The sequence below is a fragment of the Helicoverpa armigera genome, chromosome 21 (assembly GCF_030705265.1).
Source record: "Helicoverpa armigera isolate CAAS_96S chromosome 21, ASM3070526v1, whole genome shotgun sequence".
NCBI lineage: Eukaryota > Metazoa > Arthropoda > Insecta > Lepidoptera > Noctuidae > Helicoverpa > Helicoverpa armigera.
This window is the reverse complement of record NC_087140.1, coordinates 2,053,804-2,185,658: the sequence shown is the minus strand read 5'-3', so window position 1 is coordinate 2,185,658 and position 131,855 is coordinate 2,053,804. Positions and strand designations below refer to the sequence as shown.

The following is a 131,855-nucleotide window of genomic DNA, read 5'->3' as shown; positions in this document are numbered from 1 at the left end:
AAGTATATTATAATTGATGAACGTCTAGACAGAAAATTCGATGTTATCTTCGATTCATAGACCGTTATATTTCCCTTTCATCCTTTATCATAACTTGATTCAATTTTATCTTCTTCGTCATATTTATTAAGATATCTTAGATCTATATTCAGACTATCAATAGCAATGTAGGTAAATATAAAAACGTCAATGAAATCATTGGAAATTCACATGAAATTGGAAATGGAAAACACAAAGTTACTGAAGTCAGTATTTATGAAACATAATGATCTGTACTTAAATGCACTGTTCATGCAAATGATAGCGGCCAGTCGACCGTGACAGTAGAAAATAGTAAATTGCTATATTGATAGTTCCACCAGTAATTACATGTCACGACAGTAGAGGTTTATTTCGTATAGCTTCTACTTTTTCATTATGCTTTAGATTATAATCAATTCTTCCTTTATCGCGTTATGTAATACCTGAATTACCAAATCCTTGAGTAACGTCGTCAATATTGTTAACTAATTCTTATTCAAGTTTATTTAATTTTGTAGCTTGTTTAGTATTGTCTGAAGAATGCGGTTTGTCTGGATAATCATCAGCATGTGGAGAATTTTCTACGGCTTCTGTTAATTGTTGCTTGTCATGCATAGGTTTGTGCATGCCATTTGCAAGAGCAGAGGAAATAATTTGCTTTTTAGATTTTCTCGTTTGTTTATTCATCTGATTGTACTGTTGTATGTTTTTGTGCCTGTTGCTGGCTTGTGAGAATTTCCTTATATGGATGAAGAGTCATCCATATTGAGACAATCGGTGTAAGTAGTTCTAGTTATGAGATGATTTTAGGATGAAATAAAAATGCCGGACCAAATTTTAAATTAAATTTATTGAACCTGTCATCCCCAATTTATTCCAAAAATAAAACAAACATTCAGTTTCCATTATTTTCTTTCTTCAAGTCGTCATTCGTTGGTTTCTTATAAGAATATTTTTCATCATCATCATAACTTACAACTAATTATTCCTTAACCTATTAATAAGGGTTATTACAGTACGCAATTATTATTTCTGATTTAAATAAATAAATAAAAGGTACTCGCGTAACCACCTCGCCATTGAACGGCTTCAAGATGTTAACATACAAGAATAGCAATAAATAAATAAATTACCTACTTAATCTAAACAGCACCATATAAATAAAATAATATAAAAAACTTACTTAAATACCTTATCCGCTATTTATACAAAATTGGACAAACGTAGACACAGAAATGCACAGTACCCGTCGACTAGCCTAAAAAGTCTTAATACAATTACGATTAACTCATGAATACAACAATAATTATTATTTGTATAATTATATAATTATTAGCATTAATATTTATTATTTGGTGCGTCCGATTATACAACCCTATTTAACTTATGTACTGAGCATTATATGCACACATGCAAAATTCGCGTACGCAATCTTATTTACATAATAAATTATAACTTTTATTATCATTATTATGCATTGATTAAATAACGATTAACATGGGACTAAACTAGCGAATAAATAAAATAAATTATTAAATTAACTACCTAGTGTCGTTTGAATAAGCATAATTAAATATCATTTTTGGTTAAACATTATTCCTTTGCAGAGGACCAAAAGTGTTTTGGTCTGATTAAGTGCAAATAAAAAATGCCGCGTCGTTGTGAATTTTGTAAAATATGGAGTCGTAAGCCTGTTGTATTTTCTAAAACCTACTGCTTCTTGGCATAGGCTTTGTAGGCCCTATCCTGAGCAGCGGCTTCGTCTTCCACGCTCCTCCTGTAGTGACCACCAGGACCTGTGCTGTCGAAGTCGCTGCCATAGTGAGACGACGAGTACGTATGACTCTGGGACACCTGAGGATGCTTCACGATCTCATACGTAGTCTTCTCATGGGACTCCCCACCAGAAACCAATTTCTTCAAACCGATGATCGCCGACAGCAGCAGAGCAATCTTACCGATAAGCAGAGCCTTTCCAGCGATCAGAGCTATTGCGTGGAATGCCATCATTAAGAAACCACCTTTGATTGCTACACCAGCGATAATGGGACCCATCATTTTCTTTAGCTTGCTCCTAGCTTCGTTTAAGGATCGTCCAACATCTTCACCGACCTCCATGGGAGATATGAAGACGCGATGAGTCTGCATCAGCTTCGAAGTCGCGAGCTGCAAGTACTTATCAATTTTCTCCGAAGGTAATGAGTCCAGGTCTTCATCTTCAGGTAAGGCATTGGGAGACGCCCTGCCGGCTTCAGGTCGTTTCACTAATTTGATTCCATCGAGGATAGGAAGCGTGTCCATCCGCGCTGCCCTATCCGCCAATTTAGTCGCCTGAATCTTCAAGCACTTAACTATCTCCTGGGACTTCTCACAGTTGTCATACACCTTGCCCAAAAGCCTCAGGCTGGCTCCGAAGGTGTCAGCCGAAGCGGAGAGCACACAAAAACACAAAAGGACAATACCGCGGCACTGCATCTTGTTGGAAAACCGCGGGTGTCCCTCTATGTGGACGATGTCCGGCTTAAGCGGTTGCGTCTATTGAAATGTGCACTGTGTAAATGTGCACTGGCATTTATCTATTTTCACCGGGAACTACATTTATCTATAAATCTTTTAGAGCGTGCAATCGTTGCATCGTATGGCCGTGCACTGAGGCGTGTATGTGCACGTCGGGAGTACGCTTGTATTGGTTTAATTTTGTGTGTGTGCGTGACTAGTCATCGCTCTTATGCTGACGAAGCGGATTGACAAAGTCAAGGTCGCTTGTTGGAATAAGGACTTATGGGATAATCTCTGAATTCATATATCTACTAAAAATATTTCATAACAACGCTACAATTAATGAGCTAGGTCAGACTAAGCTGTTTTGTTAAAGGTGAATACAAATTAACTGAGCTGCTTGTTGGTCAGTTTATGAAAAGATAGGTAGAAACATGAATCTAATATAATTATTTCCCAGCGTCACTTCTGAATGAATAAAATCAAGTTCGATACCCAGATATAGAAAGGCCTTATTATGAAAACAACGATAACGATGGTAGGATGAAAATACGTACTTGTTCATGTGCAGATTTTCTGTTTAAAAACTCAAAATCACAATACAAACTTGTATAGAATTTTTCAATTTCTACCGTAACTTGTATATGGTCTACAACACGAACGGGATGCAATTTAATTCGATCGCAATTACGGAGCAATCGGCTCGGTTCAAAGTGACCTACATCGGTACAAGTCTTCACTATGATTCTAGAATTTTTAGAATTTTCCTCTTATTTTCTTTGACAGTAAAATTGTATAACACCTCTTTATATTGTCATCTGTCGTAATAGGATAATAACATAAACTTCACAGTCATCATTATTGATGACAAGAACATAGGTTTATAGCTGGTCACAACCAATTAGCCTTATACCTCGGAACCATCAAAAGTGAATACAATCAATTGCAGTTAGAGTTATGAGATCTTGTGACACTTTTGATAAGGCTTATACTAACGAAAAGTCTTCGCCAATATTTTTAAAATGCTCCACCTTACTGGTTTTGATATTCAGCACCTTAAAGATACTATGGGGGTATCAGGACCTCCACCTGATACCCTGATACCCTTGATTAAATAGTCAGTCGTGCTATATAAAACACTGGTACTCAACTGCATCGTCGTCGTGTCGCGTGCACTGCTGGTCAAAGGCCTCCCCTAAATTCGCCACTTCGCTTGATCTTCAGCAAACCACATCATCCTAATGAAACTACATATATGCACTTGGATGATGACTTATCAATAGATCATTTGTTGAAGAATCGATAAAAATCAACACATAATGAAACTGTCGATACCTAATATCCATGTTAATCCGCTAAATCATTAGAAAAGCAACATGTCGTGTATTGATTTATCTAGTAATTGGTAGCAATAACCTATCGCTCGACATCGACATAATTTATCGAATAAATTATATAATCGTATGCACGCGAACACGAATGTAGTTGGAATCCATGTTTTCAATCGATTTTGGGTTTTCGGGGTGACTCGCTAAAATCTTGGCAGATAATGTTAATATGCCATCATGTCAAATTCATAGTCAACCCTTTTCATATTGCTGGATTTTCCGAGCAGAAAAGTATGCGAAATCGTCCGGTTCGTACGAATTGTCCGGTTTTGGGCGGAAAACCAAGCGGAAAAGCCACCACCATCAGAATCACATGACAGTAACAGATAAAGTTTAGAGTCTGAAACATAGTTAATATTGCAAAACCCTTTCATGGGATTTCATTCAAAGCACGTGCCGATGTGAAAAGGCTGTAAAACCATGAAGCGACCAAGCCGACAACCTGAGACCCCGGGATATCCAGATCAATAGACCTCTCTTACTTAATTAAATGATTTGTCACTTCGGAAGATTTTTTCTTAAACATTATTTATTCATAATGTATGGTGGTTTGCTTTGGAAAATTAGTTGGTAGTTTTCATTAGAGAGCCACTACAGGTTGAAAGCAGTGCCATCTATAGACAGCAGCGGGAACTTTTGAGTGAGTAACCTTGCTGATGTTACTGGCTTTGAATATCGTTGTTCTTCATGTGGCAATGGCAGTGAATGAAAAGCGGAAAAGTTGCGAACCTATATATTGTTGTTGTTTTCACATTTTATAATAATGGTTAGTTTACTCTCCTACATATATTTCTCATCTTGTAATTAATAGTAAGATAAAACTAATGAGCAAGAATTAGATTGTTTAAGTAGGTACATATATTTGTTACTTATTTTTCCCTTCTATGTCTCATGTAAAAGAAAAAGTACTGTTTATTTTAATCAACAATTACAAAATTTGCTGAGACCTAGGTAATTGAAAGCTGTATGGTAAATTTTGAAACATAAAAAGCATATTTTGCACTTTTAACTGCATTTCTGTAAAGTTTAAAATGTGTGTATCCTTTTTGGCCCTACACTATAACACCCTAGGACCGATACTCCTAAGTTAATAATGTCAAAATTGAATCTCAATAGCATTTTTAACCGTAGCGGGCATACTAAGACCAATCGTATTAAAACGACATGCGATTGGTTTGCGATTGGTCTCTCTAAATTTTGGTCGCTCTACAATCATGTTGCAGTCGTAAATCATTTGCAGATAATATCATTCGTTATTGACGTTAATTTAAAAGAAACAATTGCGGAATGCCACATATGCTTCAATCGTAATTGAGTCGGGATTGGATCTCAGTCGGATGTGAATCGTATGTCGCTTAAGTAAATATTACAGTATTCCGGCATGGTGACATTTACAACAATCTTTTACTTTACCTTCACACAAATAAGCAGGTGTTAGATTATATACAATAACACATACCTAATGCTTAACGAGACATTTTAATATAAACTTTTACATTCTATCGACGCGCACTTGAAACCTATTGAAAAGATTTTGACAATAACGGTGATGTGAAAGTCAAAACACTTGATAAGCTGTCATGGCGTCCCTCATTATGAGATTGTGATGATGGCTTCATATATAGGAATATTTGTTTATATACCATAGTTCATGGGGCTTTGAAGAGTTAAGCAGGTTTTTGTTTTTGAATTGAGAGAAATAACGGAAGCTAAAGACTGAATACTTAATGCCGATTCTATTCGCAATTTCGGCTGTGTCCCATGGGAACGATTTCGCGGATCCGGATAAAAAATAAAAAGGCTATGTCCAGTAAGTCGTTCCTAAGAGTTGAAACCAATTTTTTCAGCTTTGCGGTGTTGTGTATTAGTATGCTTTTTAACAAAAAATGCAACTTACCTGTACCTACAACAGTGAAAATAACCAATCAAATGGCATGCATATTCGATTTTACAAGAAAAGTCTAAGACTATGCCCTACGTGAGCGATCTGGATGCGAATAGAAGCGATGCGGCGCGACGTGAAGACAACAAACTGATGATACCTACAGAAGTGTCCTACGTGAAGCAAATATACGCTGATTAGGTACACGCGACAAATTGGTGGCGAAGCGGTATAGAGCAAATAAGCGTGATTACCGTTTTTATTCGATATAATTATTCACGTGAACTGCTGTCCATCGAATCGCTTCGCCACCGCATTCGCATGACATCGCTCACGCTGGACGCGGCCTCACTTTGAACTCCTGTCCTGACGTCATTCGTCAAAAAACTAGCTGTATTATTACAGTCATTACCAGAAAACTGCATAACGAATTTTAATAGTTAAACTCTCTCTTTTTTATGTCTCTTTTTTGTAAATAAAATAATATTTGCCTCAATCCTAGACACACTGACCAACCGGAGACGCCATTGCCTTTTTCTCTGCAATAGCTCAATTCATTATTGGTGGATGGGAGCATCTTGTCATAACGAGTTCGTCCATGTTTGAAAGGCATAATAAACTGTACATTCCGGCTGTCATTTGAACATCTTTGGCAGTCGTTACGCGTAGTCAGAAGCCAGTAAATCTGACAGCCAGCCTAATTAGCGGAACAGGATTGAAGATGTCAGATAGGAAGTTGCTCCTTGTAAAATACTGGTACTCAGCTGCACCCGATTAGACTGAAAGCCGACCCCAACATAGTGGGGAAAAGACAAAGGACTAGGCAGATGAACATGAGATTTGTCCTCATGGCGGATCCAGTTGATTAAACGCTCTAAGAATTCAGTAGATTCGCGGAAAGTATTAACGTATTAACAGTACGTTTGACTATAAAATTGTTTTGTAAAGGTCGTTCGTGAGATGACGTAGCTAAACGATTGATCGCAGATGCGTGAGGCAGATTCGATTCGTTACAATTAATACTTCTGGTAGACCTATCCAAATTTTATCTGGTAGTAGGTATTTTTTATTCTATACTTGCTACTTCTTGTGGTTTTTCTTGCCCCCCCTGAGAATTACTGCGATTATCTGGATAAAATATAGGCTATGTCAACCGGGGGTAGTGTAGCTTTTTTTTTATAGCCTTTATTCGTACTTTGTATGTATTCGAATGTAATTCTGTCTTAGAAAAATTAAATTGTATTCGTACCTTTGTAATTTCCCGCGATTTCTTTAACCTACGACCTAAGACAATACGTCCTGCGTCATTAGGTAAAGAAAGGGCTTCATGAACGGCATGGAAAAGAAAGGAAATGTAATGTATGTAACATATTGAACTGTTGGTGTTTATTAATGTTTGTTTACCACGTATAGATCATTAGTTGGATGACCTTATCAAACGCTGTCAAAGAAATTATAAACACGGGTTAGGAACGAGTCAAGATAATGTAAAACAGAGTTCCGTACCATATAGGTTTTAACACAGATGTAATAAAATGTACACTTTGGTAAAAAAATATTTCAGTAGTTACTTCTTTATTTTGTGTATTTTTTTTCATGACAGATACCATTATTATCAAGACACAATTTAAGAGATTGTTTTTAATATGATGTATGAATTCCTGCCTTATCACGTACCTTGTGCCTGTGATACGCATGCAATGGGTTCACAGACTTACAAAGAAGAGTTTTCAGCTATCCACGGAACCCAAAGAATCCAAATGTCAAACGCATCACTTTCACCTTTGACTGTAGTCCACTTTGATGACCACGCCATCAACATGGCAACATAAGTCACGCATTGTGAAAGCCTGATCATCAAGTACTGGTAATATTAAATTAATAGATAATCGGTTCCTGGCAACACGCGATCGGGATGTTTGAGTTTATGATGCTTTTGATTTATTTTAGTGGTTTGGTTAGGGTTCAATTTTTAGGTGATATAGCTGCTGTATTGTTCGAAAGAGTTGAACAGAGGACTCCACATGAGAAGACAAGAAACATGAGTGCATACTAAATAGTTGGCTGAGAGTTGACGGATTCGATGGCGTGAAAAAAAATATTCAAAGAAAATCTTGATTCCAGTCAAAGTTTTCAGTCGGTCTGATACCGGCTTAATATCTGATCTTTGTAATGTGCGTACTACCATTCATCTTCATACTGATTTATGAGCCCAAACCAATTATTGGCCGACAAAGTGTTTTCGGGTCCATCAAGAATTGTTCGGTAGCTGAAATATAGTTTTCGATTTATGTAGACTGGATCTCGGATATTGAGTACCTATAATTATTTCAGATTCCTGAATATCAATAACTTAAATACGAATTTCCATTACATGATTGAAAATTTGTTCAAAAACTTTAATTAAACCGCAGAGTTTATCGATATAATCGTATCTGTTATATATCTAATTTCCTGAAATGATCGTAAAAGTTATAACCTCACAGTACAAAATGCAAGAGAAAGTATTTATGGCTAACTCCAACTGTAATCTCTAACTTTTACTAACGTTAAATTACATTAGAATTTGAATTTTTGAAAAACACGTTACAAACTTGGCTTACGCTACTATGAAAACGTCACTAGATTCCAAAATAATCATTATTTTTTTATTTTAAATTCTCATCTGCTTATATTATAATACCAAGTTGAGTGTGTCGGTATGTTATACTTTTACAATATAAAGAAATTGGTGATAATATTATTCTGATAGATCAAAGGTCACATTTTTTACCTTTTAAATGCAGGAAGACAAAAAGAAAGGTAGTCTACAGAGTGATTAATTAATTATTATTTTTTGTTTCTACCTTAAAAGCTCCTACTAGTGAAACTGAAATTACTGAACCAAATACAAAAACTATTTTCACTGTTAGAAAGGTACACTTTTCCCGAGTATCATAGGTTATACATACCTATATTTTATCCTGGTGCGGATAGTAGTTCGTAGGAGACGCGGGTGAAACCGCGAGCAAATGGCTAGTAATTCATAAACGCAATAATATTTTATGTAGGTACCTCTTGGCATAGCGTAAGCCCGTGATATCTGGCATACAGTTTAATGCTATAAACTAGAGCCCAAAAATATGTTAATTAGCAACATATGCTAATCTTTAATAGTTAGAAGCAAGTGTAACAATGGAGCTAATGTTAGTAAAATTATCATAATACTGTGTGTAAAGTATTTTATTTTTTCTGACGTTAAATTAAAGTCCAGTAATAATATTATTTAATTTTATAGTTATTTACTTTTGTTCGCAAGTTTCGTATAAGAATGTTAGTACTTTTATTTTTTTATTGTTATGTAAACGTTTACAGTAATATTAATCTTTTACCCTGTCTAGGTTGCTTAAATCACATTTATACCATAACTGAAGTATTCTATATTATTTAAGATCAGTAACCAAATAAAAAAAATAGGTCCTGCTCACTAAAGCGGCTTTCAGAATGTTCCAAAAATCAAAAATATTTAGTACAATTTTACATTGAAAACGAGAATTGGTCCAGAATTAGACATGCAGTTATAAAAGTCGCAAGATAATTATTTATATACAAGGAATATAAGCTTTAAATGGCCTCATGAATCTTTTGATTACCATAAACTTACAATCATTAACTTCAGACCAATTTTCTCAAACACTGCCTAGTCTGATTAACAATATTTTATAAGATACAAGACGTCGAAGATATAAACAATAAAGGACTAGCCGAGTAAAATGCAGCAATTATTCGTTTCACTTAGCTTCACAAGTTTATCACTTAAAATATTACATTAAATAAATGAAGCGAAATGAAGACACTTTTGTTTTCACATCATTTGTGACCTTAAAAACATATAACAACCAATTCCTACCACTTTTACAAACTTTTATTGTTTTGACTGATCCTTTTACCAACCCTTTTAACAACGAAACCCCAAACAAAATATAGGGAATCTTCATATACATTCCAAAAACACTATCCCACCCTTATAATCCCTAAACTTCTAACCCACAGAGCAAAAACTATACAGTACTATCTAACCTCTCAATTGCCCCCGTAACATAGCATATAAATTGCGCGCCGAAGCCCATGCGGCCACAGTAACTATTCCCTCACCGCAACGCCAACATCAAACAAAATGTACCAAAAAGTGTTACTTCTATCACTATTCCTAACTCTAAGTTCAGCCATCAAAGATGATCTTGGATTTCGGTATATAAGCAAAGTTTACGAAGACTGCCAGAATTCCAATGGATTTGTACCGTGTTTGAAGAAGAAGGCTATATTGTTTTTTGATCGAGCAGCAAGGATGGATGTGATACCTCTAGTTGCTGGTGTGGATGTAGTAAAAACGACGAATATGGAAATGCCTACTATAAACGAGAATGATATAGAGGCAGTGTTACCGAGGAATTTGGGGAAAGATGAAGCTTTGACGGAGATGCTTTGGGATCGGATTGCAGCGTTCGCGAATTCGAGGACAGTGCAGCTGTCTTTACCGAAGATATCTGGACAGGATCTGAATAAAGGCGTTGAAGAAGGTAATTACATTTTTTTACTCAAGTCTTGTAAAAGTTCATTCAAGGTCAAAGTTCAATGGTTCGAATGTACGAATCATCAATCAACCGTAGATCAAATTATCCTCATTAAGTTAAAAGTAGATACATTGTTCACAAAAAAATCTAATCTCGTGAAAGTGAAAAGCTGAGTTCAGATAATTATGAGATGCTTAGCCACAAAATAATTGACAGATCGTGAACTTTTTGACCTTTACATAGCGATTGACCCATTTCCTTTTATCTCGAGAAACGTTCATTCTTTATGGATTTTTACTAAAGATGTTCTAAATATTTTGATCTAATCGACTGCCTCTCGTTTTATTTTTGTCACTTCATAATAGCAATTGCTAGCTTTCATAGTAATATCAATAAGTACTGTCATAAATTAAGCTTATCACAAAGCTACCACAAAACTTCATATTCATCATCCTTATCTCTGTCGATATCAACGCTTTCAATATCTGAAAAAGCTCAGTTTATCTTTTTCCTGCATAAGATAAACTTCCGAATAAAACAAAAGCGATCATCATTTGTTTTATCATCAATGTTAAAAAGTAAATTATCACTATCAATTGCGTGTATCCACAAGTATGTCTCATTACAATTAATATGTAGATATTCATCAACATCTCCATATGTATTTACATTAGAAACGACAGTCAGATGATTCAGATTTCTGTCATAATTATCATTAATTAAGACATCTGTAATTTACTTACTAGTGCGTGCTTTTACTTTACGATCAAATCAAAACTGAAAATTAATATTCTAGTATTATTGCATGATTATTAAAAATGCGAAAGTATCTTTGTTTACTTTTACAGTTCATTACCCGAACTAATTTAGATATTTTATGACTCTATTTATAGTTTACACTCAAAGGATAATTAAGTTTAAAATAGGTTTTATTTTTATTACTATACCGAGTAGTTTCCTCAATTCGAGGGAAAATCATTTCATACTTAAAAATTTCAAACTGATAAGGAGATTCAAGAAATACACAGGGCTTAACAAAAATGAAACTACTTCCAAAATTATAATTCCAAAAACCTACAAGTAATCTACATGCACAAGCAAGCTTAACAATAAACGATCCCAAGTACTGAAAAACGAATTACACATAATTTGGTAACTTTCAAAAATCCATACTAAAAGGCTATGCACAGATTACCCTAGATATATCTTAGAAAAAACTGACAACTCATCATTTCAACTCTGACCGGAGGCATCAAATATTATGCTGTGGGAATTTGACCGTACTGTAATATAAGGAAAACTGTGACTCCTTTCACAATTTTTAAATGTCTAAAGTACATTTTGATCGAACTTTTTTGGTCAAAACTACAGTCATGCATGTTAAAGATCAATTAGAAGCGCACATTTTAACAGTGCAAATATATATTTCATCAATCACTATATAATGACTGGTTTCGTAGTTTTTTTCCTTGAGTAACTTTACGTTATAACAATTTTGAAGACGCTCAGATTTTTGACAATACAATTGTATACTGGGACACAGTTACATCAGATAAGCAGACAAGCCCTATCATAGTTAGGAAAGTCTAAACAGACAATGATGCTATGAATGACAATTCAAAAGGTCAGATAAGCACACGACTAGATAAGGCTAAGTATATTCAAGGGAGATCATAAATAACCTTTCTATAAAGCCTTATTTCACTTTTCCCTTGACCTTCAGACATGTTTCTTGAGCTTAACGAGCTTGAGAAAATCTTCATACATACACTTATCTAGACAATATAGTTTATAATAAAGATAGTTGAGTATCGGTGATGTAGTGAGAAAATTGTTATCGTGTTCTCAAACGTATGCTTTAAGTATTGTGTTAACGTCTTGAACGAAAGCAATTTGTAATGGTAGAACTTTATTTTAATGTGTGTTATATTCTTGTGGATTTTATGTGGGTAATATTTGAATAACACAAATATTTATTGTGATTACCGGAGGCTTTTGATTGAGCTTTTTCGAACTTTGTATTCTATTGAAAAGATATATAGCTGTTGACAAGTACAAAATAATGCAAAATATTTCTTAACTCACTATTTATCTACCTATTTATAATCACCTCCTTATTCCACCCTGTTTCTAAGTTATTTTGGGTTCGGCCACCAGATCTAAACCATCCAACCAGATATTTTGTCTAACTTAACCCCTCTGATATTCAAATCTATCAAAACATCTTTAGAAAACCTTCCTACCAAGAGTAATCTCAAAATAACAAGCTCAAAGCTTTCTTAAGCTGAAGAGCAAAAATGCCCCTTTCACCGATATAACAATGAAATACTAAACGCGACCATCGCATTATTTTAAATCGCCATAATTTCGCTGGTGATAGCCGTTACAGAGTTGTGGTGATTCTGTGGTATATTGTAACTACATGCTTATGTCCGTATATGTGCACTGATTTCTAATAACTGTCATGAGCTTCATGTATTGTGTTCATGGTTTATGTTAGAGGAAAAATGATGATTTGTAGTTCCGGCTTGTCATTTGACAATTGAGGAATACACACTAAGTATTATTTATATAAAATGGAGGAAGTGGCAGGGGATGAATTGAATTCGAAAGAAGCATAAGTGAGAGAAGCCTATTTCTTTCAAAATATATTATAGAAGAGAAAAAATAACTGAAAAATTCATGATAAACGCTATAAAATTGAGTGAAGTTGAAAAGACTTGAATACACAATAATAATATCTTAAAGCTATTGTGCAGTACAAATACCTAAATAATTCATTTCAGCAAACTGAAAGTTGTCGGCTAAATCTTTGTTATTTTCAATATATATAGAACTCTCTTTATTCCAAAGTTTTAAAATAGTATTTAAGATTTTATAGACCACGATTTTCTTTATGTTTTGTTTGCTAGTTTACTTTCTTTTTCCGCATGATCTTTCATTACGTTTGTTTCTTGTAAAACGGTTTATTATGCATTTTTTGTATCGCTTTATGGTTGACATAGATTTTAGTGTCTTGAATTAAATTCATTGTTTTCTATATCTAACAGGCCTTGTTTGGCTCTTCAGCCTGATGTTCAAAAGAGTCAAGAATGAGTCAAGTCAAGAAATGAGTGAATGCTGCATAATACTTGTATTTTTATTACAGCAATAAAAACAATCAATAAAATTACTAATTGAACGAATTGTTATTTTAAAGTAACGAAACATTGCGAGCTGTAATATAATTATAGGGAAATCCAATCACTAATTAACTGTAGAAAAGTTAGAAAATTCAGCTTTCCTTGTTGCAATGTTCGCGTGATTAGTTAAATTATTACCTATAGTTATGCACATGCCATCCTTTTGAGGGTAGGTAGTAGGAAGCAAAGGCTTCCGAAGTCCGAATCATGTGTCACGGATCGCCAATCGCTTTGATTTCTTAATGAAATATGGTGGAAAGGTGATGATTTAGATGTTTTGGTAGAAGACTTTCCTGACCGTTTTCATGCCATCAGTACTTTCTATATCATCGTTTACATCAAGCATTGATGCATTCTTAGCATGCTTCACATTTTCAAAAAAAATACTTAAAATATTCGCCAGATTTAGAGAGATTCACTCATGAAAAAAAAAACGATAAAGAAGTCGAAATGATTCAATCATCCAGTTGCATCGCAGCCTTCGAAAAAGAAGCAGTAACAGATAAAATTATTAAAACAAAAATACTCATAGCCAACCAAACTAATTCCAGGTCGAGGGAAGATGAAGAAGATGATGGGGATGATGATGATGGGAGGCGCCATGAAGATGGCAGCCATGATCCCGCTGGCGATAGCTGGCCTGTTCGTGTTGGCGGGGAAGGCGTTGATCGTGTCAAAGGTACCAAAGATTTCATAGTTGCCAATCTAGTACTAATGGTTGTACTATGATTTGTGTCTTAGAATGAAACCATCAGGTTCCATATGGAATCTTCAAGTAGCTCTGAGCCCAAGTTGACAACGATTTTCCATATTAGGAGGTTTTACTATTTGTTGACAAAATGGCTGTTTTATGAATACACTCGAACGTCCGTTGTACGCATAGCAGGAGCAAAGTTTGCACCCTTATCAGACATCGTAACCACATTAAGATCTACGATACTGTACACTCCTGCATTATTATGCCATCTATCTTGAATTAGCATATTATCAACTAACGTTAAAGCATATTCATGAACTAAACCTATACTTACACCTATCTCTTGAGTATCCATTCTAGCACAAGCACTGTTTAAAAAGACATTGTCTTCTTAATACCTTATAATCACATGTAAGAGAAAGTCGTTAATAACTAAACGTACATGGACAATTAAATCAGTATAAACCATTATTTTGCATTCAGCACGTACTTTGAAATATTCATGTGTTTCATTACCATGAGAAATGGACTAAACGACATCTAAGGCAGTGATTTTTTTTAATTACATGGTCACGGTCACGTCACGCTTTCTTGTAAGTTTATATTTTAATTAAAGCAAATCCATTGATGATTTGACCAAAGTTAAGGGTAATTTAAAATTTTAATCTATTCAAGAACATCTACTGACTATTCATTATTTTTGAAAGATTTTAAGTGAAAACCAGCGTGGTATAAGTGATTTATCTTTGAGTGATAGATGTTGTAATCATTCCTTAAATGGAAATCGAAAATCATGTGAGAAACTATTCAAAACAAACTATTCGATGATGCAAAGTCAAGATAGATTCATCGATCATAAATTTTCCCATATTCATAAAACTTACACTGATTAAGAATCTGAATCCATTCAAGTTTCCAGCTTAAGTGATAAAAAGACACTTACCATGAACCATAAAACCGAACGACAAAGCATTTCATCTTTCATCTTTTACAAACTTTCAACCGTCTCATACTCTCAGCACACTCCATTTATTCACTTCCTATTTTGCGTATCACCGGGTGTTTTTGCAGCATCAATACGGTTAGAGAAAACGGCTAATTATAAGTAATCGTCTTTTCCCAGTGTATTGTCGCTCAGTGTCGTGGGAACGGAATGACGTATCATCGTCATGTGAGAATAGACTCTTGGTAATTGTGCTTTGACCTACATTTTTGGAGACAGGAGGATTAAGCCCTACCTTTGTTGAACAGTACGTTTATTTGCATTCCATAATGTTACAATAGATGCTAAAGAGGCTTAAAGCTAGTAGCAATTATGGACCCAGTTAAAGAGCCTGAGCCAGTCCCTGTTGTACTGTCGAAGAGTATTTTCAAAATGGTGATGATTGTGGTCTGTTTGTGACAGGAAATGACAATGACGATATTGTTAGTAACGATGATTTTAGAAAAGTCATTTAAAATAATGATGTAGCTAAAGATGCTTGAAGTGAAGGTAAAACTAGTGGTTTTGAGAGTCACGTATGATAGATATAGATGGCAGAATGTCAGAGAGAGATTACTAGGTTATGAAGACCATATCTAAAGCCATATTGAGAGTAAATACTTGAAAGCAGAAGAACTGAATTACATCTACCAGATTATGAGTAATGATCATGAATTCCAACTAGATGGTTACAATCACATTTTCTAAAACCTTGAGAAATCTTTTGATCATTTCTCAAGAGATAGCATTGTAAAGAAAGTATTTTAATTTCATGTTTAAACTCCTATTGATAAATTCTTTTGTACAAATAAACATTCACTTGTTTGGAATATTTTCCCTCGTTCTACTTTTGATTTCTTTTGTTCATTAAATACCTTCTTGACTTTGACCGTTGACTTTGAACTTCAAATCTTCACAATCATTATAATTTTCATTCACAAAATGATTGTTTGCGTTAGTAATTCGAAAGATTAATGATGTTTTCATTGTTTATTACTGTGTCAACATCATTAATGTCTTCTCATCTGGTCTTGTCTTCATAGATTAAAGTTATCTTACCTCAAGCTTGCAAGGTCAATGCCAAATCCTGCTTTTATATTCATGGATTCAAAGTTGACTTTTGAAGTATTTTCAAGAACTCATTCCCAAGAGAAAATGGCTTTACCATTAAATGTAGCATTCCATTTAGAATTAGTTACATTATAATATACAAGACTATTATATGAAACTAAAGTGTTATCCCGCGGCACAGACCTTGTGACACGAATAGAAAATGATACTTCATTGTAGCCAGCGCTTACTTACACTTCTATCTTACTAGTTATTTGTGGTTCGTAAGCTAGCGGTCCCGTAAAGTTCGCAAAACAGGCGTATTTTTGAGAAAAAAACAAAAGAAGTCTAAGATACGTATTAATTCGTCAAAATGACAGTACAATACTAATCATACTTTTAGAGCCATTTGATTGGTCGTTAATAGTTTTAACAAGAGCTTTAAAGTAGATAATGTAATCTGTATGTAAAAGTACTGATCTATCAATTCAACAATTTCTCCTCAACTCCAGCAGATTTTTTTTTGCTAATCCATCTTCAGTTGTGAGATTTAACTGTTTTTTGCTAACAATTTTAATAACCAGAAACTAACAAAAGAAATAAAAATGAATGGCCGGTAATAAAATTTAATTGTACACAACTAATGTCAAATTCATTATTTTTCGTATGCCTATGAAAGTGTTAGGCACTTTCATTTTCACACTTTTGAAATGTCAAAGTTCAGCTAAAATTGCTTTTTACGATAGACAATCAAGAATACTTTGTGACAGTACTTTAGCATGCAAAAGTCTATAGTCAGTGCTGTTTAATAAAAAGTAGTTTTAGCTTTACTGAAGGAAGTATTACCAAATTGATATTTACGGCATAGAATGCATAGTTTATCATATTAGAGTACCCGTAAACTACAGACTTTTTAGTCGGCTGACAATTTGATCGCTTAAATCAGGCACTTGATAAGTTAGGAGACGTATAGAAATGCGCACATAATAATGATCAGATATTTTACCAGTATCAGATCAACTAAAATCTTTGATTGAATTCACGATTTTCTTTTAACAATATTTTCACCAACCACCGGGCCAACTATCGGCCGACTGTTTAGTCTCCACTGTATGGACAGGCTTACAAGTAAACAAGGCGTGAAAATCATTAGTAAGTCAGTCTTTACACACTTCATTGCTTGCAACACAAATAAATTACTTTCAAAATGTTCGTTTACATAATTTTTGCTTCTAACGCTACTGAAAATTCCTCTATGGCTAGAAAGGAACTGCTTTGAAATATTTCTGGTACATTGAAGTCACGATGTAGTGTTTATGTTCTTCATATTATATTATGGTTTTAAATACGAAACTTTGTTGTGGTAAAATTGAGACAATTTCTAAAAATAATAATGTAAGATGAATGAAAAATCATGCTAATCAGGAATTGGTTAGTAGAATACTATTTTAAAATTATGATCCCCGTGAAACATATCCATGGTGCTTTCCATTTCGTCACTTGAAGATTGTGTAGCTTTCAAACACTGAAAGAATTTTTAAAATCGGTTCAGTGGTTGCGGAGTCTTTAGGGCACTAATAATATTTTTTTCCTCTTTACAATATTAGTAAAAATATGTCCAATGTTTCATCATCTTACTACTTATGACTCACACATTAACAGCAGCCACATCTTCATCAAAATCCTATTCAACTTCCTCAAACCCATCAACACTAAGATTTCTACAATCTCAATGATCGTTACTCTAACAATCGAAATCCAATCCAATATATCTAAGTGCTCCACTAACGTAAGCATCGATAAAAAACTGAACATCGATTAAGTTCACATGATTGTCGTTTCTTGTATCATGTAAACTGTGTCGTGAATCAATGTCAGTGTCATTGAGGGCGTTGATCGTGCTCATCGTTGAAGATATGGGTATGGTGATGCGGAACTAGTGATGTGGGTTGGTTTCTGATGCTGTTGTAGGGTTAGATGTTAGTTTTTGGATGGCATCTATGAATTGTTTTTGGTCGAATGGTCTGAATTTTAAGCGGCATGGATTGATAGTTCTTAAGGTAAAGCAGCACTCGGCACGGTCGATCCATGGATGGGTTACCATCTTCTCATGACAAGTTAATCTGTTTTTTTTTGTATACATATCAACTTGGTGTATTATGGCTGTAATTTGAACGTCTTTGTCAGCCCTTTGGGGTAGTCAGAAGCTAGAAAGTCTGCCAACCAGTTTTACCATGGATTATCAGGTTGACCAGGAAACTGGGTTGAGGAGGTCGAATAGACAGTCATTCTATGTAAAACAGTAAGAAAACATGGTTACCAGACTTCTCCATCTAGTTAGACTGGAAGCCGCCGCTAACATAGTTGGAAAAAGGGCTGGGCAAATGATGATAATATTTTCCCTACGGCTCAACACTCTCACTTCATCGTTCTCGTTCCCAGAGCTAAAATGGTTGACCTTACCTTCACCACAGTTTCCCTTATAATCGTCCCAATTATGTTCCAAAGTTCAGTGTTCTAAGAAAGTAATTACACTACAAATGTCAGGTCTAATGCCATCCGAGTCATTATCATCATCATCATCATGGACTCATCCAGTTGGCACTTTCATGCGTTGTTGATCTTTGGCTGTTGTTTCTTGTATTTATGATAAGATCTTGAGTTGGAAGTTGGTCATGATTTTGGAGATAATTGTGAAGTACCTTCTTCAACTTTGTGTCCTTTCTTTTTTGTACTACAGTTTGTAAATTTTCTATATTTTTATTTAATATTTTGTTATTTGTTACTACTACAATATTCTTCGTTTTCCTATCACATTCTTCATAAACCAGTACTGTACTTTTGGCTACTTACCCATTTTGGTGTTTTATTTACTGTTGTGAGACCATTAAATTTGTTTTTAATAAGTCCCTAACTCTTTCTTAGTTCATGCTGCTATCCTTATTGGTGAAAAGCACTTGAAAGGTAGGATTAATTAAAATAAACTCGTAGAAAATGTATGACATTTTAATAACTCGGCTCATAACTCTTTATAGCCTACGATGCTGACCCACTGACTGAGTTCCATTTCCATACTAGATCTTTCCCGCCTTTTCAACCGCGTCCTGTTGTATCTCTTCTCGTGTCTACATAAAATATAGCCTATAACAATCGGGGATATTTATAGCTTCCTAACACGAAGAATTTTTCAAACTATCTCAGTAGTTTCGAAACCTTTAGTTATATGTATAGAGATGAATGATCACACCCCAACGTAGAACATAACAATGATTAGGTATCCAGCCGAAATCAGACTGACTGAAAAGTTTGATAGGATTGACAATTATAACACCAAGAACATACATCTCATCTGCCAAAAATTTAGTCTACATTATGGGGAAGCACTTATAATCTTCATTAGTGTCCTCTTCTTTCTAAATTTTCTCTTCTATAGCTTATTGAACAATGTCAAACGACTGTATAATGGGAATCATTGCATGATAAAGCTAAATGCACAAAATTGTTGCAATTATGTCTTCAAGTATCGCTCATTCCCTTCACTATAGAAAATGATCGTAAAGAAAAGCTTTGGAACAAAACTTTCCTCGTTTATGGTATTAGCTTTGTATTTATTGTCTGTTGTAGTTTTTTGCTTTTATTTATTTTACTTTTTTAACCTTAGCCATTACACCAATCTTCAATCTTATCAATCTCTACCCACTTTTTGGCTATGCAAATTATTTTTGATGAAGAGTCGCAACAAATATACATACCGGTTAGTAATTAATTAAATAATAATATCAACTAATATCTTGACACTGCACTATATACTCTGCATTTATCTTCACAGACATAAAACATTGCAGACATATCTACAAGGCATAGGCATTAAAACGACATCAAGCTTAAGATATTTCTAGCCTTAGTTACTCTAACTTGAACAGTTTAGTCTAGGTCACTATCATGGAGTAAATAATAAATGGAATGCTCATTGCGAATTTCTAAATTATTAGACGTACCTATTACAAAAGAATGAACAGAAACAATACCTAAATTGTTAACTTAAAATATACATATAAAATTGATTGTAGAGATTTTCAGCATCGATCCAGTAGCTTTTTTCAAAATGACTAAGATGATCAATAGATTAAAACTGACATCAAACATTATAATTATCATTTAACCCCTTGTATGCGGCGGTGCGCGGATCCACGCGAGACAATTGATTTTCTATTGTTCTCTAAGTAGCGACGCACAAATAGTTAAGGATTTAGGAGGTCATAATGTTAATCAAAGTCATGTAACACCCGACCCATTTACTAAATAAGCCACAAACATACCAATTTCTCTCATACACACAAACACATGAACACTCTATTTCCTCCTACATCCTTGTGACAGCATTCTTTAGCAATCACGATGTTAACTTTCTACGCGATTAGGGCATTCTAAGGGCAATAACTCGGATTCTAGTGCTCATTGAAAGTAATTAATGAGCCCTGTAATTGCAGCTGCCTGTTTAAGATAATCGCCTGTCTATTAGAGAAATTATTGTATGTGTTTGTGGGGATTAATGAATGGGAAGTTTTTCTCCATGCGTAGGTGGTTTCTTTTACTTCGACTGTTTTTTGTATTTTTGGTCATCATCATCTCCCGAGCCTTTTCCCAATTACGTCGGGGTCAGTTCCAGTCTAACTGGAGGCAGCTGATCTACACGGAGTTACTGGCCATCTGACCTCCTCTATCCTCACCCGGTTACGAGGGCAAACCACTACTCCTTGTAATTTGTACTGAACAAAATATTTCACTATCTTGACTACAAAATAAATATCCAGAACTGTGTTTCTGCTTCTTTAAGCTGTGCCCTATAGGTCCAAATTATTTAATTCTATGTTATAATTTTATTTTTCTATCTTTCACTGTGTTGTTCTCCTGATTTTCTTAATCACATTTACAAAGCCCATTAAAGAAGAAATTTAGCATAAAACCACATCAAAACGTACACAAAATAATTAACTTACCATCCACAATTACCCATAATAAACAAAATAATCATTACACATAGAAAGTCGTATTTGCCATGTCTGGCACTGAACTCACGAACGTTCGGGTCAGAGAAAGCTGATGTACTATGATAACTGAGCCATTAGTGTGTGGGAACAAGGGACCGTGGTAGCGGATGTTTTCTATGATGATATCCTGAGGGGACTATTAAATGGATCATTATATAGCAATAGTCGGGAGTTGGTCTAGTAGCCTCATAGCGCTACTGCTGCGCTCAGATACTCGCTTCGATTCCCAGATCGGGCCACTTTGTGAGACTCGAGAAACTTATGTAAAGCGAACTGGAATCTAAAAGTTGGTGACACGTTAATGTCAGTCCTGTGCTTGATCTCCCCGGTCGTGTCGGATCTCGGTTCTTTCGGGCTATGGAGGGAACGACTAACAGTCACTGTGGCTGAAAATCGACCGGCTTGCCATTTTTATCACAGATTTTTATACAACGTCGAAATTACTTGGAGGGTACAGTTCTTTGGATTAGTTAGGTCTTATAGAGAAAAACTGACATGAGACACTATAGAGACTCTAAGTTCTGAAAAGTTACAATAAACAAACTATACTCAAATTAATTTAGTATCGGAATAGAACCTACGTCCCCACGCTCAAAACTCGTACCATACAACCACTAAACCCAACAATTATTTAACACAAATTAAAAACAAAAGCCGTTCACGTAATAAAATAAATAGTTTTGTTATCAGCAGTTAAAACAACTGGGTCAAACTGTTATTAAACATTTGCGTGTATAAAATAGTTTATTTACTTTAGTTAAATAAATGTAGGTCACTGTTTTTAGTTAGGTATGTTTGTCGCTTTAAAAATATAATCATTTTAACTGAACCAAATATCACTACCTCATTTTCCATAATAGTCAAAATAAGATCTAACATTAAACGCCTTCCTCTCTTCTAATTATTTTGCTGTTTTCATCAGGCTCCATAATTGTGACTATATTTTCCACCTAATGAACTAATTCCATATTATGGAATGCAATAACGATATGATATGATAAGATGGAAAGACTGAAACTTAAATATTTAACTATAAAATAATAGCTTCACCCACTTCCTGATGTTTCTGAGATAACTACTTCCCGAGCCCGGACAATAAATATCCTAAAAGTTATTCTGATATATAAGCTAGGTATACACTTATATAATTCCAAGTTTTCATACATACAATCTTTCGTATTCATAATATTTGTGGGGTTTCACAGTTAGTTGCACAAAGCTCCATTAAATTAAAGCTTCATTAAATCTATTGCTTATACTTTTGTATCTGGTTGACAAAGAAAGAGTCAGCAATAGATTTAAAGAACCATTAACCTTAATGGAGCTTTGTGCAACTGACGATCAGATAGAGTTAACAGGCAGTAAACTTAAGTAATGTTCCTTATTATACAAATAATCACAACATACTTTTGGCTCTTTCATAGTATATTATTAGTAGTGTTAGTACAAACTTACCAAAATCCAGATATTTTCTCAAACCTCCAACTTAACCATCTTACTACAACACAAGACATAAAGGTGAACGACACGCCGTCGACAGTTAAACGTTACCGCACGTTAAATGACGCGGTTACGTCATCCCCAGTAACTTAGTATTCATAGCCTTGGAGTGTCGACGCGGGATGTCGCCGGTTCGATTCCGAGTTCAAGTGTATTTTTAGTATTTTGTTCAACGGGGTTAAAGAGTTGTTATTACGATGGTTGCTTGACTATTATTAAGATTGAGATATACAAAATCCTAATTTTCCTATATAACATTTTTTACGGAAAAGTGGTATGAATGCCTTGGGCTAATTTAAGCCCAAAATAGTAAAAAATTCGTGTGTTACAATGTACTATTTTCATGTCAACATCTAAATTATTTTTAGGAACAAACAATCACTAGATACCATCAAAACAATAAAGTAATTACAAAACAATTAAAATACCAAATCATTTAATTGTGACACATGTGTTTTTATCGTCAACCCTATCTAAAACATTAATCAATCAAAATCCAACCTTAAAGTCTAGAACATAAGGACCATAATCTCAGGGCACTTTGTAACCACGTGAAGTGAACTTTATTCTAATGCGATTTTGAACTTTATGCTTAAGATGATAAGGTGTATAATTCCGTGTGTGATGCATATAGGAATTTAATAAGTTCTGAAGGCGTACGTAAGCGGCCTTCAGTGTTCCATACTAGTTCCATTTGCTTCGGTTATTCGCATTTTAATAAATAGTAGTGTTGCTAGGGTTAGGGAGAATTGCTGGATATCGGGGAAAAATATATAAAAAATAGGTCAGAGAGCTTGTCGCCCCTTGTAAAAGGCTGGTATCTCAGGTACATAAGGTGAGACTGGAAGCTGACCCCAACATAGTAGAGAAAAGCGGGGCAGATGATGAAAGATATATAAAAGCTGTCTATGTTTTCTATATAACTATATGCCTCTTAAATTAAATTTAACTTAAATTATAGTTTTGCAAAAATATCGATAAGTAAAACATGAATGCCATTACATCTAAAAATATTACCGCAGAAAAATTACGCAAGTCTCAAAACAAACCACCACTTAATCACAATTTTTCATTACCTCCATTAACAATAAACATTACAACAAAAAACAACAAACTATTCCTAACAAAAAAAAAATAACACAAAAGTTGCACACAAAAGGGTTAAATCGATTTCCAACCTAGCAACACGACCGCCCGACTCGCAGTCATCTCACTGCAGCCGAACGCAGCACTCGCTTCGAAAGTCGCTCAAATAATCGAAGTCGTTTTCGAAGTCGATCAAATAATACCGTCAACTCAAGTAAATCTCGTGCGGCTTGTGTTTATATTAAGCCGTTCGAGATTTACTTAGGTTGATGGTAAATTTTCGTCTGTTTTCGTCGAAAACACGTGGTAATGTTAGTTTTTTTTTATTTATTTGTTTTGTTTTGTTTTTAATGGCTTTGCGTGTTTTTAATGAGCATTTTTACTACTTGATTTGTTGGTTTTTTAATGTGTATTTTTAGAGTAATAGTTTAGTTTGTTTTTCTTATCTACAAACCGTTTTCCCCACGTAGATTTCATGTAAGTCCTGTGGGAACTTCTGCCCGTATCAGGATGAAATATAGCCTATGTTACTCGGAAAGAGTGTAGCTTTATAACAGTGAAAGAATTTTTCAAATTGTTTCAGTAGATTTGGGTACAACCAAACAACCAAAAAAATATTTCCTCTTATATTAATGTAGGTATGTTTATTCCACATTTTCGGTGACACATAAATGTTGCAAGATCCTTATGTAATACAAAAGTGAATGGTCTGAGTTCAGGTTAAAAACAATGTACCTATATTCTCAGTATAGTACGTGCATGCTCCAATGGTTTCGTAGCTGTAAACACGGCTGCGAAACCTTGAGGTTCGCGGTTCAATGTCCTTGTTTGATCACGACTTGAATGCTTGCACATTAAATGGTGAATTTGTCTTAATAATTGGTTTTAGAATTTTAATATGATTGTAAATCTATTTACACCAAAACATGTCGTTGGTTCACAAACGACTAATTATTTCTTCCGGTTTCACCTGTTTACAGGGGGTACACTCCTTCACGTATCCGGATAAAATATACCCTACAGCGTCATAACTGTGAAATATTTTTTCTTATTAGTTCAGTATTAGGGTAAAAAATAATTAAATATTTATTTATAACTCTCACTAACGCACCTTTTATATTAATAATTAATTTATCATTTTTATATTATTTAGAATCCTTAAAATTATTATCTCTATCACGTTTTACTCCACAATTTTATCAACATCACTATACTTTACTACAATGTATTTAGAACAAATTATTTCGTTTCGTTTCACACCTTTTAACCTCCAAAACTAGAACACATTGATAAGCACTCAGATTCTACATACACATGTATATGTATATTCGTATGTATCTGTATATTTTGTAGGCAACAACAACAACACAGCAACTAGACTATTTCAGATTGACAGTTATTTTTAGATGATGTACGTATTGATCGAAATTGATTTCAGGCTTTTGTTTGTGTAGACAGGTGCTGATAATTTAGTATCTACTTTATGTCTGTTGAACATGCTAAGTCCTTAAATACTTGTAGCATAAAGGTTTTGATACTAAAAAAATCTATTATTCTTCTTCCTGCTCTGTTCATCAATTTAAACCCGAGGTTGGCACAATACGTTTTTCGCTTCCATTTCTTTCTGTCAGTTATCATTACACTAAGATTCACTCTCTTCTTATTCATGTCATCTTTCAGACAATACATCCATCTGTTCTTCGGCCTTCATCTTCCTCTCAATTCATCCACATTGAAACTTAGCACACTCTTTGTGGCATATATTTTATTCTCCACCTGAATTAAATCTCTTCCAGAAATCGATAAAAATATTAAGAATAAAGTTTTTTTTCTCACTAATGCTTTGAGTTGGGTGCGATATTTCCTGCATCTGTAATATTCAACAATTTCATAAAAGAACTACCGACAACAAGACCTTGATAATACAAATGAACGTTATCTCAGTTCGGCACACTTTCTGTCAAATATTCACATATTTGCATGTACGATAAGATATCTTTACTACATAGTCCCAAAGGTTTCATTAAACAGAGTCCTGATCTTAGAGTAACAAACCAACTGGAAACGCCATTGCTGTGCCTCCGCAGCTACCGAAGGTATAAGAACATCGGTCATACTACATTTGTACTGCACATGCACAAGTCTGTGTTTATTCTTCAATATGACAGTTTAACAATGTGTGTGCGTAACAATGTCATCGAATATGCATGAGTAGATATTGTAGCTCATGACAGCTTATTTTATCTTATCTTTCTGCCTTTGTCCCAATTTTTAACCCCCGACGCAAAAACGACGGGGTGTTATAAGTTTGACGTGTCTGTGTGTGTGTGTGTGTGTGTGTGTGTGTGTGTGTGTGTGTGTGTATGTGGCATCGTAGCTCCCAAACGGATGATCCGATTGTAATGCGGTTTTTTTTGTTTAAAAGGTATGTCAGTCAGGAGTGTTCTTAGCTATGTTTGGTGGAAATCGGTTCAGGTCTTCAAGGTCATCAGCTCGTTTGCTAGATGTGATAGGAATGTTACACGCTCAGTTTACTTGCAAGTATATGTGGGATCTGAAATTTGTAACACTAATGTCTTTTGGAACCACTGAGCTGGTCTGCTGTTAGGGCACGAAGGTAGGAGACGTAACCCTGAACTGCCTCTTAGTAAACCCATCGAGTTTGGGCTCGTTGAATTTGTCTTGACGAGTTCTCTTCAAGTTTCTGATTGACGAGAACCTGATGCTGGAAATGGGATGTGGCGGATGAAACCCTGGAATGCCGGAATGAAACGGATAAACCGATTTATATTTTTGCTGAAAATCTAGAATGTCCAAATCTTTACTGTTTCTCAATCTGTGCAATTCTCCCAGAGCCAGTTTGTCATGAGGATTGTTAAACAGCTTCCTTTGGCCGAGATCGCATATAGCGACCCCATCTTAAGATAAAATAAATTAAATGAAAGAAGGAAAAATTAAGGAGCTCCTTTAAAAAGCATGAAATAAAATTAAATTATAAATTTTAAAAAACCCCCGACCCAAAAAAAGTACGCAATAATTATGACAAAAGGTTAAAAACGCTAAACCCTATAAAAAGCAAAAAATAACTTTTAACACTACGTAAACTAAATTTTGACGTGTCGGGGGACCGCTTTTTACCTTCATAAATACTTACATAAATCAAATGATACCTACCTAATTACAACATTCGTTTTAAAAAAAAACACGTACCTACCTATCTAAAGTAATGAATTAGAGCGGTCCCCCGACACGACAAAATTTAGTTTACGTAGTGTTAAAAGTTATTTTTTGCTTTTTATAGGGTTTAGCGTTTTTAACCTTTTGTCATAATTATTGCGTACTTTTTTTGGGTCGGGGGTTTTTTAAAATTTATAATTTAATTTTTATTTAAAGTAGGTGCAGCATGTTTTTCTCCCAAACTCTTCTATCTGACCATCATGTGACAAATAACATTCATTCTTGCCATTTCGACATTCACACAAACCAGGTATCGTTTCTTTGGTCATCTCCTTCCAATATCCTTTCATTTCCCTCAAAATCTTTCTTCCGAGTGCTTATGTCAACTCCAGTTGGTTAAATGCTCTCTGATTCTAATCATAGCTTTGCAACACAGACATGCAATCATGCAATATGTTAATGTTCTCTTTTTATTAACCACGGGGTTTTATTAATGTTTGATAGTAATCTGGGAGAAAAATATCATTCATGCGATTTGAGCCATGGTCAAATTGTTAATTAATTACAATTTATGATTGATAACGAATACATACAAATTAACAATACTCATTTGCAATCTGAATCTACTTTTATTTCGATACTGACAGAACTTACTTGAAACTAACCTGAATTTAATGTCAGTAAATACTGAAAAGATTCAGATGCGTTTGTCACTCATGCATAGATAGATTTATGAGGATGGTTTAGGCGTTTATACATTTTATACTCGTGCAAAGCCAAAACAGTTTACTAGTAACATATTATTCAGTATTAGCCTGAAGAAAACCTTACAAGAGCGACTAGGCGGCCGTGCTATTAGATTGTGCACGTATCGTGTAAAGGGTTGGAAAAGGCTTAGCTTGTTACATCATAAGGCTAGTGTTTCCAAAGAGGTCATGTGTTGCTGATGAGTTTGTTGCGCTACTTCTTCCCAGTAAAAACACATAGGAAGTGGTGAAGGGTGGGCGTTTTGGGGGCTGTCCTTTGTAAATTTTTTGACGTTCGAAAGTTATGTTTTGCAGCCAATTTTGAATGTACGAATTTTGATTTTTGATTTCACTTTTAAATCTTCTATGATGCACTTATTGTGCTTAAAAAGAAACATTTTAAATCATCGTCATCTGCCTAGCCTATACCCATCTATTTTGGGGTCGGCTTCCAGTCTTACCGAATGCAGCTGAGTACCAGTGTTTTACAAAGAGCGACTGCTTATCTGACCTCTTCAACCCAGTTACCCGGGCAACAAAATACCCCTATGTAAGACTTACTGGCTTCTAACTACCCGTAACGACTGTCAAAGATGTTCAAATGACAGCCGGGACGTAAGTCCTGAACTGTAAAGTTTATCGTGCCATAATTAATTGGAAACATAGCACGTGTATTCTATTAATATTTTTCATTTGTAAAACTTCAGAATTCTAGGAAATACAATCAAATCAAGAACCTCATAATTAATAGCTACACTTGGCAACTATTAGCTCAAACAAACTATAATCGTATAGCAACAAGATTGTATGGAAGACTCCATACATAAGTAAATGCATTTCCAAGAAAACAAATTATTTATTTGATTACCTACGTTATGCTTAAAGTAGCTACACACTGCAGACTAAACAGTGGGCCGACAGTTGACCCCATGGTTGGGAAAATATTTTTTTATCGTGGAAGATCGTGAATTCAAAGTTTAATTCGGTCTCTTCCCAACAAGCCTTCAAGCCATTTTCCATTTACGTTGGGGTCAGCTTCTAGTCTAACCATGATGCACCTGAGTACTTGTGTTTTACAAGGCTCGACTGCCTATCTGACCTCTGCAACCCTGGACTAACTGGCTTCCAATTCTAACCACCCGAGTAATGACTGCTAAGGGCCGCCGTACACGGACTGCTCGAGCAGTTAGCGGCTGAGTGAAATACACGGACCGCTCGAGCGGTCGGCGTCGACTGCTTGAGCTGTCGGTTGTTGACTGCTCGAGCTACGACCCAACTGCTCGAGCAGTTGATTTTCAAAAAACAGTCGGCAAATGAGAAAACAGACGCCGCGAGGCCGCAAAGGGCGGGGGGGAGAGGGAAGTCGGAGAGCTGTCGACTGCTCTAGCGCAGTCAACGGCTCGAGCAGTCGGTGTATGCCTCGCAACCGCTCGCGAGCGGTCGACGGCACGATGGAATTTCATCAAGCAGTTGACGGCTTGAAGCGGTCGCGACTGCTCGAGCAGTCGTGTGTACGGCAGCGAATGAATGACTATAGTTCACTGCGCGGTCGCGGCTTTAAGCATTCGGTCTCAACTGCTTGAAGCAGTCCGTGTACGGCGGCTCTTAGTAAGTTGAATGACAGTTAATTTAATTCGGTCTGATACCGGCTAAATACCAAACTATCGGCCGACTAAAAGTTTTCAGTGTGCAGGTACTTAAAGTGGTAGCCATTTCCTCGGATGCAGTAAATTTTCAGCGTTTTCAGGTCAGGAAATCGACCGTATTTGATGAATTTTTAAAATAGTAAACTTGGTCTGGGTAAACTTTGTAAAAGCTGCTTATTAGGCTCTGAAATATTTATTAGGTTTATTTTTGTTGCACCTTGTACTGTAAATTGTTTGTTTTGTTGTTTGTTTGTTGGGGTAGTTAATTATGTTAGTAGGAAATAAGTTATAATTCTATGAAGTTTAACATGACTGGATACTTAATAATTACGATAAGAAAAATAGTTTATTTGTACATTGAAGGTTGCAGTTTACCTCCCTAGCTTTTTCTATCACTTCATCTGCCAAATTGATTCAAATGACAGCAAGCTAATTTGAAGGACCTTCTGATACCTGAAGGTACTCGTAAGACCTTAGATGGTCACTCAAGCACGGATCTAAAATGCCTTGCGTTACTAAATTAATTAATTGATCGACTGACCCATGCAGTCCACGAGATCCATAACATGAAAATAATGACCCTATAGAGTTTTACACTACCTGACTGTTATCGACTAAAAACAAATTTCTAAAATATATTTTTCTCAAATTCCAGATCGCTCTCCTCCTATCAGGGATCATGCTCCTCAAGAAGTTGATGTCAGCGAAGAGTGGTGGCGGCGGCGGCGGCGGCCATGACAGTCACGGCTGGTCCTCTGGTGGAAGCAGTGGGGGGTGGGATAGACGCGCGTATGATGAGCTGCCTTACTCCGCGTATAAGAGGGAGTAAGACTCCTTTTTGGAAGGAAATTTGGGAGTAGGTTCTGGATGGTATGATGTGGGTATTGGATAATTTAGTCTTGTAATTTCTCCTTGTTATGTTGTGGTCACCAATGGAGCCTTTGTGTCAGTTTTCACAAATCTGACGGCCTTAGGAGCTACGGGGAACGTTGCCAAACACTGACCACCAGAATCCAGAGGAGTAAATTTTTTTTTTTTTTTTGACACTTCAAAATTATTTCTTGGTATTTTTTCTGGGATAAATGAGTACCTTTTATACTTATGCCTAAAAATATACCGATTATCCCTCTCCTACTCTTTGAATGAGGAAAATTCTCTATCTGATTGTTACATGAATGCAATAAGGCTTGTACTTATGTAGAGTATCTCAACTGCGTAGCTTTCAGGTAAACTATTCATTGCAAATAACTGTAATTTCAATATTGCCCTTTGATATTGTATCCAATAACCCATATCAAGTAAACCTATATCGTAATTTTACGTCCAAATATTAGACAACAATTTAATTTATTTTAATGTACTTATAGATAATCTTTTAACATACGGGACACTTGTTTTTTTCTAAAATTATTTATTTGTGCTTATAATAAATAAATAAATATTCGATATATTTTTGTAAGCCCACCATTAAAAAAACAAGTGCCTTGTCTTTTATTATTGTACTTTAAATAAATTATTATTTTATTTATTAAATAGAATTTTAAATAAAAAGGTGCTCTTGTATAATAATAATCGTTTTCAAAAAACGATTTTTGGTACTTTTTATTAAAAGGTTTATTTATTTTTAGTTTTTAAGTAACGACTGTTTTATTTAATTTATTTATTGCTAATTATTTGTGCCTGAATACTCAATAAAATATGAATAATTTATTTTAGTTTAAATTATAAAACGTACTTATTAAATGGTGATGTGAATCATGACAATAATATTGTGAAATAAATGTTGATCTATTTTTATACAGGTTAATAAAGAAAATAAAACTATACATGGTTGTAATTATTACCTACCAGATGTAAGCATTTCTACCATGATTATTATTTCACTAAATCCTGCCAGCGGTTTCAGAGAAATCGCAAAGTACCCGGATTATTGAGCTATCTGACAGAATTTTCCAAATGTATCCAGAAGTTCGTGCCATTAGATGTACGAGCTAACTCTTTAGCTTAATAATATTAATATAGATACAAGATTTCTATTATCATTTTACTACATATTCAATAACATTATTGCCTATAAAATATAATAGCCTTACTCAATTTTATAAACGTGGCCTTTTATTTTAACAAGTAAGTGAACGAATTTATAAAATGAGTAGCGCTTTCATAGCGTGTCCCAAAAGATACAATAAACTAAATGGCTATGTAAAATAATATCTTTTATACTTGATGAATACTCCACTTATAGGGGAAGGGGTATTTCTAATCAATTTAATACTTACAAAGTCTGGGTTACTGAAAAAAAAATGATCGCGTGCCTGGCCTTTTCAACTATGTTAGGGTCGCTTTTCAGCCTAACTGGATGGGGTTGAGTACCAGTGTTTTACAAGGAGCAACTGTCTCCCGATAACATTTGTTGAACTGGTTGCCAGACTTTCTGGATTCTGTATAGACAACAGACCCGTGTCGGCGTCTCAAAGAGACGTCAGCAACCCCAGCGGGGCCCAATAGGGCCAAGGTCTGCCGGGGCTACGGGTTGTTTGAAAGAGTTACTGCGGCCCTGGTACATAAAAGACGGTTTTTAGTCAGTAAGAGTGTGACACTCCCTCACTGCTGCTAACCCACAGCGGGAGGGGTCATTTGATGATTCTCAACGTCGTTAAAAAAAAGACTGTCTGGATTCTGACAAAGATGACACCCTGACGAATGACAGAAGGGACCCATCAATTTCAAAAGTCTTCCGACTTCCGACACGGAGCAACTTCTCTTGACAAAGATGGTCATGTTGCCACGGACCGATCGCGCCAAGTGTTGCTTAATCTAATCGATCCATGCAACTCTTATGTAGCCACAAGCCCCTTGAAGATACCTAGGTACCTATAATATCTTCAAACATAAACCTTACGAAAACAAGACCATTTTGCAACTCCAAAAAGCTCTATCACCCGAATTTCCATACAAAGTACCAGCGAGGTACCTATTTGTGGCAACTGGGTCATGAACCTCCAATGCAGCGGCCCGAAGCCTTCAACTGTAGGTAATACCTTCGTGAAAGGGTAATGTGGCTTGCAGACGTTGATTGATTGCTTTTTCATGTATGCAGGCGATTTTGTATGGAAACGGTAAAGAATTTGCTGTAAATGGTTAATAGGGAAATAGGTTGAATGTTATTTTTGACTGTTTTTTTGCTGAGGAAAAATCTGAACTGATTAAAATAACGTTTGCCATTGCATGGTTTATAGGCATAAGTATGTATCTATAATAGAACTGTACATTATAAGTAATGACTGAATGAGTAGATAGGAACACTGCTACTAAATGATTTACTTAAGATTTGAATCATAATTACTTAATAAGTATTCGACTATCTAGTCCCGTATTAAAAGAAAAGTACTAGGAATCATCATGAAAACTGAATAAAGTGCATACCCGCAACTTGAAAACAGCGCCGTCTATCTATGCGATTAGGAACTACGTGCTTAGAATTTCAGGCGACTAGCACACTACACAGCGCCCCATCGTATACCCAGGGTTACCAAGTTTATTAATGCGATCCTAGTTTATTTATTTTTTGAGGTTTTATAGAACAAGAGTATCTAAGAATAGTTACCTCCTATGAAAAACTAAATATTAGAACCCTAACTATTAGCATAAGGTACATTTAGCTTCTTTCAATTAGCTAATATATCCATCGTTAAAATAGGTTAGTCTACTGATAGAAACTAATAGAAAGGTTATTGAAATCCACCTCTAGTCAACAAATATTAGTTTAGTATAACAAACTTCGGTATTAAAATACTTACGTTAAAGTTAGTGTCTATCCATCAACCTAAACTCAATGACACGGCTATCAAATTAACGCTACACACAAAAGAAAAGAATTAAGAAGTAATTAGCAAAGACAATGCGTCCATCATATGAATTTATCGCTCATTAGCTCGTTACTAAATGACAATACCAAACAAATGCTACGATTGGCAGAACACGATACTTTGGAAATATACGGGAAGGTATTGTGTGAAATATCGTGACTTTTTCAATTTCACAAAATAGTGATTTAAATATGTAAATATGTAAATTAAAATAGTTAACAATTAAAAATTTAACAGTCGTCAATAACCGCTTTAGCTAAGTAAGTTAAGTGTAATCATCCCGGCTACAACTACTACATGTTACATTTTGCACTTAAAAGGTAGTTAGTAGTACAATCAAGAAATATTGACAAGTAGCAATACTAATCAGCCTCATATTACACCAGCAGCTCTATAGCCAATGCATTTGAAACAAGTGGTGTTCAGCTCAATCTGGCTAGAATCGTTCTAGCTTTGAAGCTCGACCTCCACCATAGGAAGGCATGCAGGCAGCTTTTTCTGAAAGGAACTGTTCAACTATTCATTCAAATTTTGCAGTTGCGTAAATAGTAAAATTTCAACCCGTATAATCCACATACACATTCACTTTCCTAAATCCACGCATATCAGGTAATTATCGAATAACTATGGAAGTGTAACAACTTCCGTCGCCGCAGCGTTTTGCACGAACAAATACATAAGTATGTATGTTTTGCACGAACAAATACATAAGTACATAAGAATGTATGTTTTACGCACGGTTGTGTACTACAAACGCACTGAACACTTCAGTTGAAAAACTGAAGGAACTTTGCATGTTTCCGTATTTTATTCATTAGCTGTGTTATTACAATTGTTAATCTAATCTTTGTGGAACCATCAAATAATTTATTTAATTGATACGCTTGGGCATTATATAAAAGCAATACTTATATAATAACCGATAATACGATTATCAATTTTAGACATTGTAGTTCAAATTTTCTCAAAATGTTTTCATTTGCATTTACTCTGACATTAGTGTCCAAAACATACTTAGGAAGTAGGTACATAGGTAATAACACAGTTTGATATATCCTGACCTGGGAATCGAACCCGCATACTCAACTCCACGACTTCATCAATATGGATCGCAAAAAATAGTCTTACAAATAAATATAACCAAATCATTGAATCCAGATCAAAAAGAATATTTTATGAACAAAACTCAGTAGCATTTATTTAAATGCAAATTCTGCGCAGTTAAGTACCGTGACAATATTCAGTTGTAATGCAATTACACAGATTTACGACTACTGGTCATCTTAACTCAGCTTTAACTGTTTTGTTAATCTATTGTATTGACGCTAGACACGCACTTGGGGCTCCGTACAGTATTTCTTATGTATTAACGGTAATGTGTAGATGTTTGACGAAATAACAAAGATAGATAAATATTTTTTGTTTAGTTTAATGTTAAGTATTTTTTGTTTATTTGTGGTTGTTGTAATCAACGTTATAAGACTATTTAAAGACTGCTTTCTGAAAAAAGAACAAACATATTCATATCATTTATTGCGTTCCACAAGTTTCACATGGTGTTACAATAAGCCTACAGCTACGAATATTTGTGGACCCTGGCCTAGTGGGTAAAGGACCAACCTCAAGTACGAGGGCGCGGGTTCGATCCCAGGTCAGGCAAGTACCAATGCAACTTTTCTAAGTTTGTATGTACTTTCTAAGTATATCTTAGACACCATTGGCTGTGTTTCGGATGGCACGTTAAACTGTAGGTCCCGGCTGTCATTGAACATCCTTGGCAGTCGTTACGGGTAGTCAGAAGCCAGTAAGTCTGACACCAGTCTAACCAAGGGGTATCGGGTTGCCCGGGTTACTGGGTTGAGGAGGTCAGATAGGCAGTCGGTTCTTGTAAAGCACTGGTACTCAGCTGAATCCGGTTAGACTGGAAGCCGACCCCAACATGATTGGGAAAAAGGCTCGGAGGATGATGTTAGGGCACACATTGGGGATAAACTAGCCATTCGCCTAAATAAATAAATAGCACTTTACAAAGCTCTAATAAACGCAATAATAAACTTTCGGACTTGCGGCTTTTTCACTCAGTTTTGGATGCTGAAAAAACCCGAGCGGAACATCCGCTTGTCAGAAAACGCTACTATGAGCCATTTATCAACGAATTAAACTGTTTTGCCATTACGCAACAGAACCCTAATAGTATTGTTCCCTCGGTCAATTAATTACAGGTTCTTTAAAAGGCGTTTTGTAATGCACAACGATGTCATAAGTAGTTTGATTTATTAGTTTTTGGTAATACTAGCTAACAACTAGAGTTGGAAATGCTCTTAAGATTCGTATTGATTAGATAACTTAATCAATGAAAAGAAAAATATGTTACAGAAGTTTCTTTTCTCTATAGGGATAGGTATTTCAAAGCTTAAGATTATATTATGTTTGCATGAAAGGGCTAATATCAGGAGAAGCTCCTGAGATTAGCCCTTTCTTTGGGTGCGATTGCAAATATTTTTCGAGGAAGAGCGTTTTGTCCTGTTGTTGGAGCTTATATCCTTTTCAGGCTGTAGACTTTCTGTGAACCAAAGTTCAATAGCTTTGGCCTGAAAGCGCGTCAGACAGACTAGAGTTACATTCGCATTCGTGAAGTGATCCTGATTTTCAGCCTACTTTGAATAAATAACTTCTTATCTTTATTTATACTTAATAGTAGGGATTTATTCTTTGGAAACTATTCTGTGGTGTAAAAAAAGCTGTAAGCTCGTGCCTGTACACTTAGTTAAACGACACTACTATAAGACAATACCTGCTACTACCCGTACGTTCAGCTAAGTTTCGTAACTGACCCGAATATTTTGCTACCTAGTGTGTAAGTTCATTGACCCATCTAACACGTACACTAACAAAGCCATATTTAGCCACGCTATATTATGCTTGCATTGCCCTAGTTAGAACTAATCAATTCAGCCCCTTTCTTATCGTACAGTGCAACTCCTTTATGAGGCCACCTAGTTGTATGAATTTAGATGAGTACTGAAAAAATTAACTTTATGTAAGCTTGCATGGTTACGGCAATTTTACTTCACTTGTATCGGGCTAATGTGAAAATTATATGTCTAACTAAATAGATAGATATCATTATAAATAGATAGATATATTATATCAATAAATATATATAGAATAAGGGAACGGCCGCAAAAGAGTTATCGCGGTCAATGAGCATAGGCCCCAGAAAAAAAAATGGATTGTAGTAGAAGTTGGGACACTGGATGAACATCTGGAGCACAAGAATAATATTAATATTTTGTGAATCGAAATAGGCTATTTACAAACCAAGATAAAAATGTTTAAAATTAAATCTAAAATGATATAATTATGTGGGAACAAATAAGTTCTCACAAGATGCAGTAAAACAAGCGGGAAACTGCATAGTAAAAGTACATAAAATCGCACTATTTTATAGCCTACGTTTATGTTTACTATCCAGCATTACTGATAAGTTTTACTGCATCAACGTTTAGCTATAACTGCATCATTATTGATCTAGATCTAAAGAATCTCATAAAATTTTTGTTATCGTATTCGTGTACCCATACGTACGTGTATACAAATTTATATATCAAACAATGTTTAAGGTTCTTCTACCTACAGACAGACATGTGTTGCTTCTTCTTCCCAGCAAAAACACATAGGAAGTGGTGAAGGGTGGGCGTTTTGGGGGCTGTCTATTGTAAATTCCTGACGTTCAAAAAGTTCTGTCTTGCCGCCAAGTTTGAATAAATGATTTTTTATTTTGATTTTACGCAAAAATAGTCCTTAAGTCTATGGCCTAGTTAACACTGAAATAATTGAAATTATCATGTCGCACAGTTAGTAACTAAGAAAAATATATAATTGAGATAGATTCTTTAAAGTAAAATGTAATAAGACTTAAGTATGTTTATAACAGTAAAGTTACATAAAATGTTGAAATGTTGTCATTAGTTAAGCCGATAGAGTATAAAAATTAAGTTAAATGTATGATTGATAGTATGTAATCACGTAAGCAGGTAATCGAGTTAATACACAGTAACTTTTATTATAAATAGATTATACATTAGGTACCAATTCACTTAAATAACAATCTTATCCAGTTTCACACATAATATAATAAAAATACTTTTTTAAATCTATCAAAAACGAAGTCGTCTATCAAAATTGCCTGTAAACAAAAACCAATTACCCAATGACACGACAAGTTTTCCAATAATTTTCCACAAACTGCAAACGCCTAATGATCGATGCATACATCAATCATATTTAGAAAATCCCATCAAAATCGATTCATGAGTTTTCGATATCACCCCCATCACTTTCATTGAAGATTAGTTAAGCACTTAGTATTATCACATAACCAGTATTATCAAAGAGTATCGAAGTGACGGGGAAACTGGGTTGATTAGGTCATTTTTTGTAAAATACTGATACACAGCTGTACCTCTATACTGTTGAACTGGACGCCCACCTTAATATAGTTGGAGAAAGGATAGATAAATCTAATATATGTGATGATCATCATAATTTCAGAAAATCCACTGCTATACCCTCGATTCCTCCCCCTATAGATTTCGAAAAGAACCAGTTGAAGGCGACTGCCGTCCAACGTTTACCTGCGATATTTGGCAGATCGTCTAACATCTCTTTGGTGGTCATCCATCGCTGCGTCTACCAGTCCGTGATCTCCTTATCATCATCCTTTTGTCGTCCCACTGCAAGGCTCAGGACTCCTCTCACACAGAGAAGTATTGAGCATTAATCACAACGCTTGCTCATTAATGCTCATGCGGACACACTCACATCTTACTGATTTTGAGATTTCAGTCCAGGTTTCCTCGAGATGTTTTCCTTTACCTAGCATCTGTCAGTGTCCAAAATATACTTATAAAGTACCAGTACAAACTTAGAAAAGTTGCATTGGTACTTGCCAGACCTGTGATCGAATCCACACATTCCTACTCGACAGAATGGTGCTTTACCCACTAGTACCTCGACTCGGTCTTCTCTCGAGTAGTTAATAGATAGATTATCTTAAGATAATGCTTTTTAATTACTATCACATAGTAAATAATGAAAGGAGATAAGCAGTAAACACACTCGTTCAAGTAATTGTATAGTGTATGCGTCATTATGTACACGATTTACTCGATTGTGAAGAAAAAAAGAGGGTAATGATTTTCAAATACTTGTTGTTACGTGTGTAATGGTATGGTATGGGATGGTGCTGGTTTTATGTTATTCAAATGTGTTTGTAAGATAATTAGAGAAATGGCACGCTGATGAAGTAATTTAAAGTGTCTTAAATCTTTTATCAAATCGTTTTATCAACATGCATTTGCAAAATTGGGTTAAAAAATATTTTTACAAACCTAAATTATATTATCTAAAAACAATCCGTACTAGGTCACAAGTTAGTAGTTTTCTGAAAAATAAAAATTCCCATCCTCTGATTTTGGTTCAATACCTCGCAAATTGAGAAAAGTCAATGGGGCGATTAATAGAAAAACATTTTTGAAAATGCTTTTGAACTCTTTACATGGTCTAGTAAGTCTGTTGACCACAGTTCCATCCATTCGTATTCCTCAGTCGAATGGTTGGCATCTGCTGTGGTAACCACCTTGCATTTCCGAGATAAATTTTCCTTTACTCATTGATAAAAAAACTGAAAATTAAACCTGTACATGAATATACAGAAAAGTGCGTAAACTAAGACCTTTATAAATTGCTATCCTAAAACATCTGGTTAACGAAAATAATTGCCTACTTTTTGAACGCACCAAATTTTGAATGTACTTACTGATTAAGTGATCACAAACCAAAATGCCTAATAAACATGTTCAACCAACATAACAATTTGTGACAAGATGATGACATTTCACCATCCTCTCAGATCACCTGCCATCGCGATAACAACTACAAATTACCCACAATCAATAGGAGAAATTGTCGTAAACTATTAACGGAAGAAGCCACGCGAAAACGGACAAGTTTTTCATTTCATACACATTTCGTTTACATCGGAATTGAAACCAAAGGAAGCTCGAAGGCCCGGCCGACCGTGAACTGACTGGAAAAACGCAACTTTATACCAACACATGTATAAATATAACGTCTACGGGCGACAGTAATTCAGTTTTGCGCGACCGCTTGATGCAAAATGGTGGTACATAGGGTGACGCTCTAAGGAAAGTGAAGTGTTCTGTGTTGTGTAATCAGTGAACTAATTGACAATCAATATGTATTACCAGACTTTAGTGCTGTGCTGCGTGGCCCTAGCCTCGGCCAACGAATACCAGGACGCTTTGAAAAAACTTTGGAGTAAAAACAGTGATTCGCAAATCGATGTCACCAGTGCTTCAATAGTTATTAAACCTTCCAGTTTCGAGACGAGGGATGCAAGAATCCCTTACACATACAAGCGGTATGCCTTCAAGCCTCGCGCTATTCCTCTAAGGACTGAAGCGCCCCAAGTGGAAAGAAATGTGTATTACGCCGATGTCAAGAATAAAAGCAATATACTTTTCCCTGGTAATTATATCCCAATTGCCAAAGAGAAAAGTAATTTGACGGATGATGGCCAGTTCCAAGTTAGAGCAATACCCTTGATCAGGAGAGATGAGTTCGAGAGGCGGTCGTTGGATGTCGAGGAACCGATCATTGAGAAGCCTGAGGGATTCTCAGAGGCGACCATCTCAAGGAGATCACTATCTTGTAAGTATGATTAAGATAATCTAACCTACATTGTATTTATGATAGTTTTTGTCATCTAGAATATTAATTTCACCCAGATAATTAATCAGATCATTAACATTATCACTTTCATTATCTATATCATTTTATGTGTTCTATGTATAACCATAAGTATTTCAATTTATCAATAGCCTAAAATGTCCCAATTTATTCATCAAGCTCTTATAAAGTGTACCTCTTAATTATACGTTTCAGTGTTAATTGAGTTTCCATCCTTATCAATCTTAACAACTCATTCAAGTATGTAAATAGACAAATCAACAACATTATGATTAACATCAACACTGCCTAATTTGAATCGATATTTTTTGCATACGCCTCCAATTACTTCAAATATAGAAGATTTATTATCGAAACTATCGAATGGTATCGTGTGGCATCGAGTAATTTCATCACGCAATACTTCATTAATACGTAAGTTAGTATCAATGAACTGATGTTGCATGTTAACAAACAAACGGTCGCAGTTATAGATGTCATTGGAATGTTCTAGAAATTTATTAGGATTTTCCAGCAATTTCTCTTGAAGCCTGAGGATTTGTCTTCAAACTTTGTCCTAGTATGAACTTCAAAATTATCATCACAGCCGTCAAATGACCACTGCTGGACTCTTGCCTCCCCAAATCTGGGGAGATTTGCCCATTGAGACAATGTGTGTTGGTCAGCATTGTTAAAAGCATCGACTGTCAAAAATTTTGCATTTTCAGCAGTTTCGACAACCACATGATTATGCATGGATTGATTAACTTAATTATCATCAAAATAGGTCGTGATTTCATTATGCAAATATTGTGTTATAACACCTACTTTTGATTCCGGAAAAGTTTAATGAAATTCATAAAGTTAATTGCTCATTAGGAAATGTATGATTTTCGCACCACTTACAATTCCTTAACTAATGAGGAAGTTTTTCATGTTTCGTGACTTCCTTTTATTTCCAGTTTTTAATTGTGAATGTTAATTGATTGTTTAGGTTCGATGACTGTTCAACTATTTTCAGCGCCTATCCTGGTTATTAAAATTCTGTATTGAATAATATGTCTATCACCTTTTGACATAAATCTGCCCAAAGCGCATTTTTGCAGGTATCAATTCATGTGAAACGGAAGTCAACCTTTTTCTCATTATTTCTAAGGGGCACTCGTTGTAAGGGACCATTTTTTTGACCCATTTCTAATCAATATAGCCTTTACGCTCTATTTATTTTCTGGATCTAAATGTTTAATTGTTGTAATTAAAATATTTTACTATCGTTCATTAACACTTACCATCACTTAACTTCAATTATCTTTCAGTTCAAAAGCTTCAGAGCTTTTGTTTTCAGCATCATTTTACAAAACCGTAGCTACTTTCACTCATATTTCATTAACCATTTCCAAAACCTCTTAACTTACAACAAACAATACATCAATAAAAATTCATTGTTCCCAATTGTTTTCCGATTCATATTGATCATAAATAATTTTCGAAACCTTTTCATTTATTTTCACTTTCTTAGAAGTTTCGTACGATCCCAAAATTCTGGGTGGTTTCTCAAAATTGATGATTGTTAGATTTTCTCTTTTTTCAAAATTGGGGAGGTCTTTGCCAAGAAATACGTTGGTAGGCCGTAACGAGACCCCGTAACGTAACGTTTTGTGCTTTACGGTATACGGTTCTGATATACTTTTACGTGTATCGTAGTCAACAAGCGGAAATGATTGCCAGTTACAATATTGATGAAATTCAGTTCGGCGAGAGTTATTGCTAGTTAGTCGGGTCACATTGTGGTTGAGTGCAGAAGCTCCACTGCTTAAGGTGGCACATACACCTTTGTTGATTCAGTCAAATTGACTTGTTAGGATAAGAATTTTACTTTTGAATTTCAAAACAACTTTATCATTTTTCTTTAGATTTATATATTTCTTTATATTTTTCATCTATATATTGCTGGTGGTATGTACATGTGTTACTGGGGAGTTTGTTGCGCCACTTCTTCTTACCAGCAAAAACACATAGGAAGTGGTGAAGGGTGGGCGTTTTGGGGGCTGTCTTTTGTAAATTTATTTTTTTGACGTTCGAAAAGTGCTGTTTTGCAGCCAAGTTTGAATAAATGACTTTTGATTTTGATTTTGATATCATTAGACCCATTTGTCGGGGCTTTCTTAATTTTACCAATTAGGCTTTTAAGAAAATACAAGGATTTTTTGTTTGCAGTTTTTGGTCTGTACCAAGGCAGTTTATTTATAATATTTGATGCAGCTGCTACTACATTGTGAAACAATATCTGTGCTTTTAATATCATTATGGATTTTTGTAAGACACTTGCGTTTAGCTGAGCTGTGTAATAGTCTGATATGATGATCGTGATCAACATTCTAGTTAATACTTTAACTCTTGTTTCCATCTAAAATATTTGAGTAATTTATCGGTCTATCACTTTTGATATCATCCTATCAATAAGCGTTTGCTTTGCTTGCTTGAAGTGGATTTTCTGCCTCAACCATTCATATATTGTATTCAGTCGACGGTGAATTTGTAACGGTTGGTAATGATAGTGGTATTATTGCGACCGTTTCTCTATTATTGACTGAGCAGGGCATTAAGTGCACTGGACTGATAGAAAGGGATCAATTGAATGAGGGGATCAATTTTGAAGTTGATGACATGAATTTATTTCTGATAGAAAAAAAATCATTTCATTTTGGGGAATAAAATGAATGCATTTGATAATGAAATTGGAACTTATAATGATAAAAAGTCAGTAGGAATACCTACTAATGATCAGTATTAAACTCTTCACAATATGTAAATCACAAATCCATTTATTGACATTCATCTGATATTGATTACTCTTCAAGACCATTATCACGCTATATTACCTAATCCATCAATAAGTAAAGATCAGCATCAGACACATTCATCTTTATTTCATCAGGTGATATGTATCCATATATTATCTGGCACACAATAAATAATTTTCGCTTCACGAGTCGTTTGATTGATGGTATGGTAGATGTTATTGAAACCGATTAGCATATAAATGGTGTAATTGAAATCTGTCAACGATATGAGACAGAATCTATCACTGCAGTTAAAGATCACAAATCAATCAGAGAAAAATCTGAAGATATGAATAAGAGCAACAGTACAACTTTTTCTATTTATAAACTTAATTCAACAGAAGAAAATTTCAAAGCAGTTAATGTTAATTTAGGTGAACACTATCCAATACGACCTAGACAATCAAAAAAATGTTCTCTAAAAGAAGTTATTAAAGTTATAGACAACATTGAACAACATGAACAATCAAACACTCCATGTCAAGGACAAAGACAGATTACACGAAACCGTCAAACTTTCCTAACAAGAATGTGCGTTTACTGTGATAAAGATAATAATTTAGGTATAATGCGCTGAAATTGCTCACAATTACACTGTTAATCATTAAGACACGCATGCTATACGTAATCTGACTCATCTGACGTTTCACGCTAACGCAGTTGTAATAGGTTGTTAGCCTGAACTGAGGGTAATGGTTGTGTTTCTGTCAGGTGATAATTATTGGCTTGGCTAACTAGTGGGAGTGATGATAGTATCGTTAATTCTAAGCATGTAGTTTTAATGATTAGAATAACTTTACTGATGGAATTTATAGTACCCAAAAAAAAAAAGCGAAATAAAAACATTTAAGATTGAATGAATATTGGGAGCGGGGCAGGAAGATGATGATGATGATTATGATGTATACTGATTCAATGTATGCTTCCATTACAAAGATCACCAAGACCACTTTACAATAGCCATATATCCTCAACCTTGACCTTTTTTTCCACAAACATCATGAATTCATAAAAAAATAAAACAAATCTTTTCTCTCTTTCCAGACATAATGGGTGAGGATGAAGATGAAGAGGACGAATTCGAGGATGATGATGATGGAGATTTTGAAGAAGAAGACGTCGGCAGCATCAAAGGGCAAGAAGAAGAAAGACATAAAAACAAGAGAAAGAAGAAGCTCAAGCCTAAAAAGCTGAAAAAATACATGCTACCACTACTATTGGCGTACAAGATGAAATATTTTGCTTTAGTACCAGTGATGATTGCAGGACTGGTCCTTTTGATAGGAGCTACTGGTCTAGCAGGATTCTTCTTTGCATTATTTGCAGCAGTCATGGGATTACAGAAGGGAGGATATTAGACAAAAGACCAATGACACCGGCTTCGAATCTGGAAACAACGAAAACGAATGAAAACCGATTGAGATTCCACAACAAAATTCTACTAACAGGGTTGTAATTTTTTTGGAGTTGAATCTCAAATTATCGACCTCGAAGAAGGTGTAAGAGATATTAATGGAGTAAAGAAAGGATCAGTTTTTGAAGTCGGTTGTAATTAAAATAAAGTCGACGACTCGCAGTTGCCATTCAGTCTAAGTAAGCATTCATCTGGAATCCATCCCTGCTAGTCTGATGTCGAAAACAAAGAAAATCCACCGATAGTTAATTGGCAGATTTTTCTGTTCCCTATAATTTTCCTGTTTTTCGTACAAAACTTGGACTATTGAATTTCTGTATTTAATTTTTTAATACATATTCTGTTAAGGCTCGCGCAATGTAAATATAGTTAAGTGGTAGTATTAAGTTATTTATTTATTTATTGTTAGTACGAATAGATAATGTAGTTACCAATTATAACGTAGACGAATGTATCGCTAACAATGATAATATAATTATACGCAAGTGCTTTGATGTTTTTTGATTTTTATTTATTGGATTGAGTGATAGTGGTTTCAAGAAAATACTTGATAGAATGTTAGCTACTGATAACATTAAAAGGGTAGATATACTTGTAAGTCGGTTGATAGATTTTATCGCGGTTATATTATATTATTTAATCCCGACGTTTCGGATCCTTTACAAAAAAAGTAGTTTTATTTAAATGCCTAATATTCGCGTAAGTGTCAGAAATCAATCGGTTGATAGAGTTATTTTGAAGACAAAATAATGGCCTTAGAATTTAAAAAATGTTATACATGATAGATGATGATAGGAATAGCTAAATTGCAAAATAGGGGAGGAACTGATAAAAGTAAATAATTGATATCCATAAAATACATGTCAACTGTCTAGAAGGAGTATAAGAAGACAGACGACTATAAAAATATCATATTGTCAAGATGCTCTGGCATTTAAATAAATGTTCAATACTAGAAAAAATGGCAGCAATAAATAAATAATTGACAGGAGAAATTACTAGAGAAAACCGCAGCTTAAGCTATGCTCCATTTAACATCGCATCATTTTCGAAACTCTTCTGTTTTGTGGTTAAAAAAATTGTGAATCCGAGTAATTGACTGTTCTTTAAAAAAAAATCTTATACTCTAAGTACAGACTGTGAAGATATAACATTTGACCTAAAAAAAGATTTTTTCTTGATACATAATTACAGGAAAAACCTTCTTTCCTGAAGTCGGTTAAAAAGAACATAAAATATACACTATTCAGGCCTGAACATTTAACAAAACTGTATCCCCGATTAGCGCCATCTGTGGAACGTTGATTGACGTTAGCCGGAACATAACTACAAAAAATATAGAAACTCAAAAAAACACTGCAAATGAACATATCTGTGTGCGTATTAAATATTGTCGATTGAGATAAAACTTGACATAGAAATAGGTTTGGTACCTGGAGATAAATATTTTTATTCTGATGCGGAACTTTCCCTTGAGGCGCAGTCAAAGTCAAGAGCGTAATTTAGTCAAAACGCTGATTAATACTCAAACTCAAAAACGTTTATTCAAATGAGGCTGATAAATCAGCACTTTTGAATGTCAAAAACAAAAGACAGCCCCCAAAACGCCCGCCCTTCACCACTCCCAAAAATGATTTTGCTAGAAAGAAGAAGTGGCGCAACAAACTGCCCAGCAACTTCTTATTATGTGTACTATACTTATATACTTTGTATGTATAGCTTCTGAGTTTGAGGTCTTCAGTTTAATTTCCAGATCATACAGTGTTATTGGGTTTCTGTTAGATTAATTTGAGTTACCTGAGCCCTTTGATCGCCCTTTGCTGCACTCTGATCTGAAAGCAGACAGGAAAGTTTTTGTAAGTTTTTCTTATTTTCACAAACCAGGATACAAAAACAAAACCAAGTAGCAATAAGAAAACTAGACCCAAAGCTTTCCCTTACACTTGAATTAGCGTATAATTACTTAGAAATACACATAGAGAGTCATTAAAACTCAACGCATGATAGACCATTATGTTCCCATTAAACGCTATATAAGTTTGTGACCAACAACGCTAACCTCACTTCTTTAACAGTGGTCAAACAGATAAAAAGTTTCAAAAAAATTATGGTACTGTCAAGCAAGATTGAACTTTAAATCCAAGGATTAGAGACTAGTGTTGAAAATGCTGCCTTACTCCCGTGGCTTGATCCTGGATAATTCTAATAACTATGGGATTGTGAAGACTGAAACGTTGTTTGGATTTGCTCCAAATGGTCATGACAATTATGTGGATGGGGGATTTAATACTACAGAACCCCTGGAGTGGATTATTGCTAGCAGCAACTTTGCACCTAGATCGTTATCAGGTAAGGAATTGTTGATTGTTTTGGGATGAGTAATTTTGTAGTTCAAGTAGACTCACGATCTCAAGATCCTAAATTATTTGGCCCTGATTGTTTGTATCATAAAGTCAAAGAATTTACTGTCTATCTTTTCAATATTGTAAAAGCAAATGCAGTGAATGGTGCAGTGGATAGAAGAGTAAATAATATGATCAACTTTTCAAAAGAATTTACCCCTTTTCAAGGAAACACAGAAGTCGAACCACGAGACAAAAAATCAACACCAAAAGCGGAATCGGAAACCGCGAAGTCAGCTAAGAAGAGTAAAAAGAAACATTTTAATAAGAAAAAAAGAACAGGCAAGGGGAAACTCAAGAAGTGCATCTTCAAAGTGATAAAGAAGTCTAATAAGAAGAATAGGGGAGGTAATAAGTTCTCCAAAATGCATAAGAAGTATATGATGCCACTGATACTTGGGTTGCTGGCTGCTAAGAGTTTGCTGATACCGATTGCTTTGAAGGCTTTGGCGTTCTTGTCTGCTAAAGGTAAGCTTTTCTTCTTACTAATAAAAATATTCATGATGGACTCACATATAAAGAAGAAGTTAAGCGTGAGGAGCACTAAAATATAGATTTAAATAGGCACTATAATTTACAAAATAGAATTCTTAACCTATTTAACAAGTACAGACTTTTCTCCCATCGAGATCCAATTGAAGAATCTAAAATTCATCAAGGAATTTAATAAAGGCAATTATAACGACAACGTTCTTCGAGAACTTAGAGTGTAACTTCAAATTTTAGATATACAACATACTATAGCATGCGTCAAATATACTCAGTTAGTACTCATATTAGTCTACTCTCACCATTACTATACGTACATATACCTTAAAATAATTCTATAAACTATCTCTAATATAAACTTATATGTATACCTTTTCTTACAGGATTAATGATGGGCTTCTTCTCAACGGTCATGGCATCAGTCCTGAGCCTCAAAGGCATGTTCGACCACAGTCACAGCTACCAGAACAGGAAAGATGACACCAAGACCCAGGTGGAGATCATCCAGGTCCCTTCGAAGACAGATGACCATGTGTACTATGATGAACATTATAAAAGAGGGGATTATATTCCTGTGCCTGTTATGGTACACTGACAGTTTTCAAAAATAACTTTTCCCTTCTTAAGTTTCCCTTCTTAAGTCAAGCGTTTGACCTCTCATGTATACGTAGTAGTGAAGTTATTAAGGGCCCCGGCTACTCTTAAAATTAAATTACCTTCTTTAATACTTTTGTCAGTTGCAAAGTTATTTGGCGACTTTTATAAGAACTTTTACTACATTTACGTTGTGTGTGTTTTTATCAGTAAAATAGGATTAACAAGTCTTGAGAACCATTAACTACTTAGTAATATAAAAAAATAATGTTTAAATACGTTCTTGTGATTCTTGTTTTAATACTAATTTGTCATAAACTGCATTTATTAATTAACGTATTAAGTTAACCTATACTAAAATATTTTAACCAAAGAATTATTTGTACAAATATAAATTAGATCAATAAGAGTTGTTTTATTTCAAACAGACTCCCTCCCATAAAGTTATTAATACTCTTTAATCCACACTCAAAGAAGTCAGTAACAAAGAGTATTTACACCAGCTATCCATAAAAAAGTAAAAACCTGGCATATAAACAAAAGCAGTCAAAAAATAACCATACCTGACAGCAGCATATCTGACATCCAAAAAAACTTCAAAACGGCAGAATGTGAATACAAAAACCAAACAAAATTTCGTAACAAATCCATTCAAAAATCCAATAGAACAAACTACAATGTGATCAAATAGGAATTAAACAGAAAACTAAAGATGGGGAAGCGAAGAAGAAGAATGTTCCCGAAGAAAAAGAGATCAGTGTTCAGTAGACCACACCCTATCAGACGAAAAATGGCCCTAAGACACAGAAAGATGAAGGCATTTTTCCACAGACACAACCCTAAAATGTTCATAGCGAAAGGTGTAAGAAAAGTTGTTGGTGGTATATACATCGTGTCTGACAAAGTTCGAGATAAAATAGCAGAAAGTACCCTGGCTCTGGATAACCCTTTCAGTGCCCAGTTTTACGAAGACCGTTGCACCATCCAGTAGTTATGTGAAGTCATTTTGATTCTGAATAAACAGTTCTTTTGTACCGGATAGTTTATTGTAATCATGGATTTTAGTCAAATATATTGTAAAGTGTGGAACTCCAGTTAAGTGGAAATTCTTTTGATTATTTTAAATTTCTTCCTTCTTACAAACAGATTGGAACATTTGCTTCTTTGTGATTATTCTTTTATCAAGATAATTGATGGAAATTATAAAAAAATACAGGCTTAGAATTTTGTTTTAATTATTTTATCCTTCTTTATGTGTCTGATATCCAACAGTAGGGTGATAAAAAGGCTGGTACCTGTTAAGTGCTGGTACCATATGAAAGACCTATGTATTTTTCAGGAAACATATTATACAGATACCTACACAAAAGCAAGATTATTCTGGCCTCATTAATTTGGCTAGTTGTTGGGGAGTTTATTTCCACCACTTTTTCTTCCGAACAAAAACATGGAAATGGCTATTTTTTGTAAACTTGATCTTCAAAAAGTGCTGATATTCAGCCTTCTTTGAATCAATGACTTTAATTTTGGTGATAATATAATTTTTAAATGAAGGACGCATCTCTTTTGCTCAATAGTCACACAAAAAATCTCTCCAAATAAAACTACTAATAAAAAACATCTTAACAAATCCTTAAAATCTCGTAATAAATAATAACTAGTAGGTATATCATAAAGTTATATTATAACACTGACCGGCGGGTATAAATACTAGTTATACAACGTGAAGTGTGTCAACGCACTCTCAGCGTTGCGCAACTCACCCAGTGCTTCTCAATGTGGATAGTATATAGGAAATATGGAGATAAACATATGTTTATTATAAGGATAGAGTGCTCTTAAGCCACGGAGGACAGAAGACTAGCGGAGATGCCCTAAAGCAGGTAGGTCACGCGCCTTCAGGTAGGTCAAATACGTCACGACTACGTCACGGCAGGCGTGGATGGACAACGCCCACATACCGTCCTTCACTTCAAATTGACATCTTGTCATCTAGTCGTATTTTACCACAATTTGAATATATTTTATTTTTTATTTGATAAAAACGATGAAGTGTGCTGTTATAAATTGTAGAAATTGCTCAGGATCCAAACTCAAACATACTGACAGGATAACATTTCACGTGTAAGTAATATTTTAACTCTAAAACATATTTTTTGCTAGAGACATCTGTCGTCGAATAGCTGAATTTTTAGAAGTTTTTAGTGAATTTGTATTATTTTCGTATCAATGCATACTATTAGTACCAATTTTGGCTAAAATAGCAGCTTCATTTTTACTTGCATGCTAAAAGCTTTTTTATACCTTATTTACCAACCAAAACAAATAAAAAAACATGAAATTTTAAAATTTCTAAAATACGCCATCTTTCGGTAAGTAGTTGACTTAATATTTGAAGTAAAATTGCGTTCGTCAGGCCAGATAGACCACGTTGCAATAATAATAAGTATTAATTTACGAAAATATTATTTCATAAATTAATTATTATTTCCTTTTTTAGATTTCCCGTTAACCATGATATAAGAAACACATGGATACGCATCATAAATAAACCAAACTGGATACCTACGAAATATTCCAAAATATGTTCCATACATTTTGAAGAAACTGATTTCTATGAAACAAACTGATTTTTGGAAGGCGAACGTGGGGCTAAAGCCAACACGCTGAAGCCCTTTAGAGACAACTTTAATGAAATGGCAACACAAAACCGACGATTATCCCTGTATACACTATAGAAATGTACCCAAGGACAATCCCCGGGTCTGTGTTAAACTATTGCTAATTATGGAATAAAACTACTAGGGCTATTAGGATGGGATGCTAATGGACTGGGAATGGGGATAATTATGGTACTATGGCACCTGCCGATAACAATATTTGCACACGTAAAAATGGCAGGTGGAGACTTATTATTTTACGTAAAATAATAATCACGTAACCTAAATCCAATATGGCGGCCGTCCCAAAGTGGCGGATTGGCTAATGAAATGCAGCCCTATGAATTCGGTATGAAAAATAAAAATAATAGTTTTTAAACTATTATTTTTTACCTTTACAAGTGGTTCAGCCACCTTGATGGTTATGCGTTCAAAACTACAGATGTAGTTTTATCAGTGTTACCAGTCGTAGAAAATTCAATCACCCATACTTAAAAGAGGTTTTATTTGAAAGCTACAATTATTTTAAAAATTGTCACAACTTTTATTTTTTTATCTAAAAAAACGTGTTTTTGTTGAAGATTACTGGATAAGTGAATATGAATATCTTTGTTATGATGGATGAACAAGGATGTTCCTGTCTATAGCTTTATAGAATATTTTTCTGTTAATACCTACTGTGTTATTTTAAATAAAACTTTTTACGAAAATTTTTACACATTTATTTATCTTGATCCTCAGCAATATTTAACCTATATGTCTCTTCCCTTACACACTTTTTGACTGTACTTTTACTCAGGATAACATTCGACGCACATAAAATATCTCAACTAGTGGATGCGTCAATATGATATAGTTGTGAAAATTCTAATTTAAATAACGCTGTCCCTAAAATGTTTAATAAAATTTCCATTGTTCTTGGTGAATTTCATAATATGGCAACATCGAAAAGAACAACAGTCATCATCAGTACGGTTCTAGAACAAAAAGAACAAATTTTCGTGCTTGTGACGCCATAGTGGCTAGTAGACGAACTAACACAATGACATACGTTGATACTTAAGTAACACCATGGGGGTATTTTAGACCCGTGGTGAATAAAAATGATTTTTAATCGAGTCTCCGTTTTATGATTCCTAGTAGAATCATACCTATTTCATTTCTGAGCGGGTAAATAAATTGTTGTGGGGCAAGTTCTCTGCACCCGGTAATACTTGTATAAGTATTATTTTTCTAACTTTTTTTATCTCTCTCTTTTTTTTTTGGTCATTTCAAATGAATGCTTCTTCAAACTTTCTAATTCAATTACTATTTTTAAAGAATTATTAAGTTTGAGTATTTACTTCACTTTTTAGTGGTCGGTGTTAGTTTAGGGTTAGACCTTAATTGTCCTATTCCACGCTAGATGGATTTACAAAAAATGGGTGGCTTCCCATAAAAGGCGTATAAGGGTGGAGCACGGGTGGAGCCAGTAACGTTCCTCGTCCCCCGCTCACCCGAATTTTGGAGCGTTGCTTTGTTAGGAGATTTTACGTTAGGGCACCTCCGCTAGTCTTCTGTCCTCCGTGTCTTAAGCCAACTCGACCAGTGTCTGTAATAACATTATAAAGTTGAAGAGTTTTGAACGCACTAATATCAATACCTACAGGACCAATTTGAAATATAATTTCAGTGCTAGATGGCTTGTTTATTATCAAGTAGGTCTACTTTTCTATCCTTGTGCGTGAATTAGTTCCTACGGAATGTAAGTGAAACCGTCAAACTAAGAACCTCCTTTATTTGAAGTCGGTTAATAAAATAAAGATCATGGAGGTGTAAGAGATGTGAATATCAAAGGTCAATGATGACAATTAATTGAGGTGAGGTGCAAACTTACATACATCCACAGCTGTTGAAAAACAATAAATTATCAGTCACAATAAGGACCCGATTAATAACTTTCTTTGATATTATATTTATCTGGAACTTCTCCATATACTAGGTGCAGTTCAAATAGAAAGTAAGCGACGATACAAGTTCATTGCCGCGACCTTGAGCGCAGCCATACTGCTGACGAACTAGGCTCTGCGCACACATACGATCCCATGTCACGTACCCAGATAAAAATAAACTTTTTGTAAAAAAATAAAACACTTAAGTTAGTTTAAAGCCAAATAGCGAATGAATCCTATCTCTATGTTACAAATTATTTTGATAGACAGAATGCTCTGCGTATGTATACGAACTTAATATGGAATTAAATATGTTGCATTTTTTAAAAAATGCCTACTTTAGTTCTTTGTTCTTTAGAAGCACACTCAAATACTCGTAGATTTTAATCACACATATCATCATCATCAAACTCAACTCATCATCAAAGTCAAAGACTAAGCACTCAGTTACATGTTTTTGTATCCGCCGACTTAAAAAAGATTGAATTGGTTTATTGTCATTTTAAGCTATGAAAAACATTTTTTCATTAAATATTCTATTGTATATCTTTCCTGTCCAATTTACTTTTCATACACGGGCGAAATAAACCTAAAATATTATATTCCATGACAGCTGCGTGTGCGCCTACCCTTAAGGTACAATTCAATAGATGTATTGGAGAAAGTCTCCCGCAACATCCTTGACCCGTTTGAAGATCATCACGTTTGGGAGATAACATTTCTAATCCCCAGATATTTGGACGGAAAGAACAGATTTTGACTGTTAAGTACACTTTGGAAGTTAGGGAGAAATATTATTTTTAATATTGAGAAAAAAAAATTGATGTTATGTATCATTTGAACAACATATTTCTAAGACTGTATTTTTTCAAAATTCGTCAATTTATTATGTAAAATGGAGTTATACTAATCATTCATATTTATCTTTGAGGTACTTACGTGAGTTACTGACGATCATGGCCTATTTTAGAAGTTTTGGGAGGCACGGTTAATTTTGTGTATCCCAGCTGTAATTTTCAGTAATCAGAAGTCAGAAAATCTGAAAATCAGTCTTATCAAGGGTATCTTAAGACGGTAAGTTAAGACTGGAAACCAGCACCATTATAGTTTTAACAAAGGCATTTAAAACAATGGGAACATAAAATTCAAATTCAGCTCACTATTTCTCTCTCGTGTTCTAACTATCACATTAGCATTATCTAAACTGAGTCATCTATTTCAAAACATCTTCTGCAAACAAATGCTAAGAAATCCGTTTAAAAGAACATAAAACTGTATGACGTCATACACCATAGGATGCGGATGTAAAGTGTCCTTTAGAAAGTGCATTTTGACAGCAAATCGAAAAAGAATGCAACAATAACGCGGGTATTGCCAAAAGACGATAAATATTTTCTCTTGAAATACTGACCGAGGCAGGAATTGTGTACTGGGATTTGTGTAAGCTGTATGTTTATTTGAATTTGTTTATTTGGCTGTATTTTATGATTATAGGATATTTTAATGCTGGTGAGTGATCAGCTAAAATATACTCTGGAATTCAAGTAATTTTCTTTTTCCAGAATGATCTTATGTCATCTTCATTAGACCATCCTCTTACTCTCTTTGTTATAACATCTTATAATCTAAGCTCTTTTTAACTTACTCTAGTGAACTAAAACAAAAATAAAGCTAGGATCACATTTGGAACACATTATCCAGGATAAGGTTCCAATTATGGTCCAAATATCCTTTCCTTAATAAAATATTTTTTATACCTAGCCATCTTTTATAGATTTTGTTGTGCAATATTATTTTTGTCCTACATTTGTACAACAGTAGTTCCTAGTATCGTTTTGTTTAACGCTTGTCAAAAGAACGGCGTGTGCGCAGCGTAATGTATGAATGAGTGTTAGCACTCGCTTGCGAGAGATTTTGATACTTGAAGTTTTATGTATTAAAGACTTGTACAGGAAGAATACATCCATAGAGAAAAAATATCTTTTTCCATGTCAATCCCACTATTATACTATTTAAAATAGGTATTAGTAGATTTAACTGAGCTAATGTTTAAAACAATAATTATTAAGTGTCATAAATCTTTCTATTTCTGCCTGAATTAGGGATTAAAAAAGCAAAAAGCAACCAAACAGATTACGACCTCACTCAATATCTGACCTCTAATATTTGACAACCTAATTGGTCAAAATCTGTGGCAACCAAAAACTTACTCAAACTGTGAATTTAAAGTCAATCTAAAAGTTCTTATTTTTTTAATAAAACACGTACTTAAAATACTGATCCATCATAAACAACCCACATTTTTCACTACCAAAAAAATAACCCATGCTCCCAATTCTCACCAAGTATCAAGCCCCTTCGTTCGCGCTACACAGTATTCCGTAACACCCGTCCTTGCTTACCATAACATTGAATATAAAAGCGAGCGGTCCCAGTCGCATCTCACTTTATCCCAAACCTTCTTACACTCAGGACTAAAAAAGCCTTAGAGCTGCCACCATACGTTAGCCTTAAAAAATCCTTAGAGCAGCCTTTAGTCCTAAATTTTTTGGAAGTTTTTTTTAATTGAAAATGCGTGTGTATTGTGTATTTCTGATTGTGGCTGTGGTGGCCTGCAGTGCCGCCCCAGGAGCTGGGAGTGAAGAAGATGGGAGAATTGAGCTGTTCTCTGGAGTCGCTATTGAGAAGTAAGTGTTTTTTCTTGCTTGTTTTAATTTTGATAGAAGGGAATGAGAAGGGCACTTGTTAGATGGGTTTAATTAAAAAGAAATAGATGTGAGGAAATATTATGAAAAAAATGAATTAAGTTTTGCATACAATTACGACATTAAGTGGCAGCAATCAAGATTTACCGAATTGCATGATATTGGAAAAGAAATAAATTATATTATTGATATAAAGATACATAAATAATAAAATTAAGCTTACATATTATAGACATTCAGTATCATGGATGTATAATAATTTTCATTATTACAGTCAACCGAATTATTTTCTATCAAAGCTCTTGACAGGAGCAGAATACTTAAACTTAATTTTAGACCCTACATATTTCACCAAAACTTTAACTAAGGCGTGAATATTATTAAGGGCAATGTCCCTTCAAAAACACACTTTCCAAAGAGAAATGATAAAACAATAGGTTTGTAGCTAATTTACCTTAAACAGGTGACGAGAAGCACTTTGTCATGCGTAGTTGATTTCCAAATGTTTTAAAAACACATTTTCTTTGTTTGTTTTTGACGTGTCTTGTTGAAAGTTCAAGTTTTTAGCCTTTGTAAGAAGATCTTAAATACATACACATGTGTAGCTTCCTGGATCCGGAATTGTTAATACTTATCAAGATCCTGCGATGTAAAACTGGTGACTGAAAAACGTTGTAAAGTTTTTGAAGAGATATGGCATTTATCAAAATCCTAGTACTTTTTTCCTCAGGCTTTGCCTACGCGGAGGGCCCATTGCATGATTAATTAATCAATAAAAGATCCTACTTGTATCCATCAGAACTATTGGTCACTGTGCATTAATTTGTTATCATTGAAAATACAAATAGGCAGAGAGCTACCTCGTCACTATCAGCTTTCGTTAGTTGTTTCTAATTGCCACAGTGGTTTTGAAAACTATGAACTTTTTAAAAGTAAATAGAGATCTTTATGTATTATCCTTCTGTAGGAATAAAATTAATATGATAAAATTCTTACTACATATACCTACATGGATTAAATTTCACAATATTTTCATTTCTTTGGTATTTTTGTGTGCATATCCCCCAATTCATGGCTCGGATTGCATTACTCAATAACATAAAAAACTTTTACTTTAGTTGACTCCTCAATAATGTCTCCGCCCTTTATTCATACAATACAATTTGTATGACATTTACATACAAACACTTTCACTATATTGTTTCAATGTATGAAACATTTTCACTTGAATAAATGTTCGCGCATTTATCTGGATTAGAGATGATTGTATTAGGCGTATTATATATCAGGCGGGAACTCTTTATCACAGTAAAAGTTTAAGTATTAAAAGCTTAATAGAATTGAAACTTAATTATGGAAATTGACGCTTATGTAGACTGTAAACTAACAGGTATTAAAAAGCAAAAGAGTTCGTTTATTTGAAGTGCCCAACCTAAGGAAATAGTATAGGTAATAATTTGAAAAAAAAATGCTAGATTACCTATTTACTGTGGAATGTTATTATGCGCTATTTCTAGATATTTGGATAATGTAGTTTTAACATGGGTATTCTAGATAGTCTGATAACCAGTCTTACTGAAGGGTACTGAATTGAATAAGCAATGCAAAGCACTAGTCCTCAAATGTGCCTGTATAAACTGGTGGCTAACCCTAACATAGTAGGGAAATGTCTAGGCAATATAAGAAGAAGAGTTTTAATAAGATTCCTTACTAAGATCTTTTCTAAAAGTGATCGAAAAAACACGTTTGTATTGAATAAATAAATGACACCAAACATGGAAATAAATAGTCATGCAAATGAAGTGAAAATGCGTGCAAAATTGTACTGTTTCAGTTCAGTTACGAAATAACTTATACATGTTTGAAAAAGAAAATTGATTTCTATATTTACGTAAGAAAACTTTGTTGTGTTCTGAGAATTTTACTATATTGTATTGTGTTTATTTTCAGAGATGCGACAGGAGAAGAAAAACTGAATGTCAAGTTTGAGCCTGGTGAACTGAGGGAAGCGGCTAGGACATTTGAAGAAGGTAAATATTATAAGTGAAGACTGACTTTTATAAAATTATGTCTTCCACCATGCAAAAACTAAAAACTACCGGTACAATTTTTTTTCTAAATTATTCTACTAACAAAGTGTGCCAAAAGTAGGTACCTAAACGCATTGGTTTCACAGTGATATAATATAATTCGAAATTTAAGTGTAAGTAATAAACCTACCTTATTTATTTCTTTCTCAGATATGTTTTACATGCCTAGTTACTCCATTGATTAGAAGTTACATTTCACAAAATAATCCAAAACGGGTAAAAAAAACTGATTGACTTAATTCCCAAATCTGTAAACAAGTCAAAAAATCTCATCCCTATACTAACAAAACAAATCATTTTTCACCCCTCCCATCAAAAATATATCTCAATAACTATAATAACTATAAAACCATACATAAGAAATGAAAGTAGTATAGTAGGTCAGTGAACTGTTACGTGAGCAGCGGCCGCGCGGTCAAGGTTGTAGCGGCGGGTTTATAGTGCTATGTGTGTCTATACTATGGATAGCTTATTGAAAGCGGTATGTCTGGTAGTTAGGGATGAAGCTGGGAAGTGTAGGTTGTAACCTTGCAATGGGGTTATTTTTTTATATTTGGTAAAAACAATGTGGCTTTAAATATTTATAGTCGTCTAAAATATATGTTTGAGTCGATGGCGGATTTAAGGCTAGTCGAAAATTTACTTTACTGTTGTAGTATATGGATAGAGAATCAGAGAGACTGCCCAAAGTATACATAACACGTTGACGAAGTCGGGGAACGCAAATAAAGAACTTAATGCCAGAAAATATTAAGCGTAACAAAAATATATATTTTTTTGTATATGAAACTAACAAAAAATATTAGTCTTCATTACCTACCTAATTCACAATAAACACTTAATGTCACATGTTTTTTCACATGTCTAAACGGAATTATTTATTTCCAAGCTTTCGTGACTGCATTATTATTGAGGAAATACTTAGTACTAAGTATGAATGCTAGCGTGAGTACAGCTTATGATAATTACAATATTATATCATAATGAAAGTATGGGGTGAATGAACTGTTACGTTGGAAATGATCGCGTGGTCAAGGTTGTGTCGTACGGCAGATTGTGGAGAAATGGGGCTCGTTAGAAAACAGTTTATCATAATATTCATTAGTATTTATTTCATTTTTCTTTTTAAATATTACCCATAAGGATTTTCCTGCGAATCAAAACGTAACAGCCTAAAAATAAACTAAATCATTTTTAAAGCCTCTCGGAGAAATAATTTAGGTACATACTTAAAAAAATTGTTATGAATATTTTAATGGATGGCTTGTACCATAACAACTTGTCAATTAGCTGCCATTTGATGGCTGTATATATAGTTTGACTATCGAATATAAATCCCCTCTGTATTTTCTACTTTTGTAGGGCACAGATATAAAAAATAAAATAAATAGTTTCAATGTTTACTGTTCTTGAAATATTCTCAACAATGCAAGTCAATGCTCTATTACATGAGCTGATGTAACGCGCGGTCAAGATTACTAGATTACGTTGTGTGATGCAAAGGTTGCGGTGACGTAGTCAACTATGTATGCGGCTGTAGTAAATCACATTAATCTTCTTAGACTTTCAGTGCCAGTTTAATTTTGCACAATTGATTTAAAACTAATTATAGATAATAAAAATTTAAGTTGCGAATAAAAAATAATGCATTTTAGTTGCGATTCTCATCTAATTATCTAGCTCTAAAAAATTAATTGATCAGAAACAAAATAGACCTCTTATTAATCCATGTAAGAGTCTATCAGATGGATTTGAGAAAACTCTGACAGAACTTCTTCTTCTTCCTCCAGCCCTGTTCCAAAACTTGTTGGGGAATGAGACGTCTTTTATTGACATTTAAACTCTTTCATATATCTAAACTCCTAAAACAATTATTTTCCCACAGCACGAGGCAAAATCAAGAAATACTCCCCACTCCTAGCTGGCATTGGAGTGAAAGTCCTGGCAGTAGCTGGTCTTCTGTTCGGAGGCCTCACACTCCTGGTCACCAAGGCGCTGGTGGTCGCCAAGCTGGCGTTCGTGGTGGCTGCAGCTTTGGGCATACAGAAGTTGTTGAGTGGCGGTGGATTGAATAACATTAGTGGGAAGGTAGGGGATTTTCGGATTTAATCTTTTTCTAATTGGGGATAAATTGGCTGAAAATAATGTTGTAGTTGTGAGACGATGTTAAAAGAGAGAAGTGTGCAAGATAAAAACATGATGCACGGATCCCAAATAAAATTTTGTATTGATAATTTTGCATTTTTGAGGTGCTCATAGGATTTAACAAAGGTCACAGGAAGGTCTAGGTAATATTAGTTTGGTACTTGCCTGACCTTGCCTGACTAGAATCTAACCCTGCCAGGAACATTGTAAACTAAGCCACCACAACTTTGATACTCTCAAATTACTCAAAACCACAAGTATTCGTCATACAACACACAGTTCTCTTTATCTTCCAAAAAATTTTAATTTTTCATGTTATGGACATTTGAAAATATCTAAAATGTTTTCCCTTTCCCCCAGCTCGCCGGCTTCCAGTCCTCCCAGCAGTGGACTTCCCCCACGGCATCAGCGGCCACCTACCCCTACGCCAGGTCTTCAAACATTGGAGGTGATGCCAATGACTTGGCTTACAAGGCTCAGATCAGCTCATAAGGAACGAACAGAGAGGAATGGAGAGGATCGTGCTATATTTTTTTGGGGTGCGATTGAAATAAGATAAAGAGATTTTTTGTTTTTCTTTTTGCTAAAAATATTTAGAAAATGGAATAGGAATACGTCAGTGTAGTAAAAATATGTGTGAGTGTATGGTCCCTGTTCTTATCTTATTTCAAGCGCATTTAAAGTACAATTTATTATTTTACATAATGCTATCAATTATTTAAAATTTTATTTATTAAATTATTAACCGGTATAAAAATTATAATCATAGGAAAAGAAAATTGTAAAATATTCAAACTAAGTACAGATTTCCAATGATCTTTTTAATTATAAGCAAAATATTAAACAATAATTGACTAACTATTAATTTTAAGATTTTTTAAAACTAATTTCATGGTGCGTTTGTGAGCTTTAAATTTTAAATTTATTTATTTAAAAAGCTGAATGTAATGGTGCATAATTCGTTGTGAATTTTAAAAATATTTATAGAGTTTTATAATTTATTTTTACTAAGAGTACTATAATTTATTATTCCTTAATTTATAAATTTTAATAAAAGAGAAACACTGTACAAATAATAACAAGCTTGGATAGTACAGGGTATGATCAGTAAAAAAAGAAATAATTTCTTTTCAGTGAAGATTTTGTAAAAAAATATATTTATTCCGAAAAATGCTTTATTTTATATTATGTAGTTAACTATTACGGGTTTATGTGTCATAAAACCAAACTTTGTGTTTTGATGTAAGAATTATATTATTGAATAATAAGACTGTACAATTAATTTTAAGAAACAAATAAACTGAATTTTTATTGAAACCTTTTTGTATTCTTGTCTCTAAAATCCCCATATTGCTCTACTCTCTTTTTCTTTTACTTATGACTTTTATAACGTAAAAGTGATAAACCGTAACTTCAGTCAGACTTTATATTGTGTGCAAGAAAAAAATAAAATTAAGCAATATTTTACAGCTTCTACGAGACAGCTTGTTAAAAAACATACCAATTTCATACATCCTTCTAAATTCTGAAGAACCCAGCTTTTTCTTCCATACTTTTCAAAATATCCGTTAAACATAGCTATCTACGAAGTATTCGAATCTTACGGTTTGTTCATAAAACCACTAACTTAACGGGTTCGTAGCTACCGTAGCGTTAACTTGTAATAGTGTCTGTGAGAAACTACTAGCGCCATCTATTGACAACTTACGTGAAACTAGGAAAAATCTCTTTTCACACGGTAGTTTCAAAGTACGTTTAATTCGAAGCATATTATACTAAAACTTAAATAATTAAGCGGGCTTATTAAATGGGGGTTATATTGATTATTTTTAAACAGACATTTAAATATATAACTTAAATGAACGTTTAATGACATGAAAACCTAATATAATAAGAGTATTTATCTCAGTCATAGAGATCGTCGTATCGTATACCGTCCAATCTGTAATACTACTGAATGCAATTACTGAAATCATCAAAAACCAAGTAATTATACCAAATATAAAACTTATTTGGTGACATCGTTTATTATAACTGAGTAGTATGTATGTACCTCTGTATTTTGTATAAAAAATAGATTTTCTTTCGTATTGGATTTTTAGTAACTTGATGAAATTGGACGCAATCATATTATTTCAAATAAAAAAATATTTATAAATAGTGTAAATATCCTATATAAGGATGGAATAGAATAGAGATAAGATGAAATCATAATTTTAGTTTTAGTTATAACTTTCTCCGAATTGCGCTTTCTCATTTTAGTTGTAGTACAAAATGAAAATAATATCCACATTAAAATAGATATTATTTAAATAGTCTACGAACATGAAAAAATATCTCCAGCATAATTTTTCCTGAAAAACATAAAGCCAACATTCCCCCGTCTATAGCAGTTTAGAAACTAAGTCGAGTACACGGACGAACCCACTTTTATACTAGTTTTCAATATAGATAGAATGTGAAAAAAAACAACATGCCATCTTCACACTCACACAAATACATGTGCGTGGGTACGGCCGTGTATGTATACGCCTTTCACTCCCACACATTGATAGGAAAACGATTGGACAGAGAGATGCGTGGAGTAGTGTTGGTTTATATTTTCTTTCGCTTGTTTGTTGAAAGCGTAAAAGGGTTGTATTTGGAAAAAAATATCATAATATTATTATTTGTACAACAACTTTTTTTATTTTGTATTAAGAACTACATTTGGTTTCTTAAATTAATCAAATATTTTACGCATTCATTATATTTATTTTTTATTTGAACAAATCCCTCTGATTTGAACTAGACTATTTTCTAAGTACTTGAAGCATATTTTTCCATGTAAAGAAAGGTCATGTAGATAAAAGTATAAATTTGGTTCGATTTCATTGGTCATGTAAAAACCTATAGCAGTTCTACTTGTACTATCTCAAAATTAAATATAATAAGAGCGAGAAGAAAAATAAAACTAATTATTGTATGCTGTAAAAACACTAGCAAGGGTTTCACAAATCCATTTAACACAATATTTTTCACTCCAAGACAACTAAGAAATGTAGACACAATTCGACTCCATGCCTTCACAATCTCTATTATGTAGACGGGAAACTTTCTCCACCACTACATAGACAACTTGTCAGTGTGTGCGTGACACTTTCACTTGCATACATTTTTGTTGTATTTTGTTCCGTTTTCTCATATTAATAATTATCTTAGCGAGTTACAATAAATTAAACACGTTGATTGTAATTTATTTTTCATAATTATTATGAAGAGGCATTTTTTGTTTAAAGTTCTCATTTTGGGAGTGTTAGTTTAATTAAAGATGTATTTTTTTCTTTGAAGCAGTCAGAAGTGTGTTCTTTAATAATTTTGAAATCACATTAAGATTAAAAGGTTTCAAAAGTCTCTTGGCACTCAGATTTTCCTAAAATACAACATTTACTCTAGGTACTACAAATAAATTGAAGTAATATAGGTAGGGTACCAATGGGAATACCTGCTTTTGTAAAAAATGAGAATAACTTTTGGAATAACTTATCACACTCATTTTACTTTCTCAAAATAAAATATAAAGTTGATGATATTGTTTTGATGTACCTAAGATTCCTAAAAAAAACAGTAACACATCAGTCAATACAGTTTACTATTGGCATAGTTTCCTTAGAAAACATACACACAGCTAAAGAATGTAATGTAAGGACATTTATGTAACATCTATCTTTATTTTGTTGTAATTCTCCCTAAAATGTGAGAACCCAATAAGTTTTCATGTTCTTTATTTAATTGATAAGGCTTATTTTTAACTGACTTTCCAAAAGGGAGGCTTTGGTCGCCCCATAATATCAGGGTCGTTTATTAACCGATATTCATTAATCGATATTTTAATATACTGTACTCCAATATACTGTACTCTATTATTAAGTTACATACAAAAACGACATGAGTACCTATCAGACTAAATAGTAAATCCGTGAAAGTATTGGTGTTCCGATGTCTGATACTCTTTTCAGCAAGAAGTACCTAATGAATTTTGATGAAACTTGTCACTAACATAACATACACGTTAGAATAACATGTAAGTTACTTTTTATACTATTGAAAGAAGTAGTTCCTTACATGAAACTTGGGAGTACTATAGTTTATACATTGAAATAACATGCAAGCTTCTTTTTATACTGTTACAAGAAGTAGTTCCTTCGGGACACTGTTAAAACCGCAGACTACAGCTAGTCTTTCATACATTTTCAAACTACATTCTCCTATATACTGAGATTATTTCTAAAACTACGCATTTCAACTTAACAAAACTGCCTATCAAGAAAAATCAACCTGTCTCACTACTAAGGGGAAAAAAATCTCTTTCACCGACTCAGGAATTTGGGCTCCAATGTCCGTATACACACCTTTCTCTTGCTTTCACACCGTGAGATCTGGTAAACACAGTGCCCTCAATGGGTGCTTTCATCCCATAACAAAACACCATATCTCCTTTACCCACCACTGTAGAATCAACCTTAATTTTAAGACGTTAAGGTTGAAATTCCCTTGAGGTAAAGCTGGGAGTTAGGTGAAAATTTGTGTCGTGTAAGAGTAAAATCGGATGGGTATGATGTTTACAGTTTTTTTTTAATAGTGAGATTAGGCGCCCACCCATGTTATGACCCCATAATTTTATGGTGTTTTCTATGGTATATTGGTACGTTTTGATTGGATTGAGGTTGTATGTTGTAGTTGCTTGTTGAGCAATAACGTTTAAGAAGGTATCGTAGCAAATCTTAAAATTGAATATATTCGTTCAAAGTAAAGATAGAAACTACGAAATAAGAAGGAAAATAAGCTTTGATCATCAAATCCCACTACATAGATTTTCAAGTAAGATCAATATACTATCTCTTACATCACATACATAGATAGAAAAGGCGAAAGAAGAAGCCTATTTTGCCTTTTGTTATTTTCATTTTCAAATAGATACCTACTTGTTTCGAAAAAGTACCTGAATTTGTATTTGTATTCGGACGACGTTAACTTTTGATTTAGCTGCCTTTCAGTCTAGAATTTTGATCAAATGTACAGTAAATACTCAATGGTATAAAACCTAAAGACCTGTAACGAATTTCTCAGTTTTCTGTGAATCTGTACAATGTTACAGTAGCATATAAGACATGGCACGAGTAAATTCTTACAAAGAAATAAACTCCTTACTTTTATAATATTCATTAAGATTATTGTCATGTAATTTTCTTCCCATACAACCGTCTTGGTAATCAACTTACTAAAATAATAAGGCTGAAATATTACTGGTCAGATTTAAAACATTCTATAAAGTCAAGGCTTATCAGATTAGCACTTTTTAACGTCTAAATTACAAAAATGACAGCACCCCCAAGTAGTACTAGACAATCTATTTGTTGAGGTGGTACTTTTATCCAGGAGTCCTAAGTAATTCTCACTGAAAGTAGGTTTATGACTGATTCTGACTAAAGCTAGTGTTTTCATAATTTTCTTAGTTTCTAGTAGTAAGATAGATATCTTGTGTTACTTTCCAAAGTAAATTGGTATTTTTCCCCATATTTTCTTAAGATTTTAAAGTAAACGTCTGCTTAAATCTCTTTTTCTCATTCTCTACTTCCAAAAATATTGATACGAGCTCAGAACCTTCAAAAATATCACCACTAAGCTATCTTAATACATTTTTCTTCTCATCATCTACTCCCAAAACATTCATACAAACTCAAAACCAGTGTTCAAATATCTAAAACCACCGAACAAATACCTACAAGCCAAAGCCAAACCCACAGGTGCACAAGTACCCACAAGTACACTGCCCACCAAAAATAAAGACCACACCTAAAGTCAGGTGGTGAATTTTGCAACAACCGTTCGCGAGGCGGATGTGGCATTTTTCTCTCGAAGGTGAAAGTGCTAGAAGTGGCACACACAGTCGAAAGTGGCGTGAAAGTGAAGTCGCGGATGTGTTTTGGTAATTTACGACTGCCGATGTGTCGTGGGATGGTGGTGGGCGATTTTTTCGGTAATGAAGTGTATGCGTCGGGTGGGTGATGGAAGGTGTGACTATGTTTTTTTTTTGTTGTTGATGGGAAATCGTGGTTAAAGCTGATTAGTATTAAATTAATAACAGAGTCTACTTATGAATACATAGATGTATTTTGCTTTAGAAACTGTAAAATAAACTGAAAAGTTACCCAAACGACGAAGAAACTTTTCTACTGTATATGCTTGCTAAGCCTTTCTTCATAATCAAGATGATATAAAGTTTATTCATTGTAAAATGAATACCTAATTAACTTGGTCTGAAGCAAGATCCTGAAATGTAATAGATAGCTACCAGTAATGAGGCATATCAACAAAAATCATAAGGTATAAGGTATAACCAAACATTTTAATGCGCATACAACAATACAAGATTCAGCTATTGTAATTTAGTTTATTTACCACTTAAACAAAAAACCATATAATTAATGTAATACATTAAAGAAATATTACAGTTTTTGTTGATTTATTTTAAACAGAAACCCTTGACATTCATCATTGTTCTTAACCATAATTTCTCTAAATCAAAAAGGTCGTTTTATATTTTAATAACACTCAATTTGCCTACATTTCATACATACATCCTTCTACAATACTGCACACGAAAATAAAGTCATCCAAGCTGAAAAATAAACATCTATGTACATAATGACTTGAATCGTATTACCTAACATTACGAAAAAGTCCAAAAGAACTACGAACTACATACATATAGTATACCAAAAACTTTCATTTACAAAGACATGAAGCCAGCATCCTTATTACGTCACGATTCAAGATGGCCGCCGTAGAAAGTCGGTCGTTGAACCCGGCACACTTGTGTCGAGAGAGTATTTGAGAACTAATATTTAGTATTGAATAGTGTTATGTCATATTGGAAATTTTTGAATGTAGGAATGATGTTTGAGATTTGAAGTTTTTTTTTTCGAGGATTTTATGAAAAATTTTATCCTTTGGTTAGTGGTTGGAAAAGATATGTTTAAGCTAATTTTTGGTGCGGGGTATTGGAAAAACAGTTAATACAAAGGTAGAGAAAAGAAAACTGATGTATTAAAGTTGCATAAATATCTTTATAGGCTTCTTATCCACATTTAGAATATGTAGTTTAGAAAATGTTTCCTACTTGTAACACGTAACAAATTAAGAAAGTTTCAAGTGCAAGTGTGCGTTTAACTTAACATAAAATTGTATAAAATACGAAGATCTGTATTATATAGTTACTTAAGTTTTGACCGGTTTTTAAACATGCTCGGTATACTCAATTTTTCATATAATTAAGTATTTAAACAAAATTCTTTGTAGATAACTTTTAAGTTTAATACTAAGCTTCAGTACGTTTTAGTGTAGTTTGATTGTTTTCAGTTTTCTTTTCTATAACAATTATTTCTTTCACAACAACTATGTTTCAGACATTAGCATAATCTTAGTCTTCATAATCAAAACAGATTTTATTCTGCAGCTTAGAAAAATTGTAGTGCTATACCTCGACAAGAATTTCATTGCCAAACACAAACTACTATTTATTTCAATACTATACACATTACAACCACCACATATCATCACTCCCATAAATACCAAAACCATCTAAAAAACCACAAATAAAAATAGTACCCAGTAACCCATCATAAAACCAAGTTTAGTAGACATACATACATACACTCATTTACCATCTCACAAACAGGTGCGTACACACACTTTCTCACTGCACTAGTGTGCGTGACACTGGCATTCACGCACACTAGCGTTACATCCGTATAGTGACCTCGTTCTGTGATGCTTATGTATTTAGGTAATATATAGGAATGTCATGGTTTTTGTATGGGAAAATTCATGGTGATATTTGTATGTCACGTGGTTTTAGGAGTTTTAAAGGTTTTTAATTAATGTGATATGGTGGATTTTTGTAAGGTTATTTTGTGTACAAAAATAATAAAATATAGGTATCTGTCATACAATTGAAAAGCACTTTTCATTGAATTTCTACTGATAATTAATAATTGTTTACGATGAACTGTATGATGTTTAGTTCCTATGTTATATAGATAGATTATGTTAAATATTAAACTTGAATTCATCAAAAAACTTTATAATTTCACAGATTTTTCTTATTACGTGTAACTAAGCAACATTTTACTATAATTTACATTTTGATATTAGTTTAGCAACAGAATTTGGTGATTACAAAATATTAGAAACTCTTATATTTTTTCGAGTTAAATAGCAAAAAAAAAAGAAGAAAACCAGTAATATAAATGCAATAATAGTAGATTATAATCTAATTTTATGTTATTTTAATCCTCAATGGATAGTCAGAATGTTACCACGCGTTGATGTCTTTTGTACTATACGTTAGAATTGAGCTTTGATGTCTTTTGTTTATAAAATTATGAAGAAATATCAAGGAAAGAAGAAACTATAACTAACTGAAAAACTAGTAGGTTTCAGATACACGTAATTAGGTATGTTAAACATGTAGTTGGTAGTGGTTTTTTAAGGAGCCGTATCGAAATCAAAACCATTCCTTCAGTATTTAATACTGCAAATTGTAAGCACAAAACATTCAGAAGCAAAATGAACAAAAAAAAGCATCGATTTCCTTTCAATACAACTATCAATATTACAGTATTATTTAAATAACGTAATATACTTAGCCGCACCTCGCTATACAACCGTGACATTCACGCACACATACAAACAAATCGTAATAAAAATCACCAACACATACACAGTTATATAACTCGTGACACAGGTGCTAACTTTCACGAACTTTCATTTTTCCATCTACAATCTTCAAACAAAACACAACCTTATCTCCTAAGTCATACAACCCCATTTTGCATAGCAAAATTTCCGTATTTCCATTTTGATTTTGCTATAGGATTTTAGGTCGTATAGCGATAAATTTAAGGTTGAATTTCGTTTGTATGGTAAGTTTATTAGTCAGGCAATGGACGATGAATGAGCCTTTCAGTGTTGCGTAACATTTTAGTGTGTAAGGACATTGACCTTAGTCTGAAGAAAGCGTATGAGTTATAAGATATTTTTTTGTTTTATTTTTCATTGATTGTAAGTTAAAGAAAAGTGATTGAAAAGATGACTGTGATTTAAATAGAAGGATCTTATGACTAGCAGTTTACTGCTGTTTTGCTTGCCTCCAGAAAGAAGTTTTTCTCGTGCCCCAATAAAATATAGACTACAATATTCCTAAAGAGTCTTCAAAAATTAGAAACAGGCTTATCATAAATGGTTTAATAGATTCAGTAGTCATCCCAGAAAAGCTCATAAGCTTTAACTCCGTATAATTTTAATGCGTACAGTAAAGAGTAGATTCCTATTTCTAATTAGTTTGAAAATTGTCAGGTTTCTAATTTAAGAAATTAAGTTTTATATCCGGAAAACTCACTTTTTTGATACTCATACATTTGGGGAAAACATATAATTCTTTGGCATAACTTAAAGAAAAGCTATATAGTCAATTATCCATAATATCAACTATATAGGTACTAATATTTCAGTACGCAATTTATAGTTCAGCAGGAAAAATTCAAATGTGGCTGATTATATACACGATTTTCAATAAAAATTAAGGTACCTATAAAAGAATAAAACTGCTGGCTCAGTTCTAGTGTTAATTCATTATTTCATTTATGTTATAAAGAGAAAAGTTTCGTATGTATGTATGAAAAGAATAATCCTAAAAACTACTGTACCCATATCTAACTCCTTCCACTATTTAACGATTAATCCATAATTTATAATATTTTAAGGTATATTTTATCCGGGAAGGTTATGAGAAAGGTTACTTATGGGAAGCAGCTGTTTTGGAACATGGGTGAAAAACAGTATGCGGTAATGATTTGTTTAAATATTTTAAATAGTTAAGGTACATATGTAATGTAAATAATGACGAATTAATCTTATTGATCTAAATAAAACTCGTAGCTGTGAAAAGGTAACCGAAAAAAATCTATGTTCAACATTCCACTGTATAAAATCTTTATCATTCAATGACATCAAGGATACAATAAAACACAACAACAAACAGCATCTAACAATAAATCTAAACCCAATCTAACTGAAAACAGAAACAAACGAACACTTTCATAGAAAAAAAAGCATCAACTTCACAAAATCTTATTTTTCTTTTTAACAACAAACGCATACTACTAACGCCATCTATTGACATTACACTTGAAACTTTTCATCGTACTCCTAACGCCATCTATTGAGAAGCATTGCAAGCTGGTTCAACGAAGTGAGGAACAAAAAGTAAAAAAAGGTTTGAAGTAATAGCCATTCGTCGCTAGAGAGAGTTGATTTCAGTTTTTTTTTTTCTTTTTACAATATCAGCATTAGAAAGACTAGAAAAGATTCATTAATTTTATTGCAATGCAATATTGAATGGTGCAGTTGAAAATAATGATGTTGAATACATGTATAAAACCTGTGTATATGTATCTAGAATCTAGAATAATTTAAGTTTTGTTACTGACCGGTTTAACTAGGTATCTCTTCAAGACTTTTTGTGCATAAGAGACACAAAAAGTGCATGAAATCGATTTATCTCGCAAAAAACTGATGTGTATCGATTGTATAATATTATTGTAGGTACAAAATAATCTTACTCATTGCTAAGTAAAAAACGCGCTAGCTTGGAACTGTATCTGGTTTTTGGTATGACAATAACGCTTTGAACCGCTTTGTTACTTCGTAATGTATAATGTCATCATCATCCTCATAGCCTTTTTCCCAACTATGTTGGGATCGGCTTCCAGTCTAGCTGGATTCAGCTGAGTACCAGTGCTTTACAAGAAGCACCTGCCTATCTGACCTCCTCAACCCAGTTACCCGGGCAACCCAATACCCCTTGGTTAGACTGGTGTCAGACTTACTGGCTTCTGACTACCCGTATCGACTGCCAAAGATGTTCAATGACAGCAGCCAGGACCGTAATGTATAATGTAAGAGGTATTTTATTAACATTAAAGAAAAAATACATTATCTCACGTTTTCAGGTTTTTGTATCTGTTGATTTTAAATGTTACTATGATTGATCATTAACTAGAAAAAAATTAGACGACCGTTCGTTTTTAAGGTCATTAAAATAACAAAAAACTTTGATCATTATTTTCTTTTCACTCTGTCTTCCCTTTTGCCAATTTGTACTTTTCCATAATTCTATAGTTCCATCGAGTTCTGATTATTAAATTGGGCTTCAACGAAATAATTGCCAACAAACAAACAAGGGGACACCATTTTTATAGTAAACTGATCATTACACTCCCTTTGTGGATCATGCGCACTAGAGCTTTCGTTGCTGACTGTGGATTTGATACCGGTATAGGTTTGTGTCTTCTGTTGCATGTTTGGTTCATCATGGGTGTGGTTGCATGGGTGGTTAAGTAGAACTGAAAACTTAATTACATAAAAAAGGTTCTTAACATAATAATTTAGAGTACCTTCCGCTTATTACTTAAGAAATCCATTCCAACAGACCTACCAAATATGGATGAGAATGTGGATAGTAAATAAATGAAAACAAACTACAAAATTGGTAAAAATTCTTCAGGCATTGACCAGATTCTAAGTATTATTATTGAACTATTGTATATTTAGAACTTGGCTTATAATTCACGATCTCCAAAGAAAAAAACCCCTAGCCGCAGCAGCATCTAACGCACCAACCGTACTGCGAATACCCCAGCTCCCCATTCATAAGAAGTCCAAAGTCCACACTACTTGACAAGCAGTCATTAGACACACACTACTGCACACTTTCTGGTACCAAAACGACACTTTTTACAACAAAAGTACCAATTTTCCTACTTAAAAGTGAGAGCCGTAAAGGATTGGTAGCACTTTTTTTGTTGGTAATTGTAGGTAGTAGAATACAAATGGTGGGTATGGAAAATTGGCGTGTATTATGTGACAGTGGAATTTTTCACACGTAATGTTATTCATACGTTTACTTTATTCTGCTTAATACAATAGCCCCTTTTTCCAGTGTGGCCCAGCTGCGTCAGTTCGGTTTTACAGTAGTGAATATTAGTTCATTTCCAGCGCGAATTTGAAGGATCCATCACGGTTGCACGTTCTAAAACTAATACCTACGTGTATTTTAAATGGACTAAAACACCATGTTTGCACTGGAATTGAAATTGAAATTTAAATAAAGAGCACGTTTTTGTTTCATTGCTTTTGAACTATTTTGAAAAAGTTTTTTGCTATCCTGTACTTCCATGACTTCACAATATGAACCTATTTTAAAGACAAAACAGTTCCTTCATGATTGTCGTCAAATTCTGGACCTCATGCTCATTTCCAATCACTAGACAACGAGGCAGCCAAAGCTGAAACAGCCGTTTAATCAAATATATAAATACTGTATTCTAAACGCAACTCTATTGCTAGTACCTAAAGTTCATTTTGCAATGTTGCAAGTCTTGTGTACATAAAAACTTCGTCTGGCAAGTTTAACAAGATGAATAATATTCTACATACATATTTTATTTAAAGTTAATTGATCTACAGTTCACAGTTTTTTATTTACGCTAGACAATTTCATGACTAAGATTAAAGGTAGTCTAGAAAAGATAATTCAGACTAGACCAATTAATTATAATAATGGTATCTAGATCAATTTATCGGCTACGGCAGTTATTTTCTCTAAGGAGATCAGCCTGCTGGACAGGACATATTATAGTGCACGAGCATTTGCGCAGACACAGGTGCACTCCCTATTCCTTCACTCTCATAACCCGATGGGACGGCAATCCGACACCACCGGAGACAGGTCAGTCGCAAAACATTTACATGCTGTCCGATGCACAGGTATATCCAGGCTGCATCATAAGTTTCTTAAAACTAACAAAGCTATTTTAGACAGATTCAGGAATCAATACCGAAACCCCAGTCACAATGTCTTATTACTTATAGATGTAAGAAAAACTAAAAAAATACAAGTTAGGTGAGTAAAACTATAGATGCACGCAATGCCAATAATGACGTTCAATCACGATTGATGACAGGTGGCATTACTACTGCATTGCGTGAATGCATACGTCTTAACCAAAATATAATAATAAGAAGGGTTGTTTTATTTCATCCAAAAGTTTAATGTAGACTAAGTATGTTATAGACTGATTGATTGACTTGCTTAACTTGAAAGTTAATTAAGCAGACAACTCTGTAGTTATATTTAGTTTCGGAGAATATTATAGATCCTGTGGTGTTGAAGCTACCGCTTTCGAAAACGAATTGAAAGGGTTCAACTTAGAGTTGAAATGAAAAAACATTTTTTGTGATTTTATTTTTTCAACCTAGATTTACCTACTTATTTACTTGAAATAGGTAATTGGATTATTGGGTAAATGTAAAGCGTTAGTATAATTGTTTCGTTAAACGCTCTAATTTCAGTATGTAGAGACTAATACAATTTAAGTACTCTGTCAGCGTTAGATTAGCCCTTTAATCAAAAGCTTTCTCATACCCAGATAAAAGCCTAATTCTATATGGATACGAGAAAAAATCCTGGGGAAGCGATTGTTTTTTTTTGATAACCTACACTTATTCAGGAAATATCAAATAAATTCAAGTCAAGGCATTGAGGTTTGGCACATAACAGACATGAGCATAAGACAACACCTGTTTTAAACATTGGGTTTAACTAACCAAAAATGGTAAAATAGATTAAGTATGTGTTTTACAAACTAGTACTTATTAAAAAATACTCGCATTCTAGTACAAATTACATATTCAAAGTTGACCCAGACGCTGAAAAAACGAAATACTGACACAGCAAAACTGAGTGATTACTCTTAATTCCTGACTTCAAAAAGCATTGTGCATGGCTAGAAATTACAAATTATAATCTAGACTGAAAAATAAAACAAAATCAACACTACTCACACTGAACTACTCGCTAGTATATTTTTTTGCATTCACTCGTACGTTCGGGTGAATGAAACGATGCAATTGCAAAAAACTGTTATGCAAAAACCGCTCATAGTGCTAATGCATAGAGACTTAATCCCCATCAAAGATCTAGAGTAACTGATCTAACTTTTGCTAACGACCCTCCCAAAATCTGACAAAAACCAATTTTGTATAGCAACTGGTACAACTAAAACTGACAGTCATGCAATCTAAAATGATTCTTCTGGCTTTGATAATAGAGCTGTGAAAGAATTCAAAAATGATTTTCGAACTGACCAAAAATATTTGCTTGTTACAGACTCGGAACCACACGCAAACTGGGAGCAATCATCTGACCACAAACATCAAATATAAAAGGGTGACAATATACAAGTTCATCACAGTTTTAGTGCTAACTGACCAAAGTAGACGTGTGATACCACAAAAAATGTATAAATACGTCATTGTATTCACCATTGCCAGTGCTGTGGCACTACCAAACCCTGACGATGTGAAAACAGTGGATAAAGTTCGCGGAATCAAAAAGGACTGTGCCAACGGACTCTTAAGCCCCACGTGTTTAAAAATGGGAGCTATCACGTTTTTGGAAAAGCTAAACAACAAGGATGAAGTGTCTTTAATTCCTGGTGTTAGTCTAGTGAAGGATAGTAGTAAAACTAATTCCGAATCAGTGGCTGCGGATTTAGCCAGATCATTGTCTGGTGATTCTGATGAGAGGTTGGATAAATCCCTGCTGTTCCACGTTGGGAGCTTCCTGGACAGTCATTCGGTGAAGCTGAGGCTGTTGGATGACAATGCTGTGGAAGAAGCGAAGACCGCGATTTCTGAAGGCAGAGGGAAGTATGGGGGACTTGGTGGAGGCAAGAAGGGAGGCATGGGTGGTCTCATGGCTATGGCAATGATGATGAAGGGTATGTATTGGTTTTATTTCATTTTAATATTAGAGGTCACATTGGCTGTTCGTATAGATCGTAATTGGTTTTATGAGATCAAATTATTGATCTTTCTGGATTCAAAATATTCCTTGAAGTTGAACGACTGAATGGAGGCAAAGTTACAGCCACTACAGGAAGGAATAACGAAATTATATAAATTGACGGCTTCCCATGCAATCTTCAAATAAAAATTGATATAGGTATTATGTATCAATTAAAATAAGAATTGAAAAAAAAACTGTCATCTCTGCTTCCCATTATATCAGCATTTAAACTCAAATCGTGGATGAATCTAGAAACAATGCTTGAGGACTGTTCAAAAAACCCCATGGGTTCAATTACGATAAAGTTAAATTACGATAAATACGATATCATTCAAATTCAACGTAGAAGTCCCAAGATATACATTTGCTCTAATTTAAAATGCCTTACGATCATAGCCAGACAAATAACTGTATCAGGTTACTGTTATATCTACGTCCTGACGTCAATAGTTCCATTAGCTGAAATAGTCTAGTTACTTCAAGACTATACTATGTATTATTTATTGAAATCTTTGCCTTGCTGTATTTGGCATACTATTATCATCAAAATAATTTACTCAGCTTATTTGTCTTCAAACTATTAAAATACGGTAGGACGTAATGTCTTATTGTTTTCATTAATTCAAAGAAAATGGTCCAATTTTGTTAATCACGGACATCAGAGCAAATGAAATGACATTCAGATAACAAGAATTAAAATATAATTGCCCGCAAATAATTTGTACGAACTACTAAACGCACCCGAAGAAGAAGCGTACACTACAGTCCTCAATAAATCGTCTATTTAACACTGAGAGATTTATTCAAATCGGTTCAGTGGGTTCCAGGATGAGCGCGTTCACGCAAGCAGAAAACCTTCAGATAGAAGAATGAATACGAATACATAATAGAATAGATCAGATGCAAGTAGGATAGATCGATGCAGAAACAAAGTGCTAACCACAACCTTCATAATAGAAGAAAATCGTTGTTGATCTAAAAACCATTTCGGAGAAAAAGTCAATATGAAGCTATATAAAGATTACTTTAAGAGATAACATTACAGTATTTACAAAAGCACACGACCGTGAGAAAACTATTTCAATTTTGGATCTTATCTGGGCGAATATTTTATTCAGTCCAGTGGTCTTTTCAAAATTATATATTTATGCTATTGATGGGATTTAAACATAAATTACTATAGGGCAAAGGGTTACTTAAGTAACTGGGTTGAGGAGGTCAGATAGTCGCTCCTTGCAAAACACTCGTACTCAGCTGCATTCAGTTAAACAGAAAGCCAACTAAAACGTTTTTAGGAAAAGGCTTGACAGATGAAGTGACAATTGAATATCGGTAACTCGGAGTTCGTGGCTTGTCTCCTTGACAGTTCATACATTTTCGTGAATGGACTTGCCTTGCCAGGATAAAATTACATAATGAGGCATCACAGTTCCCGCCTTCTTTGACCCTAAAGATAAAGTGATATAAATAGAGGAAAAGTATGTGATGAATATTGAAAAACTGACTGTTTGAAGATGGTTTGGGCTTTAATTCCACAAAACAAGGCAACAGCGTGGTGATTCATTCAATAATTTATTTAGCTTCTGATATTATGGTCTAGTTAGTGAAATAACTACAATTCCTTGCTTATTGTCTCGCAATGGTTTTGTAGTTTAAAAGTAAAACCGTCTAGACTTGTTACTGTTTCAAATAAATGCAGTTATAAAATAAAACTAAGTACAAGAATCGTATTAATTTCAAGATAATATATGTCCGCATGTCTAATTAGTTTTTTTAGAAAAGTTGCTATTTATAAAAATCTGATTCAGAGTTGTAGTTATAATTAACTATGTCTGTGAATAACATTAAAAGGAGAATGTTTGATTGAAATCTAATTTGCTGAAAAAACATAAAACAACTGTTCTATAGGTAAAATATAGAATACATACATTTCAAAAATGTATTATTACCTGGCTCGATTTACGAATTTATCTCAGCGTGGACCTTGGACTCATCTTTTCTTTCAAAAAAGTCCAAAATGACAAGAAAGTATAAGGTGTAATACAGTGGTTAGTATATTAAAAACCCATAAAATTACTATACATTTACATTGGTCGCCTACTCTAGTCACTGCGTGCGATAATAAACGAAAACCTTACGAGTGCCAAAACTACAGCGCAAAACCAACCGTACCACAAGAGAATAAGGTTGATTCTCGTGTGACAAATGAGAACTTTTTGCAGCCAGCCTTCTATGAAAATATAATGGATACAAGAGTACTCCGTACTAATCATACATCTATGTGAGACATATAAAAGGTGGACGAAACAATTGCTTATCAAAGTGTATCAGCATTCGAGTCGATACAGACGTCCACCATGCATTTCATATCGATATTATTTTTTATAACGGCAGTATATTCACTGCCGAATCCAGAAATAGGGGAATCACCAAAAAACTTAGCGGAACCTAATGTTGAGAGTGCAGCTAGGGCTATGAAGAAGGATTGCACAAATGGGATTTTTAGTCCAACGTGTTTGAAGATCGAAGCTATATCGATGTTGGAGAAACTCAGTGCGAAGGAGGAACTTCGTCTCTTGCCAGGAGTGAGTGTAGTCAAAGAAGCGAGTAAAGAAAATGGGAGCAAAGTTGAAGAGTTTGCTGCTGAGCTGGCCAGGTCTTTTCCTTCGAAACCTGATGAGAGGTTGGACAAATACCTGCTGTATAGGCTTGGGAACTACTTGGACACCCATACAGTGAAGCTGAAGTTGTTAGATGAGAATGCTGCTGAAGAAGCCAGGGCTCTGGTTGGAGAAGCGAGGGGGAAAGGAGGACTTGGAGGCAAGAAGGGAGGACTGGGGGGTTTGTTAGCTGCCGGACTTTTGATGAAAGGTATGTCAGTAGAAGTGATAAATGTTGGGGATATTGCGTTGTGAATCAGGATATTGTTGTGGGTCGTGAGATTACTAAAATCAATCGAATTGCGATCCGTTTAAAAAGTAGATCCAAATTATCGATCAACTACAGACGAAATAGTACAAAGATCCGAATTGGGAACTACCTTGTTTTGGGGAAGTCGGTTTAAATGCTTATTCTATCAAAGCAGATTTTATCTAAAACATTATTAATTAAGGACATCATATATTCTTTAATATAAGCCGAGACATTATATCCTTTGACAAAATAAAAGCCGCTAACCCATTAGAATAATAACAGAAGCTTGCAGGAAATCAATATGCATTAGCAGTTTTTTCTAATCTAGATGAAGACAGACAGACAGATGCAATCAGACTACATTCTAGTGAAAGCATTAGGAAATATAAACTAGATCTTAACGTAATTGTCTTTGTTCCAATCGATGTCTCGATTTGCGGTACTCGAGATATTTAATGGAAAGAATATCGATCATTTATCGATTGTACTGAAACTTGCGATGGTGATTTTCATAGCGATGTGATTGATAGTGTTTTCTTATGTAGAGAAGTTATGGTTATTATCAGTATTGCTTCTTATTGCATATATTGAACTAGTTGTTCCCCGTGATTCCACCATCATACTTTCTGCATCTGATTAATGAGCACACTATGTCTTTCTCATGCTCATGTCTACCAATCTGGGTACTTTCATTTGTATCATATGTATTTAGTAGATTTTGCGTTAAAAAATAACACAATCCACAAACTATCCTCAAAATCTATCAATGTAGCTTTTGTGGAAAAAAACTGACAAAACAAACAGCCATTGAAGTCATAACCCTTCCTCCACATAGTCGGATAAAATGTGATTCATTTCTATGAATTGAAATGCAAACCATTATTATAGAAATTGAAAACTTTCAATGTCATTAAGATTGTGGGGAGCAATGATAATAAGAACAAATTGTTAGAAGTCGCCACTAGCTGATACAATTTCTAGTTTGATTACAAAACTTACGTAATATAAAAAGAACTAGTAGACGTACTATGTATGTAAAATAAATTAAAGCAAAGCTTTGGTGCAAAAAGTTTTATAGGTTCAATTCAGTTCATTTTGTTGGTCAAAATTGGATTCATTGATATACTTTTTCATGATGTAATTGAAATACGTGCAGTAGTTTTATGTAATGTATTCTTATTCTTACAAAGGTGTACATTATAGAACAAAGCCTACTTGCCCACCATGAAGCCTGTAGATATTCATTTGTTTTACACTTTCGGTATCCCGAAACAAACCTTCAACCATTTATATTTGTAGATACTTTTATTACGATTTTAACTAACTTAAATTATAGATCCCCAACCAACAAATCTTATATATGGGAGATAGTTTGATCGCGCTTCTGTTAAGACATATAAATCGATAATTTAGCTGGTTAACTCTCCCACTGTCTAGTCTCCATTCTGCGAAATATTTCAAACGACTCTTGACCACATCCTAAACACTAAAAACTTCGCACTCAATTTACATGACCTGAGTATCGAACCTCATGCATGTTTAACAGTCACGCTCTTGTCCGGGCTATTACTCTTGAAAAGTGCCGCAGTGTGATCTCTTAAGGATAAGGCATTAATGGCTGTGCTGACTTGCTCCCCATCACAGTGGGGCATCTTCATGCTAGCGTATGCATTAGGTGGCTTCAGTTTTACTACACATCTGATGTGTTGTGCTATAAAGAGTTATTTATTTAATAAAAAAGTCATCATCTCCCGAGCCTTTATTCCAACTATATTGGGGTCGGCTGCAATAAAAAAAAATGTTGTTCAAAATAGATGAAAAGTACATAAGAAAATAAGAAATCAAAATGTTGTCGTCAAAAAACCAATGCACATCGAATTCATAGCTGTATATTGAAATCACTCAGCCAAAAGCTCTTATTGTGAAGATATAATGTAGATAAAGCTTAGGTATTAATCAGTCTTTATAAGACTTAAAATATGCTTGTTAAACGAACATATAGACCACTTCCTCTTAGGGAAGTCGGTTCGATAGAGAAGAATCTGAAACTGCATAATTACCTAACTTAATTCACTTAAAGCAATCTAGATTTCATTAAGATATCATGATAATAAACATAGAAAAGTATATTTTCTGGAAAGTTTACATCATTAAATGATCATCATTTTTATCTACAATCAATTCAGTCATAATTACTCGAAAGCATTGTCAAGAATTCAGTTTGTTCAATTTTGAAATTGTTCTACTGTTGCCAATCAGAGCATGGAGAAAATTGTTAGTTGTCATTTGAGATATACCACTTTTTTTTACTTTTACCCACTTGACGTGTAATTTGAGTCAAAAGTTGTCAAGTTATTTGAGTAATGATCTGTTGCGGTAATGGACTTTGACTTTGTTTTGCTATTTTCTATCTAATAAGCACGTTTTTGAGTGGCCCTTAGAATAACAGAAATACCTACGTTTCTAAAATATCGTATGCATTATCATCGTAAGTTTCACTCTCAGTAATTCTGTATTCAATCATCAATTTTAACAATTATCGAGATCTTATAAACTTTTGGCCCTTTACCTAACACAGATGAATCTTTTGCTGAATCTTTTGCTGAATCTTTTGACTTCAGAACCAACTACTTAATGGCCAAAATACGCACTGCAGAAACTTTTATTTCAGACATAACTTTATCTCTACTATGACTATACATTAAAAACGTGAAATGATATTACTTACAATATTTTATAAAGGACTCTTGTTACATTTTGACATCAACATATTCAATAGACATTACTAATTAAGCACAAACTAACCACCCCTTTTCTTCCACAGGTACCCTCATGTCAATCGGTCTTGGAGCTCTCGCCCTCCTCGCTGGAAAAGCCCTAATGACAGCCATGATGTCACTCCTTCTCTCTGCCATCATCGGTATCAAGTCTCTCTCTGGAGGCCAAAAGTCTACCACGTATGAGATCGTCTCTAAACCCATCTACAGTCATTCTCACTCTCACTCTACCGCTCACGAAGATGTGGGAGGCTACGGCCATTCAGGGTACGGCAGGAATCTAAACGTTAGGAGACGTTGAAAATGAGTTATTGATTTATTTATTTGAGTGTAGTTATTTGAGTAGAGTTGTTGTTTTGTTATTTCTGTTCGGTTTTGTTTTTTTTCTGTTACTTGTTTTTGTTTTTATTCATTTATTGTTTTTTTCTTTTATTTTTTAAGTTTCTCTTGTTGTTGACTGTTGTATTGTTTGTTTATTTATTTCGTAGGAAGAATAAGACAATGATATCGACTCGAAAAACTGTAATTTATGAGAACGTAATGAAAATACTCACTATTTATTGAAATTATTTATTGTTAGTTATAAGGCCACTGTTTTCTTGAGGTGTAAAATCTCATGTTTTATGAATATGTAATTTTCTTTTATCTGATATTTATTTTTGTATTATTTGTATTGTTATTTATTTTTGTATAATTTTTATTGTTACTTATTTATATTTGTATTAGAATTTAATAATTGTACAAATATTTGTTTCATTCTATTTAAACATTTTTATTATGTATTAATAATATTGTTTATGATAGTTACTTATATTTTCTTTGTACTTTTAAATATGATATTTCTCGATACGTCTACCCGCCTATAAAATAATATTTATTCTGTGTATATTATATTTGTATTATATGTATTAGTATCGTAATATTCTGACTATGTATTTTGTGTGATATTAGTATGTTTATATGGTATCAATATAAATTAAAATATGTAGTGTTATAATAATTTCAGTATTGTACTTATATTTTAATTTTATTTGTGTATATAAAACTGTCCTTATGTATATATGTATAATAATAATGTATTGTTACTAAATGTTCTTCAGCACCAAAAGAAAATAAATGAGTTTGTTGTAAAACTTTATTTTATTTCTACGCTCTTAGTTGGAATGGTTTGACCATGGGATGGTTTCATATAATACTTTGTGGACTCAGACGGTGTAGTTTTTTTAATCAAAATTCCGAATATTGAGGAATATTGTGATATGGATGATGAGTTAAAAAAAAACTGACTTATAAAGCATACTCGAAACATATTCTGTCAGTCTTCTCCATACACTATTAATTTAATACAAATAAATAACACTACATACACTACACTGTATCTAGAATCCACAATCACTTAATCTACTTCAAAGAAAAGGTGCATTTAGAAAGAAGATTAAAGTTGTATTTATTTAGAATATTGTACATTATTATGCATTCCAAAGAAAAAAAAAAACAATCTTTTTTTATTCAATAAATGTCACAATATAAATGTGACATTTGATTGTACAGAAAATGAAAGAAAAATGATTTGAAGAATGAAAGTTATTCAATAAAAAAGAAATTACAAAACTGCTCGATTATGTTTTAATAAAGAAACAAAACACAATACTTTCTCTAGATTATTATTATATCATTATATCTATAACACATTGTCACCCATAGCTTTCCATGGAACCCATCTGCAATTCCCTTCATCTTTGTTAAAACAAAACAAAGAAAAAAACTAAATCCAACTTTCCTTTGCTGATGAACTTCGCTGCATTTTGTATTTTTTCTACAAAACTGAGAGAAAGCCGAAGGTATCTTTTCTTTCTGATTATTATAGGTAGATCTGTCAATAAAGAATGGTGAGATGATCTATATTGTCATATTTATTTCTTATCCATAATCTTTCTAATCATCTATGTCTTAAGTATGGAGTGCTAGTTAAGAACACAAATGATTTTAATACTGTACCATATCAAAATCAGTATTACCTACATGAAATCGATTACCAGAGTAAAGATGTATATATGTACGATAAAGTAATAATGTAATATGTATTATGAAATAAAACATTAATATAATTAGGAACATAATTTTAGGTACCACTTAAACCACATCTGTGAAATGTAACCAATACAAATGATGTTAGGGTACAATTAGATGTATACTTACATCATTATAATACTGTGGTCACCAGGTAGCAATGAGAAAACCATACCAATTGGTCACCATTTACATCCGCAAACAAAACCCTACCTTGTTAACGCTGCGGTTGTAATCGAAACTACACCATGACAAACCAAGAAATAAAAAAAAAAACTTTTTTTATGGTACCTACTAGGTGCCATCGTCTCGAACAAAAATTAATGGTCTAGCAAGCCCACTTTTTATAATAAGTTGGTTTCTGACAAAAAATAATCGAAGTGAAGCATAATTACTAGGCCCAGATAACCTTTTACAGTATAGTTTGAAAACCTGAAAAATTAAAACCGAGCTTAAAGGAATATGGATGTTCAAATCTACCCATAGATGACAATTATGAATTATTTTATCATAATAAATTGAGCGAGAGTGATTGTTAACGCTCAATCCTTCTCTCTGTGAGAGGAGGCCTGTGCCCAGCAGTGGGACGATTAAAAAAGGCTGAAGTTGAAAGCTTGGCCAGCAGGAACCATACACAACAAAAACTCATTGAAGCAACTAATATCATATTACCTACTTTTATAATGAACGCAATACTTTTGACGATCGATTAAAAAATGTAATTATAGATCAATTGTAACATGAAACCAGAAAGTAAAAGTGGAATTCTATTGTGTCCGTAAATGTTTTTTCGGAGCTGATGAGTTTGATAATGAAGAAATTAATCTTATGAAATGGGATACCTTCTACATCAAAGGTGTTTGGCCACCTGACAATCTATGACTTGGTAATTAAGATGATAATCATTCAAATTCAAACCATCTTATTATTGGCCAGTTGACAATCAAAATCTTAGCCATAAAAATACACTGCTGGACATAGGTATCCCTTATTGATAATCGTTGCTACTTTGTGAGAATTATGACTAGGAAATATTTTAGATATTAGGGAATCTGACCTTTGAACCCGTTCCGGTATTTACATTTGTGATCACCAGACCATAGTGACATTCTGCCAAAACTGCTTTAACGACATCAACAGAAGTCGTGACATAGTAGGTATAAAAGGTGTGCTACTTTTGGAAACCAAAAACTGCATTCTTAATACATTTTATGTGATATTATATTTACATAATGCATAGTTTTGAACGTGATCTGTGAGATTCAAAATGTTTTATTGGTTTTATCGATTGGAGAATACTAAATCTATTACCTAATTTCGTTCAATAATTACGGCCGATTATCGATTGGAAACCGAAAATCGTCGAACCACTTTCGACTTTTCCATTACAACAACCTTTTATTTACTGAACGAAAGTGCTGCACACAATAACGTTCAAAAAGCGACGACATTGCTCTTTTTTACGTTTTTATTATACTTTTTGTTATCATGGTCGGTATAAAACATTTTGCGATCGGATTAAAGCTATCAGTCTACAGCGGTCCCCCATAGAAATGTGTCAATAGTTGTCAGGAATAGTGCAGTGTAAACGTGTACAAAAATGCATCGTAAAAGTGTATCCATTGCCGTTTTAGTGACTCTAAGTTTAGTGATTGTTACACAAGCAGCCATCGATGGATCTGATCCTAATGCAATAATTGATGCTGTGCAAAAAGTGCCAAATAATACGGAGAGAGTTGGGAGAACTCTGCATAAGGAATGCAACAGTTTGCTGAACTCAAAATGCTTGAAGATCCATGTGCTGTCCTTTTTGGAAGACTTAAGCTCTCGCGATGAGCTGAACCTCCTACCAGGATTGAGCATAGTGAAGGAGAATCAGACAGGCAATACTCCGAGTCCTGAGGAGATGGCTGCAGAGTTATCTCGGCAGTACCCTGGGAAACCTGAGGAGAAACTGAACAGGTTCTTGCTGTACCGTCTTCAGGATTATTTGGATGGGCATTCGTTGAGATACCGGCTGTTGGATCCTCAGACTTCGAAGGAGGCTATGGATATGGCGAAGGGTGATAAGGAGTCTGTGGGGAGAAAGTCTGGTGGTGGTGGTGGGCTGGGAGGAGGAAAAGGCGGCGGCGGCGGTGCTCTCTTAGCTGCTGCTTTGATGATGAAGGGTAAGTTTATTCGAGACAGACATTTAGTTTGTGTTTTTTTTGGAGCCATACAATTCTTAAGGATTAGAATTTCACAATTGAATGGCGATGTAAATATTTTGGTCCACTTAGAATACAAGTCACTTATTAGAAAAAACTTCTGAATCATCTGTAAATTAAAATCATACTCACTTTTAATCAATTACATTAACAAGATCATGACAAAGTTTTAACATTACAACCACTACAGTGACCTTTGACTTACTCTGCAATAAGACATCATTTTAACATTTTTTTCTTCATTTCCAGGAACTTTAGCAGCTGCAGCCCTTGGAGCATTAGCACTTCTAGCTGGCAAAGCCTTGATGACAGCTCTCATGTCTCTTCTCCTATCTGCCCTCGTAGGACTCAAGGGTCATGGTGAACACAAGTCTACCACGTACGAGATCATCACCAAGCCTGAGGTTTCTCATCACCACTCCCACAGCCATGAGGAACATCATGAGCATGAACATGGTCACCATGGGGGTTATAGGAGGGCTTATGACATGAATTATAATAGTTATATGCCTTATGATACTACTTCCAGTTAATTTTGTTTCCTTGTGAAGTAGTATTTGGTGTTTGTGTTATGAGTTGTTCAGTATTTGATTGATCTTGTGGGTTTATAATATTAGTTGCTTCTTCAATATCTCTATTGATGCTAATTATAAATTAAAAACTATGTTTTTGGGGGACCGACTGTGGAAGTAAAGCTCAAAAAATTACTTCGTAATTTGATAGAACTGTAAAAACAAACACTAGATATTATTGACAAAAGATTTATTGAAAATTTATTAATGTTATTTGTAAAATAATTTATTCGAAAATGCTGAAGTAACTTAGCTGTAAGTTTATTTATTTGCTTAGTTTTAATGGTCGTTGTTTTCTATTTATTTATTTATTGCAGTTTCATAGTAGGCGTGTTAAAGTTTTTCATTACCTCTATTATTTTATTATTTATATGTACATTTTCATCCTTCATATTAGCTTTCAATTTATTTATTATTCGTAGTTCTATTTCTCTATTGTTATTTTCTCCCACCGTTTTAAAATAACATTTTATTTCTTTTTATTTACTTTGTTTTGTTCTTTTATCATTATTTTATTTATTTATTTTCATTTATCTTATGCTTCGTATTTATTTAAGCAGTATATTTAACTGTGATATTTATTTAATATACTTTGCTTTTATTTAATCTACGCTTTCATCATACCAAATATACTTCGTATTATTAATTTTATGTATTATTTGTTTAATATTACATAAATATTCATGTCACTTATCATATTGTATGTTATTACTCTGTGTATTGTATAACAATATTATATTTAAACCAAATGTAAAAATAAATATTTTAACATTATTGTCTTTATTTTAATTTACCATAGACCTTTTTTTGTAAACGTTGCTGTATAATTTATGTAGCAATTTTTTATTGTTTTTTAACTCCAAGGTATCTCTTAACTTAATATTAAAGGCATATCAATAAATATACATAATAATATAAATTCGAAAGTACCTATGTCAAAGTGCTTGTACATCAATAGTTTCAAGAGGTTCTTGAGATTAGCCCATTCACAAACTCTTCAGCTTTACAATAGTAGCATGGATATTACCTGTACCAACCACTATTAAGTGCAAGCGTGATATTTTAACACATATCATAAGTTTCACTATTGCCAACATTGTTATAAATAATGTTTATGACACAAAAGTGTTTTCTAATGTTCTGCTGGAAAAATGCTGCTTAATCTATTTCATGCGCAATTTAATCTTTTGGACTTAAGAAAGCTATGTTTATCTTTTCTGTTGTATTTTAAAGATCTGTAAAGGTTTTATAGTCTCAATAAACTTATACTTCAAAGAGGACATTTTGTGTTTTATTGAAATTACTGAACCCAATTTGAAAGAATCGGTCACTATTAGAAAGGTAGGCTATTTCCGGGTGTCTCATTGTTTATTTTATTCCAACAAAAAGATATGATTAGTAACCTATTTAGAAGCGGCAAATTACAAAATTGGATTGAATGTTCATCTCATTTCGTTTGTGATTCATAACTTTTTACAACATCATATAAGGGAACAGCAGAAACTTCTACATGCATATTGTAGTTTCGTTTTAACTGACAAAACACATTCGCTTGACACTACCAAAACTTTTTACAGGCAAAAATGAACCCTACATCCCTAGCAATAAAGACTTCACAATCCAAAAGAAATAGCAAGAACATCACATTTATTTACACAGCCATTTCTAAACCCTTAACCGCAACATTATTTAAATAAATAGTTAACAATAAAATTACATGTTTTCACGACAACACCATGGCACTTGACCTTATATCCTATAAACAAAGAAAATAAATATTATGAGCTGAATACCGCGATTTCCATTTGTAATCCGACAATGGAACTTAGAAGAGTCATTGTGACACTCATTTGTATCGTCATAGTTAATGGTAAATTTATCAAAGTTAATGATAACGGTGATAAAGATGTAATTAATGAAGATGTTAAAACTCCAGATGATAATTTTAATGGTGTTTACGCTAAATGTTTTCTTCACATGTCGTTTCCATGTTTGCAAAAGAAAACTTTGATGTATTTGAAACAGTTGAATAACTTGAGTGAGGTATCCGTGATTGGGGATTATGTTAAGTTTGGTAAGTTTTCATTTGTTTAGCATAATATAAAGGACGTAAATATTAACGAGCTTGAAATCATTTAAAGGCCGTGATTAATCAAACTTATTTCAAGTGTAGATCTTAGTATTTTTGTTTTAATCTTTTGACTTAATTAGACCTCAATACAATCATCGGTTACTGTTTCTTATTATATATAAAGTCTATAATGTTCTAGAGTAGACTTTTAAATCTTGTTTAGACCAAACGCCTGACTATCTGATATCAGCAACAAGAACTTGGTCAACAAAGTCTTCATACAATTTCAGGATACACAGTAAACACATATTTTTATTACTTATATTATATTAAATCTAATTTGACCTTTTCAGTTAAGTTGAATACAAGTAAACTTGAAGAAAATAAAGATACCGAAGAACGATTATCAGAAAATAACTCTGAGGAACTAACACACATGATCGATAGAGCTATCGACAATTTCTTTGATAACCACATCATCAGATTCAGTGCTTTGGGAAGAGAAACGTCTCTACCGATACCAAATAACGGTAAGTTTTAAATTCAAGATGATTTAAATATTAGAAACAAAGGATAAGACAACTCTTAATAAAACAGGCAAAGGATTAGATATATAGTTTAAGAACCAAAACTATAATAAGTACAGCAACAGTAGATCATGCTACTATTCTGCATCTTATTGCTATAACAAATCCAATAGTAATGATACTGAATTTCAGTAAATGAACGACATAAAAGTAGATACAAAAGCGAATAACGGTATTTTAGAACATGGGAGTCGTTTATGTGATTTTAAATATAATTGGTATTTTCACCCAGATAAAAAATAGACTTGGTCTTTTCTTAAGCTCTGGATTATCTAAGCACCCACTTAAATAAGTTCAAAAGTTAAGACGAAAAAGACTAACACACTTTATTAGCATTCATAAGATTCAGTAACGATAATACAATTTACAACATTACAGAAGAATTCGTCGGTAGAAAGAAACGTAAGGGTGGAGGTGGCGGTGGGGGAGGTGGACACGATGGCGGCGGCGGAGACGGCTTCGGCAAGAAGAAGATGATGATGATGGCCATGATGTGCATGAAGATGAAGCTCATGATGGTGAGAGTATAACTGCAAATAATTTGTTTAAAGCAAGTGACCTAAATGAGGCTAATGATTAGATCCAATTTGAAAGCTCTACACACAGTGATGCATTAAAAATCGTACAATGATGAACTGAAATTAAACAGAAAAACGTTAAGTGCAAACTCCGGCCATATTTTTTTATTTCATAGTAACAATGAATGGCAGAAGAGTAAATTGTGAAGTTGTGAGAAGGACCGTGCGAGATTTTAACTTTGTTTTTACTAAAGAAAGTGTATTTTTTCAGATGATCCCAGCCATGATGGGTATGATGGGAATGATGTCGTTCAAAGGCATGATGTTCAGTATGATGTCATTCATGCTGGCTAAGGTAACATTGTTAACCAATTGAATACTCTTATTAGAGTTTATCTGTTTCATAAATAAGAAGGGAATTTATGTTAGTATGACGAGTGATAGGGATGATAAAAGTATAATATGAATTGGGTGGAAATGACATCGGGAACAGATCAGAAAGCAAAACCGCTTTTTGGAAATGTCTTCATCAAAACTTGTTTTCTCTAACAATATTATAAGGATTTGTAGCATGAATGTGTTTTTTATTAGATGATGCTGCTTATGAAGATCTTAGAGAAAAAAGGAGGTGCTGGTGGCGGCGGAGGCGGCGGGGGTGGAGGTGACGGAGTAAGTCAAATAGACAATCATTGTCTCATTAAAACTAGAACGTATCTATAATAAGAATACCCTTGAATATTGTAATGTGGTAGTAACTACAAGTATAAGAACTGATAACGCCTATAAGTTTACTTATAGCAAGAATCTGTAAATTAACGTAAAACATTATTTTCTCAACATACTTATTCTACTGGGGAAAACTTTTATTATTAAAAGTAAACAATAAAGTTGCACATGACAATAAGACCGACTTAACCCCACAGGGATGGGCAACCGGTGGCGGCGGCGGTGGCGCCTGGATGCCAGCAGGTATAATCCCAGTATAACCAAAAACTAAGCCCATACCAAACATTGTAGAATGAAACCTCCCATTTTTACACTCAGGTGGACCAGATTACGGAGGAGGCGGCGGAGGAGGTGGGGGAGGGGGTTACGATGCAAACGGACAATGGCAAAGCAGATCCATACTAGATCTTGGTGAAAAAGAAGAAATTATTGAGAACAAACCCATAATATCTTATGTAGCACCTGTAGTTCGATACAACAATAAAAAAATTGAAACACCTAACAAAGATAATGATGTCAACCATGTAAAAAACGATGGGAATACTGTCAAATCACGAAGGAAAAGAAGCATTATTGATGTACTACAAAACTCTTATATTTATTGGATGAACAAGCTTTTAGGTATCAACAGCAACAGACGAACTTCGAACAACTATCCGAAATACAAAATGGTGAATGGAGTAAAGTACGTTTTCTATCCATATCGTCAACAAAAACTGAAGATGCCTAAAGAAATTCAGAGTAATAGAATCAAAACTGTTGATGAAGGTTTTAAACCTATTATAACAGCTGAAGATTTTAACAAAGGAGAAATAGTCGAAGGAGCAGTGGAAAGTCGAATGAATAGGAAGAAGATGAACAAAATGAAAGAAACGGTTAATGAAACTTTGGATGATAATCCATGGGAATGACTATATTATTTGATGAAGTTCTACGTTCTAGATAACATTGTGGAACCGGAATTTAAATCGTTTATATTCTTATAGACTGTTTGTAATGGACTTGTATGAGATTATTGTTATTTACGTAAGATATTTTGTTATGTAGTTGTTAAGTATTTATTTGTGCCTCATAATAAACTTTTGTAGTCAAATATTTGCCAATTTTTATTTAGACAGTTCCTTAAAATTCTGATACTTCTGATTTCTGAGTGCACAAGAAAGATTATGTATTTATTTCACATCAAACATTACTTATTACATAACATTAATTATGATTAGATTGCGAAAGGTTTAGATTTAGAAAAAGAATATTTTATTACAAGGTTATTATAGTATTGCCACCCCAAATCGAATTAAGATAAGAAGGAAAAGACAATATATGACTAGAATTAATAGATAACAGTTTATATCCTTGATATAAACAATAGGGCCAGAATACAATATTTTGAAGTAAGTAGATAATAATTCTCCAGTAAAGTGTTACTTTTGTGCTAGGTAATTGTAATTTGTATCATAATAAATGGTGTAGGTATAATTGTTTCTAATACGGTTATAGATGAGAAAAATTTTATATTCCTACTGCACAATTTATGTAGTGTCATGAACTGCTGAACAGCGCCATCTATGATTTATCATCAACACTAAAAACAAACGACGTTCGCTAGCAACATCGAAACTGTTCAACCAGTTGAACAACTAGTGGTGTACTAAATTTTATTGTTACCAACAGATCGCGTGCTTTTAAATAACTTCAGAAATCATTATAAAAAATCCATTTGTATTAATGTCTCAGAAAATAGAAATAACTCTTTGTAGGTACCTAATATTTTTTTTATTGAATTAAATCGAATTTTCAGTTCTTACTAAAAATATACAATAAGTAATAGCTATTTACGTATTTCCATGGCACTCTCAATATCCGATATGGTCTAGTGGCTAGGATACCTGGCTCTCACCCAGGAGGCTCGGGTTCGATTCCCGGTATCGGAAGATTCTTTTTGACTTTTTCTTTCCTGTATAATGTTCACCCTGATAATTTTTGCACGTTGATCGTTTTTAGGGTTCCGAACCCAGAGGGTAAAACGGGATCCTATTGTTTTCGCTCCTCTATCCGTCCATCCATCTGTCCGTCCGTCCGTCTGTCACCAGGCTGTATCTTATGAACCGTCATAGTTAGAGAGTTGAAATTTTCACAGATGATGTATTTCTGTTGCCGCCATAACAACAAATACTGAAAACTAGAATAAAATAAATATTTTGGGGGGTTCCCATACAACAAACGTGATTTTTAATAATAGTATCTACGGAATCCTTCGTGCGCGAGTCCGACTCGCACTTCGCAGGTTATTTTTTTCTAAAATAGATAAGGATGTCAAATTGTTTACATTGGGGTATTGGGTAGCTCTGGCAATTGGCTTGATGAGGTTAGCAAAGCAGTCCTTATAAAACACTGGTAGATGGTTTAGACTGGAAGCCGACACTAACATAGTTCGGAAAAGGCTTTGCAGATGATGATGCCAATTCTTAATCACCTTTGCAAAGTCCTTAAAACAGTACATATTTGCTAATGTAGGAAAAAATCTTGTAAGTAAATGAGTAGTTTCCCACTGAAATGAGTATCATAAGCACGTAATAGTATAGTATTATTGACGCGGTAATGCGCACGGTTGTAACCTTTGCTTTAAGACTTAGTTGACACGCTCTGGTTTTTAGGCCTAGTTCAATGTCAGTTTTTATGTCTATTTCTTCTTATGTTGGTGTGTTTTAGGTGTTTGTGTAAATCCGAGTTAATATTCGTTAGCTTGGTAAGATGAAAAAGGAACTGCTGCTACTGCTGGTCGTAGTCTCCCTATTGATTACTGGAAGGCTGAAATATTTAAGTTTAAATATGAAAAACTTTGCGCCAGGTACTTATAAGATGCACTGTTCAAGCCAAAGAGGTGAACAAGCATACAAGTTACCACAGGGTGTTACATAAAAAAGAAACGTTTCACCTCAAAGAAAAAAACTAAGTCCTATCACATATTGAAGCAACGTTTCGCCTCAAGGAAAATAAGTAAGTCATGGCACAGTTGTCATCTGCCTAGTCTTCTCCCAGCTATGTAGTGGTTGGTTTTCAGTCAGACTTGAATCAGCTGAGTACCAGTGTTTCAGCTAACCACCGGTAAAGAAGATAAATAATTAATAGAGGTAGTAAGTTCTAGACCGGTACTATAGTTCGGCCGTTCAGAGAATGCGTTCCTGACACCTATCAGTTAGTCAGGACTAGTGATGGGCACAACATAACACTGAGTTCGTTACCGTTCCCCCAAAATAAACCGCCGCATTATTTTAAGATTATTTTCGTTTTAAATTGGCGGAATCATTTAAAATTTATATTTTAGTTATTTAAGTGGAAACCAAAAAAAGGTAATATTCATATAATAAAATCGTTTTATTTATTCTTTGTTACAAAGTTACAATCTGTATTTCTATGCAATAAAGTAAGTACATTGAATTGAATGTGCGTACAGAATGTTAATCAGACTCCGATTCGCTTGAGGAGGTGGTGTCTTCATCATCATCTTCGCCTACGTGTATATTACGTGTATATTTGGTATTGTCAATAACAGAATCAATCCTGATATCTCGGTCAAAATCTTCCAAAATCAGGTTTTTAGAGCTCTACCTCACTGGGACGCCATGGCGACGTCGCCAGCGGCACAGGTCTGGCTACTTCTGGCATCCAAATGTCGCCAAGTCGAGTGGCCATGGCGTCTCGACAGTCAATTGTTTACGTCGTCGCTCAAGAAATTGCAAGCTGACTGGCGACCACATTGGCGACTGTGTGAGGGAGGTGCGCTTTACCGTGTACATTATAGTGGCTACTGTGGCCACGTCGCCAAGTTGCCACGGTAGCCAGAAGCCACATAGGGAACTGTAGCTCGTGGCCACGCCTCCAATTTGGCGACGTTACCAAACCGTCGCCAAGTGAGTTAGGTTCCATACATTTCAATACTAACTGCTTGGATACGTAGCCGGCGACGTCGCCATTGGCGTCCTAATGAGGCAGGGCACTTAGTCTTAGATCACGAAACGACAACAAACGACTATTTAGCGTCACAAAATGACGGCCCATGATGCCATTTGGGGTTACCATTTTCAACCTAAATATAAAAATGCTACTTTCTTTCGCGCGTTCAGTTTGATCATAGTTTTATTTTTATATTTCATAAAAGTTATCCTATAGTCCATTATTTTCAAATTCTTAAAAAGAAAAACAAAACGTATTATTTTATATTATAAGTATAACTGTATAAGAACCATCAACCAGAACAGATTACGATACTTGCCTGTTATTTTTAGCACAGCACTACAAATATAAAGCGCTGACATAACCTTGTAATAGCGCAGTATAGATTTAGAAAAATATTGTTTACCAAGTTATTTGACACTCAATTTGGCACAAAATTACAACATTCATTGATTATTATTGATATAATAATGTTGTTTTAATGCTCAACAATTGTTAAAACGATAAACAACCAGCAAAAATATTTTTATCGTACTGCAACGCCATTACAAAGTTACGTCGTCAGTTCAATCGCGATGTGTCAGAAACGCATTCTCTGAGCGGCCGAACTATAGGTACCACAAATAATACAATACAATCAACAGACACTTGAACAAACTAACACAATTAGTGTTAAAGTTAGCAGTGATTTGTATGCAATGAGCGATTAAGACGACGGCACCCGGCGCGGCTGTCGCTTTCGAAAGCAACGGGGTATGACTGCACCGTGGTTAATCTTGGTTTTGATTTTGTATACATCAGATAGTCTTAAAAATGTAGGGGGATTCCCGTCATCGGCAGATTTTTTGAAGTTGACCGTTAAAGTACAATACGTGTCTCGTTTAATCCTTAAGTTTGCCTCAAACTAAACCTACCATTAACCCTTTTTCAAAGACTTCTTAATATTAAGGAGTGGTTAGGTAGTATTTGGTAAATTAGGTCCTAAAGTTTATTTAAGTAGTAACAGCTTCCCGCAGATTCAACCATGTTAAGAAGAAATTGAGTATATCTGGTTCACAAAGGGTAGCATTTATCTCCTGAGTTCCAACTATCTCCATAGCAAAGTTGCCGAGATTGGATTAATTAATAGGAAACAATATCTTATAATCATGGCAGCTTTATACTCCTAACTAAAGGTTAGCCCACGTCTAACGAGTCGGTAGAGTCAGCCGTTTGCAATCGGCCACTGCATACGGTCAAAGACCCACATCTTCACCTTGCTCTTGGGACGAGGTTTGACGTTTGTAGTGTTGTTACTTATGTCGATGTCGATGAGTCATTATTTTAAATTATTTTAGTGATAGACACAACTTGGTTTAAGTTTGTATATTTCTAAACAAAAACACTTTTAATTCTCTAAAAACTTATAACGAGGTATAAAATGTATCTTAACCACATCAGAATTTGCAAGCTGGATGCCTTATGCCAGTTTTTGCATATTTTTAATAATTTTACATTATAAATAGTAACCTATTTAATTCACTACCTTCCTATTACCTTTAATTATTATTTTTTTTCTAAATTATATCTATTAAGCCCTAAGTATTTTATGTATAATATATAATTTTGGTAAACTGAAATAGTTTTAATGACGGGAATATAGCGGTCAATATTCTCCAACCTATCTTACAGGAAAATAATTTTGTTATTATCACAATATTTCAGACCCCATACAAACAACTATCAATGAAAGTTTTCGCACATCGACCACCGCCCATCACTATCCCTCAGTGCGAAAGAGACTCACCAATTTCTCCCACTCACGTTCAGCCGAGATGAATTTAGTAAGCCAAGCGATAGCCGACGGTTCGCGCGCTTTTCTGGCCCACATGACCCTGTTACAATCGTAAACATTAACGTAAACGTGACTGTTTAGTGTTACGGATTCATAATTATGGGATTCAGGTAAATTAGCCTTAATTTTATTATAATTATCTCCATCATTTTTAGCTTCATTTTGAGTCTGCTGGCGATTCTTTCTTGTTTTTTTATTGGAAAGTTGCTGGCTGTGTTGTTTTGTTTTTCGTTTTATGTGTCCAGTCTGGGTGTTTGACACTTTTGTCTGTGAATTCAACGGTATTTCGACTAAAATTGACAAACTTGATATCAACATGTGCAGTTCTTTGACCTAACTTTGTCATGATTTATGCAATTGAATCAATCGCTTCAGCTATGACCCCCTCTTCTAACTAATATTTTTTCTTTCTTACTTCTTCGTGTACTCCTTGTTTATCTTCATCAGACGCTCATTATAGGTCTTCTACTAGACATGAGCCTACCTCAAGCATGGCCACCACAACCAGTTTAATTTCATCCGCATTCACCGGAATTTAGTCACCGAAACTTCCTTCAACCAGACTTTCTACACTTGTCTTGTTTGTTTTCTCATCAACATGCTAATAATGATCACCAGTCTTCGCTTCATAAGTTATATCAGTAATTACTGACTTTATTGCATCAGGCTGAAAGTTATTATTATCGTATTATTTCACATTATTCTTATGTCCATCTACCGTTACGTGACTGCATGCATGCATTACATTTTAGAGATGACGTATGTTACCATATCGAGTCATCTTCACTTTCTATTTATTAGCTATCCGGAACTTTAGCAGGTGCGGCCTTGATCGTGGTCAGGGACATTACTGAGATTTATCAATGGAGTATAAAATGGGTCGCGAAAGAAGAATAACTTGATGCACCCTCTCACTCTCACTAGCTGAATATTTTATGAGCAATACTCATACGTTTCGAAATGACATTTCTAATGATATTTTACTTTTTGACTGTAATGTATATTTGAGTCAATTCAACATCAATATGATCTGTTTCTGAAGCTCCTTCATCAAGATCATTATGTATGAAAATGTCTATTTCCTTTTACGGTATCACACCCTAGTCAGTCATCCGAACTGTTAATTACCTTTCACAATCACACCCTCATCATTATTGTATCCATCTATTAGTATTAAATCATCATCAACCATCAGATTACCATGACCATCTATTCTTATTGCCACTTCCACTGTTGCAAAAACTACAATAACAAAGATTCGTTCATCTGGAAATGCTGCATAACTTCACGCCATACTTCATTAGGTACATCCAATTATGATATCTTTTCTCTGTCGAAGCAACTTTCCTTCGCATGTACACTTGCATTCCTAGTCTAGTCATCTTACGTTTGAATTTCAGGTGTGAAAGACGAAGAAGTTGCAACTTTACTAACTTTTTCTTATCTTTCGCATAGAGTAAAGACTTCTTGCATACTTTCTTCATCTTCAACAATGTCTCCAAACCAATTGAAGTCACAAATGGATATTGTTAATCCTTTTAACTTCTGATTCCTATGACCATCTCCTTTTCAAATCTGAAAGATTTTAGAAATACTCTCAAATTTAGCAAGTTCTTTAACATAATGTAGACTTGCCCTAATTACATTTTCCAACATTCCCAATTTGACTTTCAACATTCATGTCATTGATTAAGACATTGTCATTAATAATTTGCACCTTAAGCTGACAACTTATGGTTCATTGTCGAACGTCATTAGCAAACAATGGTTCACTCACTCACAGGATAGGGTTGTAAATATGAATATGTATTGGTTTTCTAAATATTTGAATAATTTATTGCTAATTTTCTCCCATTGTTGTTGCATGAAAGCCTCACTAGCATGTACCTCTAGTTTATTTTAAATATTGACTTGACCCACTCTTTGGTCGGATTTTACAAGTTCACTTTTGCTATAAACGTCAATTTTCTTATATATAATTTTTATGTATTTTAAATTTCGTCCAATTTTAATAGTAAACAATTTTTTCAAGAAAAGTTGAGCTTGGCAATAGCACAAATAAATAATTTTCTCTTAGCATAAATCAAACATTACTGTCCATAAGCAATTGACTCGAATTCTCAATTCTAAAGCCGCGTACGCACGTACGAACAAATTTGTTGCGTTACATGATATGCAACAACTTGGTTCGCACCACTATCGAACATCGAACACTCTGTTCGTCAAACATGTTCGCGGCGATCCTTGTAGTGTGTTCTGTATGGACGGTGTTCGAAGCGCTTTAATAACTTCACAATCGACCACTTCCAACGGCGCCGTCATAGCTACTAAGATAGAGTTCACGACTGTTGTTCGCGAACTCGACTCGAACTATGTTTGCGTTCGTGTTCGAATATGCCGTCCATACGTACGAACCAAATGTTCGGGTCTGGTGTTTGTGTTCGCTATGTTCGTGTTCGTACGTGTGTACGCGCCTTAAGACTTTCAGCACGATTGCAAGATATTTCAAATATGTATGTACAAAAGACATCAACGAATGACTACTACCATAAAAAGTCGGTCAATGATGATTATATCTACATATTTCCTGATTATGTAAAAATAGGCACTAACTATAGGTACTCCTATTAAAATATTTTCTAAGCCTTCTTTTCTCATTATCACAATACTCCTCTTTAACCTACTAATGTGTAAAACGTTAAAATATTTAAATTTTGAAACTTTTGGAAACGGCATGTTAATCCGATTAGCATTTTTAATAGAAGTGATGACCCAAAAATTTGTATAGGTAGTTATGCCAGTGATTAAGCCACGTGATACCCACCTTGTCGAACCATACGTCACTTCGTCGCAGTCGGTAAAAGTGTGCTAATGCGTGCGACATTGTTTAAACACGCATCCGTAAGATACCGGTATAAATTAATATACCTAGTGTTTGAAAATAACCGGCATTTTTTTTAATGTCATGGTATGTACCGAAATTTGGTCTAGAATGTCGAATTTTTAGGCTGAATAGTGACAATAGAATTTTGAACTTGTTTTGCAATTCTGGCAAACCTACATGGCTTAGTACAAGCAGGGTTAAATCCAAGTGCGAGTGAATTTATGTGCTCTTTTTGCCGCAAAATTAAGGTTTAGAGCTTCTGCATACTACAAACTTTTCGTCGACCGATAAGTTTGTTTGTGCGCATAAATCAGTATAAAATGAACAGTAGATCGCACATTACAAAGATCAGGCATTTAACCGGTATCAGACCGAAAGAAATCATTGATTGGAATCAAGATTTTTTTTACCATACATCGGGTCAACTGTCAGCTAATTGTTTAGTCCGCAGTATGTGGTTAGGGTAAAACCCATATTTTAAAATGCTTCATAAAAGATGATTTTAACAATGGCCGTGAAAAGCGTAACTTAACGAAGATGTCTGAAGAACTATAAAGTTCAATCGGTCAAGCCTTTCTTTAACCAAATATTTAAATTTTTGTTTGCTTTTAACTGCCGGCTTTATGCTAACTTCTCTTCGTTTACTATTAACCTACAAACGCACTCAGATTTTACAAGTCTGAGTATAAATATTCATTATAATATTTTCCCACAGTTAGAAAACTAGCATTTGAAAATGGTGTCACCGAAAAAATCAAAAAAGTTTGTTCCGACCGGTTTACATTATTCCAGTTTATCTTATGGACGTGGGTGGTAAAATGCAGACTTTCAGGAAACCCTAACTCGAATAGGTCAGTTTATGAATTACATTATTTTCTAAGCCAACTTGAAAAGGATCCAAGGCATCGAGCAAAGCCAACGTTATGGTTACTACGTGAATTAATTATTATAAGTACAAGAAATGCTTGGCCTTATATCTTATACATATACTTACTCCCCTTAGGCATTCCTTTTCTAAAAACCCTAAAAAATATTTCGACACTACGAAACAAGATATCATCGTCAAGCAAAAATTAATCGAAAAAAAATCACCAATAAAATATTACCCAGTTGTAAACATAGACTTATCAATGTTCAATTGTAGGCCCACACACAAAAAGATAGAATTTTATTCAACCTGTCATGTGTCAGAAAACCTGTTGACCATCTTTAATAAAATATTATGGAAAGTCCGACCTTGATATTTTTGACTTCGGACTTCGGACATAACCATATGGTTTAAGTTACGTTACCGGTTTTGGAGAAAGTGTCCAAAAATTCGCCCTTATCAGGATATAAGTGAAACTGTTATTTATGGGACAGTCGACTTTAAAAGTGGAGGTATAAGGTTGCATTTTGGATGGTTTTCGAAATAGGACCGTTTAAACCACACCCTTTTAAAAGTGAGATCTGCATATTTCCACGTCTAGGCATAAGTTTACACGTCCCACCATATTCTTCTGTTATTTATCTTGTGCTTTAAAAACTCAAACGCATACTAACAAGCTTGTATTTATGTATACTAATATTATAAAGTACTAATTTCAGTTATATCTGACTTAGTTATTGAAAATTGGCTACTTTATATTCTGGTACGCGAAGTAGTTTCCACGGAACGCAGGTAGAATCGCTGTCGCAAGCTTCTTTACATTGTTCCATATTAAGATATGCCATCAGAATCTGCAATTGACGATCAATTGCATCTCGAGTTGAAATAATAATGCCAACGATTCAGTGTCGTCACAAGGCATGCCTATACCGTGAACAAGGATGACTCAATACTCTTTAGAGTACCTTTTTTTTCCGACGTCAAAAATCATCAAATGACCCCTCCCGCTGTGGGTTAGCAGCGGTGAGGGAGTGTCAAACTCTTACTGACTAAAAACCGTCGTGTTCCGTCATAGGCCTTTTATGTACCAGGGCCGCGGTATCTCTTTCGAACAACCCGCAGCCCCGCTCTTTAGAGTCCCTGACTCTTTTCTAATATCTATTAGGAACTCCAAAGTCAACAAGTATTTAAACAGTCTTTTGTGACCAGTGTCGTAATTTCTTTTGTTTTCAAATCCACGACTTTCCTTCATAATAGAATATTATTCATCAATGGAATGTGATTTATTGTCTTCAAGCACGTTTTGGAGAGAAAGTTAAGCCTAATCAATGGATTTTCCGTGAAGATAATTAATTAATGAAATCTTTAAGAAGAGAAGTTTCCCTTAGAAACTAGGCCTCAAAAACACTTTCAATTTTTGGGTTTTGTTTTCAAAGGTTAAAACGGGACTCTATTTCTAAGACCTTGCTGTTGGTCTGTCCATATAATTTGTAAAAAGATTGCGTTCTGACCCACATTCTTCAATTTATGACATAAAAAGTGTAACAATGTAAAACAATTAACAGTTAAGGTTAATTCATTATAATTATACCATGGCATACAAAACTACAAAGTGGAAACTCATACGCATAAAAAAATAAATTAAGTTTAAGAATATCATTATTTTCAAATAATCTCTAAGAAACATACTGGTTTCACTAATTCAAATTGCAGATTTGAAAATGAAAAGATCCAAAGAGAATCTAGAAGATTTGTTTTTATCTATATTTTATAACTGTTATTATACAAAGTCATCGGTTTTAATCAAAATCTACTGTATTTTGTGGTTACAAACAAACCTATTAGTTTTATTGGAATCCACTTCAGAATGTCTGAATCTGTTTGTATTTCATTTGCAACGAGCTACTTTCACATCACTGATACTCATGCATTACATTACATATTTATACTTAACAATATAGTGTTTGCCTTGTCCTGCGCCTTTCAAGTTGGAACATCATTCTTCAAATACATAACTACATATCCTGTTCTATATGATTACTATCACATTGATGACCAACTTGTGTAAGCACAAAAGCCCTTTAACATATCAATGCATTACGATTTAAAGCTGGTTTCACCTTCACTAGCTGTAGGCAGTTGTGTTTGATGAGAGGCGTAAGGCTTGTCCCTCATTGTTGGCAGGGATGGTATTTCCTTTTGAATAACACCAGGAGATAATCTACCTTTCAAAAAAAGTCACGTTTCAATGAGTCCTTCTTCTTCTTTTGGCTCCTCTTCATTCCTGAAGTCAGCTTTTTGTACTCCTCTCTGTCACCGTTCATAAGTTGACATGTATTCCCATAAGTAAATAGAATCAAAAGGACATACGTTAGCTTTTTTAGTGTCATCATCATTATCATCCTTTATAGCAGTAACTTTAAGCACTACATTGCGTAAATTTTTATCATCGAAATCTGTCTTACTATAAATATTACTCTTATTTTCATTTGTTCACTAAACCGTTTTGGATACTTTCACTGAGTTATGCTGTAACCCGTTATCTGATATTCGTTCAACTGGTTTCGTATTAACCGTTGGACTTTTGTTTACTTGGTTAGTAAAATTCTTGGTTTAAAGTATGACAATGTTTTCATATTCTTGAGATACTCTTCTCCTACTATTATTATATACTGTGCCCGACAGGGTTCATAATTATTTCTTTATTTATTTAATACAAATGCTTGAACCTAGCGATGTTCTTTTTGAAGCCCTGTGTATCTCCACGCCTTGGTAACTCTTTCGAACAAGTTGTCGCTTGTAAAATTGACAGATATTGGAAAAATTTCTCAAAGTCTGCTTTCTCTTCTAATATCAATTTCCTGATGAATAATTTATGAGTTATTTATTTATATTTACCTAAGATATTTCATGTATTCATATAATTTATTGAATGATGTAGACACTGCGTAACAATTACTTCATACATTTATAAATATAACATGTTAAACAACTTTCTCCAGTGACACTTTACCTGACTAAAATAAAATAAATATTGGACAATCTTTTTTTTCTGAAGATTCAACGTTCAATTTATTACTTTAAGGCCTTGACTCGATACACGTTATTTTCAATCCTTATACACTACATACTTTATATCATTTATTGGACCCAACTTTCTTTAACTTTCGCAGGGACCTTGGACTTTGTTTTTTTTCGTATTCGTTCGTTTTCGATTCATAAGGCAACGTAACGATTTCAAAGCTATTGGGTAATAACTTTCTCGTGAGGTGTGAGGTCTGTAACACGCTAAGTGATAATATTGAAACAATGTAACTGAATGACGTAAAATATGTATATATGTACACCTCTAAGCGTGTAAAAAATCTCAAGTATTTAACATTGAAAACACATAACAAATGTCGTCTTTGAATATAGAATACGAATTCGTTTTCAATACAGTCCAGTATTGAAAACGAATTTAAGAACATAAATGGTATGATGTAACAACTTTACTATTGAATGGTAAAGTGTTAATAAATTATTTGAAAAGAGGAAACTATATAACACTAAGCTCGAATAAATAACAATAGTTATCAAGAAAATTGTTAAACAGCCTTCATACGAGTAAAAATCAACATTGCAGATATGGAAATCCCTCAAGCCAACATAAAACAATGTGGGAAAAACCGCGTACTTTAAATAGCATGCAAATAACCAGCGGTCATGAACTTTGTTTTATAATACTTAATAACGACAGAAGCTATCAGTATCCCATCAGATTCTCATGTGTTTACTTCTAAGAAAGTAGATGATCTGAATAATAAGCTGCTACTAGACGCTTTTACTTTCAAGCTTAAACTAATGAAGAAAAGTGAAAAACGATAAATTACTAGGTTTCTTTGATAACACCGACGCCTGCACTTGCTTCAATTACAGTGTTCTTATGTTAACTATGTAGTTAAGAAACAACCACGTCAATAAAATAACGATTAAAATCGACTTTCAATAAGACACTGCTCATGTAGTTAATTAAAAGAGTTACCTTAAAAAATGATCACGGTGGGTCACGGTCAATCAACTCTTGTCAAAATTGAACAAACCGAATTGCATTAAACTATGCATAACATTATTTCACGCATTATTTCACCAAACTTTATGAAAATTTCATCACAGTTTAGTGACACTAATAAAATTTGTATTAAGAAGAAGTTTCCTGTGGTTTCTCCGTAGGTACCTCCTGCAGCCAGATAAAAAGTAGCCTACGTCCTTTCTAGAGTTTTGACATAGACAGGACATGGCAAACCAAAACTACGAAACCGATTTAGATTTTGATACAGATACTCTATTTCTTAAGAGTATCTGTTTACCAAATCAGCTCAAAAATGTATTTAAATCACTTGGTATGTAAGCGCTTCAGACTAAACTGAATACCACGTTAAACCACCGATAAAAGTGTTTAGAAACTAGTATTAAAGCCTTTAATAAATATAAAAGAAAATTCAAAACAATAATTGATTTATAAGAAGTAGACAATAATGAAATAGACAAAATCAAAGTCAAACAAATCAAAACCAGGATTTGACCTACAAATACTTCAGAACCAGAGTTTGGTGATAATGACAAAACACACAAACTAATGAATGTTTGTGTACTAACTTTCCTAGTGAAAGTTAAAGTGCACATGGGTATTGGACTTCGCTTAGTTTTGTGAATGGTCAATGGTCAGTATATTTCCATTGATACAGGTGCTAAGTTATTTGTGCTAGTACGTTTAAATGATGGGGGTTTTATTTCTCATGTGTGTCTTCAGTGGTGATGATAAGATAAATATAGAGATATCATTCGTCATCTGCTTGACCTGTTCTTAATAAATTAGGGTCGGGAACAGCAATAGTACTCAGAAACCTGCCATAACACGAATAAACATAATAAAACAATAAAGAAAAACAAATAATGATCCCAAAATAACAAAAGTAAAATGAAAGTGACCGTCAGAAACCACTCTTCCAAAATTAAAAAGACCACACAATTTAACATACTTAACAAGAAATTATGCACATAATAATAATTACACATCAATCAGAGCAGAACATATCAATAGATCACTCACGCGTCATCCAGAAATACGTAAATCTTTGGACGTGCGCACGCGTCGAAAGCGGAACGGATGACAGCTGTGAAATAAGGGGGAGTCCGTCGCTGTTGATTTGTGATTCCGTGAATAATTTCTGATTTTTGGAAGTAATCTGATTTTAATTTGTACCTCCAAAGTATCTGTAACTTTAGAGTAGATGATATTGATTGTAAATTGATTTAAGGTATAGAGAGATTCATTGAAGTGATGGAACTAAGACGTTAGCTCTTTTTCCCCGGCCTGAAAGATATCTGGCAAAATATGAAGTCGTTCTTGATACACAAAACACATGCTATTAAAAAGCACGCTGCAGAAGTTTCTAAGTTTGAAAGCCAATTTTATAAATTCATATAAATATCACTTAAAGATCATCATCAACGTGCTTGAAGTTCACATGAATCCTACAAAATATGACTAACAAGTCCTTATACTTATCAGAAGGGAGAACCGGTGCAATTCTTTTTAAAAGTGTGTCTGTTGGCCATATGGCAACCAGTTTGTAGATAATTTTCCTTCACGCATGTATGAAGCTGGGAGCTACGGATATTCTTTGGTTTGTTGTGGTAGAATTAACTACATATGATCTCTTTCGCAATTCACTGCAAAATTAAGTACATAAACGTCTTTTACAGTGTGATTTTTATCTTTAAATCACCATGTATTATTAAGTTTACTTTCAAAGTTATATTTTGTTTTTTGAATAATGAGCGACTGAAATGACCATTCATGAGTTTTCACTTTTTCGACAAAGGTTTCTGAAAAATGCAAATAAATTGCATGCCCTCATATTTTTTTATTCAAAATGACTTCCCACTGCCTTACACAATTCATTGTATATTGTTATCATAACCATCGTAAACCCATAAACTTACGTGTATCATACCAAAAAAGGTATCAAAAACCAATTCAAACTTTATCCACTATGAATCTGAAACACGCACACAACTGCATTCTGGCTTTAACTTCCGAAACTTTTCCATAGCAAACAAAATTTTACTTTCTCCTCCTTAACCATAAGATAGTGGAAACCCCCATTGGTTTGACATCAATGGTTTAATTAGTAGTCATGACGTTCGTAGTTAAAGAGGTTGAACGTGGTTTGAATTTAGGAGTGGCAATGCTAGTTCCGGGCCAAAAGATTGCTCAACAGTGTTGCAAGACAAGAATTATAATTATGATGCAGTTGTAGATCATGTGTTTAATGAAGATTAAATAGTAGATCAAGTGGAATAATTATATGATAATTATTTGATTATCATGCATTCGGAAGATCTGGTTAGTAATAAATTAACAGTACTAGGTATCTCTATAGAAACCATAGGAGGTAAACTAAATCCATTTGATTTTGAAAAAGTTAATTGCAGTGATATTCAAAATTCTTTGCAACAAATACTTTAGATTGATGTCTATCAACTTAATAAAGTCATAGATAGGCTGAAATAATTGAATGAGCTTAAACATAAGCAAATGATGATGTTCTTCACACTTCAATAGCTTTAACACGTGCTTACATTACAACAGCTCTTGTCTAGTTTAAACCATGAACATACATGGTTATAAATTATAAACTGTTATGGAACAAACAAAGAAAAAGCCATACTTTTTCCTATGTTGAAGAGATCTACGGTAAAATTAATTGCATTTTCATTAGATTCGGTTCTGGTCTAATTATTATTTTGCTTAAGTAATTAGATTAGCAGAATTAACTGAGTATTAATAGTGTGGTTTTCACCTGTCCATTCTATTCTAGTCTCTTGTTTAGCAATGGGATGCCTAAACGTTTATTCACCATCATCTATCCGAATATGAACCGAAATGACTGAGCTTGACAGCAATGGCGCTTATTCTCTCTTACGAGATCAGCTGGCAGGACATAATATATTATAGTGCACAGACACATCTCTCATAGCCAATCAATATAAAGACAATCTGACAGGTCAGGCGCTGGACCTATATTTACGTGCTCTCTGGAGCACGGGTGTATAACAAATAGTAGAAGTCACGAGGCGCGACCACTATACCAACGAGGCATTCGGGGCAAGAAAAAAATACAAATTGGCGTGAGACAATAATCTGAATCTAAAATACTTTTTTATTACAATCTATGAAGCTAATCAAATCATCGAGATAATGCTATGTAATTTGTTGGAATACGCGTGCAAATTACTAGATAAGCTTGTCCAGTTAGCGAATGACCGCTAAAAAGATTGAGAGATTTCTTAGCCTTTGGCTTGTTGTAAATGGCTATAGAACTCTAGATCTATGTTGATGTTGCTATTTTACTAGAGTTTAATTTTGCTGTATCAGAATGCTTATCAAATCTTCCGTGTATTCTCTCTTATTTATCTTATTTATCAACAGCGTACTTCAATCGTAAGGATTGCCGAAATTGCTTCTTTATACCACCAATTTCTAAGTACTCTCTTTTTATACAAAGCTAGTTGTCATCAAAATGCCGCATCCACCCAAACATCTTCCCCGGTCTTGTACTTTACTTTTATGGACAGAAGTCTCATTCCCCTCAGCCTGTTTCAATACCTTGTAGGAACTAGTAATTCTAGTTTACAGCTAAAGGGATATCAAATTATATGCCGGACATCGTTTTATCAATGTACTAGTGACCTTCTGGTGCTAATATAGTTTCTTGAAGTTCTTCTACGTCACATTTGGCTTCATTTGCTTAGGCTCTTTTGTTTATATGCACTCTGTTTACTATCCCTGCAAGTTTTTCTATGGTTTCTCTTATACACACTTTTAGCTTTCGCATGTCCAGTCTTAAATTTTAGTCTATTTTCTTGCCGTGTTTCATCAATATCTGTTTCTATATTTTATTGTGAAAGACTCACTGTGTTCTTTTTTGTAATATCAGCAAAGATTGTTCTTATTGTGAGTCTATTTAAGTTTCTTTTTTATATACTGAACTGTCCCACTGCTGAGCAAAAGCCTCCCTACTTCGTCTCCACACCTGTCGATCTTACCTCCCACCAATTAGGGTTGTAGGCGTCCAGGTCGTCGCGCCATCTTTTGCGGGGTCTACTTCGTCTGCGGTGGCCGTGTTGTTTAAGTTTATTTAAGTTTTAATTTGCATTATTTTCTTGAGTATGGTCAGTTTTGAAATTTACATGCTTTCTGCTTTTCTAGTACAAATAAAAAACGTTTTGTTATTCATTACGACTGTCTAGGTTTTTGACCTAGGAAGAGGAACCATACTCATGTAAGATAATTTACAAACGCTGTTTTTTCTTATTCAGCTCATTATAATACAACATAACTCAAAGTACATATTAGTCGCTCCAATGACTTGATAACCATAATATTATAGAAACCATGAAACCATCGTAATATCGTTAGTGTCAAAAACAATACATCTCTTACTTAACAAGCCATGACCAATTTAATGGGATGAACAAAATCATATATTCCCTGAGACTTCAAACTTTCTCTTGAGTACTAATACAGAGAAACAGCTTTCCAAAATGTTGTGTGAATTTAAAGTACGAAATTTTAACTTGATATGATACAAATCTTGAGTAAGACTTGACTTGCATACATTAATATTATTAACATGTTCAAGAAAGAAAATAAATTCAAGTATCAAATCGATTTAAGTGATCTCGATCTATGTTTTGATGGAGATTAATTGATGTACAATTGCTTTATTACTTAATTACCTTCTGACCGCAAAATTGCTTTTCACTAGAGATATTTTTGGATCAGTAGTTTCTGGTATTTTTCCTAATAAACAAAATCTTTCACTTTTATGACTACAGTGAAGATGGAGATTATTCAATTTAATCACTTGTAAAGTTCAAACCAAATAATACTGCATCCATTACAAAAATCCACATTTCAGTCACAGACCGTCAACTCATATCATTTCTTCTGTTACAGTTAAAGCACGAGATAAACGCAGATCAACAAATCAGATTATTTTCAAACCTGTCAACAAGACACTGATGGGCAGACTTTCGACAATTACTATCCCCTAAACTTTAGAAGAATGGAATCACTTTGCGTAGACGAACTCCGTTATACCAGCAGATCAAACGTGTACGCAAAATAAACCTATCAGTGACAAACAGACAGAAAACAGTTATGATCTGACAATGCTTGAACGCTATGAAGAGAAGATCAAACACAAGATGGGAATCAATACTATAGCAAAGTTTCTAGTTATAATATTACTTAGTGTTAAACACATTCAGTGCAGTGACAATGACGATTTTTCGAAACGAATGAAAATTATAGAAAGTCTATCTGGAAGGTATTTTAGTGACGTTTATCAAAATGGTACTTTTAGGACTGGTAATGTTTTATGGGACAATATTTTAAATAAGTGTACGGCTAAGCCTACAGTGAGTTGTTTGCAGAAAAATGTTTATTCATACCTGGATGATAGACTGGGTATGAACGGTGATGTGGAAGTGACAAGTGGTGTGTGCTTCAAGAAAAATAGTGTGGACATTAACAAATATAGTAAGGAAGCTAATACTATCTACCTCACTGGAAACAAGGATGAAGATAAAGGGAGGTACTTGGAAGAAGAAAATGAAATTGAGGATAATGAACCCGGTAAGTGTGTTTTATAATATTCACAATATGTATCTTTAAAGTAAATTTCTAATCGAAGGAGAGAGAGTACCATTAATGAAATTAGTAACCAAATGTAGTGTAATTCCAAGTGACAGTTTCAAACATGTTTGTCTAATAATAACTTGGATTTAGGATTCTGAATATAATGAATACTTGATAATTGAAAGGAGAATAAGCAAATCTTCTTTAGCATTACTAATTTGGTGTAGTAATTTGAAATGTAAATAAAGACTGTCTACACAGACATTATACGTAAACAGATTATTTTAAAGCGCATCGTGTAGATTTAAAATTTCATCAATGCAAAAAATATTTTCTAACTCATAAAATTCTCTTAGTGAGGTGATTAAATGAGGTATCATTTAGTACAGTTTATTTTTAAGACAGGAGTTATCTTTAAAATTTATTACGACAGCTGCATAATCAGCAACAAGTTTCTGTCATAAATTAACTTTAATTCAACTTAAACTTTTACATAAGATAATCTTAAGTTACTACAATTATAAATCCTTAAATAATTCTGTCTGGCAAGATTGCAAATTACAACACTTGAATTTATTCGAAAAATAATATTTTTCATGTCTTCGAAATATGTAGACTTAGACATTTTTCAATGATGAATTAATCAATGAGTCAGTTAGTCATAAGACAATGATAAAAGAAAGGATTACTAGTAAAACCCTGGGATAAGGGCAGGAGAATGATGATGGCAGTTTGCATGAGAATCCAAATTACACTATGATAATTCCGGCAAATACCTAGTAAACACACTTAATAGTGAATAAGATGAAGCAGGATGCAACTTTGCTTAAGAGGACACGACCAACTTTTAATATTATAATAACACCGATGACATTAGAAATTATGATTGACGGGTGATTCACGATGATTAATGAAGACACAGAACTTATTGAAGAAAATACTTATTCACGTGCCACTTATGTACCAAACGAAGTCCTTACTGACATAAAGGCGAAATTAACTCTTGAAATAGCTGAATAGTTTAAGACAAAATGTTTTGAATTATTGAACTTGAATCATGTGAAAATATATTTCTTATCGGAAAGCATAAATAAATCCCACTGAGTAGTAACAGTAGAACGAAAATCGGTTCAATAATATAATTATTAGTTGTAAGAACGAGCATAATGTGCCAATAAACAAAGAAAAACAGGATGACGATACAAACATAAATAATGATTTCTCTAAGTAACCTACAGACATATTGTAGACATCATTGAGACTTGAGGAAATCCACGTTGGCGGTGAAAACGCATTTGCTTATTCAAACAATGAGCCATTCTTGTCGCGATATTGTGTCAACGTCCAGTCTAAATTGAACTCTGGTGATGAAGAAAATGTTCTAGTTCTTAGACTGGTCAATGGGACTTTCGTTACGGTATTAAGACAATGTTTTATTTAATGTGATTAGTAAATCTTGTGTTTCTGTGTCAGCGTGTGTGCTTGTTGACCTTGGACAACATTTCTTGACTTTGCATTATTTTAAGTAAAGTTTCCAATAAGGATTTTCAAGAAATGATATCTTGATACATCTTATTACAGCTCCACTTCTGACTGGTCTACCATCTTCTATGTCACCACGCGACAAGGCATAAGGTGAAAAGGATTCAATGATTTTGACTCCAGTTTTTGCTTCGCTAGAATTTATTGTGTGCATTGTACGAGTATTTCATATCAAAGCGTATACAAAGAAAACAAAAATACAGAAAATCGCACACATACCATAATTATTGACAAAGTGCAAGCTACGGACAAATTAGGCAAAGCAAATAACAGCTCTCTAGTCACACTCTTCAAAGCAATATTTTCTAGGCAAAGTGTAAAATCATCTCAGATCTGTGAACTTTCTGTTTCCGTCTAACTCGAGCCGGTGTCAATGACATTGCATAAAGGCTAACTTGAACTTGAATAGACTAGCCTTCACTTTAATCTGTAATGCTAATTAGTTAGTGCTAAATATGTGAGTAATAAATGAATAAAGAAGAAGGTGAGTGTTATCAGTTGAGGATAGATAAATAAATAAAATATTTAATGCAAATGATGAAGAGGTTTGACTAGTAAACAAAGATAAAAATACGAACAGATTTATGATTGAAATAACAGAGTTAAATGAAAATGTGATATATTAATAAGTAGATGGCAATGAAGATAAATTCATTCTAGATTAAGTTTTGCTTTGAAAAACGATTGGTTATTAGTGATAAAACCACCACTTAGATCATCAACTTAATAACAAAATAAAGAACTCAACTATTATAAATAATAATAACAATACAACATAATAAAACCATGTCTATAATAAAAACAAACGAGCAATTACCCATTGTGAGGCAGATCTGACAATGTATGTGGTTATGGGGGCTGCCCATACACATGTCATGTGCCACCGACCATGGAAATTATGGTTTTTGGAAACAAAGTGTACATTTGGATCAAATTCAAGGTCAGGAGAATTAGATAGGATATAAAGTTATATAGCATTCTGAATTCGACATTTTGGATCATTTTTGGGATTATGTAAAAACTTAGCAGGGATCAAATCATTCCTATCTTCTTCTATATTAGAAGGACTAGCTTCTGACCGCGACTTCGTACGCGGATCCTGTCCCTTATGCCAGCGACGGGGTTAGTAAAATCAAAGACCTGAATCGTCTGATATTGAATTTTAAGGGCCGGTGACTTGTAAACAACGGAATACGCATAGCCATTAGAAACGTTCCATATATTTAATTTTTGTACTTCAACGGCAAAAGCACAGCAGACTAAACAAAACGCTGAGAACTGAAGCGCAATAGGCGTGACCATAGGGATAAAAGTAGTGATTCTAATTAGTCCGCATTTATGTTGTGTGTGGCAAAAATATTACACGTATTATTACGTAAAAAAACATTAAATGTTACTGAGACGACAAAGTCGTGATGACTTAGTGGAAGTTGTGGTGGTTTAGTGGGTAGAGAACCAATCTCTCAAGTATGAGCGTGCGTCTTTGATTCCAGGTCTGGCAAGTACCTGCCAATGCAACTTTTCTAAGTTCGTATGTACTTTCTATGTATGTATATTTTGGATACCAATGACCGTTATTTGGAGGGGATGTTAAACTGTAGGTTCCGGCTGTCATTGAAAATTCTTGGCAGTCATTATGGGTAGTCAGAAGCCAGTAAATCTGACCAGTTTTACCAAGGGGCGTAGGGTTGAGCGGTTAACCGGTTTGTGGAGGTCAGATAGGCAGTCGCTCCTTGTAAAACACTGGTACTCAGTTGCATCGTGACTGGAAGTCGACCCTAACATAATTGGGACAAAGGCACTTGAGATAATAACGACAATAATAATGAGATATAAGCACCGCAGGGCATTTGAGGCTGATGACGGGGAGTAGCGACCCCGCGAGGAATATATACTGAATTCTCCAGGGAGAGTATACTGTCCCCCATCTCTGGCCGGTCGGAGTGAACCATGACGGGGGTAGGTCTCACGCCTCTGGCTTGGCTTGACCGTCCAGAGTGGAATCGCTAGAGCAGGGTTAGTAGCCCTGCTCGGAGGATAGGTGCCTCGTGGTAAGTGACCCACAGGGAGCGCGTAATCTGCGTTTGAAATCCGCCGAGGTATCCTCACACTTCAGCCGCTCATGTCCCTGTTGCCCTCCTAGTCTCCACCTGCCATTTTTACATGTATCTAATACATTGTCATCGGCAGGTGCCATAGTTCCCGTAGTTTCCCCATTCCTAGTCCATTAGCATCCCATCACAATAGCCCCAGTAGTATTCATCCACAGTTAGCAATGGTATAGCACAGAACCGGGGATTGACTTTTTTTTTTAACGACGTCCACCGGGGATTGTCCTTCGGTTTTGTGTCACCATTTCATTAAAGTTGTCTCGAAAGGGCTTCAGCATGTTGGCTTCGGCGTCACGTTTGCCTCCCGAAAATTCGGAATTCTGTAGTCCCGAGGTCTGGAAGAGACATACAAAATAATAATGATATATATATAATGCAATGCCACGTCTAGGTATGTAAAATTTGTACTAAGGAGTGACTTAACACAAAATTCAAGCGTGTTATATCTTCGTTATTGTCTTGTTTGTGTGAGAGAGAAATGACAAAATACGTGTCCATTATTTTAGGGTTATCTAAAAGACGGACTAATTACTTTTTTTGATTCACCATACCTATTTCATATCATTCATTTCTATACATTTCAAGTGTAGTATTGCTCTTGAAGTTCCACATCAGGTGTTCCAGATCTTCGATGTTTATACGTCAACAGAGAGTGCTTATCAGATTGAACAACTTTTGCTAAAACGTCATACCTCTATATGCTATAGTCTAGCTGGGCCCCTGGAGTTCCACATCAGGTGTTTTAGATCTTCAATTTGTATAAGTCAATAGAAAGTGCTTATCAAATTGAACAACTTTTGCTAAAACGTCATACCTGTATATGGTACAGAGAAGCTGGGCTCTTGGGGTTCCACATCAGGTGTTCCAGATCTTCAAATTTATTATCTCAGCTGAAAATGCTCATCATATGAAACAATTTTTGCCATGGCACCATTTTTGTATCTCTTATAGTTTTGTTGGTCTGTTGGTGTTCTGCATCAGGTCTTCAAGTTTCGAAGATAAATTATAGCCTATATGTTGACCAGGCTTAATACTGACACAACAAAGAAAAAATCATTGAAATCGGTTCAGTAGTTCCGAAGATTAGCGTGTACAAACAAACAGACATACAGACATACAGACATACAGACATACAGACATACAGACATACAGACAGAATTTTTTTTTTGGATTTGTGCTCCATTACTGTTTCTAAACCCCACCCAATTATTATTTTTTTAATATATTCAATGTACAGACACAGTTTTTTTACAGATTTATTATATGTATATAGATTATCACCCAATTTTCTCCCAGTTCTCAAAAATCTACAGAAGAAATCTTTACCTACTGGTTTTACAGTAGGTAAAAGTCAAAAATAAGCGAAACAGTCAGAATTACTTTCGTATTTTAATTATTTGCAATGATTATGCAGGCAGTAGGTAATTACAGTTCATTCACCTGAGTTATTTTTGTATTCCTAAAGATTTTATCACAAGGTCATTAAAGTTTATCTCTAAAGATAAATTCTTGGCAATAATTTTCAACTTTCTTACCTTTCTTTATCAATTCTGCTGTCTACATAAAGTATACTGTATCATTATTTATTTGTCAGAAATCGTCAATTGAACCACCATGAAATACCTAATATTAATAATTCTTCTGGATTATAAATACATGACAATGATGATGAGATTTTAACTGAACAAAACCCACCATATTCCTTCTTAAGAGCGTGTACGCTCGGCGCGCGATGTCAACTTTAGGTAATTCAACGCAAAAAACCGCGCAGACTAGCGTCGCGGCTGTGTGCGTGCCTATCATACTTCACGTATAGTCACACAAACCATTTTGATCCTTTCGAGTGAAATTGGTAGAACAAAAAATATATTATTTAGTAAATAGTTAATAGCGGGAAAATAGTGTAAGTGTATGGATGTCTAAAATATAAAAGCATGAAAATAAGTCGTTAATACTTACACTCTTTTGCAAAAAAATCGGGCACCTATGAAAACCTTGGTTTTGAGGACTTTCTGTATTACATACAATTTTCAACAGTACTAAATAGTCGACTGATGATTAATGTCAATGTTAAGAGTTTCTGCATTTTAACCGATTTCAAAAAAAGAAAGGAGGAGGTTTCAATTAGATTGTTTTGTGATTGTTCTCAATGTGATTGTTCTCGATTTCTCAAAGACGCCTGGACCGATTTGAAAAATTGATTGTTTATATGAATGGTCCAGTCCATCCAGACCGAAAAATTGTGGTCAAATAACAACAATTGCCGGAAAGCCAAATATTGGTGAAGAGCTTGGGTTTACCATTGCAAATAAAGTTTTAAGTTATCTATCCTATATGCTTCAAAAGTTATTCGAGATCAAAAGTCAAAATTTGGGTGCATCCAAAATGAAAAAAAAAAAAATAGCTCGATTGGTAACAGACATCTGCAATAAGTGATTTCTAGCCTAAGGAGTCCGCCATATTAGATTTAGACTCGCGACACATTTTTTTTTTCGAGTTATTCATAGCAAGCCCTTTCATTTGATACCCATATCGTAGGAATGCATTAAAAACATTTTTTTCTCCATCTTGGGTATACCGCCATATTGGATATAGAATCATACATTGTCATTAAAACTGAACATTCAAACAAAATTTCAACTCAATCGATAAAAAAATATGCTTCAAAATTGAGCTTTAAATAAAATAGTAATGTATCAAGATTTGTTGGTCGCGCTTGAAATGTACTCTATTCTCGGTATCCACGGCAGAGGTTATTCACCCTACGCGATGTGACGGAGCGACACGTCCTCTCTGTGAAGCCTTGCGGCGGTCTGGTTTGAGTTGACTCGCGTGCAGCGTTTTATAGTAGTTTTAAATAATTTATAAAAAATAAAACGAGAGATTAAATTATAATATAAAGTTTATGTTTTAAAGAAAGAGTTATATTATTATAGTAAATAATTGTTATATTAAATTAAGTAAGATAGATAGGTAAAAAAAGCATTTGAAATTCACAATTTTTCACATTGTTAAAATATTTTTTTCTGAAAGATAGAGACCTAAATCAAAAAATGTTTTCAACTAACTATAGGCATGGGGATTTCGTCTATGAGTAAAAAAATAAATATGATTAGATTTGCCACTGTTTTCACATGAATTTAAGCTTCGAAATAGACGCTGAACGGGAATTTTATAAAACATCTGTTACGTTATAGGGGTTTTAAGTATTTAAACTACACAAATTGAAATTTATGTTCAATTAACTATATAGACAGTGAAATTACCTTGCGTTATTAAAAAATAACATAGTTATAGGATAAGTAGTTACTGAGAAACAGTGGTTTGAAAAGTACCATTTTAGGCCAAATGGCGCGCGGTTGACGTACACGCTCTTAAGCCCTTTATGTACCAGGGCAGCGGTAACTCTTTCGAACAATCCCGCAGCCCCGGACAATACTGTGACCTACTTTAGAATTACATCATCTTTTTTAAAACATAGTACCGTTCTCATTATTACCAAAACTATAATCGAATTATCACCATTTTCTTCACAAGTTACCACTTTCATTTTTTTCCTTCGACCATCTGTGAATTAATTCATCGCAAACGTGATTTCGAAAGCATTTTGCATTCCATAGTGAAAGCAAAATAGACTTATAAATACAAACGACTACCTCACTCTTATTCCTTGCACAATAAAGTTTAAATTCGCTTGACACTTCCTTCAGGCGTTTCATCGTGTCCACCGGCTATGTATTTGCAGTCGATATAATTCTTATTGTGTATGAAATAAGGATTACATTTGATTGCGTAATTTGGTTCCGTAAGGTTGTTACGGCGGTGGCATGAGCCGAGGTGGTAGAAAAAAGTTAGGAATGCTCTAATGGTCTTTTTAGGTGCTACAATTTCTATCTGTTAGGAAAAGCGGTAGTATAATATTATTTTAACATTATGAATTGTTCGGCATGCTAGCTAACAATATAATGAAGTATAATACTTAGCTATACTTACTAACATATATTGTTGTTGTTAAGTTTATGGATAAAAGAAGTTAATAGACATTCTCATTGATTCTTCGGCGATTCTAGAGTTTTAAAATTATTTTCAGCTTTCTATTTTCTTTGGATTCTAAATTTTACAGAGGAAGTTCTTATAGTAAGAATTTGGGACTTGCCTGAAAGTCAGAATAGTTAGATTTTTATTATTGGATCTCTAGCTATTGCTCCGAACTTGTTAAATTATATTCCCATTAGCGAATGTGTAATTACCAACCGGAAAGTTGAATGTAAAACAAAACCTTTAAAGCAGAAGATTAATGCTACCACACATGCCTTAAGCAAAAGGTAGTTAAGTTGGTTCATACTGTTGATTATTACAAGCTACCTTCCAAATAATTTTCCCTTAAGCAGAATTAGTATACGGAGTATTCGGAATGGAAATTTCCAATACTTTCACTTAATAGTTAACGCATTAGTCGAACTTACTAATTACCACATGCCAAAGACAGGCAAAAGAAAATGGTGCATTAATGCGTGCCTTGTCACAATACATAAGTCTATTCTTTTGAAAAGCGATTTTGCATTTGGCTAATTACTTTTTCAATATTGACAAAAACATTTAGGTTAATGACGTGCTTTTTCGAACTTAGACGAAGTACAAAACGCATTGGAAACAGTTTCCAAATATTCCAAATAATTTCTTGGAAGTATTCATTTTCAGCTTTTTCTGTCTTTATGATATCAGGACAATTTTTGAACGTGCCTTACCCAAAGAGTAAAACATGACACTATTACCAAAACTTCGCTGTTCGCCCGTCCATCTGTCTGTTCATTTATCAGCAGACTGTAAGTCATGACCGTGGCAGCTTCTGGAATATGTATTTCTGTTGTTGCTATAACAAAATATGCCGAAAAGAACAATACACAAACAAACCGAAGAAGAACATAATTCATTAATTATATACATTCATTAAAAATCATTCATTCAAACTTGGCTGCAAGACAACACTTTTTGACGTCACGTCAGGAATTTACATAAAACAGCCCCCAAAACGCCCACCCTTCACCACTTCCTATGTGTTTTTGCTGGGAAGAAGAAGTGGCGCAACAAACTCCCCAGCAACACAATTTCAACAAACGTGACGTTTTTCTTATTTAAAAACCGGCCAAGAGTAAGTCGGGTTTTTATACACCTACAAAGGTATAATTCTGAGTGGGTCAGTAGCTCATGGACCATAGCACTTGTTCCGCGGCTAACCACAAAGGGATAGCACTTGTCGCGGCTTCAAGCATCTGTGAACCAACTGGGATGCTGCGGTCACAGATGAAATGTAGAAATTGTATGCACTTGCTAGAGTAGACTTCATTTGAGTAAGCAGGTTGATAGTTATTTGGTTATTGTGCTTGGGGAGTAGTTTTGCTAAGAGTGTCTTCTGATTACATTGTATATTAGTAAAGTCAAATGTGTCATCATTAAAGATTTTGTTTAAAGTAATAATTTTAGACTCTTTAACAATTAATTTAACCATTGTTACGAAGAGGAAAATGTTTTTGTTTCATTTTGCCCGAACCGATTAAAAAACCGCGTGAAACGGCATCTAGTACAGTCAACTTCAGGTCAGTGGTAACAGTTTTATAGGAAAATCGCACTTATTACTATTGAGTTAAGGTGCATGACAGTTACCACTGATGTGCGGTCTACCGTACCTAACCTAACACATATTGTTATGCATTTAACATATGTACTCTATCGTTTATAAGACCCAAGAAACTCAGAACCAGAACTCTAGAAGAAAAATAATAGTACTTGTAAACACTCCTACAAGATAATAAATATTTTGATCCAAATTAAACGAATCACTATAAACTCCACACGCACAATTTTGTAGAAATTACAATAACTCAAACCTAAACACTACTAATAAAAGCCGAAACTCACGCAAACAAATGACATGCTATTAAAGTCCAATCACACTACATCGTGGCCAATTTATTATGCGTAACTACAATTACATACATAAGCGACAGATAGTTACAGCTTGTTCACATTTTTCCGTAGAAGCTGTTTCATCGAGTAAATATGATTCATCTTTGAGAAAGTCTTCGACGTAGCTATACAGAATAGGCTGATAGTGGCGGCACGTGCTATTTTGAATGCTAAAAGGATACCAGCGTAAATAATACAAAAAGGCAAACATGCCAACCTGGAAAACTCGCGCGGAAGTGTACACATTTTAGATGGAATCTACCCATAAGAACAACTATTGGCACATAAGATACTCAAGGAATAATGATACAAATATAAAATAGTAAAATTATAAAATGGTATAACGATCACTTATTCCGTCAGAACCTTCTTGCAAGTCCCCTCGTGTCTTTTACTCAAAAGGAACGTAAAAGCATGAAAGTTATGTAGATTTAACAAATTGATGTCAATTGTGTTAGCATTATGATAGGCGGTAAACAAGCCATGACTTTGCATTTTCCGATTGGTTTTAAAAACGTGTTTACTTCAGAAACATCATTGTTTCGAAAGCAGGCATTTGGAATCGAAGTTGACAATAAAATAGGCATAAATGTAGGAATAGAAATGAGATGTCTGTCCTCTTTAAAATCTATCAAGGAAAACTATCATCATTTATCGATTGCCTCTGAAACTACCATTAAACTTAATGCGCTAGACTCGAGTAAACTCTGAGGCAAACGTTTATGTACTTAATGATTAGTCTACCAAAGGACACGATATGAACAAGATCACAGCAAATGATAAAAACAACAGACTGCTTCGAGCGATTTTCAATAATAATGTTAATGCAGTCCTTAATCGACAATAAACTAGACCGTGGAAAATTTCGGAAGAAAGTATCGATAAACACAATATAGGAGAAATTAAATCGAATAGAGAAATTGATATTGTATCATAATGTTGGGAAACAAATAACGATTATAGTCGAGACGAGGAAGAGTTTGATTGAACGAGAAATGTATGAGAAGATATTATGAAATTTTGATTTCCACGCATTGTCTTGTAACCTTGTGCAATTGTTAAGGTTGCTTTCTGTGGCATAATGTGTGAACGGTGAACTATGCGATGAAAAAGCTGGTATTTTTATGGTCGTTACAATTTTAGTTTTTCTCACGGTAATTCTATTTTGTGGTAATGAGCATACCTTTGCTTGTGCATTAATTGCGTATGGTTTGTGGTCAATGACCCTTAATCACCTTAGTTTAAAACTGTTTTGATAAGTAGGTTCTAAATGAAAAAATAGGTTATACTAATAAGGTTTATCATGTAAACTTCAGGGCATTGTCGTGAATAACCAGTCATGCCGCGAAAAGATGTATTAAGTACATAGCATTTTTGTACCAATCTCTGTGGACCTTGCAACCAAGCTTTTATTTTACAACCGGATCTAGGGCACTCTAAATTGAACCTTCTTGATTCCCAATAGCTTTAGCAATAGCTTTTTATCAACACCATTAACATTTACACATTTTTTTGCAGAATCACCCTTTGAAGAAATAACAGACGCTCTATACGACAAGAGTGTCAAATTCCTGGTGACACATGACATGAAGCTGACGTTGCCAGACACGTTCTTCCAAGGAGCAACCCTGAGGGTGTCTCCCAGGGCGCTGACAAAGACGGGAGCGCTGGTGCACTTAGAGTTGGAGCCGAAGGTCGAGGTGCAGGAGAGGAATGGAGAGGGGAGGTTGTTTTTTAAGAAGATAAGTGAGTACAAATGCTTTATTCGAATTCGGTTAAAACTTATTATAAGTTTTGGACTTTGCCCATCCATACTTGGGAAATCATTTTCATGATTTTAGACGTAAAGGCTTATAAACTAGCAAGAAACTACTCATAAACACTTAAATAATAATCAGTCTATTGATAAGCTAAGCACACGATCAGAATACAAGATTCCGACATCAGATTTTAGGCTCAATAGTATTTACTCACCATTGTCACTATGTAAAATATTTGCTTGCTAAAATCATTTATTTCTTTTCAGAAAAATACATTAAGAAAAAACTAATAACAGCGGCCATAGCAATAATCTTAGTCATAAAGCTGATAGCACTCAAGTTAGTCTTCGTGTTGCCTCTCATCATGGGTGTGACGACTGCTAAGAAGATGTTCCTGAAACTCCTACTGTTCCTCTTCCCAGCGTTAAGCCATATCTTCAAGCTCTGCTCTTGGTACCATCAGAATTACCACACCACGAAGTACCATCATCACCATCACTTGATTACTCATCATCATAAGGTTTGGAATTTTTTTATTTTGATTCTTGTTTCTGTTTTATTTTTGAACTTTCCTAGTTCATTATGTGTCTTATTACTATCTGAAATATTAGTTTCTGGATAATTACACTAGTTTACAAAAAAATATTTTTTTTTGTTCATGAAATGAAACCTATATTATTTAAGTAGGCTATGGACGGTTACTAAAAAAATATATTTTTATTTTTCGTAGCACGTCACAATTCGGAGATATCGATGACTTTTTTTTAATCTACCCGCAATTGTTTAAATGCGTTTATCGTTCTGTTTTGTAAACAACTGTGTGAATCAAAAGTCTAATTTTTATATAAAAATGTCATCTAGAGTGTGTAAACTACATCCAGATCGATTTTGTTATGTTTGTGGGAAAATTGTTCAGTTAAATCGTGGTTTCCCTTTAACAAAACCATTGCATGAAGCCTATATACAATATTTTGGATTTCTGGTGTCAAATCAAGATAAAAATTGGGTTCCTCATGTGATTTGCACTAATTGCAGATTGGTCCTCAGCTCCTAGTATTCAGGTAAAAATAGATCACTGAAATTTGGTAAACCAATGATGAAAAATTTTACCAAAGCTTTGGATAAGTCCAAGCCTGCATTTCAATATCTCTGCTCTGTATTTCCGAATCTTTCTGCTGCTAAATTAAAGGAAGGAATATTTGTGGGTCCTCAAATCAGGAGAATATTGGACGATACAAAATTCGAGAGCCTTTTAACCGATGTAGAAAAAGCAGCCTGGCACTCTTTCAAAAGTGTCGTTAAAAATTTTTTAGGCAATAAAAAAAGTGATAATTACAAAGAGATCGTAAATTTATTGCATAATTATGAGCGTATGGGTGTAAATATGTCACAAAAAATTCATTTTTTGCATTCCTACTTAGATTTTTTTCCAGAAAATCTTGGTAGTGTGAGTGATGAACACGGTGAGCGATTTCACCAAGATTTAAAATTATTTGAGCAAAATTATCAAGGTTTTTGGGACGAAAACATGCTAGGGGACTATTGTTGGTCTGTTGTGAGAGATACAGATGAAAATATTTATAAAAAAAAGAGCAAAAATTACCCATTTTTAACTGTCTATCGTTTATTTAGATGTGTTTTTTGTAAAAATCTTCTTAATAAATATTTTTTTAAATATTTTTTCCGAGATGTAGATACCCAAAGTAATGTAACCGTATGTATTCCATTTCATGAACAAAAGTCATGTAAACTAGTGTTATCAGTACAACCTAACTATGTACTTTTAGTGGCAAACATTTTTCCCTATTTTTCGAAATAATAATTTGATAGGTTACAGAATATTATCATCTTTACAACAGTTAGTCATTAAACATTATTAGTCATTGCATTACTCTTCATGTCAGAAATCAAATTCAAATGTATAGATTCTCCACCGCGTTTCATAAGTTCGTGTCATCATCATATTTTTTATAATGACAATCATAAATTGCGTGCAGATCGTCATTCGTTTTCACGATAACAAATTTCATGCGAAATAATTCGGTAGTGACTTTAATGTCAATGCACTGGACTAAAAATAGCTATTATGGCTTTAGGCAGCACCAAAAAATCGATTGTGATTTATAATACATTTAAAATAAAAGCTACATACTTAAAATAAATATGTGAACATATTCAACTGATTTATTTCATTTTAGTTTATTTATTAATACACGTTAATAATAAAAACGATATTGAAACAAATCTGAATATGTGGAACTTTAATTCTAAGATGAGTCCAAAATCAACCTCGCATATGCACATAAAGCCGTCTAACTCTTTCTTCATAAATTGTAGCTATAACAACACTATTAAGCTTTTAATCATAACATATGATCACGCTAAGAGAGTCATCATTTTGATTTACGAACAAGTTTGTAAACTATTACCTACTATTATGGAGTAATTTCAACAAATCTAACATAATGATGTCACGCAACTCTTTAGTGAACAAAGTACTGACAACTCCAAATAAATTAAAAGTAAAACAGCATTTATTTTTAGACAAACTTGAAACTTTCCCTTTGCTTTAATTAGTTTTGTAAACACACATCAAAATGCAATAGGAAATTAAGATAGATTAGATCAAATTAGTCTGGTTTTGTTGAGTCTGAGTAATTTGAGCAGCTTCGGGTCTTTTGATGCTTTTAAACACGGACGATGTTTTTTTTTTTCTTAGTAAAGTTACTCAATATTTTGGACTTGCTCTAAGAGAAAGGAACCACTTTTGAGATAAGATACCTTGTCTGGGCATGCAATATGTAAGCATTTAACAATACGTTTTTTGGAATTCTACCTATTTCAAAAATTGCCTACCTCATTTTAGATCCATTTGCTAAAAATTAAGAGGCTCTTCCAGACAACCTTAGGATGGCTTGAGACGAAAAGGAAAAGAATATATGGCAGGCAATAGATTTTGTACTAAATTACCACTTTCCATTCTAGAACCCTCATCACCCACACCAGGCAGCTTACGGAGCTCATTCCCCTCACTCCTCGACCGTGGTGGTACGACCTCACAGCCAGGGTCCGCCTCCATCATCAGATAGTTATGACAACGAAAACTGGCCTCTCTCTGGAGCACCACTAGGCACTGAGTAAGTACTATGTTGTACGGTTGATTAACTTTGTCAAATGCTTTAGTTAAATCTATTATTTCTTTGGATACTTTTATTTGACAAATGGAGCCGATTTAAATGAACAAAATGTTCTATTTTTTGTTTATTTGGGTAAATCACTAACCGTAGATGAAAGTTATTTTTTGGAAACATAATATTGATGAACCCCAAATTGGTACAAAGTTTCTCCCATTAACGACTCACTAGTCTAGTTATTAAGTGAGGCAATTATAACCATACCATTTATATCATCCATCAAATAAGTAAGCGAAAATGACATTATAGCTTCTAAGCTCAGTGTATTTTTGAGGGCTAACTTTCAATATAAGTTTTCCTGTATTCTAACTTTATGGGCAATTATACATATGTTTCTAATTCTTATTATATTCCACAGGTATATTATAGGAGATATCCACCGCAACGCAATATCGAACTTCAAGCCGACTCTAGGCGACGCTAATGATATCAACGCTTGGGGATTGGGAATGCCTCCAGGTAACTCAGTCGTGAATATCCTGTATTTCAGAAAATGTTCTTCTAAGATCGTGCAAAGTCAATATGACTGCCTCAGTATTTTCCATTACAGATATATTGTTGTCTTAGCATAACATAAATATTTATTACAGACTTTCCAAGAGAGCCTTTTAGCCTTAAGTGCAGACTCAACTTAAAACTACACACCAGCTAGAATAAACAGAAATACATTTATTTAAAGTAAAATATGCTAATGCTGCTTTCTTGCTTGAAGACAGTATTTTTTTGGGTAAGTTTCTAACTTAACTTATAACTTCAGGACCAGCAATGAACGTAGGTGAATACGCAGCAAGTAATAATGTCGCCCAAACTGTAGCAGCGTCAGCTAACGTACCGCAGAGGATAGCAGCCACTAATACTGGAAGGTTAGATACAATATTTTTAATATAATCTTACAAATAAGTATTATCATTAGTCTATTTGACATTATTAGCCTCTTGCCCATGGGTTTCCTTAATGTCTGCCTGATTATAATCGGTTCAACGTCAATACAACGGCTTTTAAATGGTGACTAAATGTTGCAGGATGGCTTATCACTTATGAACTAACTCTTTTTAAGGTAATCGTGTTTACCTCTTAGGTCCCAGTAATTACAGCTAAGTAAACTTTCTAAAAGCTAAATTAAACCACTAAACAAATCAGTTCTCCTGTATTATTCTCTCTAAGTATTATTGTTGAATACAAAATTATGACTCATAGTTTACAAAGTCACATAAACCTACTTAGCTCAAAAAGGGCAATAACAATAAAACGTGAAGAAGGTAAAACCTCCCACATGTTGCGATGTAGGTTGAAGATGAATATGTTTATGGTAATAATGAAAGTTACAATAATAAAGCGGAAGAACTAAACAGACAATAACTTAACTCAATTTATAATCTCTTAAATGATAACAATCTGGATAAACTGAAAGCAGAAACCAATATAATTGGGAGGATAGATGATAACTAGATGATGATAGATGATAGCTCTTCATTCATAGAGGTCATTGATTAATTTTGTCTATTTTACTATTCAGACCCGTGGGACCTCCAAATCCGTATTATCGAAATAACAAGAAAACAACGCCGAAAGACCCTCTGCTAGCTGAAAAGGAAGCACTGGTAAGTTTTATAGTACCTTATAATCTCCTACCTTGTACTTACTTCAAGTCTGTGATAAAAGTGACAGATGCCACCGCAAACATAGAAGAAAACTGTATGGCATGGCAGATAGTAAAAGATACAAGGCAAGCCAAGCCAATTCAATTAAATCCCACCAACTAGTATAAGATGATGAAAATTATGACAATTATAATAATGAGCATCGTGTATTAAGTACCCTTTACCTTGGTCATCAAGTACAGACCGACCTACAGTATGAGCCCAATACAACAGGTTCACTCATTTAAAATTCTAGGCCGTTCTCGTTATACCAGTTGCAATGTGTACCACGGATAAATCTGTACCTTCACGCTCATTAATGTTAATTACACAAGCAACCAAGTAAATAAGAATTAAAACTTATTCGATTTTGGTTAATTTATGGATAGAAAGTTTGGTTTTGGCTGTTACTGCACTAGAATTTTTATTGATGTCTTAATGCAGTTTCGTAATGTAAACATTAATGTGTGTTGTGGGGTCCTGCATATGTAAAGCTTGCTTTCGTGAATAGAAAGTTTCAATAGCATCATGTAGGGAATTGTCATTGCTTATTTCAGGTAAATGGAGTCAACAGCTTCATCGTAAATACCTCCTAAAGTAATCGCTCATCTTTAAGAGTTGTCTGAACTAAACTAGGAGAAAGCAGTGTTCATAGTACACTGGTACAATACCAAGAAAATAAAAAAGTAAAGAGTTTTATATTATAAAGTGCACTACGGACTTTTGGCAGTAGCTTTTTTGCGAGGAGTAATTACACTAGTTTACAAAAAAATAATTTTTTTTTGTTCATGAAATGAAACCTATATTATTTAAGTAGGCTATGGATGGTTACTAAAAAAATATTTTTTTATTTTTCGTAGCACGTCACAATTCGGAGATATCGATGACTTTTTTTTTATCTACCCGCAATTGTTTAAATGCGTTTATTGTTCTGTTTTGTAAACAACTGTGTGAATCAAAAGTCTCATTTTTATATAAAAATGTCATCTAGAGTGTGTAAACTACATCCAGATAGATTTTGTTATGTTTGTGGGAAAATTGTTCAGTTAAATCGTGGTTTCCCTTTAACAAAACCATTGCAAGAAGCCTATTTACAATATTTTGGATTTCCGGTGTCAAATCAAGATAAAAATTGGGTTCCTCATGTGATTTGCACTAATTGCAGATTGGTCCTCAGCTCCTGGTATTCAGGTAAAAACAGATCACTGAAATTTGGTAAACCAATGACGAAAAATTTTACCAAAGCTTTGGATAAGTCCAAGCCTGCATTTCAATATCTCTGCTCTGTATTTACGAATCTTTCTGCGGCTAAATTAAAGGAAGATAAGAAGAAGATATTTGTGGGTCCTCAAATCAGGAGAATATTGGACGATACAAAAATCGAGAGCCTTTTAACCGATGTAGAAAAAGCAGCCTGGAACTCTTTCAAAAGTGTCGTTAAAAATTTTTTAGGCAATAAAAAAAGTCATAATTACAAAGAGATCGTTGAAAATTTCTTGCATAATTATGAGCGTATGGGTGTAAATATGTCACTAAAAATTCATTTTTTGCATTCCTACTTAGATTTTTTTCCAGAAAATCTTGGTAGTGTGAGTGATGAACACGGTGAGCGATTTCACCAAGATTTAAAATTATTTGAGCAAAATTATCAGGGATTTTGGGACGAAAACATGCTAGGGGACTATTGTTTGTCTGTTGTGAGAGATACAGATGAAGATATTTATAAAAAAAGAGCAAGAATTACCCATTTTTAACTGTCTATCGTTTATTTAGATGTGTTTTTTGTAAAAATCTTCTTAATAAATATTTCAAAAACCTGACGTGCTGGATTTTTTTAAATATTTTTTCCGAGATGTAGATACCCAAAGTAATGTAACCTTATGTATTCCATTTCATGAACAAAAGTCATGTAAACTAGTGTTATAAATAGAATTTTGGACATTATCTACAATCCACTGACTGAAAAAACAGTGATAACGATCATAACCCAACACCCTGTTTCCAGATTCGAGCAGCAGCAATAGCAGCTCGAGCACCACCTTCTCCGGTCAGGGACGAGATACTCAGGGTATCTGCAGTCAAGCTGAAGGAGACGAACAGGATAAAGGCAGAAACTGAACTTGTCAAGCAGCAACAACAAATTCTATCTGCACAAGACCCGGTAAGTTTAATATTCCCATTAAAGTTGTTATTAACAGTTCCATTAAAGGAAAAACGAACTATTAAAGAACTACTGAATGTAGATCTCTTCCGTGATGCAAAATTCAATCATTATCTTACATTTCAAAAAATTTAAAGTGGCAAATAAATAAATACTCGCAAACTTTCTTTAGATTTAATTTTAATGGTATTTTAAATCGGCTTGTGTTTAAACACCACCCAAAAAAGTACCTATTTTACTACCAAAAAAATTCTAAACGGTTACCAAAATGGATAAATGGTCACCAAATAACGTTTCCAAAAATATTATTACATAAAACCATTTTTTCGTATTATTGACTACTAAAAAAATATATGGACGCCTTTTAAATACACTTTAGACCAAATATAATAATTATATTGTCACTACTTAGATGTAACCAATTATGTAATACCATGACTCCTAATTTGGTCATTTTTGTTAGACTAAAAAAGCTAACGATCGCTAGAATATTTCCCAAATACCAATTAATATTCTGGGGTTCCCAAACGTTCGTCGCTTATTTATTGTTATATGAATTTGTGTGTAACTCAGTACGTTTAAAATGTAAGCACGCAACATGAGCAAGCATGGCTTCTGTCACGGCTCCGGCGCTGCGTGGCTCCGGCGGTCCCATGCGAGCTTATCGTCGCAGATGGTTTTCACGCTCACCACCTCAGCCGCGGCGGCAAGCCTTAAAACTACCTGCGCCTCAGCTCGCAGGCCGCCTCGCCCCTCCGCGCCTACGCGGTTTTGAATTGCACTCTAGGGGTAGGGCAGACAAGACTACGTGGAGTCGGTTTTGCAGCGATTCGTTTTAGTCTCTAACTTTGATTTTTGGTAGTAATATTAATCTTTTAGTTGGATAGAATTTGGTGACCATTAATCCATTTTGGGAACCAAAAATAATATTTGTGCGAGATTTGCGATTTTTCTGATGTTATTTTATTTTTTTTTGGATCATAATATTATATACTTTAGTGCTATACTTTTAATAAAGTCAATTTATTTTTTTTTGGAGTTGTTTATTTTATTTGGTGCCTCAGCTTAGATTCTTAAAAATATTTTTGGTGACCGCATAAATTATACCCTTTTAAATCATTGGAAGCATCTGTGATTACATTTTTTTTATCTAAATCGTGTTAACGAGTTGGGTTAAACAAAATTCTTTAGATTCTTTTTCTAATATTCTTAAACTGGCTAAAACGCAGTCGGCGTTTCACATTAAAAAAAAATAATTTTGACTCAAACTTTATTAACTCAATCTCATTATTATCTTCATCCATGCAATCTCTCATATGTTCATTATTAACTTTTCAGGAAACAATAGCAGCAGAGAAATTCTACGGGACCTTAGTTGAGACTGTAGATGGGTTGCTGAGTCAGATGGGAGCCAATGACCTTGGATGTCGAGAGAGAGCAGTCTGTGCTTTGTATGGGGACCCCTTCAAACATACGCCGTATAGCAACCTCGTCTCTGGTCATCTTAGCAAGTAAGTATTGTGTACTTTTATAGTTGTTATTGACTAGGCCAGGATCTTGAAGGTCTTCAACTATTAAATGTACTTCATTATCTCTTTCTTGTATAATATCATAATTGATGAAGTATGTCATAAAAGTAGGTTACAGTAACTTTCATTACGACAGCTTGAATTATGTTGTCAATAATTTTATTTACCCTAATTTAACTATTAGGGAAAATTTCATACTCAATGTTCCAGCACAGCGAGCATGCACTTTTTAATAAGATTAAAGTTCAAAGATGGTAGTACAGTTACCGGCACGGATGTCGGGCTATAAGGCAGTAAATCGCTTGTGCGCAGGTGAAGGTCAGGGCTCGACATCCGTGCCGGTAACTGTAAATGAATTTGCTAATCACACTCAGACTAACTATGGGGCAATGCCCAGCCACGCAGATCCCTAATAAAATCTCTTGAACTTGCATCATCATCTTGCAAAAATCTAGTCTAATCTCATGACAAGCTACCAATATCCTACCCTATTTGCTCACGAGCGCTCTCGTTGCGTGCAATGACGGTATTTGTACAAAATGACGGTAATCCGACTGGCACGTGTCATTACCTTTCGTCATTCGTCACGGACCGTTCGCGCTGTCATTACAGTTTGATGCTCACTTATTTATTTATTGTAAAAGGTTTATCTACATGGATATAAAGTTTCTCAAGAATTATTTAACACATACATTCTGGAAGAAAGGTTAACCAAATGAATACTGTAAGATGGGTTTCAAAGTCTATATTTATGATATCTGATGATCTCTGAATTTAGGTGAATAAATATTAAATAATTTGAATGTTGTTCATGTCCATGCTGAGATTTATGAACTCAATCTAAATATCGATGATTCAAAGAGGAATGAAGTCATTAACTTCAGAAGTCACTTTAATCCGCATGAGTATTATTATAAATACATTACATAGTTTGTAATGATTTGCCTTGACATTATTGTAGGTAACTGTTCTAGATATAAAAATGTCGTGTATCCGTTGTTTATTCTTGCATGTATTTAGATCATATTATTTGTATGTTTAACAATGACATCTTTTTGTTAATTTGTTTCTTCTAATTCCTCATTATCATAATTTTCTATCTTACCACCATTTCGATCAACTTTTAAGCCTACTTATTGATTTCCCAATTTCATTTCTCTATCCGGTTTCTTCACAAATTTTCCATCTACAACTTCATACATATTTATTTTTCTATCGGAGGCTTAACTGGTAGTTCCGTTGCCCTAATTCTTGTTTAAATTGATATTGAAATATAGTTTTATTGCCTTTCCAATGCTTTCGTTTTCGTTGCCCTTGGAGCTTTCTATGACAGCTTGTATGTTTGTTTGTGGAAGCCGGTTTTTATTAAATGCAGTGTGCATTTGGAACATGAAGGGCAGCTGTCTAATTTGTTAATTGATTATGTTATGATTTATTACTCTCATTATGTTTACGAGCAGTTTAATGAGAAAGGCTATAATTTATCATTCTTGTTTATACAGTTACTTATAGTGTATGTGGGAAATGCAAATGCTCGTGCACTATAATATGTCCTGCGTAGTTGGCTAATCTCCTTACATGAGAACAGCCGCCGTAGCCGATAATCGGCTAGGAGGACATCATCATCATCATCATGTGGGAAACTTCATCAGGGAATCTCATAAGGGATTACTTCGCGCACTTAGGTTAAATGTAGCCTCCTTCGATAGGTATTATGAGCAATCTAACACTGATATAAGAGGTAAAATTCGTCTAATAGTTTCTGACAGTTCAAACAAACTTTCATTTCAACATTAAAATATTCTTTATGATTCAAGGAAATTCTATGATAGAAGAACTGAAATGAATAAAAGCACAAATTTTTTTTTTCAGGGACTCCAACGAGCTCCTACCAGCAGCTGACAGCAAGATGGCTCTCCACTACTATAGATATGTCCAAGCAGCTCGTGATGGCCAAGAACAGAAGGATTGTAACACAACATACCCCAACTGCAATGTAGACTTCAATAGACAAAGAAAATAATAACACATTTATGGATTTGATATTTCATGCAAATTGATATGCATTTGCATAATTGACGAGTGATTTATATACTCGCATATCTTTTTTGTGCAAATGATTTTAATTGTGTGGCATTAGTTGTTTTTCTTTGTTGATTTTTGTACAGGACAATTTGCACTTTTAGTTGCTCAAACTTAATTGGTAGTTTGTTTATTACGATGTATTTAAATTATTCAAATTAATTTATTATTGTTACTAAATGAGCCATGTTTTTCTATGTTAGGGTATCTTTTATACTTAAGTTATCATTTAATTAGTTACACTGTGTTAAATTGTCAAAACCCTTTGTCCTTTTTAAATCAGAATTATTAAGGACAATGAAACACGAAAAATTACGCAATTCACTTGTAGGAGTACTCTTGTTTGTAGTTGGTACAGTCAAGCAAAAAATAAGTGAAATGATACTTCTTTTGAGTTAAAAAAAAAAAACAAAACGATTGTAAAAAAGATTTTTACTTTATTTTTTACCATGACTAATTTTACTTGACTATAACTGCGCCCCTTTTCGTTTGTACAGAGACATTTTATTTTTAGTAGATTTCCTACATTTTGCATTTACTAAGATGTTTAGTTATGACAGCTACGTCCAAAACATAGTTTTAGTAGCAAGACGTTATTTATTTATTCTTATATTTTAACAGCCTTACTTATAAAATAATAAGTTATACTTAAGAGATGTTTAAGAAAAAATCTTACTTATAAACGTGGCTGAAATAAATCATTTTCTTAGCAATGTCTTAAATGAGCTGTCAAATTAAGTAGCCTCACACCCTTGTTTAACCCGCTAATTATCAAAATGGCTGGATTCTTACCAGCTGATTTTTCATTTCCGGTTTATTGACAGCTCAACTTTTTAATTTTATATTTTACGGATGCCATTGTTGCCATTACACAACGTTTTGATGACAAATATTTTTTTAAGCTACCAACATTCCGGTAGTGTTGAGAAATTAGTATGTTTTTATGTCATTATCTGTTCATTACTTAAGACATGCTTAAGCAACGTTTATAGGTCAAAATAATTTAATCACTACTTAAGGCTTTAAGTAGTAATTACTTAAAACAATGCTTAGAAGATGATTTGTTGATTTTTATAAGTAAGGCTGTAAGTATTTATTCACTGAAGACTGACTTTGATTGGATTCATTATGGGAACATTTAAAACCCATGTTCCAAAAACGAATAAAGAAACCCGAAAACCCGAAAAAAATCTCCTAAGTCTGACAAATACTGTGCCGAAAACCGCATTATAATCGGTTCAGCTAAACGTGAGATAATCGGGCACAAACATACATACATGTCAAACCAAGAACCTCCTTTTTAAGTCGGTTAAAAAAGGTGTATTGTTTTTCAAAAGATATTATGAATCACTCGAAGTCAGTCAGTATGAATCAATTAAATTATTTCTCTAGTTGTAGAACCACCAAGTCACTAGGACAATAGTATTTATTTAATTTAAATATAATTAAACTGCTCAATGAAATTCAGTAAATAATTTATTGTTTTAAATTAACATAATCGATTGTTATTTTTATTTTTGTAGATAATTGTATTTATATTTGGTTTTAAATATATTTTAACAATTAATGTCTTTATTTTAATTTTAAGATGCTTACGTACTCTCCCAATTTTTGCCACCTTTTTTTACGTCAAAAAGCCTTCGACGTCTTAAAAAACATAATTTAACAACCTTCAAACTTATGATCCTATATTCATTTACATTAAAACACGTTTTCAGCAGTAAATATTTCTATTAAAATTAACTACAAGTTACAATGTAAGTAGAAACCGTGAAATAATTTAAATAAAATATGAAAAACATATTTTTTGCTGGCGTACACTTATTGATAAATCGGAGCTCCAAAGAAAAACTTCAATCATGCTGTAATAACTACTACTAATACTACTA

The 131,855-nt window shown here is 34.0% G+C and overlaps 9 protein-coding genes and 1 non-coding gene across 11 annotated transcripts; 9 read left to right on the top strand and 1 right to left on the bottom strand.

Annotated features, from left to right (window-relative positions):
• Nucleotides 1–884: 884 nt before the first annotated feature.
• On the bottom strand, nt 885–2,680 carry LOC110375913 (uncharacterized). Its single transcript, XM_021334212.3, has one exon. It carries the CDS (start codon nt 2,494–2,496, stop codon nt 1,732–1,734), a length of 765 nt encoding a protein of 254 aa, XP_021189887.1. The 5' UTR covers nt 2,497–2,680; the 3' UTR covers nt 885–1,731.
• Nucleotides 2,681–9,895: 7,215 nt separating this feature from the next.
• LOC110375922 (uncharacterized) lies at nt 9,896–31,157 on the top strand. Its single transcript, XM_021334222.3, has 3 exons — nt 9,896–10,349; nt 14,077–14,204; nt 30,116–31,157. Exons 1-3 carry the CDS (start codon nt 9,947–9,949, stop codon nt 30,287–30,289), a joined length of 705 nt encoding a protein of 234 aa, XP_021189897.1. The 5' UTR covers nt 9,896–9,946; the 3' UTR covers nt 30,290–31,157.
• An 8,345-nt stretch (nt 31,158–39,502) lies between these two features.
• LOC110375932 (uncharacterized) lies at nt 39,503–44,835 on the top strand. The gene is made up of 2 exons (XM_021334235.3): nt 39,503–40,064; nt 43,970–44,835. Exons 1-2 carry the CDS (start codon nt 39,590–39,592, stop codon nt 44,281–44,283), a joined length of 789 nt encoding a protein of 262 aa, XP_021189910.1. The 5' UTR covers nt 39,503–39,589; the 3' UTR covers nt 44,284–44,835.
• A 1,669-nt stretch (nt 44,836–46,504) lies between these two features.
• LOC135118324 (uncharacterized) lies at nt 46,505–47,825 on the top strand. The gene is made up of 3 exons (XM_064039958.1): nt 46,505–46,688; nt 46,910–47,209; nt 47,614–47,825. Exons 1-3 carry the CDS (start codon nt 46,505–46,507, stop codon nt 47,823–47,825), a joined length of 696 nt encoding a protein of 231 aa, XP_063896028.1.
• Nucleotides 47,826–54,897: 7,072 nt separating this feature from the next.
• On the top strand, nt 54,898–59,902 carry LOC110375950 (uncharacterized). Its single transcript, XM_021334256.3, has 4 exons — nt 54,898–55,102; nt 57,071–57,150; nt 59,096–59,298; nt 59,716–59,902. Exons 1-4 carry the CDS (start codon nt 54,987–54,989, stop codon nt 59,845–59,847), a joined length of 531 nt encoding a protein of 176 aa, XP_021189931.3. The 5' UTR covers nt 54,898–54,986; the 3' UTR covers nt 59,848–59,902.
• Nucleotides 59,903–73,698: 13,796 nt separating this feature from the next.
• Nucleotides 73,699–80,895, top strand: LOC110375937 (uncharacterized). 2 transcript variants are annotated; one of them, XM_049849011.2, is made up of 2 exons: nt 73,699–74,240; nt 80,046–80,880. In XM_049849011.2, the coding sequence occupies exons 1-2, from the start codon at nt 73,757–73,759 to the stop codon at nt 80,297–80,299; spliced, it is 738 nt and encodes a 245-aa protein (XP_049704968.2). In that variant the 5' UTR covers nt 73,699–73,756; the 3' UTR covers nt 80,300–80,880. The 2 variants fall into 2 exon arrangements, with proteins under 2 accessions (XP_049704968.2, XP_021189915.2); XM_021334240.3 differs by lacking the exon at nt 73,699–74,240 and adding an exon at nt 76,540–77,179 and having other exon boundaries at nt 80,046–80,895.
• Nucleotides 80,896–83,600: 2,705 nt separating this feature from the next.
• LOC135118377 (uncharacterized) lies at nt 83,601–85,218 on the top strand. The gene is made up of 2 exons (XM_064040220.1): nt 83,601–84,236; nt 84,525–85,218. Exons 1-2 carry the CDS (start codon nt 83,669–83,671, stop codon nt 84,806–84,808), a joined length of 852 nt encoding a protein of 283 aa, XP_063896290.1. The 5' UTR covers nt 83,601–83,668; the 3' UTR covers nt 84,809–85,218.
• Nucleotides 85,219–88,617: 3,399 nt separating this feature from the next.
• On the top strand, nt 88,618–89,660 carry LOC126056377 (uncharacterized). The gene is made up of 3 exons (XM_049849065.2): nt 88,618–88,692; nt 88,947–88,992; nt 89,068–89,660. Exons 1-3 carry the CDS (start codon nt 88,618–88,620, stop codon nt 89,658–89,660), a joined length of 714 nt encoding a protein of 237 aa, XP_049705022.2.
• A 948-nt stretch (nt 89,661–90,608) lies between these two features.
• Trnae-cuc (transfer RNA glutamic acid (anticodon CUC)) lies at nt 90,609–90,680 on the top strand. The gene has a single exon. It is a non-coding gene; the product is annotated as a tRNA-Glu (tRNA).
• Nucleotides 90,681–94,511: 3,831 nt separating this feature from the next.
• Nucleotides 94,512–131,531, top strand: LOC110375956 (uncharacterized). Its single transcript, XM_021334263.3, has 11 exons — nt 94,512–94,647; nt 107,297–107,977; nt 119,119–119,346; nt 119,627–119,880; nt 122,346–122,497; nt 122,913–123,013; nt 123,312–123,417; nt 124,071–124,155; nt 126,200–126,355; nt 127,694–127,866; nt 129,757–131,531. The coding sequence occupies exons 2-11, from the start codon at nt 107,512–107,514 to the stop codon at nt 129,905–129,907; spliced, it is 1,872 nt and encodes a 623-aa protein (XP_021189938.3). The 5' UTR covers nt 94,512–94,647; nt 107,297–107,511; the 3' UTR covers nt 129,908–131,531.
• Nucleotides 131,532–131,855: the final 324 nt, after the last annotated feature.

Excerpts from the sequence above, each read along its gene's own strand:
- LOC110375956 (XM_021334263.3), top strand. The coding sequence starts at position 107,512 with ATGCTTGAACGCTATGAAGAGAAGATCAAACACAAGATGGGAATCAAT. Across the intron at positions 119,881-122,345 it reads TGATTACTCATCATCATAAG|AACCCTCATCACCCACACCA; the intron begins GTTTGGAATTTT and ends TTTCCATTCTAG. Across the intron at positions 123,014-123,311 it reads GGGATTGGGAATGCCTCCAG|GACCAGCAATGAACGTAGGT; the intron begins GTAACTCAGTCG and ends TTATAACTTCAG.
- LOC110375932 (XM_021334235.3), top strand. The coding sequence starts at position 39,590 with ATGTATTACCAGACTTTAGTGCTGTGCTGCGTGGCCCTAGCCTCGGCC. Across the intron at positions 40,065-43,969 it reads CTCAAGGAGATCACTATCTT|ACATAATGGGTGAGGATGAA; the intron begins GTAAGTATGATT and ends CTCTCTTTCCAG.
- LOC110375950 (XM_021334256.3), top strand. The coding sequence starts at position 54,987 with ATGCGTGTGTATTGTGTATTTCTGATTGTGGCTGTGGTGGCCTGCAGT. Across the intron at positions 55,103-57,070 it reads TCTGGAGTCGCTATTGAGAA|AGATGCGACAGGAGAAGAAA; the intron begins GTAAGTGTTTTT and ends GTTTATTTTCAG. Across the intron at positions 57,151-59,095 it reads GGCTAGGACATTTGAAGAAG|CACGAGGCAAAATCAAGAAA; the intron begins GTAAATATTATA and ends ATTTTCCCACAG.
- LOC110375922 (XM_021334222.3), top strand. The coding sequence starts at position 9,947 with ATGTACCAAAAAGTGTTACTTCTATCACTATTCCTAACTCTAAGTTCA. Across the intron at positions 10,350-14,076 it reads GAATAAAGGCGTTGAAGAAG|GTCGAGGGAAGATGAAGAAG; the intron begins GTAATTACATTT and ends AACTAATTCCAG. Across the intron at positions 14,205-30,115 it reads AGGCGTTGATCGTGTCAAAG|ATCGCTCTCCTCCTATCAGG; the intron begins GTACCAAAGATT and ends CTCAAATTCCAG.
- LOC135118324 (XM_064039958.1), top strand. The coding sequence starts at position 46,505 with ATGCTGCCTTACTCCCGTGGCTTGATCCTGGATAATTCTAATAACTAT. Across the intron at positions 46,689-46,909 it reads TGCACCTAGATCGTTATCAG|GAAACACAGAAGTCGAACCA; the intron begins GTAAGGAATTGT and ends CCCCTTTTCAAG. Across the intron at positions 47,210-47,613 it reads GGCGTTCTTGTCTGCTAAAG|GATTAATGATGGGCTTCTTC; the intron begins GTAAGCTTTTCT and ends CTTTTCTTACAG.
- LOC110375937 (XM_021334240.3), top strand. The coding sequence starts at position 76,666 with ATGCATTTCATATCGATATTATTTTTTATAACGGCAGTATATTCACTG. Across the intron at positions 77,180-80,045 it reads TGCCGGACTTTTGATGAAAG|GTACCCTCATGTCAATCGGT; the intron begins GTATGTCAGTAG and ends TTTCTTCCACAG.
- LOC110375913 (XM_021334212.3), bottom strand. The coding sequence starts at position 2,496 with ATGCAGTGCCGCGGTATTGTCCTTTTGTGTTTTTGTGTGCTCTCCGCT.
- LOC126056377 (XM_049849065.2), top strand. The coding sequence starts at position 88,618 with ATGCTGCTTATGAAGATCTTAGAGAAAAAAGGAGGTGCTGGTGGCGGC. Across the intron at positions 88,693-88,946 it reads GCGGGGGTGGAGGTGACGGA|GGATGGGCAACCGGTGGCGG; the intron begins GTAAGTCAAATA and ends TTAACCCCACAG. Across the intron at positions 88,993-89,067 it reads TGGCGCCTGGATGCCAGCAG|GTGGACCAGATTACGGAGGA; the intron begins GTATAATCCCAG and ends TTTTACACTCAG.
- LOC135118377 (XM_064040220.1), top strand. The coding sequence starts at position 83,669 with ATGCATCGTAAAAGTGTATCCATTGCCGTTTTAGTGACTCTAAGTTTA. Across the intron at positions 84,237-84,524 it reads TGCTGCTTTGATGATGAAGG|GAACTTTAGCAGCTGCAGCC; the intron begins GTAAGTTTATTC and ends CTTCATTTCCAG.